The sequence below is a fragment of the Synchiropus splendidus genome, chromosome 6, assembly GCF_027744825.2.
Source record: "Synchiropus splendidus isolate RoL2022-P1 chromosome 6, RoL_Sspl_1.0, whole genome shotgun sequence".
NCBI lineage: Eukaryota > Metazoa > Chordata > Actinopteri > Syngnathiformes > Callionymidae > Synchiropus > Synchiropus splendidus.
Window position 1 is genome coordinate 115441 of NC_071339.1, and position 138159 is coordinate 253599.

At 50.2% G+C, this 138159-nt stretch overlaps 9 protein-coding genes across 19 annotated transcripts in view; 5 read left to right on the forward strand and 4 right to left on the reverse strand.

Moving 5' to 3' along the window:
• Nucleotides 1-807: 807 nt before the first annotated feature.
• hrh1 (histamine receptor H1) lies at nt 808-6572 on the forward strand. The gene is made up of 2 exons (XM_053868796.1): nt 808-902; nt 4766-6572. Exon 2 carries the CDS (start codon nt 4863-4865, stop codon nt 6354-6356), a length of 1494 nt encoding a protein of 497 aa, XP_053724771.1. The 5' UTR covers nt 808-902; nt 4766-4862; the 3' UTR covers nt 6357-6572.
• An 8335-nt stretch (nt 6573-14907) lies between these two features.
• atg7 (ATG7 autophagy related 7 homolog (S. cerevisiae)) lies at nt 14908-38982 on the forward strand. Of its 4 annotated transcripts, XM_053866957.1 has the most exons (19): nt 14908-15408; nt 15823-16038; nt 16794-16848; nt 17223-17340; nt 17468-17545; nt 17619-17735; nt 17914-18054; nt 18134-18222; nt 19012-19133; nt 19412-19502; nt 20150-20294; nt 21833-21991; nt 23524-23718; nt 23957-24202; nt 24712-24827; nt 25121-25196; nt 26642-26722; nt 29082-29204; nt 38769-38982. In XM_053866957.1, exons 2-19 carry the CDS (start codon nt 15861-15863, stop codon nt 38799-38801), a joined length of 2163 nt encoding a protein of 720 aa, XP_053722932.1. In that variant the 5' UTR covers nt 14908-15408; nt 15823-15860; the 3' UTR covers nt 38802-38982. The 4 variants fall into 4 exon arrangements, with proteins under 4 accessions (XP_053722932.1, XP_053722931.1, XP_053722933.1 ...); XM_053866956.1 differs by having other exon boundaries at nt 14908-16038; XM_053866958.1 differs by lacking the exon at nt 16794-16848 and having other exon boundaries at nt 14908-16038.
• Nucleotides 38031-60432, reverse strand: vgll4b (vestigial-like family member 4b). Of its 3 annotated transcripts, none has more exons than XM_053866969.1 (6): nt 59765-59913; nt 58363-58436; nt 50366-50582; nt 41150-41348; nt 40985-41084; nt 38041-40916 (listed from the first exon to the last, which is right to left on the reverse strand). In XM_053866969.1, the coding sequence occupies exons 2-6, from the start codon at nt 58424-58426 to the stop codon at nt 40666-40668; spliced, it is 831 nt and encodes a 276-aa protein (XP_053722944.1). In that variant the 5' UTR covers nt 58427-58436; nt 59765-59913; the 3' UTR covers nt 38041-40665. The 3 variants fall into 3 exon arrangements, with proteins under 3 accessions (XP_053722941.1, XP_053722944.1, XP_053722942.1); XM_053866967.1 differs by lacking the exon at nt 59765-59913 and adding an exon at nt 53731-58233 and having other exon boundaries at nt 38046-40916; nt 58363-58427; XM_053866966.1 differs by lacking the exon at nt 50366-50582 and having other exon boundaries at nt 38031-40916; nt 59765-60432.
• A 209-nt stretch (nt 60433-60641) lies between these two features.
• Nucleotides 60642-64696, reverse strand: tamm41 (TAM41 mitochondrial translocator assembly and maintenance homolog). Of its 3 annotated transcripts, none has more exons than XM_053866963.1 (8): nt 64425-64696; nt 63901-64083; nt 63686-63778; nt 63460-63610; nt 62986-63131; nt 62019-62184; nt 61051-61113; nt 60642-60867 (listed from the first exon to the last, which is right to left on the reverse strand). In XM_053866963.1, exons 1-8 carry the CDS (start codon nt 64560-64562, stop codon nt 60776-60778), a joined length of 1032 nt encoding a protein of 343 aa, XP_053722938.1. In that variant the 5' UTR covers nt 64563-64696; the 3' UTR covers nt 60642-60775. The 3 variants fall into 3 exon arrangements, with proteins under 3 accessions (XP_053722938.1, XP_053722939.1, XP_053722940.1); XM_053866964.1 differs by lacking the exon at nt 64425-64696 and adding an exon at nt 64170-64413; XM_053866965.1 differs by lacking the exon at nt 64425-64696 and having other exon boundaries at nt 63866-64011.
• A 4920-nt stretch (nt 64697-69616) lies between these two features.
• On the forward strand, nt 69617-106129 carry syn2b (synapsin IIb). Its single transcript, XM_053866961.1, has 13 exons — nt 69617-70710; nt 87303-87360; nt 87975-88066; nt 88995-89151; nt 89230-89319; nt 97258-97320; nt 99583-99725; nt 99897-99971; nt 100622-100724; nt 101073-101237; nt 101306-101372; nt 102044-102629; nt 103993-106129. The coding sequence occupies exons 1-13, from the start codon at nt 70289-70291 to the stop codon at nt 104144-104146; spliced, it is 2175 nt and encodes a 724-aa protein (XP_053722936.1). The 5' UTR covers nt 69617-70288; the 3' UTR covers nt 104147-106129.
• Nucleotides 89417-96462, reverse strand: LOC128760043 (metalloproteinase inhibitor 4-like). Its single transcript, XM_053866970.1, has 5 exons — nt 96107-96462; nt 93131-93228; nt 92767-92881; nt 91679-91803; nt 89417-91273 (listed from the first exon to the last, which is right to left on the reverse strand). Exons 1-5 carry the CDS (start codon nt 96237-96239, stop codon nt 91076-91078), a joined length of 669 nt encoding a protein of 222 aa, XP_053722945.1. The 5' UTR covers nt 96240-96462; the 3' UTR covers nt 89417-91075.
• Nucleotides 106130-107632: 1503 nt separating the features above from the next.
• Nucleotides 107633-126503, forward strand: pparg (peroxisome proliferator-activated receptor gamma). The gene is made up of 9 exons (XM_053866962.1): nt 107633-107979; nt 118004-118285; nt 118900-119066; nt 120985-121123; nt 123577-123776; nt 124596-124698; nt 125382-125566; nt 125634-125877; nt 126111-126503. The coding sequence occupies exons 1-9, from the start codon at nt 107637-107639 to the stop codon at nt 126356-126358; spliced, it is 1911 nt and encodes a 636-aa protein (XP_053722937.1). The 5' UTR covers nt 107633-107636; the 3' UTR covers nt 126359-126503.
• A 3047-nt stretch (nt 126504-129550) lies between these two features.
• Nucleotides 129551-138159, forward strand: part of terf2ip (telomeric repeat binding factor 2, interacting protein) — a 15140-nt gene continuing 6531 nt past the window's right edge. The window contains exons 1-9 of one of the 3 annotated variants that reach the window (XM_053869390.1): nt 129551-129662; nt 131768-132014; nt 132354-132475; nt 132548-132810; nt 133048-133137; nt 133476-133854; nt 133922-134004; nt 134080-134313; nt 134370-138159. The exon at nt 134370-138159 is cut by the window's right edge and continues 6531 nt beyond it. In XM_053869390.1, the coding sequence (XP_053725365.1) occupies nt 131782-132014; nt 132354-132475; nt 132548-132810; nt 133048-133137; nt 133476-133854; nt 133922-134004; nt 134080-134313; nt 134370-134591 (1626 nt within the window). In that variant the 5' untranslated portion in view covers nt 129551-129662; nt 131768-131781 and the 3' untranslated portion in view covers nt 134592-138159. Of the gene's footprint in view, nt 129663-131532; nt 132015-132353; nt 132476-132547; nt 132811-133047; nt 133138-133475; nt 133855-133921; nt 134005-134079; nt 134314-134369 lie in introns of those variants that run through there. The other 2 variants (XM_053869388.1, XM_053869389.1) reach the window with 2 other exon arrangements.
• Nucleotides 135079-138159, reverse strand: part of iffo2b (intermediate filament family orphan 2b) — a 16027-nt gene continuing 12946 nt past the window's right edge. Inside the window, exons 4-8 of one of the 2 annotated variants that reach the window (XM_053869394.1) lie at nt 137891-138085; nt 137703-137833; nt 137463-137595; nt 137293-137391; nt 135079-136832 (exon numbers count right to left, since the gene is read on the reverse strand). In XM_053869394.1, the coding sequence (XP_053725369.1) occupies nt 136626-136832; nt 137293-137391; nt 137463-137595; nt 137703-137833; nt 137891-138085 (765 nt within the window). In that variant the 3' untranslated portion in view covers nt 135079-136625. Of the gene's footprint in view, nt 136833-137292; nt 137392-137462; nt 137626-137702; nt 137834-137890; nt 138086-138159 lie in introns of both variants that reach the window. The other variant, XM_053869393.1, reaches the window with a different exon arrangement.

Consider the following 138159-nt stretch of genomic DNA (forward strand, 5'->3'; position numbering starts at 1 on the left):
GGATACCTGATTTTTGCAATGTCATCGATGACAAAAAAATGTTAAATTTAGTCTATTGTGCTTGGGAGAGCGAGTTTTCCTTTTCTATTAATGAATGAAGGTTTGACAGATTTTCAGCAGTGGAGATGCTGCATGTTCCCCAGCGGTCAGCAAAGTCAAACTCCACCTAAAAAGGTCAATAATATCCTGAAGAAAGATGTGGCCGAACTGTGAGGGATGGAGGCGCCTGGTCTCAGCGTGCCACTAGTTTGGTCTGGTGATCCGGCCGCAGGCCTGGAGCTTGAGTTCTCCAGGGCCTCACAGTTGTCCATGAAGCCAACTGACCGAATAAGAAAGAGGGTCATTGGATATTGGCGCACAGGGGACGTGGCATCACGTGGTTTGCCTGGGACCCTAGGAACAAGCACTTTTCATTTTGTCACTGTAGTCACCATATCAGCGTGTGGGGTTGGATTTCTGAGGGACAGCCACGTCACCGGGTCCCTTTAAGAAATGGACGCGCGTTGAAGACATTGACGAAGATTCACGAAGTTATGAGGAACGAGGGCAGGCTTATCAAGTGGCTGACTTCCGTCTGATCTGATCTGATCGAGCCACCTTTGCACTGTCGCACCGTCTTGAGGCGGATCCCGTGCCGCCTGCAGAGGAGCGATCAGCGCGCCGAGTCGTCTGTGGAACACAGACTTTGGTCGCACTTGTGTCTGTTTGTGACGTCCGCTCTCTGTGCGTGCGTGTGCGTGTGCAGTGAATCACCACTTTGGTGAATCATCCAGAGGTCACCTGTGTGGGAAGCGACTTGAATCGGCCGAGAAGTGCGCGACGGAGGGAGACGCAGCCGTGAACGGCGGGACGCGCGCTCCAGTTACACAGACGTCTGCCGCCGCGGCTCTCTCCTGGTGCAGGTAAGACTGGAAGAGATCGCGAAGCGTTTCTGCCACAACTGAAGCATGCAGGTCAGCATCTCGACCGTTTTCTGGCATGTCAGCAGTGGCGTCGCTGGACAGCCACAAATCCGCTCCAGGTCACATGAGGACACCGGAGCGCGTTTTCCCATCACAGGAGGGAAAGTGTCTGGATGAAGAGCTGTGTCGCGTGGGATGCGGTGCTTTCTCTGTGTTCACTAGAGGAACTGCGGATGTGCTGATGTTGTTATTCGTGTGGCAAAGGCTCTGAGGTGGACTCCTGAGGTGGGAGCTGGATTTCAGGTGGCCCACACTTCAGTCAGTCCTGTTGTTGTGATAGAAGTACTGCGAGTGGTAAATGAATACAAACACTACAAAACCTTGAGAAGTGTCAGGTGCTACTGGCGGATGTATGTCAGTCATGACAGCACTCTTCAGTGCAGCCGGGTCCAATCATGACATTGATCAGTGGTCCCCGACCCGCGGGCCGTGGACCGGTACAGGTCCATGTATCCATTGCTACTGGGCCGGCCAAGAAATAATAAAGTATTTCTGCATCTGACAGATCTTTTATTTTGAAAAATGACCAGATTCTCTCTGAAAAATGAATGGGAAACTTTTCTTTGCCAAAGGGAAAAGGCTCAGTGAAGAGACAGGAGAAGAGCATACGACTTCCAAGAAGTGGAAAGTTTTTAGCAAACAATAGCAGGAGTTGTACTTGTTGAAGTATGGATTTATCACAGCTGTCACTCCCAGATGGGACCGTGTTGTTGCAGAGAAACAAGCGCCGCGCTCCTGTTGATTTAAAATGTTCACTTTTGTGGTGGTGTTTTTCACACATGGTATTACTTAAAGTAAATATACTCCAGCAGGTTTGCTCAAAACTAAATGCTGTGCCTAAATACCCGAGAGGTTAGAGACTGTGGGAAGAAGAGTTGGAATCATCACAGGAAAGTCAGGTGGAGGAACAACTCTACCTTGCCCTGTGCAGCAGGGAACACTTTCTGGAGATCGCCGAACCGAGGAGCGTGGAAGTGAAGCATAGCAGTGGCACTCTGTGAGAAGGCCATCTTTGAGTCGGGAGAGCTGTAGCATACAACCTGAAACAGCTTGACTTACTCTGTGTTTTGTTGAAGTGCTTGTCAAGTGCAGTGGACTGAAGTGCTGTGTGGCGAGACTGTATTGCTCACGGTGGTCGTGGGCCTTTGACATTTCTGCTGATCCTGCTTCTCATAAACACGATCGATCCATACATAGTTGTGTTGTTAGATTCCTCAGCCCAAAACACCTTCGATTCAGTCACTTGCAGCTGAAAATGAGGTGTAGCACTTTGTGGTCTGATGCCGCGGTTCTCAGACGGTGATCAAGGGGAATGGCCAGGACGTTCTCTCTTTACCTTAAAGCAAGGGTTTGCATTGTGGAAGGACTGCTGCTACATAAGAGGCGCACCGTCATACCTGATCATTCTTATACAATCTTCACCGTCGAAAAATCAACTACCTTTTTTCTGAAGGCTTTATTTTCACAGCATTGAATGAAAAGTGGACCACAGCAATGTGTCAGTGCTGATGCAAGATGACGGATTTGTCAAGTTCGCACCGCAGACGTCCAGTCTGGTTCATCATTTCCAGGGTTTCTGCCAGGATTTTTGAGAAACACTGGTCTCCTTCTGGCTTCTCAGTGGTTGCTGGTTTTGATTCTTTGTGTGTGTGGTGTGTTGCAGACATGATGATCAACACCACATTTTTCTGTGCCTCCAGTTGGACAATTTTTTAAATGCGCAGCGATACAGAGGTCATGTTTATGTATGAGCCATTCATACAATATCATTTACATTTGCAGAGCATAATTCTGAAGGCATGGCAGCTTTTATTGTTCTGTGGCAGTGTTGAAGTGGAAACCCTGAATGCCTGTTTGAAAAACATCCCAAAGTTTGGAGCTGCTCAACAAAAAGGATAAACAAATTCCCTAGATTCGTGCTGATTTGGTATGTATTGAGTTCTAGTTTTACAGTTTTTGGGGAACGGTACTAGGGTTTTAGCTCGAATTTTTTCGAGTGTTGATAGCCACACCCACATGCCCCGCCCCCAGCCCATAACTCCACCCCCGGCCCGTTCCCCTCCACGACGCCGCAGGACGGATGTTGTCTACGAACATAACTTGCTGTGTAAAACAAAAAAGACGTTGTAAACATAGATTTGTACAAATGTAACTTTATAAAACCAAACATTTTTCATCAAATATCATAAATGTTGTCACAATAACAAATTCATAATGCACAAACACCTCACGGTCTGGAGTGATATTTCTGGAGCAACTGCAAAGTCAAAATCAGCGAGTCCACTTCTTCCTCTTCTTTGGTGATGATGGAGCCTCTTCCTCGCTCTCCTGATCTGACGAAGGGATGGGACTCTCTCCTTCAGATTCAAATAAGGATTATTTCCCTTACTACATGCCATGTCCTCAACAGTCTTGTTCATCATCTTTCGTATAGTTATGCACGAGAAGCACCGAATTGTATCAGCTGTGAGTCCGTGATGGTTTTCTGAACTTTCACACATTTAAACATTCAAACAAGAAAACAATTCTGACCTGTTTTTCCTTCAGGAAGAAGCTCAGGTTTGTCTGTCTTGTCTTTTTCATTTTTCACGCAGCGATTTGATTTGGAAAATGTTTTATAGCCAATACATGAAAAAGGACAGCAAATATTTCTCTGTAAAATATGCACAGGTTGTTTATACGTTGTTCGGCAAACGCTGCATAAACCCCCCACCCCCACCCCCCGAGTTCATGCCGATTGAAGGACCTTCAGATTGTTTTGTTTAAAGTTTTGAACTTACATGACTTTACCTCTTGTAATCAGCGTCAAACAGCCAACTGAGAGCGGAAGTATGATGATACCGTGATTGAGGCGTTACACAGGCACTGATTCAACATGTAGGACGTCCGTCTGAAAGAGAAGTGGGCGTCCAGTTTTTCAGGTTCTGCAGTTCAGGACGTCCACGGGACGCCCAGACGCCCCCCTAGCTAAAAGCCTGAAACCCAGCTTTAAAAATAAACCTCTCCACTGTTTTTACAGTTTACAATAGTTGGAAACACAGTTCATACGTTGTTCCAATAATAATGTTGTGATGGTTTTGGAGCCACCGCTGTTGAAGATGAAGGCAACATTTCAACCTCAAAAAAGAAATTCTGAAGAAGTTAAGCATCAGATCAGTGATGTTAGGGGCTCATTTGAGGGCGGGTGCCTTCAACCTGTTTTCACAGTTGGGACTCCTGATTTTTAAACAGTCCTCTGGGGGAGGGATGCTGCGATCAGGGATTTTGCTGCCGGTCACAGATACAGATCAGCCAGAGTGCAGATCACCGATACCGACCACTGACACCGATCACATGGATTGACAATCAAAATGATGAGACCTTCTGTGTACGTGATGTGAAAACATCAGCCATTAAATCATTTACATTCACCACAAAAGTGAACATTTTAAATCAACAGGAGCCCGGCGCTTGTTTCTCTGCAACAACACGGTCCCATCTGGGAGTGACAGCTGTGATAAATCCATACTTCAACAAGTACAACTCCTGCTATTGTTTGCTAAAAACTTTCCACTTCTTGGAAGTCGACACGTTTATATATTCCTCTTCAAGGTGGCAAAAAGTAATAACAAAAAAAACTTGCTGAATGCAGCAACTATTCTGTTCAAAGGACAGGACTGAAAAACTTGTCATTTGATGTGAGACGTGGCAGGTGGGTCTCTAGAGACTGAGCTGTGTCCCTGCGCAGCATTTCAAATAAAGAATAATAGACATCTGACTCAGGCAGAACTTTTGGGTCTCACTTGTCTGCTTTGTTTTTTTAGGTGTGGACCTTGCCCTAACCCTGTGTTGGAGTGTGTCTACTGATGAAGTGTTTCAACCAAAGCGAAGAAGCCTGATGAAGTTCGGTTCTCTTCAACAATGAATCAACCTTCTGTTGATCAAAAGGTGACCGTCATCTCACCTATCATGATGGAACTGGATGCGTCAAGCCCCACAGGCCTTCCACATCTTGACAATCACAGCTGTAGTGGTCATTGCAGTAACGGTTCAGCGAGGCTCACCCCCACCGTGTCTCCATATCAGCACGTTCACCGATCCCTGATAGGCGTCTCACTGGGGTTCCTCTCCATCCTCACTGTCCTCATGAACCTGCTGGTGCTTTATGCTGTTAAGAAGGAGAGAAGCCTGCACACAGTGGGGAACCTGTACATCGTCAGCCTGTCTCTGGCTGACTTGATGGTGGGTTCGACTGTGATGCCTCTCAACCTGGTGTATCTATTAGACGACCAATGGACGCTGGGAAGGGCTGTCTGCCAGTTTTGGCTCATTATGGACTACGTGGCAAGCACCGCCTCCATTTTTAGCCTCTTCATTCTGTGTCTGGACCGGTATCGCTCCGTCAAACAGCCGCTGAAGTATCTGAAACATCGAACACGTCGAAAGGCCAGTGCCATGATATCTGGAGCATGGCTGCTTTCTATGATGTGGATCGTTCCTATTCTTGGGTGGCGGTCCTTCACTCATGTGGACCTCAAGCCAGAAGAGGAAAACCAGTGTGACACAGACTTCCGCTTTGTCACTTGGTTTAAAGTCACAACAGCAGTATTCAATTTCTATGTTCCTTCAATTTTAATGTTGTGGTTCTATTCCTACATCTATTTGGCAGTGAGGCAACATCTTCGGGACAGAGAGAGAATCATACACCCCAGTGATTCCTTTGGGGAAAACAAAAGGGAAGAAATGGCAGATGATAGAAATGCGTCCCACTCACCCAGACAGAGCTGTCAGCTCCCACTGGAGCATCTGCTCGACCAGAACACTCTAGACCCGGCAGATTTCCTTCACGATGTTGAAAAAAAGAAAAGTGAACTGAAGAAATTCTCTGTGGGAGCAAGGCGAGATGCTGAAGTTCAACCACAGGAGCATCAAGAAGCCGGTGCAGAAGATGCTGGTAAAAATAAACCTCAGCAGTGTTTACGCGACAAAACAACGGGAGATGTTTGTGACGTCACTCAAATATCTGACATGCAGACGTACCCATCTGTGCTGCCGGACAACTTTGACAGGCCAGAGGAAACAGAGCAGGACACAGCCAACAAGGTGACTCTGAGGCTGACGTGGCAAACGTTCGTCCAACAGTCACGTCTGCGGATCCAAAGTCTGAGAATCCACAAGGAGCACAAGGCTGCCAAACAGTTGGGCTTCATCATTGCTGCTTTCTTGCTGTGCTGGATCCCCTACTTCATCGCCTTCATGGTCATGGCAGTCTGCCCAAAGTGTGTGCACCGTGACCTCCACATGTTCACTATCTGGCTCGGGTACATCAACTCCACCCTCAACCCCTTCATATACCCGCTGTGCAATAGGAACTTCAAAAGAGTCTTCAAAAACATTCTACACATAGCATTGTGACTGGCGACTTCTGTCTGTGTTGAAAACGCCAGCCAATTCCAATAATGATCTCTTGTTCGGGGGAAAGTAAATCAATCAAATCACTTGTTGAGTTTGTGCCTGTGCGACTGCTCTTCTTCTATGAAACACAAAATGTATGCTCTGACAACGTCCACTCGCTCAGTAAAAGAGGGACGTACTCAATTAAGAAAAAGGAGCGAGTCATGTGTTCCAAGTCAGGGATCTTCACGTCTTGTTCTCTTACTGCAAAAAGGACGTGTTTGTGAGCAGATTATTTCTGACTGAAAACATATTGTAACATTAAAGATTTTTACTATTGTGTTTGAGTGTGCCTTTTACAACGAGCTGAGGAGCATCAGATATCAAAGAAAATATATTTCCTTACACTCCGCTGAAGAATGAGGGATGAGCGCTAATTTTCAAATGGAAAAAACAAATGTGCTCGTCTGTGTCGAGCTGACAGAGGGCGGGTGTGAGTCACTGTGTGTGGGTTGGCCGAGGACGAGGTACGCTGCATGTTTGATTTCATTGGAAACTCAACTGTCAATACCGCAGGGAGAGCAATGGTGCTCAGAGCTGCGGTTTTCTTTCAAGTGCTCTGGACATATTCTGGCACATGGACAAGGTACAAGAAACACTGACAAATGACACAATGCCACATGTATATACAAAATGAACCTGCCACGTAGTTCAAAATTCAGCCAGAATCCGCTTAAAACTGATGAAGTTGAGCTACGGAAAGTGTCTCAAGAAACTACTATATATAAACCTGGTTGAATGGGTGACTGTCACACTAGTCGTAACCATGGAAACAGCAATAACAGTGCATCTGCTGGAAGTCTTAACTGCTCCTTGCTTGCCACTAAATGGCCGACTAGCATCATAGATATGCCACTCTGAAGTGCTGAAGTGCCTTCACTTCTGTAACGTAATAGTAAATGAAGTGTCAAAATGACTTGGGTTCTGGCACACGTAGGAAAACCCAGACAAGCCTGTCATTTTTAAAAATTCATACTATTTTTTCATTCGTAGACCACTTGTCGTCTCAAACGGAGTGTCGTAAACCTTCCCTCATAAATGTTTGTGGAGTAGGTGAATAAGAGTTCTGAAATGCTGCTGCACACATTTTCAGAGCGGACCTATCACTTCATGTCAGGACAATAACATCAGGTGGTAAATGCATATAGTAAATACGTGAATTATTGATGTGTATTTGCATTTTTGTCCAAAAGATGTCTACTTTTCTCATGGCATAATCACAAACCTTATGTTTACTTTAAATGGAGACTCTCCTTTCACCCCAACATTTTGATGTTCTTGGCGCAAATTATTTTGAAATTTGGAATATGGTGTCCTTATACATGTCCATATAGTTCCCTGTTCCTTTTATGACCTTGATCATTCCTGAGACATAATTTATTTGTTGTCTTCATCATGTCTCCTTTTCAATATTTCATATTTCCAGCCTCCCCTGGATTCTGTCCACTTATGGAAGCCCATTTCTACGGAAGCCCATTTCCGCCAGGTTAAAAAAAAAAAGTTTTTTATTATTTATTTATTTATCTATTTTTTTTGCTTAGTGAATTATTATTATTTATTTATTTTTGCTAGGTGATTTTTCTTTTCTTTTTGCATGGTGATTTTTTTTCCTCCCACATTGCAAGAATGGGTTTCAAGTGGCGATAAAAAAATTTAAAAAAAAGATTGCGTTTAGGTACTGTGGGGAAAAACGTACTCCCTATTAGTAAAACATTCATTACTGTCACTTGTGTATTGATATTAATTTCAGATTACTCCAAACATGTGTGTGTATGTCGATTTCACCTGAAATCCAGTGAAGTGCAACCAGAAAACAAGAACAAGCCTATCAACGAAAAGAAATGCACATTTCCGTGAACGCATCGCAGATGCACAACTGTTGTCAACAGTTCCGGTGATACAGAGTGCTTCAATTGAATTGGATAACTAAGGGGAATAAAAAGGCTTCGTGTTAACATGTCGAGGGGAACGAAACACCTTGTTTCTGTTCCTGGTGAGCAGCAAGCTCTGCGCCCGAGGTGCCTTCAAGGAACTCAGCATTTTATTCGCTTCGGCAGTTTTGGTATAATTCTCTGGTGGCAATCGGGCGACATCGATATCATTTCCCATAGTTTACAAATCACATAGAAGCGTCGAGCGCTTTGACACCATTGACAATATATAAGTAACAGCGATGAACGATTCATTAATGAGCAGTGCGTTTTCCCCACAGCAACTGAACAAACCTTTTTTTTCATGCGCCCGATCCGCATTCACACAAAAGTTGTGTAGCCGAGCTGTTCTGCAGAAGAGGAATTGAGGACTCAAGAACTAGATTGTTTCATTGAACAGCGGCCCCGAACGTTGCCGCTCCTTTATTGTCAACACCAATCAACCGTTCCACATTTCCGTTACCCCTCCAAAATAAAACGGACCCGCGCGTAGCGACAGAGACAAACAACAAATATAACTCCTTACAGTTCTCCCCCCCTTCGAGAAAGAAACGTCCCCGTTTCACCGCATGAAAAGGCAATACCATTCCAAACACTGTGCCCACAGAAATACAATGAATATATATATACACATATGCACACAATCACTTAGAACCTTGGTATTAGGAACTACTACTCCCACCTGTCCCTATATACCAGATTAGCTGATATATGACAGATTTAAAACACACCAAGGAATGATATATGTCTGACAGGTTTGACATGAAGCATAACTCTATCTTAACAGAACATTAACAGAACACCATTAAGACATAACAAAGTTATCAAAGTGGGATGGGACCCTAACTCGTCTCCCTGCACGAGTCACAGCCTGAGGAGGCCCCCTTGTGGCATTCTCCGGAATGGGGTTATCACTCTCCATCCCAACATTTTCAATGCACTCAGCCTGCTCGTTTTGCTGTGAAGGCAAAAAAACAATGGGGTTTTCAACAGGAACAGGCAATGTATATGGTTTTAGACGATCATAATGAACAACTTGAGTACGACCGTCCAGCTCGAATGCAGCACCGATTTGATAGGTCAATCCTGTTTCTCCCTGCGTTTCACACACAGACATGACACGATATGGACCTTTCCAATGTGCAGCAAGTTTCAAACGACCCTCTGTCGGATTGTTCAACCACACCAAATCCCCAACAGCATATGAATGATGTCTAACTGTTGAGTCATAATACAGTTTCTGTTCCTCATGGGCGACCATATTGTTTAGCCGGGCCACCTTGAACGCAGTGTCAAGTTTCAATGCTAATGAGGTGACAAAGTCAGGGTGCGTCAGCCCCTGATGTTGTCGACCAATTGGCACGAGCATATCCATGGGTGTTCTAGCCTCCCTTCCGTGTGTCAGGTAAAAAGGAGTGAAGCGTGTTGATGCATGGACTGAAGTGTTGTACGCAAACGCCACATGTTTCACGAAGTCATCCCATTCACCACCACAGTCAAGCAATGCTCTGGCCAGTTGGTTGATGAGAGTCCTGTTAAAACGTTCAACCATGCCATCCGATTTCGGATTATAAGGGCAGGTGCGTGTCTTCTTGATACCCAAAAGCATGCACAGTTTTTGGACAACCTCTGATTCAAACTGTCTACCTTGATCACTATGCAGAACTTCTGGAACCCCATGTGCCAGAACATAATCCTCGAATAAGCAGCCAGCAACAGTCTGAGACGTTTGATTAGCCAGAGCATATAGATTGACATATTTAGTGAAATAATCTTCCACCACCAGCACATATCTATTGCCCTTTGAAGTTACAGGTAATTCAAGAATGTCCATCGCCACCCTCTGAAAAGGCCGTCCTGTTTGTACACCCCCCATGGGCGCACGATGCTTCGGTGTAGGAGTTTTGCGAGTCTGACAGGGAACACATTGTTCGCACCACTGACGAATGTCCTTAAACATGTAAGGCCAATAGCAGGAGACTCTTGCTTTCTCCCAAACTCTGTCAGCCCCAAAATGTGCTGCTAATGGACCACCATGTAGTTGCTTTAATACCTCCTCCACCATTGAGGAGGGAATCACTACTTGGCAGAGAGCCTCGCCAGTGAGTGAAGATGTCAAAGACCGGCAGAGCAGACCATCCTGGAGTGACAAGCGTGAAAACTCTGTCCACAACTTACGCAACCATCGTGAACTGCCCCTCATCTGAAACCTCGTAGGCCGGGACACATTCTCAGAAATCCATTTCACAACGACTCGGATATCTGGATCAGACTGTTGGCGCTGAATCAGAATATCTCTGTCAATAGAAAGTTCTTGTTGGAAAGAACTTGGCACGTCTGTTAGTTCATCAGCATTCAGCTCTGCATTTAGCGAAGCATCCGCTGAAGGTTCCAATAATGCCGCATCAACAGGAGAAGATTCCTCATCCGGTTGAGTCATGACACAATTCACCCCTGATGAGACTTGCGGTGAGAAACCACCCTCAACCACACACGACCTGACTTGAGGGCGTCTCGACAGAGCATCTGCATTAATATTCAACTCTCCTTTTTTGTATTTGAGGACCCAGTTAAATGGATCTAGCTCCAGAATCCACCTAGCCCTCTTTCCAGACGGATCTTTATCAATGGCCATAGTACGAAGGTTCAATAGCGGTCTGTGGTCAGTGAAGATTGTGAATTCTGCCGACCCCAAGTAATGTCTAAACTGACGCACCGCCCACACAATCGCCCACAACTCCCTATCAAATGTAGACCAGCGTTTCTCAGTGGAGGTTAGTGCTTGACTAGCATAAGCAACCACTCCTTCTAACCCCTCATGATCCTGAGCTAGTACTGCCCCCACAGCCATCAAAGACGCATCAGTGTACACCTTGAAAGGAAGTGTAAAGTCAGGCATCAATACCACAGGCGGAGACGTCAACACTTTTCTGAGATATTGAAAAGCAGCATCACATTCGGGAGTCCAGTTGAAGGGTGTGTCTTTGCAAGTCAGTTTATGAAGTGGAGCTGCATGCAAAGCAAAGTCTTTCACAAAACGTCTATAATATGAACATAATCCGACAAAAGCCCTGACTTCTGTAGGATTTTGGGGTGTGGGCCATGAACAGACCTTTTCAACATTACGGGGATCAGGCTGGAGCCCCTGATTCGATACCACATGTCCTAGGAACACCACATGGTTTTGTGCAAAATGACACTTGCTAGGATTCAGCTTCAGTCCTGCCTTTTGAATCCGGGACAATACCTCACGCAGAGTCAACAGGTGATGCTCGAAGGTAGGACTGTACACCAGCACATCATCCAGGTAAACCATACACACCTGCCATGGCAACCCTCTCAACACCAACTCCATCATGCGTTGAAACGTAGCAGGAGCGTTGGTCAAGCCCATAGGCATCGAGCGCCATTGATAGAGGCCCCTGCCGGTGGAAAATGCTGTCTTTTCTCTGTCTTCTTCCGCCACCTCAACTTGCCAGTAACCATTTGCAAAGTCCAATGTGCTGAACCAGCAAGCGCCAGCCAATGCATCCAGTGTATCATCCACCCTGGGAAGAGGATGAGAGTCTCTTATGGTGATACTGTTCAGGCGACGATAATCAATACAAAACCTCCAGTCGCCATTCTTTTTCTTCACCAACACTACAGGTGAGGCCCACGGACTGCAGCTCTCCTCAATAACCCCCTGAGACAAAAGGGTCGCCACCTGGTTGTCAATCTCCTTTCTCTTCTCCGGTGAAGTTCTGTAAGCTTGTTGCCGAAGTGGGGCATGATTACCAGTTCTAATATGGTGTTTTACCAGTGAACATTTACCTGCCACAGCTTTCGATACATTAAAGATGTCCTGGAACTCTTCAAGTAATTCCATCAACTGGATCTTCTGATGCCCCTCAGCTGGAGATTCCCGTAATGACTCCATAATACGGTCTTTATTTGGCATCACTGCTTCAGCCACACAAAGAGGTTGTGGAAGTGACAGCACTTCGGTCTCGTTCCTTGAAAAAAACTCACCAAGGTGCATGCCTTTCTTCAACACCATGTCTTGATCTGTTGGATTCAAGATTCTTGCAGTGGTGACTCCATCTTTTACGTGAGTAACGGTATGAGCCACAACACATTCACATGTAGAAGGTAAGTTAGGGGATAGATACCCCACAAAGTCCATGTTCTTATCTCTACCCACAGCAGCAGAAACACTTACTGGCAGGAGTGTCTCACTGAGGGGAGGCAAAGTCACGTCCGATGATACGGAGACATTGCAACATAAAGGGATCAAGTCCTTGTCCTGCATAAGGGGGACGACCACATCCCATAACTGTAGTCTTTGATGGGTATAATCCAAAAGAGCGTGATTCAAAATAAGGAAGTCCAGTCCAAGTATTGCAGATTGGGATGACTCTCTTAGCACGTAAAACCTTTGTTGCCAAGAGTGCTCACCAATGCGCAGAGTCACAGTTATTGAGCCTAATGTGTCCAGCATCTGTCCATTCACAGCATGAGCCACCACAACAGCAGTCTGTAGGGGTCGTTTGCGCAAAGAAGGAACTGACATGCGAAAATCTGCACTAATGAACGACTCAGTGGACCCAGAGTCAACCAAAATGTTCACTTCAGTGCCCTCAACGCTGCCCCTAATATATGACGTGCAGCAGTGTTGCTCCCTGGAGAGTTGATGCAGGTCTCCATGTAACTCAGGGCCCCTGGTGACCGTAGCTGGTGTCTGGCCCACAACATCAGCTACTGAGCATTTCCCGACTGATTGCCCGCTTCCCCTCTCCTGGGAGAAAGAAAACGCACACCTCCCCGTCTCGGAGTGTTTCCACCTGTCGCCTCTGGACTGCGCCGGCTGGGGGACCGGCCTCGGTCTCCAGCATTATGCACTCTCTCCTGACTGGGTTCCCGGTTCCTTTCCCGCCAGCGCCGGTCGGACAAAGTTGACTGACAGTCCAATTCTCCACAAGTGCATCTACACCTTCGTCCACGGTTTGACCACTCACACTCTTTCCTGTTTGCCTGCCTTCTCAATCTGTCATTTTCCTCCATTATTTTCTTCATCTCCACTCTCATTTCCCTCATCTCATCCAGTAAACGATCCAATGATGACTGTGTACAAATAGAATTCACAGTACCAGCTGCTTGCAGAACAGGGGCGGAGCGTTGATAAGGGGTCCCGTAATCCATCTTTAGAGCTTCCCTGGCCATCTCGCACCTGCTCGCGATCATCAAAGCTTCTTCCAGATCTGTTGCCCCCTGTTCATGGCACTTTGCTCTTAAAGCCGGGTCAAGTCCAGCTAAGAACCGGCGGTACTTCTCCTCCCTCTGTGCCACCTGTCCATAGTTTGGGAATGCTTCATGCACGAGTCGACTAATGTCCGCAGCATAAACGTCCAAACTCTCACCAGGGGCACGCATCCGGGCGGACAGATTCGTTCTGAAGCGGTCCAGAAAGTAGCCATGACCAAACGCCTCCATCAATCTCGCCTTCACGGCCGCATAGTCCCTCTGCACTGCCCTCGGTAGGCTGTCCCACAGTAGGAAGGCAGCTTTCGTCAGTCGAGTTGGCAAAATGTGACTCAGTTCATCTTCACATTCCTGGTCATTATTCCCAACCAACGCACTCACGGCCACCTCATACTGTCGGACCCAGCATGGGAAGCCCTGCTCCTCGTCTCCGGCGAAGGGCGGGGGTAGTTCGATGCGAACGTTGCCTGAGTAGTAACGGTCACGGCGTTCGAACTTGGTGTCTGTTGAGTCGTCCACTTGTTCCCACATCTTCCTCAGGTCCAAGCTCTCGAACAACTAACGACCTGGCTACACGCGGTATTTTTCTTCCACGTGCTGTCTGAAAACTTCACACTACCTACAGCGGTTAGCAGGTGCTAACTCTAACTTCCACACTGCAGCTTAAGCGACGAATTCTCACCCGCACGGTGATCCCACCGCTGCCACCAATGTAGCCGAGCTGTTCTGCAGAAGAGGAATTGAGGACTCAAGAACTAGATTGTTTCATTGAACAGCGGCCCCGAACGTTGCCGCTCCTTTATTGTCAACACCAATCAACCGTTCCACATTTCCGTTACCCCTCCAAAATAAAACGGACCCGCGCGTAGCGACAGAGACAAACAACAAATATAACTCCTTACAGTTGCATTCAGTTGCTGTGTTCGTTGATAGGGTTGTTCTTGTTTTCTGTTTGCAATTCACTGGATTTCAGGTGAAATCGACATACACACGTTTGGAGTAATTTTACATTAATATCAATATACAAGTGACAGTAATGAACGTTTCACTAATAGGGAGTACGTTTTTCCCCACAGTACCTAAACGCAATCTTTTATTTATTTTTTTAATCGCCACTTGAAACCCATTCTTGCAATGTGGGAGGAAAAAATCGTCAAGCAAAATAAATAAATCACCAAACTTTTTTTTTTTTCTCCCAGTTTTTTTTACCTGGCGGAAATGGGCTTCCATAGTCCACCTTTAAATAGTCTTTGTCATTATATTTCCCATCACATTTGTTTCATATTGCAGTGACGATCATGATGATTCTTAAATCTGAATACGTCATCGTCGTCTACGAGTCGGCTGGACCCAGATCCTCCGACAGGTTTTCCGGTAATTGTGAGACGGTGCCTTGACACTGGCATCAACGCCGTGAACGCTGTGTGCATGACTCGTTCGAATTCTCGGATGTACCGGCAAATATTGCATTGAACCGCGAGCAAACCCTTGTGCTCAGTTCGTTTGCATCACAAAGCTGAGATGGTCTTTGGTCCGCCTCCACATCACTCAGTCGGTGGTCTGCTGTGACTGCAACTAATGTGTGCAGCCAGCCTTCCCGACGGAATGAGAAGGAACGGCGTCTATAAATCTTTGTCAGTCTTCTCATGCATTATCGTGTGTGCGTTCTTGCTTCTATTCTGGCTCTTCGTATTTTACTCGATGCTCAAGGCTCCGTAAAGTGTGAAGACGATTGTAGCTAAGCTAAGCTAAGCTAACTGGGGTGCCTTGACAGCTACCCAGAGTCCTTTGCGCTGTTGACGTCTTCCGTGCTGGAGCGGTCAACCAGGAAGTCCCTTCTGGTGAGTTTGTGTTGAGAACCTCCTTTTCTTTGGCCGTCTATTAGGCATCATTTGATTTGTGCGATATGCCGTTGGTTAATCCTGTTAATCTGTTTTCAGTGTCATGCAAGTTTACGGTGGTCTGACTTGCGCTGTTTTGGTTTATGTCATTCTGCTCATATTCAAGCCTCTAACGCTCCTCTCCGTATTTACAACTCTAGGCTGAGTGACTACTTATCAAGTACTGGTTATGTATATTGTACGGAATAATGCTAATAAGGACGGAGCGAGTGCAGGCTGTTACCCATGAGTGAATTGTCTACCATACTTCCTGAGAACAGCTCGGTGCACACGTGCCTCTCCTGAATGGCTTGTTGTTAGTCATGTCCTGTACAAGTATTTCATGTTCTCAGTCTTGCAGCCGTTATTTTACAGTTCAAGTTAGATCTCACTGGGAGGACAACCAAGTCACAATGTCTGGCGACAGCAATGAAGCAGGGTCCTCCTCAGTTGAAGAAGACGCCAGGCTTCAGTTTGCCCCTTTCAGTAGTGCATTGGAGGCTGGATTCTGGCATCAACTTACCCAAAAGAAACTCAATGACTACAGGTTGGATGAGAGTCCTAAATGCATCAAAGGATACTACTATAATGGTAAGCTTCATGATGAAATTATCTGTGTCCGAAACACATCCTTTTACTGTATGCTAACTGTTTTAAATCTCTGATGTCACCTGACTGCCTCAGAGCTCCATTTTCTTCAGCCACTTCAAAGTCAGTCTTTAAAAGAACCCAGTTTGTGCATGTTTTTTTTTTCAATTATTTTCACACACCAATAGGGAGAATAGCATCTCATCAAAATAGCATTTTTAGTGTTTGCATTTCAGAGATACATAAAGTTTTCAACATCTCTGCCTTGGGCAGAACAAAGAAAGGAAGAGCAGGGCAGTAACTTTATTTTCCACCGATAACAGGATCTCTGCCATCGCTGCTCAATTTAACCCCTAACTGAAACTGACTGAGCAGTCTGTCATGTTACGAACACGACAGGGTTCTTTGACAGATGTGAAACAACGATTTCCTCATCTCACTTACCTACAAACAAATGGTGATGTTGGAGACAAAGTCGATGATTAAGTTTCATCATAGAAGGATTGGGCTTTCATGAGAGGGTGTTGTGTGTCTAACACGTGTAACAAAATGAAAATGTTTTTATCATGAGTTTGATTGTGATCATGTTTTTTGCCCATATTAACGAAAGAATACAGTCATTGTGGGTTTGTTTTTGTGGCTGACATTTCGATAATTTGTTGCTGACGATGAATTGCTCTGCTCAACATGAGAGAGTTAAATGCCCCCTGCATTGTCACTGAAGTAATTCTTCTGTCTCATATTGTTTTGTTTAATAGGGGACCCAGTTGGTTTACCAACCCGTCTGACTTTGGAGTTCAGTGCGTTTGATGTGTGAGTGAATGCACACCATCAGTATAAAGGCTTCGGGATGCTCCATATGACTCGTGACAAAAAAGCAGCTTATGTGGAAAATGATCGAGAGCATTGTCAACATTTTAGCTTGTGAATGGTTAAGGACAAATAACACTAGATGCTTGAGAAACTGCAGTACGACTATAGTGCCATTGTTATAGCAGACAGTTTGTGAAAGTGAACAAGACAGCCCTGTTAACACCCTGAAATGGGAATGTTTTGGACCAGTTATTCTTACTGCCTTGGCTCGTTACAGAAAGAGCTTTTAAATGTCATGCTTTATTACTGCTACATGGTGCTCTTTATCACAAAACGTAGAAATACTTCAACTAATTTGTAACATTTGTCCTTAGGGATGGTGCGACGCCTGTTCGTTGTTGTCCAGTCATGGGAAAGCTGTACAACACCAACACACTTGATGCATTTAAGACCACAGATAAGAAAGGTCTGTTGGAGAAGGAGGCTGAGCAGGTGAGTGACGCTGAAGACAAGTCCTCTCATTTTTGAAAACAGTTTCCATACTATTTCTTGAATTGATCAAATGAGTGAAGTTGATTAGTCAGATGTCTGTTGTTATTATATATTGTGTGTGTTACAGATGTGGGAATTAATTCAGTCTGGCTCTGCCCTGAAAGACCCTTCTGTCCTCTGCAGATTCATTCTGCTGACATTTGCAGTAAGTATGAGCATTAAAGCTGAAGTTGATTCGCAGACAGTACATTGCCTTTCTATTTGCATGTGTTTCTTAGGATTTAAAGAAATACCACTTCTACTATTGGTTTTGCTTCCCTGCACTTTGCTTCCCAGAGGGAATCAAAATCGTGCGGCAGCCAATGGTCATAGAGCAAGTCTTCTCTGAAAAACAGGTGGAAATCTGACATTTTTTATGCATTTAAAAATATTTTGTCATGTCATTTAGAAATCTGTATTTGTAAGCTTGGAACCAATTAAATAAATCTGTCCTGTTATTATTATTGAGCAGCGATCCATTTTGTATGTATCTTAAATTTGTCTGTGACTAAATTGATGTTACGTGTAAATTAGATCACAGCCCTTCAGGAAGCATACGATGGCCTTTGTGCCAGAAGGGCTACCTCTGCTGTGCCGTATTTCCTTCTGACATACACAGACGACGGTGTCAGAATGGCCTCATTCGATGAGTGGGGCACTTTCGCTAGAGATAAGGTGAAGCAAATGCTAAATTCAATTGTTTCTCATAATGAATGCATCAAGGTTGATCATTTTATTCCTATTTGGTGTTCAGGTTATTGTGGGTGTGTATGACCCTTGCACGCTCCCCCAACATCCTGGCTGGCCTCTGAGAAATCTACTGGTCCTCATGGCACACCAGCGGTACTGACCTCTATTGTGATTGTTTTGAAAAAAACCATGCACAAATTCAGGAAAATAAATTGGGTAAAAAAATGAAAGACTAATAATACACAAGTTTAGTTATTATCTTCATGCAAAACGCTGTAAAAACTTGCTTACACCATGGTTGCCTTGGATATTCAATAGACATTGGCTCCAGCCCTGGCTGTCGATCTCTGCTGCGTCCACGGCTATGTGTGAAAAGGACTCGCACTGAATGTATTGAGAGTTGCTTGTATGATAAGCACGTTCAAAACAGCAAACATGAACACAAGTCCTCCTGGGTGCTGGCTTTCACGCGTCACTTGTACAGTAAAATACACACCTGGTTGATTGACAACTTCAATCGTAAATCATGTTGAACCTGATGCAGTTTTGGATTTCTATGAGCATCTGTACTTTTATTTTATTTGAATGATTATTATTTTGTTTTTGTTCATTGCACGTTATTCCAAAGCTCTTTCCTAGCTGGTGGGATCCTCCTCACTGACCATGGCAATAAAGCTGATTCTGAAAAAGAGTGTCTATTAGAATACATGGTTGCAGTGGCACTTCAAACGTACACTCTGCAGTTAAGTAGAGCTCTCTGTATGACTATAACTGTCAGAAACAATTTCATTCCAACGTTCTTTTAACAACGGAAAAGCAATCCTGTCACCTCAGTGCATGACCTTTAGTTGTTTCAAAGTGCTTGTTATTACAGCTGATACTTCAAATGTCTACATGTCTGATTGTATGATCTGCTGCCCCCATTCCATTTGTCTGTATCAGGTGCTTTAAGATGGACACAGTGGAGGTGCTGTGTTTCCGAGACAGAACTCTACAGGGGAGTCGTTCCATTCAGCATAGCCTAATCTTTCAGGTCAAACTACCTGAACTTCCCATTAACGCAGGTAAGAAAACATCACGTCTGTTCTTCAGTCTTAGTACAAGAATGTGTAGTCTTGCCAATGAGCCAACCTAGTCATTACACAGCCATTACACTACCTTGTGAAATAGTAGGATGGGAATAATAACTGAATAAAAACTACAAAATATCCTAGTGAAAGGTTCAGAGGAGGCACCGCTCCCCAGACTGCTTATCCAAGCTAATGCTTGTGCGTTTATGAATAAATAGTCCTTTTTTATGAAAGAAATATGTTTTCTAAAGTATTGTTCCATGTTCTTGCAGGGTGTCCGAAGAGCGTTGGCTGGGAGAAGAATGCAAAGGGTGCCATGGGACCAAGAATGGTCAACCTCAGCGAATGCATGGATCCCAAAAGGTAGTAACAATGTTTCATGTTGTTGCTGGTTATTTCTCTTCCTCGATCCGTTTCCCCTACACTTGACTTTATACTCGGTCTGTCCATCCCGTACACTACCAGTTTTACTCTTTAACTGCTTGCATCAATAATCACGAACAAAGTCACGTGTATTCACATTTCTTTTCCTGGAGATTTATACTCAATTCAACTTGGCAGAGTTGTTGATGCTCAGGTTGCCATTGGGAGTGACTAGAAAGGACAATATCAGAAAAAAAGAGAGTTTGGAGAGGCCAGACTCAGGCAGCGGAGGGGGCTGACTTGTGTTGGCAATCCCTGATGGTAAAAGACTAAGAAGAAACGCGACACTATCTTTACACTTTATATGTAAGTGGTATTCACCACGAGATATTTTTAAACATCACTACCAGACGGCACATCCGTCACATGAAAATCAGATTCCTGGCAATGCTTTGTTCGCAAACGTGACGTGCGAATGCCATCTACAACACAGATCTGGGGGAAGAACACTATGGTGTCATTGTCTTTGTGAACCAGTATACATCACCTTGAGATGTATCAGTTGCTTTATAAGATGCTTATGTGTTCAACTAAGCACTGCCTGGTTGAATTTTACGTATGATGCAGATAAGGCTGAATATTTCCAGGCTTGCAGAGTCATCTGTGGATCTCAACCTGAAACTGATGCGGTGGAGGCTGGTTCCATCCCTGGATTTGGACAAGGTTGTAAATGCCAAATGTCTTTTGCTGGGAGCTGGCACTCTTGGATGCAACGTGGCCAGGACCCTCATGGTAAGATAAGTAAAAGTGAAATGGCCCTATTATGCATAACACACTTTACCCCACCAACTGACCTTTCTCACACGCGACAATAGCCGTGTCATCAGAGTACTTCTGGACATGACATGCTGTGTATCTATAAGCAAAGTCAGCAACGTAGAGTGTAAAGAGAAAGAGCGATGGTACTGCTCATCAGAGCCCCTGATACACAGTCCCCCAGCCGCACTGTGACCTCTGAGTCTCAATAGAGGATGCATGGGGTGGACATGCATATATGCAAACAGAGTCAAACCATGCGCCTTGTCCTCCCCACCTGGAGCTGTGCGACCCCTTCTCCTTGTACCCAGTAATGGCTCTCATGCCCCTCCGTATCTCACTTATTCTGCAGTGTCCTCTCGAGCCCCAATTTGTACTCCCTCCTGGCCCATTCCAAAGCTCTCCTCAGATGCTGTTGAGCAACCCTTGCTCCGTGTTGATCACCAGTGTTGAAAGCCTGTTTCTTCAACTTCAACAGATGCTTAGTTTGGAACAATGCTGTTTGGAAAGCAGTGCACTGTTTTCAGGGGCACTACCCATCAATGCAGAAATATATATGATCCGTTACACAGGCCACAACCTGATGCTACTGTCACTGCATCCTTCCCCTGAACCCACTAATATATTCCAATCGGTGGGTTCAAAATTCAAGAAAGAGCTGCAGTGGGTGTAGGCACACATTGATTCATCAATCAGGTGTCAGCTAAACAAGCAGCACCAGCCTGACAATTGTCAATTCAGTCTTCAAACACTCTATTGGTGTTTGAGTATGCTCCTGACTTGCTGCAACAAAAACCCGCTCCCTCTGTGGCCCGTTTGTGGATCACTTTGAGACGCCTGATAAATATCAAACAAAACGGAACAAGAAGACAGAAGAGCACTGTCACTCTGGACCGGTCTTGAATAGAAATGCCAAGTCCGCCCAGTCCCAGACAGAGACAACCCCGAGGAAAAATGTATTCCTGATGAGACTGAGCCCATAGCAATGTGGTCTTGAGCCGGTTTCGAGACCAAGACAGATCTCGAGTACTACACGTCTAGTGGTGACAAGTTCTGACTGTAGGCAGGGAATTTTCATTCCCCATTACAATTGACTGTACAAAAGGCTTGTGCCTCCACCTTTTAACCTTGTCCACGATTCGGCATCCAGGGAAGGGCTTCCTACTCTCCAGTGGGATCAGGTGTTTAAACCCACTGGATGTGCATCGTAAACCTAGGAAGTAATCCCTTGAGTACTTATACAAGCACATTTTCATCCACAAAAACACATAGCTACACCGACTGCCTACCAAGTCAGTCAGTGCATGTCATTTTAAAAACGGAACATTTGTACTAGCAAGTATTACATGTAAAGATGTGTGTACACTAATATGGTGCGTAAATGTTGGACATTGTGGCAAAAGATGAATTAAAGTCACATGAGTGCCTTTGTTTTTGTAGTAGTTGGTGTTTTGACCTGACTAAACTACTGTAATACAAACAAAAGATTGATTGATTTGTTTATTGCTCTTCAGGGGTGGGGAGTCAGGAACATCACTTTTGTTGACAACGCAAAGATTTCGTACTCTAATCCAGTTCGGCAACCGCTTTATGAGTTTGAAGATTGTCTCGGAGGAGGGAAGTCCAAAGCCTTGGCAGCCGTGGACCGTCTTGTCAAAATCTTTCCTGGTGTGGTAAGTACATGTATAGTCTTGTGCAAGCTACAGGTCTCGGATTTGTCATGGGTGAAATGCAATTTAGCCTTTTGCTTCCTCACCAAACCTTTTGAAAGAATTGTTCTGTCTTCATAATCATGAAGAAAATGAAGAGTCAAGCAGTCGGCTCAGTGAAGTTTGTGCTTTCAATATTTATAACCAAATCAAGACGCCACTTTGTTTTGCTACCTTATTAAAGTACTTAAAACAACCCAGCAGGGATATGTTTGGGAGCAAGCTTTGGTCCTCTGAGGGCAGCTCTGTGAAGACAGAATAGATTGATGTCATTAGCCGCTTCGTGCTGATACATATACATTATTGATATTTCTGTCATGCATTTCTGAGAAGTAGGAGATTTCAGGTAAACAAAATCACAATCCTTGGTTGTGTCCTATTTCAGTTTGGTTTTTTTTTAATACTGAGGTTCCACCAAGTGTTTTCATTCTCCTCCAAGAACTTGTGTATATCACTGACTTGACTTGAAACAGGGATGAAATCTGCTCCAGAGCAGCCTTGTCCCTCGAATCGCCTTGGTCAAAGACGTCATCTGACTGATGAGCCCTGATGTAATTTGCATGAAATTTGAGATGGATTTTATGCCAACTACTGTTGGCCCAGAATGAGAGAAAGTGTGAGGTCCCTTGCAAATATTCAGAGATAATCACTCATCGAGTGACATTTCATCAGCATGATGACAGTTGGGCTCTCTGCACTCTTTATCGCACAAGATGTTGTTTTCTGCTGAGTAAGTACCCTAGAGAAACCAAAATGCTTTCCTCTCGAGCAGCTTAAATGCAATCCCAACTGTCCCACCTGAAGGGCCGTTTCAGCTTCATGGTAAAATCTCAACTCTGGAATGGTGTGCCCGGGGAGATCCAAAACACACGTGCACCCTCGCTTTTAAATCTCTGCGTCTTGCATCTATGTAACTGCCTCCTAACATTTCTTTAGTTCTCGCTCACTGGTCATCATCTTTGTGGTCTGGCTCGTTGTGGTCTCTTCGCTGTTGGGCCTGTAAGGCACTTAGTGAACAGCATTCTAAAAAGTGCCGAATAGAAAAGGCTTTATTGTTATTGTTATTACTTATTCATTATTGCCTTTACTTAAAAGTACTGTACAGTACTGTTGGCACATAGCATCGAAGACCTGTTGGTGGCGAGGAAGCTGGAGGTTCACCAAAGTAGCAGGAGCAATATTTATCACGTTTAAGTTGCTTTTTACACAAGAATACCTTTTGACTTCTAACGGTGTAGAAACACACTGTCGTCCCCCACACACCAGCATTATTCACTCAAAACTTACTCTGGTGTCTGTCCAGTCTGGGTGATGTGTGCCATTTAGATGGAGAGCAGCATATGCAAAGGACCTGCTCACTACTACAGAATGAAATGCCTCCAGCCTCTCATCCATCACAAGCTAGATTTGTTAATGCCTTTGCACAGCCTGGACTCAGAGTTGCTCAGAAATGTGAGCGAAGAGTGACCCTCTCTTCATCATTGTTTGTCTCCTAGCATGCAGAAGGTTTCAATATGAGCATCCCAATGCCCGGCCACCCTGTGAACTTCTCTCAAGCCACTCTGTCCCAGGCTCAGAGGGACACTGAGCACCTCGAGAAGCTTATTTGCCAACACGACGTGGTGTTCCTGCTAATGGACACTCGGGAAAGCCGCTGGCTACCTACAGTCATCGCTGCAAGCAAGAGAAAGGTAATGTCTTGGCAAGGAAGTCATTTATGTCATTCACACGTCAATGTGGGAATCAATTCCTAACGTGCAGCAGGTTTGACTTCAATTGAATTTTCTAACACTTAACCCACAGAACAACTTAGCCCTTCAACTGCGTTTTGAAACATGTCGTGGGAGCCATACTCGTTTTCCTCACAAGCCTTGCGTACCGTTAGTCGTGCTCATTTTTTTTTTAAATACTTGTTGCTCTGCACTGCAGCTGGTGGTGAATGCTGCGCTTGGCTTTGATACGTTCGTTGTGATGAGGCACGGCCTGAAGAAACCCACTGCCACTCCAGATGTTACCGCAGCGGGAGACTCATCCCCCTCCTGTTCTTCAGCCTCTTCTTCGTCCTCGACACCAGCCGGATGTGTCCCTACTGCTGTTGGCTCGTCTTTGTTTTCCAATATCCCCGGACACAAGCTCGGGTGCTACTTCTGTAATGACGTTGTTGCTCCAGGAGATGTAAGGAATATTAATATTCATGAATGTTCATCACGTTAGATGACGCAGTTAAATATGTGCTTTCCGGCAAACAGTGACTGCATGAGCACCTGTTTGCTACGCTATTTAGTTACGATGCAACAGTTTAAAAATAGAGAGTTTGCAAAGTGGAAGTGGAAGCGTGGTAACTGATGTTGCAAATTAAAAACAAACATCTTGTTACAGATATGGCATTTCATTTCATTGAATACAAGTGGGGTGTCTAGCGTATACAGTAGTTTGTCTAGCTTTGCTGGTAAAAGGCGTCTTAACTGTTTTCATAACTTGTTTTTGCAGAGCAAAAGTTTTCTCTGTGTTCTGTGACACTACAGTATAAAGAATGAAAACATGCAATACATTGAGGGGTCGATGTACTTCATAGAGGGAGACTCTATCAATCCAGAATATTTTATGAACTAAAGTTACATGGAATGGAAGTGATGACATTATATGAACAGGCTCCTGACCTTTACACAACTGCTCCCAAACAGTCCACCAGGGATCGAACCCTGGATCAGCAGTGCACAGTAAGCAGACCTGGTTTGGCCATGATTGCTGGAGCTATGGCTGTTGAGATGATGGTGTCCATTCTGCAACACAGTGAAGGGTAAGGGCCTCTGCTATTCACTGCTGGATGGATTATTAGATCAGGATATACTATTGACTGTTTTTCACAATATTCGATGTTTGCATTTTGTCAGACATAAAACTGTCATCTAATGGGATTTTAATGGTATCAACTGTTTCTGTTTTTTTTGTTATTACTTTTGTTATTTTAATTAATACTTTTTTCTTTTCTTTTATATCGTTGTATAATTGTTTGATTGTATGATAGCAAAGCAGTAATGGAAGATTCTTGTGTCTTTTTAATGTGTGCAAGTGTTTGTGTTGTTCATCCAGAGGCTATGCAGTGGCGAGCAGCAGTGATGACAGAATGAATGAACCGCCGACGTCCCTCGGCCTGGTGCCCCATCAGGTCAGACTCAGATTTGGATCGCTGAGCTTTATCTGACAATTTCTTCGAACACCACTTCTTTTGCCTGTGTCCAACCTGACCACCGAGATTGCATGCATGTTGTTTTTCTTTTTTTTTATAATTCTTTGAAGTCTGTTGTCTGTTGTGGCTGTTGGGAAACCCGTCAACAGCTGGTCTGAAAACAAAATATGGGTCAGCATTAAAAATGAAAAAAATCAGACTGAAGTCAAGGTGAAAGTGGCAGGCCCCTGAACTATGGAATCACCTACCCTTGCACATTCGACAGGCATCTTCCTGTTTTTAAATGGCATCTCTTTAGCCTGGCTTTTATTGAATGACTCATTCTTTGTTGTCTAGTTCTTTTACCTTCTTGTAATTTTGTCTATCACCGCACGTGCACCTCTGTCCCTCGACTCAATGTACAGCACTTTGGTCAACTTTGTTGCGGAAAGTGTGCTGAATAAATAAATTGGATTAGATTGGTTGCTAAATCCCTAATATCAGACTCAGCACAAATGGATGCTGCTTAGCAATCCAGACGGTTCACATCTTTGTGTTTCTCACCTTGAGCATTTGCATCATCATCAGTATTCATCACACTGGCAGTCTGTGTCTGCCCAGTGCTACAGTTTCTCATGGCATTTCCAAAGTAGAAAGTGGGAAAGGCATGCAAGTATACCATCTCTGAAGAACCCAATGCAAGCCAAAAAATCGATTCGGTCTCAAATTCAACGTTTGGAATTTTCCTTCAAATGTGTTTTCATACTGCTGAGAAATGAGAAAAGTGTTCAATTAAAACCCTTTCTTGACCTATTAAGTCAGACTTTTCAACTCATTTTCTTTCTCTAGTCCACTTTTTCATGAAGTTGTCTGACTCACCCACTCAACATTGTGTTTGTGTCACGATGATGACACACGTCAGTGAAGGCCTTCAAATTGTCCGATGACAATGTTTCTTTTTGATACACCATTCCCTTGTTATAGACTCTACTTACAAATCAAGATGTTACTCCTCAACCAACTGCTCAGGCCGTCTCTACGTAGAGCAGCAATTCTTTCTCTCGGATCCTCCGAGAGCTCTTTGGCATGAGTCTCAGAGCTGTCGCGCCAGATGTGTTCTCTTTCTCCAAATCATACCGCAGACCTTGGGACTACTTTACATCGTGTCAAACAAAACAACGTGTCTTTTCTTCAGTGTGTCAAGGACAATAGTGTGAACGTTAGCATCAAGTATTACATATTTACAAGTGCAAACTAATTTGCATTGCAGACATGTCACTTATCGCTGAGCGTATGTCCTGCACAGTGCCACCAGAGGGCGTCCTTTGCATTTGTTTTCGTCGTCCGCGCTGATCGAGTTTGCTTTCATGTAAAAGTCATGTTCCTGACTGCATTTGGCCTTATCACATTGCACTTTTTTTTAATGATGAGCATTTCTTCCACAGATCCGTGGTTTTCTCTCACGGTTTGACAACGTGCTCCCTGCCAGCCTTGCCTTTGACAAATGCACAGCCTGCTCATCCACTGTAAGTGAATCGACCTTTATGTGTTTGTGATATGTTGTGTTTTCAATCATCCCAAAACTACTAAGAGAGTATAGGCATTTTAGATGACTTGAGTCAACTCAAAAGCATATGCTGTCAATCAGGCAGCAGTTCCCAGAGTGTGTGTCTGCATGTGGATGGAACCATTGGATGGTGGGTTGTTGGAAAGTCCTGCTTCTTGTCAACTGCCCCATCAGGAAACAAAGTCATTGTGTGATTAGCCACCTCTTGATCTGGGTTTAATCATTTATTTTGAATGTGTTTAATACCGGAAATGTTTATTTCTGTTTAAGGGGGCGGTTCCAAACACAGGGAGCAAGAGTCGTACTGAGTAGAGAGGCTGCTTCACTGTTTTTTGCCCTCTGTTCTCAAAGCCCTCTTTGTATCTATGAAGAGGTCATTAAGCTGCAGCTTTATCACCTTCATGTGAAACCCAGAGGGGTTAGCAGGAGGCAAATCGCCAGGGGAGGAGGGACAGAGGCACCCTAAAAGTTTCAAGTGTCTCCACCATCATGGCTCCTCAAAACCTTATTATCCCACCTCGGGGTGTCATGTGTCTGCGGCTGATGAGATTATTCAGTTCGAGCAGGGAGTTCATTTGTGTTGCAGAGGCATCGTGTAAACCTGTGCAATGTCAGACAATGAATTACATGTGCGGCAAAGATTATGAAGCGGTGAAAGTTTGGATTCTGTTCATCTCACCCACATGTTTTCCTCACCTGTGCCTTTTAGAGAATTTCTTGAATAAAAGCAGAGTAATGTTGTGATTTCTCTGGTCAGTTTCACCCCTCAGTGCTGTCTTACGTTTTCCAATGTTCCCCACTTGTGACCCCACAACTGCCATGGCCAGTGTGTCCCTGAGTCTATTCCTCCCTGTGAAATGTGCTTGTGCCTTTAATGTCTACAGTGTGTGTCCGTGGGAGTGCCTGTAATTCTGTGTGCTGCAGTCAGCTGTGTGCTGCCAGGTCGCTATGGAAACAAAACAATTCAGCCCCTGTCTGGGCTGGAGGGGTTCCTGTGGTGTTGGGGCTTTTTTTTTTCACAATGTTAGTGTGTTTGTGTGTTGGTTCTCGTACTCTGCCTGTGTCAGTTAGTCAGTAAAACTATGGAGTGGAGGGTAAATCTCTGCTGTGCTGGCACAGTAGAAGACTACTATTCACTTACTACTCCAACTAACACTTTCAAGAGACTTGACAGCAACTCCTTTGCAAAGGGTTGTCCCAAACTGAAGCAGTCGGCAGACAAGCACAGACACCTACATGCATAAATACTGCACCTACATGCATTGTTGTACGAAGTTGGTTCACTAGAATTACACCGCTAAATAAATGTAAACCTAGTCCTAAGTGAATCAAATTCAAGCTGTGTTTCACAAAACAAGACCCAGAAATGAGACTTTGTGGTTTTTTGAAGGTATGCAAATGGCAAGCGCTGATACCAACACCATCAAAACAGAGGAAAAAGGTTCACAAGACAGTGGTGAGGAGGCATCAATGCCTGCCACGGCTTACCCGAACACACAAATGTGTCGTACAGCTGGCCCTTCTCAAGAGAGTTTTACATTGCATTGAAATTACAGAGGAGTGTTCATCTTTGGTCCTTTATGTTCAGACACTTCATCCTCTTACAGTAGACGATAGTCCGAGTCATCGCTTCCACAATGACTTCCTTTGTTTCCATGTACCATGTAACCTCAAAAACTGTTGACAAATCCCTCGTTGTTGGCTGATATCACCACTACCACTAGGCTTCAGTGCACCGCACACTGGTGTTTGGACCCTGCAGTGAAATCACAAGATGGCACAGACCTTTGACCCACTTATGAGAACCTCATCACAATCACACTCTATTTTAGGGTCGTATCTGCAAACGAAATTCTATTGAGTTTTTGTATACACTAAATGAAAATTAAAAAGTACTTCTTCTTTCTAATTATGTATTGGTTGAATGAATGAATATTCATTTCAATCCATGCATCAAACATCCATACAACAACAACTTATTCATGATTAACTTGAGCTGAGAGATCGTGTGTGAGTGCCGTGGTTCACAGTTGGAGGGACATTAGCCTGAAGAGCTCGAAAGGTCCTGGTTTCATGCTGGGCTTTGGTAGTCACTTGGGATCACTATTGATTTGTTTCATTTCTTTGTGTGAGCTGACTATTACTTCCCGACTTCTGCGCTCGCTGTGTGCTTTTTCATAGAGTTACTCAAGTAGTGGAAGAGAACACCCTTAATACTGCTCTGAGCCTGCTGTGGATGGTACAATTTTTGTATCATTTTGGTTCACACCTTCACAACGTGAATATTTCTGCAACAGGAAGTTTCTTGTTTCTTCCAGGTCATCAACCATTATGAGAAAGAAGGGTTTGACTTCCTCGCCAAGGTTTTTAATTCGTCTCATTCATTCCTTGAAGACCTCACTGGGCTGACACTGCTGCATCAAGAGACTCAGGCTGCAGAGGTAAGCCATGCATTATGGCTTATATACTGAGTGGAAGAAACACTGTATAAATATATTACAGTCAAACTATTCAAAAATAATATTTGTTAGTTCAAACTTATACTGACCTTTTTAAGCTCATCATAATTGTATTGTTATGATATTGTCTCTCAAGTAATGTTGTGGGAAAACGTGAATTATTTGTCTTTTTTCTTTCTTCATAAATGTTAGGTAATTGTATCCCATGCTTGTGACTGTTGTGACTTGTTTACCGGATGGTTGTTTTTAAAGGTTAAGAGGAAATGAGGACTTCCTTGGCCGTTGGTTGGTTGTGTTGTGCGATTACTGTGCTGTGCAGAAAGTTCAAGTTTATAAAACGTGGGGTTGAGGAAAGAGCGCTGCAAAGACGAGTGTGAAAGGCAGTGACTTGGACGCTGTTTCCATCACATGCTTGACTGACTGAATGACGTTCACACTGCCATTAAGACAGTAAAACATCTGCAGCGATGGCCCTACTGTAGCACTGGATTTCTGCATCCATAGAGCTGTTTGAGCAGTTGTTCCCACTCTCAGTCGTGTTCACTTAAAGATCATCTTTTTTTTTCCACGAAGCAAACATCTTGGTAGTTTGCTCTGAACTCTGTTCCTGCCCATTTCTTGCCGTCATGTTTGCATGCACTGTGTGACCCGAAGTGATCAATGATATTCCTCTCAAATACTGAGTTTTCATAATAATTACTGATGGTATAACAACAGAACAAAAACGTACTATGGTCATTGCATGAAAATGTAAATGCTCTTTTTAAGCGGCCTGTGCCCTACTCCCTTGCGGGACCGTGTTGGTGACCCCTGAATTACGTGGTCTGAAATCTCATCTTAATCTTTGTCCGTTCCGAGCCACAGCACAAACGGTGAGGCTCAGTGCATCAAAATGGAATCATTTGGTCCTTGTCCTGTTTCACACATTTCATACAAATCTTGTTCAAGATAACTTGTAGGCTAAAATAGGAAAGCAGTTGGACAAACCAAATGTCACCAGAATATGTGAAATGCTCCAACATCCGTGAAACAAAAAGCAAAAACTACAAATGGAAGCGGGGTGGATTTCCTCGAGGCTCCCCTCAGACATGTGACAGCCGGAGCTGAGTGGACGGTGGGGGATGGTTTCCTTTCCTGCCCAAATTTTCTCTCTCTGACAACAAGACGTTTGGTGGGATGGAAAGGTTAGTTCAGACTTAGTAGTTAATTGAAGAAAGAAAAAAGTTCTAGACAGAACAGGAGGTGTAAATGTTAAAAGCACAGTTCTTTTGTGTCATTTCTCTCTTCCTACTTCATCCACCTCTTCCATCAGCAGGAGTTGTGTAAAGTCTGCCGTAGGTTCTTTTCTCTCCTGTTGGAGGATGGACAGACTGGTTTTGATGGTCTTTGCGCCTATTGCCCTCCATTCTCTGTTGCACTTCCAGGAAGGGACAGAAAGCATGACTCACTTTCGTCCTTCCAAAGTGCCTGAGCTTCCTTCTAGGTCTTGGCTGGCTTTTTGACAGCCTCTTGTCTTGGATGATGAATATCTTGGATATGGAGTCGTCTCTGAAAGCTGCGTTCAATCACACACAGTAGTTACGGTCTGAAATGGACTGGTATCATATGGATTGAAAAGGAGGCTTCCTTCCTTCCTTCCTTCCTTCTATTCTTGTCTTTCCAAAAGGCTTGCTGCTGAATGTGAGTCCTGGTGTGTGTAACCACTCCAAACCGTAACCTACGTCACTTCTACTCTGCTGCATGTTCTCAGCTTCTATTTCCGTCTCGGCTGTAACCTGAGAACTACTGTTTATGCGGTCGGCGGTAGGTTTTGGGGGACTTTATTCTGGAAGGAGGGAGCTTGTGTGTTTTCCCTATAAATGGCTTCTTTGTAGAGCAGGAGGTTTTGTGGCCTGCAACTATATTTTGGCAAAGTCTTTTCTTCTCTAAAACTTGGCAAATATTCACAGTTAATTCTGTAAAACCTGGACTGACAATAAGTGTAATTTTTACTCCACTTATTATGAAATCCTTGACTCCACACCTGTTTAATGAGTCCAAAAATACAGAGTAGATCTCCTGACACAGTCACAGCCGCCCTGCAGTGCCATGACAGTTTAGTGCTTGGTGTTAGTGGTCATTACAGTCGACTCTCACTGTGGTTGTCAGTAGGAATTTTGCCTTCCGTGTCCAGTTCATACTGCAAGATTGACCATCACAGTCCAAAGAATCTTTCTTCTTCCCACCTACAGCCAGTTAGTCACCAGATAGCAACAGGATCTATAGGACACTGGTCATTCAACCACTGTAAATGTGCAATAAATCTTGAATCATGAATTCCTTTGTCAGATCCAAACGTTTTATACACTTGGACTTGGACGCACACCACAACTAATTCCCATTGTTATTTGTCTTTATTTAGTGCATGGGCTCTGGAGAATATTTAAAGAAATGGTGTGCCGGGATCCATACCAAAGTATTACAGCAAAAAGGATGGTTATACTCGGAATTGTGTCATTACAAACAAGGGAAAATGTCATTTGGTTCATGAAAGCTGCGTTTCCTCCCGATGTGCGTTTGGTCGTGTGGTAACAACCCTTGCGCACTCAGATGTCACTAACCATCGTTGAGTCATACACTGGCCCTGCAGCTGTAAAGTAAGTCCAACCTCCCACTCGCATCCCTGAAGTTCTCTGCGTAAAACCCAGTGCTGACGCTAAAGTTGATTGAGAGGCGCTGGCTCCGCACCCCTCAGCTTGGACGACATGCGAGTGCGAGCATGCACCCACGCATACGCTCACTCGCCCCTCTCACACTTACATGGTGTTTCCTTTCCTTCCTTTGCTCACTTGCCCACATAAACAACCAGACACAAGTGTCAGAGATGTGTCCAAACAAAACACAGCTATGGTTGCTACAGGCCTCAATTATTTCCAGATGTTCAGAGGGAGGAAGCTAAGAGACCTTTTTTTTTCATGAGGACACCCACCCAGGACACAGAGATGGAGCGGAAGAGAGACGCTTTTGAGGGAGGAGGGACTTTAATGTCATCACTTATCTCTCTAGTTGGTCATTTCTTTTCACCACAATGTTGTTTTTTTCCTTATCACGTGGAAGGCTTCTGTGCTCGATGTTTTTGCCGTTCATTATTCTTGTTTGAGCCAATCGCGAGCACTTATGTATTAGGGTCTGATCGTCTGTTTGTAAACAGAATCGGTCCGAAACAAAGAAAGGTTCGGGGTTGATTGGAAATGGACTGACTCAGAAGTGGTGCGTTGTTGTCACATGACCAGTGACCAGTGTTTTAGGAGCTCCGACAGATTTTGCTCCTTCCAGTCATTGAAATCACATGGATTTTTACTGCCCTGGATTTGTTTTTGTAAGAAAGGAATGTGAGGCAATAATACTGGGTGAAGAAGTCACAATGTGGCTGGTCATGAACAGCATGAATCTTACTGAGGTAGCTGGTGAAACTTGCAAGGTCATTGTAAGTCAGAGTTTCGACTTGGTAAAGCTGTGCTTCCTAGGATGTTGACGACATTTTCCGACATATTTTTGGGGATGTTTTGGCATGTCATAGTAGGTAGACATAGGTTTCGGCGATCATTATAACAAGCCTAGACATTGTCACTTGCTCGGCGCTGTCCGGCCCGGCCTGAGTGTAGTGGCATCACTGCTCCCTACGTGTCGATCTGACTAGTGAGAGCATTGGAGCGGTGAGAATCGGGGCTGCATGAAGTCACTTCCTATTGTATGCTTGGTTCTGGCCTGTTTGGCACTGGAGATCTCAACTCTCCATCACCGAAGACGCACTGCTTTCACTCACTCACTGACTCATGTTCATGTTCCCTGTCTCCGATTGTACTGTACTGGCTTTCCTTTTTTTTTTTTTTGTCCTCAACATTTTGGAATTTTTATTCTCATACTCAATAAGTGTGTGTGTTTGGTGGACGTGTGTCTGATACCCCCAACCCTTACTTTTCGCATTGATTCCTGTGGCGTATTACTGGGTGGAATGTAGTGGATATATACATGAGCCCAATGTGAAACCCTTGGATTTCTCCTTGGCCTTGACTTCAAACTTCAAAGGCTAAAACAAGTCCACGATGGAAGTGGGTCGAGCAGGTTGAGTCGACCCGCTTGCGGTGTGCAGTCTTATCCGTCGTCCTTCTTCTTTTGCTTTCAGCATGGAGGGTTGCCACAGCAAGTCAGCTTAGCCTGTCTAGCACTGTCCTTTCTTCATGTCCTTCTCTATCACCTCCATTAACCTTGATGGTTGTCTTTTGCTGCTTTAACTGCTGAAACGACTGAAACTGTTTAAAAGTGGCTCCTGATAGATGTGTAGGAAAGGTCATGAGCAGAAACAGCTTTTAGTCAAAAGACATACAAGTAAGGGAACAGCTTTCATATTCTGTTTAATACACTTTAGTTGACTGAGATTTTCTTTTAGCTACTTGGTACCACATGTTGCATTGTGAAATATTTGCAGAGTAGGCAGGGAAAGGTCTTAGACTTTATCAATTGTTTTCCAGTACATTGGTAGAGGAAGAGATGTTGGAACTGGCAGGCAGAAGGTGGAGAGGAAGGCCACATGATGGAGGTGGTGAAGGAGGACATGAGGTTTGAGAGGAGAGGAAGCAGAGGACAGGGGGAGATGGAGGAGGAGGATCACCCCTGAAGGGAGAAGCCTGAAGGAAAAGAAGAAGGAGAAAAAGATCATTGTTTTACTGGTCGACTTGAAAGAGATTCAGTGGTTCCACCGCTCAATTTGTTCATCTTTTTTTGCAGTCCCTGTTTTACTATGGGTGGCTCAATATCAGTTAAGGCAGGCTTATGAAGTGCATCATGGGAACTTTCAACATTTAATTCCTTAATGTCCCATATATACTGTGTACTACAGTATCGGTCTGATACAGGCTTGAGTTCTCGTCAATACAAAATGGCCGCTGAAACCACTAAACCGATACCACTTACTGGCAGTGCCCAATTGTTGAATGTCAATTTATGACAGTTTTGTTGAATGACTGTAGTGCAACATACTGAGGAATGTGATGAACAATTCCCAGTCACTTTATGTCTAAGTGCTTGGTGTGTAGGTGAACACTCAAATGCAAGTACTTGTACACTGCACGTGTCAGCTAGCGTCCATTTTCCATTGGAAACATTTTTTCACAGTTCTTGTTTTTATTGACCTATTTTTAAAATCTCTTTTTTCTTGTTTGTCCTGCAGTGTCTTAATAGAAGAGTGAGTGTATGACAACTACACTGAAAAATGCTAAATGACTGTGTTTGAGAATATATGTCGGCAAGTGCCGTGTTTGTCAGAATAAGTGAGTTCAAGTATTATAGTCCAGCTCAGTCTTATCCTTCAAGCCAGGCAGCTGTTCCAGATGGCAGTCACTCACCAAGTAGATCTGGCCCTAATGCTCTTATCTCCGACCCCTTGTGCTCTTCCCTCCAGCAAGTCGATGGTCGTGATAGCACCGCGTCTCATGGGCAGCACCAGTGGCAGAACAACCCACTCTTGTCTCTGCCTGAAACCCTCACACACATCCCAGACACTTTCCCACAACTCACCTAGTTACTTTGGTCGGTGGGAGATCACCGTCATTCTACGGCGGAGACGCACCGCTGCCCCTCGACCGGCTCATGAAGTGAAATTAGCATTGTGGATTCACAGGGTTGGTGGGTCACCAGCAGTGCTGATGGAGCTGCTGCTGCTGCTGCTGCTGCTGCTGTGACCTGGAGTTCATTTGTTGTCATAACAAATGCTCTCGTGCCACATTCAGTCGTCCTCTTCAGATATGAAATGATCAGGATTTGACTCTGACCTTCCACTTTCTGTGATGACTTGGCTGTGTGTGGTGAAGGTGGTCACTAGTTCAGTACGTTTCCAGATTTCATGAAGAGACCGGGTGTGGACCTCTTGTCCAGTGTTGTGGCGTATACTAACATACAGTATGGAGTCGACGTTGGTTTTGTTGTTGGGATTGGGGTCATAGCGCACAAACACACAGGGGGGAAAATACCTTCTGTGAGCTGGGAGACTTTGCAGAGTTTGTAAAGTTGAGGAAGGTTCAGCTTCGTTTGAAATGAAAGAAGTTTTCAGTTCACAGGAGACGCCACTGATAGTTGATCCTGAGAAAGTGAGTGTGTTCAGAGAGTGTCCCAAAACGGAGGGTGAAATGTCACTTGCTTTCTCAGGAGAAACAACAGGACAGCTCAGCTGTTGCACCACACCCGGCCGAGGGGGACTCTGTTGTGGAAGCTGGCCTCAGTGACCGGGGAAGTGAGACCCACGCTGTAACAAGAGAGGGTTCTGTATGTTCGATGTATAGGGGGGGAAAAAGAAAGCCAGGTTTGTTTTTGTTTTTTTAATGGGGTCCGATTGTTGGAGTGCAGCGGCGTGACCTCACTTTCTTTCTCTTCCCAGCAGCAGGCGTGTGAGCCCCAACACGCTTCCTCTTTATCTTTTCACACATCTGTGAGGAAGACGTTTTCTGATTATTTCAGTCCCATCCACCTGCCAGATGCTTCATGGCATTAAGGATGATGTGATTTACATGGCACTTCACATGGTGTCAAGTGTTCAAGTACTGTATGAGTGTGGAACTGTGTGTTTGGGCCCTAGAAACTGGAGCCATGGTACCAACTATGAGACGTGGCGTAGACTACTTGCTTCTTTGAGCCCATCACCTGCGTTGGAGTGACTTTTTTTTGCGTTGTCATGCAACTGTGCTGCACTGGACGTGCAGGACACCTGGAAAGATGGGGAGCAAGTCATGTCTGCTATTGCTGTCATACAACGTACAGCTAGCCTCCCCATGCAGGCGTCGCCCTGCTCGCCTGGCTGCCAGCGCTGGCTGGTCATAGCTATGTAGCTTAAGGCTGTGCGCTAGCTTCTAGACGCTCACGTGTCCCTGCGTGAATCAGTCTCCGCCTCTGCCACACTGTGCACCATCAGGAACTAGTGTAGTAGTGAGCCCGTTCAGCTAGACCACTGGTTCTCAACCAGAGAAGATTCAATCTGGTTATTGATCACAGATGAGATCTAAAGTCATGAATCAGGTCTATTGAATGGGCCCCGGGGCCATTTGTTCTGGGAAATGTGGGGCCCAGATCAGAAAGGTTGAGAGCCCCTGGATCAGACCGATGATAGGCTGATCCCAGCTCAGCAGGTGTGACCAGGCCTTCTGGATCCAAGGTGAAATCCTTTCTTTGTTACCTGCTCCTCTTGCGGTAGTCGAGCCTTCTGTCGCCAATAACTCACTGGATCACATGGTGCACGCATGAGAAGCTGCTTCGACCATGGAGAGCAGCCACAAATGCAGTGTGTGCGCCAGCTCACAGACAGGAAGTGCGTTTGTACGTGGGCAGTTCAGGTCAGTGGGTGACCCTCCCCATCCTGTCTCCAGCTATCTCACGTCTCACAGGAAGGTTTTGCTGTCTTTTAGATGAACAAAAATCCAACATGTTTTCATGTTGTGTTTCTAGAACACATGTGACACTCTGTTGCTAGTGCAACGTGGCTTGTTGAAGTAGTATCTATCGCCAACAACACAGCACGGCAGCCAATGACACGTCGTCTTTACGCATGACCTCATCATGTGTTGTCCCAATTCTGAGGGACGTCAGTCACTTCACTTGGTCCTCGGAGGGAGCTTCAGAACCAAGTGCTAGAGTTAGGGGGAGATGTGGTGGCTTTCCTGACTAAACGTGTTTGGTTTCATCAAGTCGTGTTTTACAGAAGCCTCGAGCCAGCTGCTTTCAGATGGTTGCTGGATCAGACACAGGTCAACTCTCCAGACTTTCTTCACCTCCAAAGAAGGAGGCTGTGAACTAGTGAACTTGTCCCTCGACTGATGCAGGAAAACTGCTCCAACAGGCCTCAAGTATTTAGTCAGTGGTCTGACAGGAGATGGTTGTTTTCGTCGTCATCTTGTCAGGGAAAGTGGTCACTTGAAGTTTCCAACTGAGTTTCACTTGCCTTCTCTTCAGACACAGGCGGGTGGATTTGCTTGTGACCACGTCACGCGCTGTGCTCTGCTGACAGCGTATGAGATGGAGCTTCCATGTGCTTTGGCGTCACGTCTGATATGTAAAGCAGATGTGTGTTTAATCGTGAGGCCTGTCGGCGGTGGAGCCTGGCTGCTGGGAGGAGAGGGTTCTGAAGGCCACCCACGTTCCACGCACGGAACGTTCCACGTCGGCCTGGCTTCCTGACAGTTATCTGCCGTGTTCGAGAGACGAAACGTCCTGTGCTGAAGTGTGAAGCAGCAATCTCAGTGAAGTACGCTGGCCACAGAAGACCCACTCAGTTTGACTGGATCCTGGAGCTCCGTACAGATCAAACTCTGAGAGAGAGAGAGCTTGTTCTGGGGAGTCTTCACGTGGAGCACTTGGCTTTCCCACTGAGAAGGGAATGGCAGGACAGCTGCAGAGAGGCTGTTCACTTCAGAACCAGCGGGGGGTTTGGTGACGAGGCAGGGTCCAAGACAAGCCAGTCACACAAACATGTGCAGTGTTGTTCCTCTATTGACTTTGTGTTGTTGTTGTTGAACTCACCTCAGCTGTCGCAGGGACTTGGCCTCCCACCTGATGCTGGCTCCATGTGATCCAAGCGGTCCTGCCACCTGGAGCCACTTCCATCCCATAATGACATGCAGCTTAACTCCCGGTGACTCGAGGCACCTCAGCGAAACAGCAGCTTCAAGGATGGCTGTGTTTCAGCCTTCGCTCCTGCTGCCCTGAGCGCTGTGGTCACTTGGATTTGATCACTCGCTTCTTGCTGTGGCTTCCTCTCGGTAACTGCTGCTGTAAGGCTCGATTGGTTTCTAACGTGGAAGTGGTAGGAGCGATGTGTCAGGAGTGAAAACTCCTTCATAGCTGCATATGTTCCCTGGCAAATGAAGACAAATGTATCTGGAGGTGTTGAAGTGCCTGCTGTGGAGACTGTAGTGATTTCTTGTGCGATATCGAGGAGAAACAAAGCTCCGTACGTGTCAGCCAGTCACGACCCGTTGTTCCGCAGACTGCGGAGAAGAATGGACGGAAACTTGGCAAACGATTCCTAATAAATGCTACGCATGTGGTAGAAATCGCCTTGAAATCCTTTTATTTCAATTTCCTCTGGCTCACTGAAACATTAAAAAAAAAAGATATCCTTTATGGCAGATGTGACGTCATCGCCCTGCGGCAGGTGGGACACATGTGGTACCGACACCGGCGCACACTCGGTCTCCCTCCTTCCACTTGCTTTCCCAGGAGTTGAACATTCTTTGGCGCAGCTGTGTCACAGCCGTGTGTAAGATTCCACACGCTGTCGGAGGTTTGTGAAGTGCGTGTCGCTCCCAGAGAATGTGAGGAATCTGCTGCCATCGGAGGCCAGACCCTGTGTGCTGACACACTTCTGTGAAGGAGCTGAACCAAGCACAGGTCGTCTCTCTGGTGAGGGAGGGCCGCTCAAGGTCAGGGTGTGCAGCCGAGCCTGTTTTCTGAGGAGCGCCGTGTGAATCGAGCTTCTATGGTGAGACCTTCCTCTCAACGTACATGCGCTGTCTTTTCCAGATTTGGGACATGAGCGATGACGACAGCATCTGAGGAGCATCCATCACAAACCAGAGGGAGTCGCTTCTGCCGACGTCACCGATCATGAGCCGCAGCCAATGACGTAAACGTGATCTTTGTATCTTCTGAAGTGTGTCGTGTCTCTGTCACAGGGATGTGTGTAAACCAGCGTCTGCCGCTGCATGTCCTAATAAAGTGTCGCTCCAGAGCCACAGCAGGCGCCGGGCTCCCTTTTCACGCTGAATCCGACCAAAGTGTGATGTGTGCGGCGGAGAGGAGGCGAGTCAGTGAGTCGTGGTTGGAAACTTTATTGTTCATCAGGGCTACGCTGCGTACAAAAAAAGGTGGCCTGCCAAAACCTTTTCAGTAGGAGACACGGAGCCTCGCGGCTGTCACCCTCGGCTGCTGCTTCTTGGAGGAGGAGGAGGGCGGAGTCGTGCAGCAGGACTCGCCTCCGTCAGAGTTTCACTCTCACCGTGACTGAGCAGGAAGACGGAAGGAAGGAGCAGTGGTCAGCCGACCAGTGGCTTCACACCATTGTGTTCCTGCACTTGAACTTTCACTCTGCGACTCCACACAAAAAAAGGTCAACTTTTTCACAAAAAAAGAGGAAATGATTACTACCGAGGAAAACTTGCTAGTAGCTCCATGTCATGAGCCCACGAGTCCTCAGAAGAGACCTGAGCTTTCCTCTCTGTACACGCGTTACGCACAGCGTAATGACGGTCTCCAGGTTACTAGCATGGAAGAGGGGATGCCCTCCAGACTGCAGAAGCTCAGCTCCTGAACCTGCACTGCTCCCACTGTCAGAGGCAGCACCCAAAGTTCTGGAGGATGGAATGTGTGGACACGAGGAGCAGAGGCCAGCGGGCGCACACCGGGAGGCCACGTGACTGACCCTGCTTCGTCTGCGTTTGCATGCGTGAAGCTCGCTCCAGCGTGTGGCCGGCTCGTGCTGAAGACCAAGGCAATCCGGCTGGGTCGGGCGTGAACATGGCGGTGTTGCGGCTCCCGTCTGGAGTGCTAACTGGTGCCGAGCCTCTCCTGCCGCGCATTCACCTTGTCACGACATGCGCGACTCACTTGGAGACGCTGTTGCTCAGGTTTGACCGAGCCCTAACCCTGGCTCACAACCCACCCCCACCCCTGCTTCCCTTCCTGCAGCCCTGCAAGATCCTGCCAACCTGGCGCTGGTGACCTTGACACAAGTTCATGCGCAACATTAGCTTAGCATATTGATGACTGCATGTCAACGCAAGCTAACCTTGAGGAAATGTCGACCCAAACTGAGACTGGGCCCGGGAAAGCCACCCGTCGGAATGTGAGCCTGTTCCAGGTGCGGCAGCGCGGAGGGACCAGCGCTTGGAAAGACAGATGCCAGCCACGCCTCCCTCACGACTCGGGCGTTAGAAAGGAGCCACGCCGCGTCTGCGACGAGTAGGACTGAGCCAGCAGTGACTTTCTACGTTTGTTACCAACAAACTGACGTCCGACTGAAATGCTTGGAGAATAGAGACCAGCTATTACTACAAACACGATCTCAGTGAAATGGCAAGTTGTACAGTCCGAGTGTTTAGGATGGATGGATGGAGGTGAGAGTCCACTTGGTACTTGGTACCGTTGTCTCGATGGGGCAGAGGATGAAGGCACGGACTGAAGGGGGCGTCGGCGCGTTAGGCCAGTGGTGTTTGTGACTGCAGGGGGCGCATGGACACCTGTGGACTCCTGTCCTGGGGTCCCAACCCAGCATCAACAAGCCACGCCTCCTGCGCTGCCACCCAAACAGGATGTGGGCGGGGCCTCCGCTTGGGGACGGGGGTTGGAACCAAAGCCGTCGTCACAAATCTATGTACAAAGAACTAGAGGCCGCGCGGGAGACGACCTCCCACCTGGGGCTTCACGACACCACGGAGGGGGAGTGGCTGATCATGTGACTGTCGGGGGAGGAGTTTGGGCTGCTGCCGGACGAGGAGGGGCTGCCCTTGTTCTTGATCTGCTGCCAGGCGTCACCCAGCGCCTTGGCGAAGTGGTCGTCCACCGAGCCCGTGATGGAGACGGAGTTGGTGGCGCCGGCCTCGGCCTGTCTGTAGTTCTTCCCCAGGCTGCGCCGGAAGTGCTCCTCGATGACGGGGTCGCAGGAGACGCCAGCTGCAGGCGAGACAAAACAGCAGCGGACTGAGCGGCCTGCGGCAGCAGAGGCCGGCGGCTGCACTCACCGTGGAGCCTGCGGTAGCTGGCGGGGTGGGAGAGCGGGCAGTGAGACAGGCTGCAGTTGCGGTTACTGGCCGGGGCGCAGGTGATGACCGAGGGGCGATTCTGGGCAGAGAGCAGTGGTGAGCGAGACCCTGCGAGGGGCGAGCCAAGGGGCGAGCGACGCTCACCTGCTGACGCTCCGCTGCGCCGAGCGCGTGAGGGAGCGACGGAGCGGCCGAGCTGCTTCTGCTGCTCTTGGTGAGGGCCAGCGGCTGCTCCAGGCTAGCCAGGTGCTGATGGTGGGCGTGCCAGGGTTGGTGCACTCCCAGGGCGCCGGGCAGCACCAGGCGGGCGTCCCTGGAGGAGCGGTAGTCCCCAGCGGGTTTCCTGGAAAGAGAGGGCAAAGACGGTGGTCACATGGGAAGAAACACAGCCAATCCAGGTTAACACCGAGGGAGGAACGTTTGTTTGGTTTCACGCCGCTGAGAGGATATTGGCTCATTTGGAGCCAGTGACCAGTGGCGGGAAGGTTCCGACAGTCGGGGTTTGAACTCTGGACAGGAAGTCGTACAGGGACGAAGACATGGTGTGTCGAGCTGCAGCCATCCAGGAACTGAGGAAGCCGGCAAATATTTTAGCCGTAAGTCACGTAACGCAAAACAACGTTTCTGTTCATCGAAGAGCAAACACAAACACACAACGGGTCACTTCCGCGTCCAGACAGTTTCAGTTTGTTTTTCAGAGGCTGAAGGTCGGAGAGTCCACTGCTCTGCTCTGCTCTTTGGCTCAGCTGCTCAGTGGGTGTGGTGCGGTGAGTGAGAGTTGGATTTGGAGAGATGTGACCTTCTAACACTGAGAGATAAAGTTCTCATCTAATATATACAGCGCACCGGAATATCAGTCGCACCCACCGGACTTAAGACGGAAGATCGATTTTTTTTTCCGTACATGAGCCGCAGCGGTCCATAAGCTGCGGATGCACTGGTGCTGTCTGTGCCACAGAAAATGCATGAGGATCACTAGATGATCTTCTAGTTCTAGTTTTGAAAACCTGGCTCCAGCTTGGAGACTGACTCGTGAAACAATCTGGGCCACGTTCTGAACTGGACTCATGAACCCCTCACGTCTCATGGACTTTTCAAGTGTTGTAAATGCGCTGTTTTCACCCTCCACTAGATCGTCTCTGTTGTTTGAAAACAGCGCCATTTGAGCGCTTTAAAGGTCAATAAAAGGCCTGTGGTGTCATGGGTTTGATGTGGCGAGGCCCAACATTGTTGCCAGCGTGACGCTCTCCAGACTGTAAAACTGAGGGAGAGCACTCAGCCGAAGCAGCTGTCTTCAGCCTCTTTGATGCAAGTTCCCACTCTGGACGTCTGCTGAAGTTTCACATTCAGCTGCGTCTGACACAAAACGGCGGCGGATCCACTCGACTCCGTCTTGACACCTCGCCTGAGAAAGGCTGCTCATCTGGGCCACATGCTGAGCGTTCTGAACGTCAGGCTCAGAGCGGCGAGTGTCTGCCAGTGAGCGCTGCAGTTTCACCTTCATGAGCACGGAAGCCTCTCTGCGCTCCGTCACGTGCTGCGGTTTTAGATGTCGTGCTGAATTGGTGACGCCTTGTAACGTGCATGGATGGGAGCGTCCCTAGTGAACATCCATGTATTAGCCGCAGGGTTCAGACCGCGATAGAAAAGTAGCAGCCCAGAAAATACGGTGACCTCTTCATCTACTGCTGCGTCCCCTGAGAGTTTGACGCTGGCTGGAGAGGCTGGCAGCGATACTCAGCACGCTCGCCTGCAGTTACAAGAGGCAGCCATTATTTTCCACACTGCCTCAAATGTGGTCGGTGCTTTCATCTGTGTGTGCTGCGCCCTTCCTGCAGCTCCACTTACCCCCTACAATTTGAGGCCCCGCTACAGGGAGCAGGAGCCACTGTACTCCACTGTTCTGCCTCGTTCACCGCCGAGTGAGCGCAGAAGCTCGAGTGAAGCTCAGGACCAACTACAGGATGAAATGTCTTCTTTATTCACACGACCAACAGCAGCGAGACAGGCCTGAGAGCCAGAAAGGACCAAGGCACAATCGGCCAAAACAAATGCTTGTAGATATTTGTGACCAGGCAACACAACTGCTGGGTCAAGCATCTGCAGCCCACAACAACATCCAGCACAAATAAATAGTTCCTCTGACAACAGAAGGGAAGAGAGCAAGGCTGCACTCAATGGTCTGGATCCCCACAGACAAAAGGTTGCTACGTTCCTTCATCTGTGGCAGCAGCAGCTGAAGTGAGCAGGAGGCCTCCTCCTTTCCTCACTGTGTCCTGACTTTGGCAACAGAACTTCCTGGAGACTGAAGACCACGACTAGCTTTGTTTCAACTCCCAGCTTGGCAAAAGACATAGGCCTTTTGAGACCAGTTCTCACTAGGGACGGCCAATAACACCACCTCTACGGTGACACCTCTGCATCTCAGGATCAAGTGGATAAACCCGCGGCTCACTGGCTGCATCGGACCTGCACACGTGAACATGAGGAGACGTGACGGCGCCGCGCTCTCCAGCTCCGCGGCGTGTGACAGTTGTGGAGAGTGTGGTGGACTGTGCTTCACCATGGTCGTTTGAAAGTGATGTTGAATCCAGGGAACCTTTGATCATGACACTGGTGGACTCTGAGTCTCTGGATCCCTGTTTCTTTGATGAGATGGAGAGGTCCTCACAGGTTCTCTGACGCGCTCCTCTGCCTTGGTTCACATCAACACATGCAGCTCTCCTGCTGCCAAGGTGACAACACTTGGATATTAGCGGCGGCGTCCTCTTCCGCGTCCCCATGAGGCTTCACTGATGGAGGACACACTCTCACAGACAGCGCTAATGCTAGGAGCCGCCATCAGTTAGGGACCGTCAACAAATTCTAAAGCCTCAAAGTCTGAGTGACATCTTCAATAAGGCCATGGAAAACAAGCATTTTAGGAGAGAGAGAACTGTGACGAGGTTTTTCACCACACAAGACAAAGGACTGACAGTTTGGATCATGACCTGGAGAATAGACTCTGACTCCATGGTCATTTCTTCACCTGATGGTTTCTCCAGCAGCATCTAGGAACTGTGTCCAGACTGCTCCATAGTTCAACTGTTCAGAGACATGAGACACAGCAGACAGACAGACAGACAGACGGCTCCATTGAAGCCCTAAATAAAGCTGGCAGAGCAGCCTGTCAGACACCAGCGGCTTCTACCAGAGACCTGAAACATTGAGTTGCTCATCTCTGCACTGCAGACTTCACTCTTCTATTGATGCTGGAGACAAACTCCACCCCTGAGTTCCATCATCCAACAGAGAGACTGTAGCGTCCGACACATGGAGGAGAGGAACGTGGGTTCATCCTGACCGTTATCGCTGAAGTGACAACATTCATGGTGATAACTTTTTGGCTCCACATGGCCCATTGCTAGAGAGAACGAGTAGCAGAACTAAGGTCAAGCACTTCTGCAACATGCTAACATGAGCGCCAAATCACAAGCTATGTTTGCTTATGAGGTGAGTGTAATGGCACCACGTGACGAAGGCCATTAGATTGTGTGTGGACTTTAAAAGGGCTGATGGCGATATACGTCATAATACCAAATATAATCGGCAAGGCTGCTCATAGGTGACACGCCAGCGAATCTTTGACTGGTGTTGAAGCGGTCATGTGGTTCTGAGGCTTCTGTGACTGGTGGAGTGGGTTGCCAGGTTTTCTGACGGAGCTCGGTTGGGCTCTGGGGTGCACTTTAGTTTTACCAGTCGCAATTCAAATATCCCATTCTGTTACGTTACAAGGCCATTTTTTTCATTCTACTGCCATGGTTTCTCAAGTTCCAGGTGGAAAGCTTGCTCTCCATCATCTCCTTGCTCTTCTCATATGTGGTGCCTTTTCTGCCACAGTAAGCTGCTTCACAGAGGGAGTTTGTGTCTCGTGCCGCACGCTGAGAGTCTTGTTTCTTCCTCCTCTACGCTGCTGGAGTGAGTTGGTTGCAGCGGCCGGTCACTTGCTCCGAGCCTGTGGAAGCTCATCCAAACCAGCTCCAAACGACAGCTCTTTTTTTGGGACCATATTCTTGTGAGTGGCAGCCATGATTTCTAGAGTGGAGTCTATCGAAGCTCTGTAGCGTGAAGTGTTTTTGTTTTGAAAATGGTCTTTCTTGCATCCAATTGCATAGACTGGCGCCATCACTGTCTAAACGTGGTCTCAGGCCTGGTGCGATTCCTGAAGCCGGTGTCATTGTGCTCTGAGTCCATGCCTTGTTATGGTTTGGATCTTTGCGTGTTCACGCTTCCCATCTTCTTATTTCCCACGACAGCGTAGCGCCTGTACGGCCAGGCTTGCTTCAGTGGGAAGTCCTTCTGCCTCATGACGGTGTGGGGAAACAGAGATGGAGCTTGGGCAGGTCTGCTGAAGTCACCCTCTTGTTCTACGGTGGGGTCTTTATATACTGTGAGAGAGAAGGGAGTGTGTGTGTCTTTGTTCCTGTGCTCGCTGGCTGGCGTTGTTGTTACTCTCCAGGTGATTTATTCACTTCCATGGTTTTGGTCTCAGTCCTGAAGAGCTTCCATGAATGTCTGTACCCAAACAGTGGAAAGCTGTTTTGCTCCTGAGGTACATCTTCTCATCTCAGCCCCTGATAAGCCTTCAGAGCGGTTCTGTGCCGACTGAATTTGGGCTGGAGTTTCACCTGCGGTCGAGCCGCCTCCCCCACTGAGCTTTCTGGGTTTTTTTTGTCTCCGAGGCTGATTCCTCCCAGATGTTTCCTGTGTGCATCCCCTCTCTGAACAGATGATCTCCATGGCTGCTTGGGTTTAGCTTGATGGTGGCAGTGTCACTTGGGTTTTACAGCGCCAGCGTCTGGTCCGTCAACACAGAGCAGCGTTTGGCTGGTGCCCCCTTGGTCATATGGGAGAGTTTCCTGGTGGGGCCATGTGGGGCCTCTCTGAACTGGCTCCGTGATGACGCCGCTCCGCACGACTACCACGAGCTGACTTGAAGACGAGTCACTTCAAAGGCTGCACTTAATGACTGGCCCGGGACAAATTGGTGTAGATGTGCCACGCCACTGTTTGAGGGTTTGGCCTGTAATGAAGGGGTCATTTCAGTGGGTCCCCGCCTCAGAGACCACCACTAGCTATAGACATAGATATCTGTGTCTATCTCTGTCCCAGTGCTGTGAGGTGGAATCAAAGAGAGGACTGCCCTCTCTTTTGCACTGTGATAAAGAAACCATTGTGACGTCCAGTCACACGCTTGGAGTGACCTGACCACAGCCACCCCCCTCCCTTGGCTTGTGCCCGTCTTCTGACAGTAGTTATGGCAGCGCTGCTCCTTCAGGTGACCTGCAGGCAGTGCACCAAGTCGTTCACATGTTGATTCACCTCCACGTTCATGTGCTTCAGATGCCGTGTCTTTTGTTCAGGCTGATATGACTGCTGCTGCTGCGAGCCTGGACACTGCTGCACAGACGCCGTGTGGCTGTGCAAACTCCTGCCAACAATGTGAGCAGAGCGTGGAGCACACAGGTGCTGAGTGGGAACCATGGCTGTGGTCTGTGGTTCCACTTGCACCTTTTGGTTCCAGCCAGTCAGGTGTGAGCTGAGACAGAGCAGAGTGAAGCTCAGGACGACCCCCCGGCCTGGAGCCAGGTTTGATGACATCATTTAGTCGCTCACTCCGCGTGGAGCTTCTCAGTGCGCGATCTTGCTCTAATAAAACACACGTGTCTCTGGAGGACACAGGTAAGATTTCCGTCCAATCCAGCCTCCATTCTTCTTTGAGAATGACAATATTTCACCGTATATTGAAACGTTTCATGTTACTGCTGAGACGAGGATGTGAGGAGGTTTTGATATTCATTTTCTCTTCGTGTTATTAGAAACTCGGATGCACATTTCATGCAAAAAAGAAGCAAGGCTTCCGTCAACTACAACACTACTTCAGTAGTGACGTAGACTGAAGAGTGTGGGTTAACATTTTTTGGGGGAAAAAACGATTCTTTTCCAATTTGTTTATTTGTATTCTAATCAAAAACAAGTAGCTGACTTGACACTGCCATGCGTGTTCATCCGTGGTTAGTGTGGCGCCACCTGCATGTCACATCTCCCCGTCTCTCTTGCACGGTGAGTGGAAGAAACAAAGGCCTTAGGATTGTTTGGACGGCTGATCCCTGGAATTGAAGGCGGCCCGGCCGTTGGTGGGCAGTGGGACGAGGCGCAGGCAGACTTGGCTGAGGATTTGACGGCTGTGCCATTCACTGCTCTGGTTTGTTGATCTGGTCCACTGGCTCCTGTGCCTGCTGTTTGGGCGTGATTCAAGTTTGGAACCACTGTCTGACTCCAGCTGCTCACACCCGGGATGAAAGAGACGACCGGCTTTGTTTGCGTGGCTCGGCTTGTTTACGTTCAACGTACGCTTCCTAGCTGTTAGCCGGGGATTATAGCGCGACACGGTCAGTGCTGCAATGAACCACAGAAGCTTTGAAGTTGTTAGTGTTTGACTGGGAACTGACTTGTTAGACCATGGTGCGTCTCTGGTAGAAGCCGCTGGTGTCTGACAGGCTGCTCTGCCAGCTTTATTTAGGGCTTCAATGGAGCCGTCTGTCTGTCTGTCTGCTGTGTCTCATGTCTCTGAACAGTTGAACTATGGAGCAGTCTGGACACAGTTCCTAGATGCTGCTGGAGAAACCATCAGGTGAAGAAATGATCATGGAGTCAGAGTCTATTCTCCAGGTCATGATCCAAACTGTCAGTCCTTTGTCTTGTGTGGTGAAAAGAAGAAGAAGCAATCCATCATTCTGGCAAGGAGGTGTGTGGTTGAGTTGGTGGCACATCTGGTTTAAAAACAACTCCAAAGTGTGCGTTTGAAACAGCTGGTTCACTGCGAGTGTGTGTGTGCATGCGAGGAGTGAGCCGATCCACACGATCACCTGTCTGTAGCTGAAGGTGAACACATCACAGACAGGGTCCTATCACGCAGCCCTGCTCTACAGCGCCAGCCTTTGTGACAAAGGTATCAAACCAGCTGCGTGCTGGTGGGTCTTGAACTGCAGGGTGGCGGGCGGGCGGGCCGCAGCCAGCTTTCACCCACAGGCTTCACTGGACAGGATAAGGCTTCTTTGTTCAAGTCTCCGCCTCCTCCTCAGAGAAAATAGGCCGGCTGCTTGACAAGGAGCCCACTCACGCCGGCCCGCCCACCCGCCCGCCCGCACAGACCATTACAAACAAACCGCACGCATGAGGGGAAAGCACATCAGACAAGTTCATACAGGCACAAACACACGCAGTCATGACACAAATGAGGCCGCTCATGGCAGGGCCTGGGCCCCAGCCCCCCTCCATGTGCTTCACAGACTCCTGGATAGAAAGGCTGATGAAACCTCGCTAATCCCCCTCCAGCTCTTACGGGCTCTGGCTGTAGAAGCCGATTTTTCTTTCCAGCTTGTTGGGATTGGACAACAAAAGAAAGTGTTCTCTTTGCTAGCCCCTCCCACAGTCTGAAATTTCAGGTGCTGTGTCAGTCAACAACCGCACCTGATTCCAAATGAAACTCGCCTCAAGCCAAAAATGGAGCAAAAAGTCAACAGAGATGAGCAACACAAAAAAGTCAAGCAATGTAAAGAGAAGCATTTCCTGGTGTCAGATGACCATCTCCCTCTTTCTGTGAGTGACAACATGAAGAGGTACTTTTCAACCAGTCAAGTCTGTGGAGAGTGGAGTTGCTTCACTTCTTCAGAAACACATCAACACCAGTCTTTACAAGGGCGCTCGCTGAGAAAACACCAGTATGGACTGGACACAGGTCTGGTCATGTACGTGCATGTACATGCACCTAACCATTATTTTCCAATGGTCGACAAATCTGTTCATTATTTTCCCATTAGTCGACGAGTGGCCATGACCTTTGTCTGGAGCCGTTTCATTTCTGTTCAACCTAAAGTTGCTTCAATCCTCTCGCTGTGACGCTCCCACACCAGACATGATCAATATTAAAACCCTGACACATGATCCAGGAGCATGTATCAACCCTGTGAAGCATGAAGCATCAAACAGTGCACAGAGAGCTGCGGCGCTTTAGAACGGAGCTCTTTATTGGTCCCTGAGAAGGATTTCAAATCCTCACTCTACACACGTGTCTCCCATATAAAACATCTGATCCACTTCCAAAGGCCTTATTTGAGTCCTAATCAGGAACCATGTGTTGAGTGTCGCTAGTGACTAGTTCAGTTCTGGTTGTTCTCAGGAGGAGAGAGACCCAGGACACTTGACTGCATCTACAGCAAGTGAGCGGCGTGCTAACCCACATGCTAGCTAGCTGTTAGCCGTGTGGCGTCACACTCTCTCTCACCACTCCACCATGGTGTGGAGGGCTTTGCTCGTCCTTCAGACGCTCAATAACAACCAGTCCTGCGGCCGGATGTGTGTTTACACCAGCAGCAACACGACGCATCGACACAGATTTGGACGTGGACGGATTGTTGTTGTTGTTATCGATGACGTCAACTGATGGTTGCAGCCCTAGTACGTGACTTCACCGTAATCAACGAGTGATTGAGTAAAAAGAAAGAAATAAAATGACGAGAGAGCCCCAAATCCCACTGAGAAAGTAAAAAAATCATCAACGGGGAAGTACTGTACGGCCTCACTTCCACCTCCGCTGGCACATTCGCGACAGCAAGTCTGCATACAGTGGTGGAGTTCGTGGTTCCTTGGTGTTGCAGAGCCAGAACAGATGTGCAGTGTTCAACCAAACTAGCTGGAGCCTTGTGTTTACACATGATGGGGAATTGTGTTATGCTTGTCTGACACATGAAAAACTATCCTAGCATCTTAACGTGAACGCTCTTTGACAAATGCAAATGAATGTAAACGACTGCGGTTTGTCACCACCAGTTCAGTCAGCGGCTCCCCTTCCTATCACGGCTCTGTGTTTTTGTTTTTCTGTCACCCCCAAACCTCCCACTCTGGACCAATCCTACCCGACTGTACCAGACAAAAGGAGATTTAGAAAAGAAAGGAAGCAGCTTCAAGGTCATGACACACGAGTAATGAGATGGAAACCCTGGACGAGCTGTCAGATGGCGCTCGACATGGCCTCCTTGGCGGTCACCAGCCATCAGCACACGAGCATCGCTGGAATCTTTGGTCGTGGGAATCTGAGAGATGCGAATAATCTCCCTGAGGAGCAGTCAGTCTCTCCAAGATTCCCCAGATTGTTGGCTAAATACAGACCGCGGCGGAGCCAGCTAAACTGGGTATAGCACCTCGGCTGGAAAACAGGACACGCGCGGCGGCCGGTCGAGGGCTGCACCACTGATGGTGGCTCCCACAGAAGAACAGAGGGGCAGAAGCAAGAGTTTCCCAAGGCTGCGGTGAACTTACAGCTGTGCAGCAAACAGTCGGCTCATCTTGGCCACATGTTCGCTGTCGTCCAAGTCACTGTCGCACTGGTCTCCACTCAGCTTCCTCTTGGTGGGGCTGATGGGAGGAGGACCTGTTCTGTGGCTGGAGACTGAAGAGGAGGAAGAAGATGACGAGGAGGAGGATGAGGACAGGGACAGGGAATGAAGTCTGGGGTCTCCCCTCAAAGCTGCTTCACCTGAGAATGGACAGAAATGACTGTCACTAGAGAAGGACACCGCTGAAATCATACCTCCTAAACCAAGAAGGATCCACGCACCAACAATAATCTTAACATGGTGGTCTACTAACTGAAACTCGATGCGTTTACCAAAAGGAGTGTCTTTTATCTTCAGCGTGCTGAGGGGGCCACAAATCTCCTGGTTTGAGCGGCGTGCACTGCTTCCATCTGTCCACTTCCTTCCACTCTTGCACTAGCACAGGGGTACTACACACACACACACACACACACGTGGGAGTGACCCCACAGGAAAACTACCACTGGCACTACGTCAAGTCGGGACTTTCCACTGCTTGTGTCCGACGGATTTTTGACAGAAACCAACGAGCTGAAGTTAGGAGCCAACTCAGTTTTAGCAAGTGCATTCCATGTGTGTGTTGGGCTTGATCCCAAACATGCAGCAGCACCTGCTCCCCTTCATCCTGACCTGAATCTCCAGCAGGAGCCTCTGCTCACCTCTCTGAGCGTCATGGGAACAAGGACGGCCTCACACAGAGGAAGGTATGGTGACACAGACGCTGGAAGAGCACCAGACCCGATCAACCGACCAGACAGCCACATGACGGAACCCACGCAGCACATCCGTTCAATGCATGTGGTTTCAAAGAAATAAGTTCAAACTCATTTACTGACAATAAAAGACGGTGGGTGGCACTGAGTCAGAGAATGAACCAGAGCCAGCTCCTCCACCAAATCCCTGCAACACTCCAGTCACGCCAGATCTGAGGTTGAGATCGCAGTTTCTTATAAAACTGAATACTAAATAATACTCTGCTAACTGTAGACTTGACCCCCAAAAGAGAGCGGGACCCTGTTGTCATCGGTTGACCACAATTGTCAAAAGAACTGCGCACACTTTTTGTCTCTGAGGTTCAGCATTCGAGTAAAATTCTGAGGGACCCATGGAAAACGTGATCATATGTGCTCACTCGCGGCATTACTGCGACACTGGTGGTCAACTTCTGAGCAAGTAGTTTGGTGTTTACTGCACGCATAAGAGGACCTTTTGGAAAGGAAAGGTTACATGCGCGGGTCACGTGTGAATCCAGCCATTTCCATTGGTGCGATAATTGATCAGCATTACCACCAAGTGCTTCCATCCTGAATGCAGTGGCCGTCACATGACACAGGCAGAACTGCACCAGGAGTTCCCAGCTTTCAGTCCATCCAGGTCCACATGATCAAAGGCCATTTCTTCTGACAAAACTTCAAATAGTTTTGAAATCAGGGAGCGATCAGATGACAAATATAGTCAAGCCTCTCCCCACTCCCTCCTCATCTTTCGCTCTTCTTTTCACCCCCCAGACATTTTAAAAAAGGACGTGTCTAACCTTGTCCTGCCTTGGAAAAGCTGAGTATTTTTGGCTGCCTATCTCAGCAACATGAACATGGTGCTCTGGGTGGCCTTTGTTTTTCAAGCCTGTGGGGACTTTCTTCTTGACTGTCAAGCAAAGAAGACCTTTGGTGAACTGCTAGGCCAGACACTTGCACGAACAAGTGCGAGTCACTGACACTGAGATTACGGTGACTACTATTTTCTCTTGGCCAGCAGCACAGGAAGCCAGTCGTCAACAGAAAGACGGAGCTCCAAAACTGGCACGTAACCTCAAAGGTCTTGGAAGTGCCTCGTCACATGGCTGGCACTTGAGCTGTCTCAGACCTGGAACCCAGGGAGAAACGCAGCCTGACCGAGATGTAGACTCTCCAGGGCCGATCCATGGTATCATACTCTAAAAAGAAGTCAAACTGTCGTTTGTCAACACCATCTGACAGAAAGCGCAGGTGAGAGGTTTGTGTGGCTGGCTCGACAGGTTACAACAGGAATGGCCTTTCCCTTGTTCTCCTCGCTGATCTGCTCCTTTTGCTCAATCTGGAATCTTTGCACTTTCATCAGTCACACTGGTAAACAGTGGCGCTCTTCAAGAGTAGAACAGCAAAAGAGGATGAAGACCCAGACTCTACACTGAATAAGAAGAAACCGTCTTGTACGGCAGAGAGAACCTTCAGATGGGAAGGCATTTAAAAAGTGAAATACATTTGTGCAAATGTCTAAAAAAGAAGAGAGAGAAAAGAAACAAGGTAGAATATTGGGCTGAATTTTGGGGCATCAAATTGCATTTTGAAAACGACTTCCCACAATTATCAAAACAATTGGCCTGTGTCACCTGTCGCTCTCATCGTGTCTTGTGATGTGTGTGTACAGCACTTTGACTTCAACGACACATGAAGAGTGTCCACACCTTTCTGGCCTCATCAGATGCAGGAGGCCAAGTGTGTGTAGAAGAGCGCCACCCTCCTCTCACTGTGAGTGACGGAAAACAACAGTTCAACCACACATCACACACTCCAGCCTGGCGGAAGAGACGAGCCGTGCGGCTGCTTCTCAGGCTCTGAATGGAGCGTCACAGGTGAGAGATATGGAAGAGCTGGCAGCCACTTCACTAGTGCCAAAATCCCACACCCCCGAGCCCATGTTCAATGGGAATCACAGGGAGCCAATCCTGAAATAGCAAAGACTCACCAGGCCAAAAACTGTCTTGGGTGTTGTCAAGCAATGAAACAGAATCCTAACGTTGAAGACAGAACAACAACCAAACGGTGCGTCTAGAGATGCCACTGGGACGATGGAAGCCCTCTTTGGACTGGCACTGATGAGGGTGTCTCGTGACCATGGGACTGGTGGAGCCAAAGTGGTCCCATCGTTCTCGGTCAGACTTCAGCCACACTTGAGTTTTTCTGAAGGAACTGGTGTTCCGTGGCGTGAGCCGCTCCACACACACACACACACACACACACACACACCTTACAGCAGAAAGTAACGTTTCACCTGGCTGGCAGCAGAGGATGCATTATTCCAAACCGTAATCTTTTCACCCACTATTGTTGTTAACGCTGTCACATCACGGAACGTGAGGGCAGAACGAGCGGCGGGCGCCAACATGGCTGACCTTGCTTCACGGTTCCGTTGGCGTGGACACCACCAGAGATGTGACAGCGCATCAGCACCCACCGTTACAGGCGCCTGGGACCGAGCCACTCGGACCGCAGACTCAGCACTTGGCTGCTGCCACAGAGGGCCCCAGGGACAGTGAGAGCCAGAGTTTACCTTGGTAGCAGAGGACGCCCATGTTGTTGTTGTTGGTCTTGTCCAGGTACTGGTAGTTCAACAGGTCCATTTCCGACAGAAGCATGAGGCAGTGTGTCACACACACACACACAGAGAGAGAGAGAGAGACGCTCCTTTCATCTACAGACAAAACACCAAGTCAAGGCTCAGCCTCAAACTTCCGCGCGCGCGCGCGCTCCCAAGTTCCACAACAACAAAACAAAACTCCCAGTTCCAGTGGTTCTGGACACTGTGGCTCGTTAGAAAAATGCAGAATCGTAAGAGTCGAAGTGGCGTCAGTTCTCCTCACAGCCAGCTGCAAGTCGACTGCCCTGACACGCACACGACGAGCACGAGCCTCCCGAGCCTGCGGCTGCGGAGCACTGCGCATGCGCCTGCTGCAGCGCCTCGGTCGTCAGACACGTTTCCGAGCAGCGGCGCCGCTCCAGTCGCCATGACCCCGACCCTGACCCTACAGTACAGTACAGTACAGTACAGTACAGTACAGCTCGGATCACACGATCTGCATCATCATTATGGACCGCAGGAGCGCAGTTCCCCACTGACGGGACACGGAAGGCACATCTAACCCAACCGCACCCAAACACTAGGAACATATTCGGAATGATAATAATAACAATATAAGTTGCGCACGTGTGTGACGTCCGACAAACGCCAGATGGACGGCGAAAGGAAGCGGAAACGTTCTTGACGACGCTCTGCTGCCATCTTGTGTCCACCTCATGAACTGCTTCGCCCGACAGGCTCTTGGTTTGATAACACGGTTGTTGCATCTTGTCTGATGAGACACGTGCACATTGCTACTGCAACACAACTGTCAGACAGACAGTCGTTCAGTGGCGTCACACTGCCGATTCAGTTGAAGCCAAACCGCACGACAGTGGAGTCATTCCAAGTGATGACAATGAAACGTGGCAGGAAAAGAGTCTTTTGTGATGATGGCGATGAGAGGAGATTTCAAAAGTGTGCGAGGGAAACATGCACCACACGCTCGGAAATGAGCCGGCGAGGAAGACGCCAACACACATGAGTGAGGAAGGGAGACATGACAGGTCCCAACAATGCTCTTCTGCACTCGGCCACATGTACCTGCAGCATGTTTCCAGCCTCATCGCAGCGTTGCTTACTGCAGCTCGATTTCCACCTGGGGAGGGACAGAGCTGTGGGTGGTGCCTCACAGAACAGGTCTGTGCATCTCTACAGCAAAGGTGTGTCGGGAGACAAAACACGGCCGCTGATTCATCCCCACGTTTCCAAGTGTCGTGACTGAATGGAAGCCTGCAGGAGGCCAGAGGTTGACTAGACTTTGCCTGCTGATGGATTGTAAGCGTCATTTCCTTCCCAGGTAAGGAGCTAAATAAGATGTCATTACACTGTTTACAGTAAAACAATCAGCAGTCCCGCTCTGCATGTTACAGAGGCAGGAAGAGCAGACGGAGTTGAACCCATGCCACAGGACGCCTCCCTGGTGAGCTGAGAGGAGGTCCTGGGGCAGACCCCAGACAACACGGAGAGAGGAGGCCTGCAGGGCAGAGGGAGTCAGGCCGCTGCCTCCTCCACCTGGCTCAGCTTCACCGACACCAGTGAAAACAAGACGTGTTTTCTTCCTCTCTTAGATGATTGGAAATGGTGCAAAAACTCACACCCAACCACCAGCTATCTTTGAAAAGAAGGCGTCTCCTCCTCCATGAAGCCACTTTCCCAGCGACACAAAGTTCACTTCCACATCACCAGCAGCCAAACAATCCCCAGCCATTTGCTTCACAGTAGCTATGGTGAATGCTATCAGAAAGAAAGGAATGTAGAAACTTGTACAGAGTTGTAACTGGACCATGCATGGCATTTACAGAGGGAATTCTATTTTCTCAAAACTACACACACACACGACACACAACAGACCGGACGTTTCCTGATCCATGTGCCAACGAAAATCCAGTTCCGGGAGCAGCCAGGGTTAATTGTCGTTAGCCTTGTGACTGGAGTCCGTGACCTGTTGACACTTGACCCCTCGACCTTGTGACCAGAATAACGCCTCTCGTCTAAATGCAAATGGCTGAACTGTGACATGAGTCGCATGTTCCTGTCGGCTGAGTTGCATCAGCTTTCTGGTTAAAAGAAACAAGAAAAAATGGAGCAAAGAGAGAAAAAAAAAAACCCTCATAAGATTCTTACAGATCAGATGAGGCACGCCCCTCACAGAACCAGTCAGGGTTCCAAACCCAACATGTGCCTTATTTCAGCTGAATAATGAGGAAGGACGGATGGCTTTTAGTTTACTCACCAATAACTCAATTCAGCATGAAATGTCAACAATAATAATCAAAAATGCAGCTCTTGAAGAGCAAGGGTTCTAATCTGCGATAGCCGGACCCAAAGGTTGCCTCGAGCCACTGCTATACTCACTGCTATATTGCCATAAATGTGCGGCTCAAAGTGCATCAGAACTCTGGAAATGCACACAGCGTTTCAGTAAATAAAGCTGACTTGATTCAGGCTCGTCATTTAGCCACAGTCACTGTTCTAAAGAGATGTTCCCAGCAGGGCTGAACCTATCAATCTTCTCTCCAGTGGTCCTGCTTCTGCTCTGACGCCTCCTCCACATTAGACCGACCCCAGCAGGGAGGTGTCCCTGAGACGACTGCTGCTGCAGCAGCCTCCGCTGGACGGCTGAGCTCCTCACCCCTCCTCCCTGCCGCTCTCTTGACAGTGTGACGTCATCCTGACGGACCGCTCAGGTGAGAAATACAAATGAAGGAGTTATTTCAAGACAATGCTATTCGTATTTACACATGATGGGAAATGCTATTACTCTTTCAGAGTTCACCAGGCTGGCGCCTCAGCCAAACACCCTGGTCAAAACACTTGGATATTGGACGTATTGGTGGCGGCGGCGTCCTCTTCCGCGTCCCCATGAGGCTTCACTGATGGAGGACACACTCTCACAGGCAGCGCTAATGCTAGGAGCCGCCATCAGTTAGGGACCATCAACAAATTCTAAAGCCTCAAAGTCTGAGTGACATCTTCAATAAGGCCATGGAAAACAAGCATTTTAGGAGAGAGAGAGAACTGTGACAAGGTTTTTCACCACACAAGACAAAGGACTGACAGTTTGGATCATGACCTGGAGAATAGACTCTGACTCCATGGTCATTTCTTCACCTGATGGTTTCTCCAGCAGCATCTAGGAACTGTGTCCAGACTGCTCCATAGTTCAACTGTTCAGAGACATGAGACACAGCAGACAGACAGACGGCTCCATTGAAGCCCTAAATAAAGCTGGCAGAGCAGCCTGTCAGACACCAGCGGCTTCTACCAGAGACCTGAAACATTGAGCTCCTCATCTCTGCACTGCAGACTTCACTCTTCTATTGATGCTGGAGACAAACTCCACTCCTGAGTTCCATCATCCAACAGAGAGACTGTAGCGTCCGACACATGGAGGAGAAGGAACGTGGGTTCATCCTGGTCCTTATCGCAGACATGACAACATTTCGGGTGATAACTTTGTGGCTCCACATGGCCCATGGCTACTTGATGAAGGCTGCTCCACCTCAGCTGCTGTGTGAGTAGTGCTGCCGGTGCTACTCCGACAGCTGCGGGGCACAGCCACTCCCTGCAGAAGATCGATGATGCAGCACACACACCCTTCTCCAGCACAGAGAAAGCCTCAGTATAATGAGTGCCTGCAGCCAAGATTAGCAAAGTGTCATGACGGAAGATCCCTGATTTCACAGGTGTGGGTTCCTCTTCTCACAAGCCAACCCGAAACATGGACAAGCCTTGACAGGCTCAAGCTGTCAATAAGTTCCCTGACAGACATTTTCCGTGTACTGGCGCTGAATAGCCAAATGCCCAGCGAACATCGCTCTGCATACGCTTCCTTCCTGTGTGTCACTGGCACAACACAAACTGTTTTAAGATTCAGTCAATGTCTTTGCTGCAACCCCTGAAGAACCCTGACGCTCAAGTCAAGTCAGAACGGAGCAGCACTCTCTCCTGGTGGACTCGCTCTGACGTGTGACATCATCGGACCCGTTTCCTGACTGGATTACAATGTCTGAGGGTCTGAATCAATGATCAATTTTCTCCACCCATAGACGCCATTTGATATTTGGACCATCAGTGGCCGGATGACTATGACCAAAGACCAGCACAGGAGAGGTCAAAGTGCGACGCGTGACTATTGAGCCTGGTGACAGATGCAGCAGCTCCAGAACATGGTTATTGAGCTATTCCATCTTTAGCATCCACCACCTCAGCTGGCTTCATAACAGTCATCCATTGTAGTGCACGGATTGGCTCTCTGTAGAACCACGTTCTGCTGTGAAGGTGTGTGCTCGTGTTCCGTCCTTCGGTCTTCTCACTGAAATGGCTCTAATCCTTTATCCCTAATGTGGACAGAGTTGCTCCTCAAAGACAACGGAGCTGCTCATCGAATTGAGCCCTGTCGTGTTCCACTCCAACTGGAGCCAGGAAGGTCTGCTGCGTAGATAGAGCAGATATGGATGGACACAGTAAAAGGGCGGAGCCTCGTAGACAAGCTCCACTTCAGTCTGAGGAAACCAAGAGGCAACATTCCGCTGCAGCGAGGACGCAGGGATCCACACTTACTCTCTTCTTCGTTGGCATGAACAAAGGACGCGGCTCTCGACAGCACATCCAGAGGCGTCTCCATGCTGGGCTGCCTGAAGAGCAGACAAAACAAAGAAGGTTAGAAAACACACACGCGCCAACAGACGTCTTGCTTGTACAGTAATGCAAACACCACCGTCACTACACACCAGAGTGAAACGTTGACTTGCTCTCCCAGACTTGGTTCGCATTAACAAGTATCACTGGTGATCAAAGGCCTGAGGAGATATTTTAGCACGTATCATCAAAGGTCACGGTCTCAAGAGGGATTTTCACGAGCAACTCTCTGCATCAGGATGAGTACACGGCAGGCCTGGTGGAGTGGCATTTGGGAGACGTCTTCACACTCTCAACATCTGGGTCCATGACAGGATGCAAAGCCGCTGTTCTGAGACTCCAACGTTTGCAGCACCTGCCGTCGCAGCAGGGCCGTGAGGTCCGCAAGTGCTGCTGTTTAAACCTGTGCCTCATGACTCCCATGATGCTTTGCAGCTACATGATCGGATCTCACACTTAGAGTGTAGGCTTGGAACAGGCTTGTTTCACACTGGCCTGTATGTTGTGTGCCTTCGCGACTCTGGACACATGCAAGACAATAACACAGCGCCCTCTTGAGGGTGAGCCATGCAGGAACAGTTGCTCCTGATTGGGCACGGCCAAGTCAAGGCTTCCCTCTGGACGTTTGGATTTCCTCCCTCAGCCCACAAACACTGAGGCGAGTCTGAGTTGTGGAGCGCTAGTGTTGCAGACAGAAGACGGGCCAAACGCATCAGCTCTTGACCAACCACTGGTGAGTGTGGCCCAGTGACAGAACAGCCACCCTCACGTGCAGGCCGCACAGGCTCAGAGTTCAGATGGCACCACATCACGTTCCAATGAAAGAGCATCAGCTCTTGACTGGACACTGGACACTGGTGAGTGTCAGAACACAGAACACAGGCTCAGAGTTCAGGTGGCACCACATCATGACATGTTCAGTAAACGCCCTTGCTGCAGTGCACCACTCTTGTTTCGGTCCGGTGGACTCCCAACTCGAATATCTGTTTCATACATTCCTTGGATCTTCTTCTCAGCTTCAGTGGCGCGGGAAACGTCCGCCAATTCTTCCAACCCAAAAGCGCGACGGCACCGATCACGCGCGGCGCGTTCATCAGGAGGAGACTCGCTCCAAACTTGCTGGCGTGACGCGTCCCGCACATGACCCAGTTGGGGACCCGCCACATCTCATGCTGCCACTGGAACGTCGCGCAAGAAACGAGTCTCTCCTGGCGGTCGCCCAGCGTCATCTCACATGCTGCCAGGGTTGGATCTCGAAGGACGAGCGCAGTCGTTCTTCTCCAACACAGCAAAGCCACATGCCACCTATGCTGCGCGTACATACCTCCTTCCGACCGCCGCCACTTTGGACTCTTCCGCCGTGTTTGACTCCACGAGCTGAGCAAGTGTCTACAAAGTTCCGCGGCACGGAGACACACTCGCGCTGGGGAGGTCCTCGGTGTGGCTGAGCTGCCGGAACAAACTTGGTGGTAGACGAGGAAGAGGTGGAGGAAGGGGGCAGGAATGTCTGGAATGATGGAATTCTGTTCCGAGCAGGTGGTGAGAGTGACGCGCGCTGATTGGTGGAGACGCGCGGCCATGATGTCAGCACGCGGGCCTGTGACAGGACTCGACGTAACATCCGCCCACGTCACGCGAATCATACACGGCCACGCAGCAAAGCTTCTAAAGCGCACGCTGAGGTGAATCCTGCATGAGTGTTTTTCAGCACCGGACTGAACCCGATCTCAAATGAGTCTCCGTCTGAACTGGTGGGGAGTGTCACCATTCGATAGCGCCCTCCTCCGGCGCACCGGGTACTGCAGCCGAGCCGAGCCTGGGACTGACCCTTGACCCTTCCCCGGGTCCAGCAGGCCGAAGGTGGCCAGCGGCGCACTGCGTCCTCCAAAAGAGCGCCACCAGTCATGTTTTAGGTGACGTGTCATGGTGTGATCTGAACTAACCCTAAACCGAAAACCAAGTTAGGTTTGATGAGCCTTACGAAACAAATATTGAACAGAATGCTGTTGACCAGCTGCGACTGCTACATGTGCTTCTTCTGTCATCAAAGTTGGAGGTCTTCTGGGTTGACCTGCGGTGATCCATCAAAAGCAGTGTATGTATATGGAAACAAAGCAAGTGAGGAAAACAGCAGCAAAAATACAATTCACAGAAAAACGTTTTTTTATCCAACCTCTCGCACGCGTCGAAGCAGCGCGTGACCATCAAAGCAGACAAATGGACCGTCAAGTCAAGGACCACAGACCAGGTTTTTTTATAATCCTAAAATAACAGGAAGACACTGATTGACTGGCAAACAAGTCCAGGGAGTAAAAATGCATCTCATCCACCGACGTCATGACGTTTGAGAGACGGAGGGCTTCCTCCTCCAGCCCTTCCACATCTTGATCATTTTCTTGGAACTGTAGGCCACGGTCTTCCACAAGCCTGTGAAAACACACCACTTGACTGGGTGGCCTTCCTCTGAACAAATCCAAAATGATCATTTGGCACCCATGAGAAGCAATATTACTTGTTCCTTTATCACATTTCATCCAACAACTATTCTCAGTACTGGACTCCCGGACTGACCACGTGAGCCACAACGCTTGCCAGGACTAAAGTACTCACCAGCTGTCGCGATGCCTTTGATACTCTGTGTTATGCTTGAAGACTTCACTATCGAGGAAATTCCTGCAAAAGAAAACAAACACCATCACCACAGAAAAACAGCTTGCGTTCGTGCACATCTCTCTTAGAATCCGGTATTTGAGACGGTAACAGGGTCGCGGTAGGTGCAGCCTGTTGTTCCACCTGGTGACGACCAACAGACTGCAGGACTTGTTTGCATGGGGTTGGTTGTTAGTGCAGCGATGAGGTGCCTAATGGTCCAAATGAAGACCTACTGGAGGATGCAGGGGTCAAGGCTGGGCTGAGCGTGACATTCGGAGTGATGAGAAATAATCATTCATTTCAGCCAGCTAGATGAGCAGCCTTTCTCAGCGAGACAGAAACGACCGGCTCCATCTGTGTTTTGGAGTCAGGTGCAGCGTTCGTCTGACTCTGGAACTGTAGAAAACGTCTGGAGTGGAAACTTTCATCACTGCAGTGCTCTCTGTCTCAGAGTCCTGCTCCAGTCGGTCAGTATGTCACCGACGCAGCTCAGTCTCTAGAGACTCACCTGCCACGTCTCACATCAAATGACAAGTTTTTCAGTCGTGTCCTTTTGACAGAATAGTTGCTGCATTCAGCAAGGGTTTTCTATTTGTGGCTCCTTGAAGAGGGATATGAAAACGTGTCTGAATTGAAATGATCGGATGGTTCATGTTTTCACATCATGGACACAGAAGGTCTCATCATTTTGATGAAGTCACTGTCCATGTGATCAGTATCGGTGCTCGGCAGCAGCAATCCTGACGGGAGTCTCCCTACTTGAAAGTGATGCATGACGACCTCAAGTCTATCACTTGTCACAGTCATTTGTGTATGTTGGAAAGTGGCTGCTGAGGTCTGGGCTTCTGCTTGATGCAGCGCAGTTAACAGTAGTGGAAGCAGGCGAAGTGAAAATGAAACAGTCAATGGTGTGGCATGGAGCTTACCCTGTTGGACAACAGCTCCACAGTCCGGATCCTGAGCCACTTGCAGCAGGATTTCCTCCACGTCTCTGTTTTTACCCGGCGGGTCAACCAGCTTTGTAATGCGTTGCTGCAGTGTCCGCGGCAACGCCATCAGCTGGACAAACTGGCCCTCTGGGCTCTTGTCCACCTTAAACACAGAACAGAGAACGGAAGCTCCATTTCAAACTGGGTGCAGAGCATTGGGAGACGACACTGGCGAGTCAGGTTTTGGCCGCGGACTTGATCCCGGCTCCAGAGCTGCACCTGGTCTATTGTGAGAGCAGCGTGGAGCGATCCAGACGCTCCGTGTTACGCAGCTATTTCCTCCCTCTCCATGCTGGAGCCCGTTTTCAAAATCAGTTTTGAAAAGTGTATTTAAGCCGCTGCACCACTGAGCTGTCCACAGTGGCTTATGTACGAAGAAGGTCTATTTTCCTTCTTAAGTGTAGTGGGTGGGGCTAATATTCAGTTGTGTTCTATAGTCCAGAAATGACGGTATATTTGTGTCTCAGTACCAGGTAAAATCAGGCAGCTCCAGTGACGACAGACGCACAAAAGCTGTGCAGCAGCGGGTCGTGTCTGCTTCATAGGCAGCGGTGCTTTGAAAAGCAGACACGGTCTATCTGAAAGACTGACTCCTCTTCCCTCGTCCTCAAAGCCAAAAACACACTTCTTCATCTTCGAAGATCATCTGCAGTTCAAACCTTGCCTCACAAAGTTTGGCAGTCTGTTAATAGTGGGGTGAGATGGCATGAATGAGCACCCGTGACATCAGTTCGGACCAGGTCAGGAGGAGGGTTGCCAGCTTTGCTACTTTTAAAAGCACATGGATGAGCATGGTTCAAACCTCACAGAAGGTACGCTGCTACATGTGAGCAAAAAGGTGAGCGTTTACAGGTGTTCACTCTGCAAAGTTCAGGAGAAGGTCAACATGCTGGCTCTACTTTACCTCTAATTTTCCTTGCAGAGGTTTGTACACCACTTGAGGACAATCTCGAAGGATGTTACTATAAAGGAATTGGAAGTGATCAATGTTGTCTTTGACTATATTGGACACCTTTGATTTGTCCTCTCCGATTATCATCCGGAAGTCACCTAGCAGAAGACACAAACATGAGCTTGAGATGTTATTCCATGAAGGACAAGAAGCAACTCGAATGCAGGGACAGCTCATGTGGAAAGGTTTGAGATGAAGCTTGAGAGGCCAGACTGAGACAGTTAGGACACATGGAGAGGAACGGCAGGACAAATGGAAGTGTGGGAAGATAAAGCCGGATGGGGGAAGTAAAGGAGGACATGAGGAGGAAAGGTGCGACCAGGGAGGACGTTCCACCTGCAGGCGGAGGCTGACCACTGATGGGAAACGCCAGACGACAGAGAAAGTCTGTGATAGTGAGCCAACTCAGAGACAGAAGTCAAATACCAGCATAGGATAGACCAGCGATCTGCAAAAACAGCTCCTCCTCCGTAAAACTCTCAGGCAACATCAGAAAAGAGGCCGTCACGGCGCTCTTGAGGTTGGCCACCAGAGACGCCCGCAGCTTCCCGTTCTCCCCCTGAACCAGCATCTTCACCTGAAACAAGATCAAGGCTCATCTAGGATTTGACCACGGGAAGAGTGCAATGCTGCTTCAGACTGACACACTGACCGGTTTGTGGAGCCGCCCCGCAACATACAAGGTTTTCCAGTGCATCAGGTCATCAATCAGAGCCTCCGTACTTATCACGCCATATTTAATGATCTAAAAAAAACGATTTACACACATTGATTTCATGAAACTTAGTCAAACAAAATGGCATTACTGCGAAGCATTCTTTGCTTTGCTTACTGCAGGCTGGATGACTTTGTCAGATATGCATCTACCTTGCCGTCAAGTGGAACCAGTGTGTTGTAATACACAGCCGCACCATGGCCACACTGAATGCTGCTGATTTTGGTGGGTCCCAGCACCTTCAGGATGGAGTAATGCTTGCGATTCTGAAGGAGATTCATGGTGTGCCAGGTCACCGGGTCATCCACGGCAAACACAAAGTCCAGCATGTTTTTCTTGGGAAAACAATGGACACAATCACTTGGACACCATTCACATGACGATGCATCAATGGATCAATGAGCAGTAACATGACAACCACCTGATCGAATGTGTCTGAAGGTGAATGACCTCAGTCCACTGTGGCCAAAGCCCAGTCATTTCCAGCCAATGCTTTGTGTCAAGTTCCAGAACTTAGACCCCATGTCATCATGCAATACTGCATGGATGACAGTCATGTTCCTAGACTCATCAAACAGACACAAGATCTGCTCCATTCGATCTCTTCGTCTGAACATATACAGCTCGTTGATGTTTCTTCCTTTCCGCTGCAGACATGAACATGCGATGGTGTTACCTGCATCTGACCGTGGTCGGTGCCATGTTGTTGAAAAACGCCGGAGCCATAGGCAAAAGCCAAGCTGATGTCCTGAGGGAAGTGGGACAGAATCCGCCTGTAGGCCACGCCAGCGCTGTGCAACACCGGCAGAGTCATAGCTGGCAACACACTCAGTCCACTGACTTAAGCAAACATTGTGACGGGTGTGCGCCAAATTGGACGGGAATTTCAGCGTGGGCTCCGCAAATCACTCGCCAGGTCAATTGAGGCTTTGACAGCTGGCGTCGCGCGATTTGTGCGTCATCAGAGCATAGGCGCGCAATCGTTGATGGGAAATGTAGTCTTAAACGGAGTTGCAGAAGAGTGCTGCTGTGGCACCAGAGCACACGGTCGAGCCTGCTCCTGAGCACCGTCCGTCCGACAAACACTGGCCGTGTTTGGTTCGAACCAGCAGCCGGAGCTGTGCGCACCATTCGTGCCCGGCTCAAAACAACGGTAATAATCGCACCCATACACGTCCATGATTGTAAAGTGGGTGCGTGCGTCCGTCCACAGGCCAGTAGATGTCGGTGTTTGGCCTCAGTGAAGCCGCAGCGGTGCCGTCAGGAGGCGGTTTCCCGCCCACTTGAAATGTGCACTTTGTGACGTGATGCGAGCTCAGGTGTCGGTTCGGAATATGAAAGAGATTCATTCTTGAATTCTTTCTACTTCGGTGACCCCTTCAGTTGACAAAACCTTTTTAGTTTGTCTCATGAATCAATGGATTTCATCTGGTGAATCCTACCCCTCCATTGCTGTTCCTCCAGGTAGCACTGAGTCACTGTGGTGTTTGACCTTCCTAGTGTGTGTGTGTGGATATAGAGAGGGTCAGTGAAAGGCATGTCTGCCTGATGACTGTCAAAGTGAGATGAGCCATCCCTGAGAGTCTCGTGTGTTCCTCACAGAGCTGTGGAGGGGCGGGTTCCCTTCCGGCTCGAGGCGTAACCGATGGTGACGGCCCGCTCCAGGACCTGCCCTCCGGAGGTCAACTGCTGCGTAAGTGTCCGGTGTAGAATTGACCAAAGAAACAGACGGTCGTCCTCCTGCAGGAACCTGTGTGTGAATAGATGCGTTGTTTTTTATCTCGTTGTGTGTAAGAAAGAAGACCATTTGCTAAGAGTGAGAGCGAGCGTCTCTTCTCCTGACCGTTCACTTGGTTCCTGCCATCCTTGAGCTAAGGGAATGTGCCAAGGGTGAGGGCCTGCCAGGCCTCTCAGCACAGAGAACCAAGCTTCCATGCGTCTTGTGAACAGGCAGTGAGCAACACTTTTTGTGTGTGCTCTAATTACACACCTCTGATCCCTACACTCTTGAAGACCAACAGTTACACACACCTGGCCGTTAACACCATGCTCTTTGTCATACTGTGGCGTGTGGAAATCATTGTTCCAGTTTAATGAGAAATAATCAGGAAATGTTGCTGTTCCTACCAATTTGCCCATGAAATGAATGACTGGCTAGTGGAGTCGCCATTGGTCATTGGAATTTTCTTCAGCTGCCGTTGCTACAGCTCGGTGGGTTGGAAGTCGTCAACACCAATATTTGCCTCCACACCCGCCAACAGAAGACAATGAAAGTGAGTGGAGGAATCCCTGGACTTGCTGCGGGGCTGGGCTGTGTCGCTCCTGGATAGTTCACCAGCAGCATCCACATCACTTTGTCACTGTTGCCATGGAGATCGCGTTGCTGTCGGTCATCAGTAGAGATGCACAGACTCATGTACACACGTGTCTGGAAAATCCTGGCTTTACTAAAGCCTCTCACCGTTAGAGGCCATTTGCAGCATCAACATGGACATGAGCATATGAGAGACAGATATTTGAACTGCATTCATATCTGTACACAGAAAATACAGGCCAACGAAGAAGTGCCTCCCAGTGTGAACTGTATTCTGCAGTACATGTATTTCTGTGTGAATCTTGGATTGAATGTTTACCATCCTCCTCAGTCACATGAGACACCTTCCTGTCCTCATTCACCACACAGCTGTCTTCCTCTCCAACAATGTCTCTCCTCCCAAACCTCTCCAGCTGTCCTTCCTAGTCACAGCCAATGCCAGCCTCAGTCTCTCCGTCCCTGATCCTGAGTCTCTACCACTCCAGCATAAGCCTTCCCTGTCACTCTTGCTGCCCATATCTTCTTCATGGCACCATTATAACATCATTTCAAATATTATTCTCCATCTTTCCCTTAAAATGCCAAAAGCATGTGAAGCCAACCCTGTTTATATTAGGAGGAACTAGCTGTGAAGAATGAAGCAGGCAACCTAAGGGAGCGGTTCATGAGCTCAAACACCAACCTGTGATGGTCCCTCTTGTCTTTGCACACAGATTTGTGCAGCAGTTCAATCCCCCGTATTTCATGCAGCTTTCGATCAGCTTTGAAATTGTATGAGGAAGACTGCTGCTGTGCTCACGGCATCCTGGTGCACAGAGAAATGCGATGCATTGGATTTGACAGACCGGTGGGGCTTCTACAGGCTGCACACCTCAGCAGTTGCACTTGAGCCTTGCAGAGACACCATGATAAACCTGGCTGCTGCAGTGAATGGAGAGCTGATGTGGAGCTGAGTTGTCTTCTGCCACCTCCCTTCGGAGAAGCTTGTTGTGCCAGATAAGCTTAGCTGCGTGACAATGACGTCTAAGGTGTCTTTGAGCTGGACACAGGATCCATGAAGCCTACAGAGACGACTGACATGCCAAAAGCAGATTGATGCCTTCACTGCTTTTTTTGAATTCATACTTCCGCGTGTTGGAAGTGTGGCATTCCATGCTGACGCTTATGATGCTCTCTCTGGCGCGTGTGTGTGTGTGTGCGAGTTTGTGTGTGTGTGCGTGTGTGTGTGCTTGTGTGTGTGCGAGTGTGTGTGTGTGTGCGAGTGTGTGTGTGCATGTGTGTGCGAGTGTGTGTGTGTGTGTGCGTGTGTGTGTGCGAGTGTGTGTGTGTGTGCGAGTGTGTGTGTGCATGTGTGTGCGAGTGTGTGTGTGTGTGTGTGCGTGTGTGTGTGTGCATGTGTGTGCGAGTGTGTGTGTGTGTGTGCGTGTGTGTGTGTGCGAGTGTGTGTGTGTGCGAGTGTGTGTGTGTGCATGTGTGTGCGAGTGTGTGTGTGTGCATGTGTGTGCGAGTGTGTGTGCACGTATGTGTGTGCGTGCGTGTGTTGACTGCTGATTGCTGGCTGGCGCTTGCTGCTTCTGTAGCTTTCAAGTGGTTTCACTGCCCCAGGATCCTATCTTCTCCTTCATAGATTACAGTGTTGGTGTTGTTGTGGTAATAGTTTAAACCATTTCCAGGCTTCTTTTTGTTTGCTGTCCTATTTGCAGAGTGCAGCTTCTCTACATGAGTGTGGGATTTGCAGAGCTTGGGTTTGCCCTGATGCCTTTCAACGCTGCTTCTCTCCAGCTCTGAGGCTTCTGGTTGACTGAACTCACGAGGGGGAGGGACGTGTGAGCTGTGACTCATCGTGACTTGCCACAAACGTGCAGCCTGCATGTTATGTAAAGCGCATTCAGTGACAAGTGGTCAAATATCTTACAGCTTTCTTTCAAATGCCTCACCATTTCTGTTTTGTTTCTCACCGTGGACCCGTCTGGCAAGAGAGAAGAAGAGAGAAGACTTTTCACCATTTGCAGATATTGGGGAAATAATACAAATAAATGGATAATAAAAAATAGTCTGCCTGAATGTGGAAACATATCTGAAGTTGAAAGATAGACAGGGCCTGATGAGGAAACACTGGCTGATAAAATGTGGACAAAGGAAATGAAAAATGCACATGCATTTTGCTAAATAACTTTATTGACATTATGAAATTCAGTGGCTTTATTGGATTCAAGTCCATTTTGTGATGGCTTGTTTTGTATTTTATTGTTTTCGTCATCTCATGTTTAGCCCAGTGTATAGAGCTTTGATCTCAACCCGTGTTGACTACTGAATATAAAAACAATGACGTGTTAATGCAGAGGATGTTTACCACACGGGCTCATGTTTCCCTCTCACCCAGGCTGAGTGTGAGATCATCTTCTGTCTGCCTCTCTTGGATGTTTTGTCTCTTTCTTTCTATATGGTTGGAAGCCGTGAACAGTAAGACTGGACCGTATGCCATCGGCACGAGAGGTGTTCACACTCGTGAGCTCTCATGCTCGCTCTGCTCTGTAATGGAGGAATGAGGCTGTTTGTTTTGGACTGAAGACTGAGACCCTAAGATAACTGTCCTGAAGCAGATGAGCTGGTAGAGAAACAGACAACCGAGCGCAGCAATAGCCATTGCGATTCCACTTTCATCAGAATAATCTCTGCTGTTTTGATAGCTTACCATCATGGGGTTCAATGGAGCTGTATCTCATGTCTCTGAACAGTTGAACTATGGAGCAGTCTGGACACAGTTCCTAGATGCTGCTGGAGAAACATGAGAAACCATCAGGTGAAGAAATGATCATGGAGTCAGAGTCTATTCTCCAGGTCATGATCCAAACTGTCAGTCCTTTGTCTTGTGTGGTGAAAAACCTTGTCACAGTTCTCTCTCTCCTAAAATGCTTGTTTTCCATGGCCTTATTGAAGATGTCGCTCAGACTTTGAGGCTTTAGAATTCGTTGACGGTCCCTAACTGATGGCGGCTCCTAGCATTAGCGCTGCCTGTGAGAGTGTGTCCCATCCCTAGTGAGGAGATGTGAAAAATGGCTGCACCGCCTCATGTGGTGAGCTAACTTGAGCTCAAAATGCAAGTGTTTTTAACTGGGGACAGATTCACACAGCCTGTTATTGCTATGAAAGTGGATTTGCCCTGGAGACATCATGTGTTCTTCACGTCATGTTTTCTCTGGCACCATCATTACTCAAGGAGGAGAGAATCATTTGACTAATTCAGTTGGTCGATGAGAAGCAGAGGAGACGGATGCCTCTCCCCCGCACTCCTCTGCTGCCAGGACCATCTCCTGTCGTCTGCCAAGGCAGCCCCACGCCAGTGGCACAAACTCAGTCCTGGACACACAGGAGATATTTTCATTGCCACCAAGACCCCTGTCCTTCAGTGGGATATGCATTTGGAGATTGCATTAAAAGATGGATGGCTAGAGAGAGGGAGGAGGGGCTTGGAGATTAGGGGGCAGAGTGTTTCCATTGGTGAACGCCGCTCTTGCATTTCCTCCATGCAGGAAACCCCTTCCACTGGTTGCACACGACACTGCTCCACGGCTGCAGCACGACACGCCGACGTAGACTGTGATGTAGGAGGAGGATGACAGGAGCATGGGAGGGGGAGGATGCCAGCGAGTGTGCTGAACGAGAGGGCGCGTGAGTGAACGGGAGAGTGAGCGAGTAGGGAAAAAAGAGAGTGAACGGGTGAGATAAGCAGCATCCCATCAGTGCATTCTGCTGGCTGGCAGCAGCTCAGGAGGCAAGTGGAAGGCAGAGCAGCACCACCTCACCAGAGGCGGCGACACTACATCTCTGTCTCTCTGCCCCCCTCCCTCCCTCACTCACTCACAGTCGTGCGCGCGTTTGTGAGGAGGTGTAAGCACAGGAGGCGGAGGAGGACCACATCTTTGCGCGCTAATCTGCTGCCATCGCTTGACTTTGGAGAGCTGTCTGCGGAGGACTGGACCAGAGCTTCATCCTCCATCCTGCCTGCTGCTTTTCGTCAGCGACCCCTCCATCATTTGGACTGATATGACCCTGGTCACTCATCTCACCTCGGATCCGTGCGTTTATGCAGCTGCCCTTCTTCTCTAGCCATCTGCCTGCCTCTGCTCTCGCTTGACGCCGCAGAGAAATCCCGGAAACACATCCTGCGGATCCAAGCATCCAACCAAGCAACCGACTGAGAGAGTGACCTTTGCAACGCAGCCATGAACTTCCTCCGGCGCCGACTTTCTGACAGCACCTTCATGTCCAACTTGCCCAACGGCTACATGTCTGACCTCCAGAGGCCTGAGCCTCCAGCTCCCCCTCCACCCACTGCCCCCTCTCCATCCCAACAAGAGGCAGCACCGACTCAGTCTCCGACCAAAGCCCCAGCTCCGACCCAGGCCCCAGCTAGCTCCCCTGCGCCTCAGGAGCGACGTCCCAGTCAACAGGGCCAGCAAGCTCCACCTGCCCAGTCCTCCTCTGGTGGGTCCTCTGGGTTCTTCAGCTCCTTCAGCTCCATCACCAACGTGGTCAAGCAGACAGCCGCTTCTGCAGCTGGATTCGTGGAGCAGTCTGCCCAGTCGCCATCACTATCCAAGAAGTTCAAGATCCTGCTGGTCATCGACGAGCCTCAGCACGAGTGGTAGGTGGACAGTTACTCAGGAGTTTGTGTGACCGCTTTGGTTTGATCCTCTCTACTTTGAGCTGTGTGTGAACATCACAGTAGAGAGCATATTCCTATGAGTAGGCCAAACATTAGGGGCTGTATTTCTCTCTGAGAAAAACGTGTTGTTACTAATGTAGCATTAATAGATTTGGGATTGAAAATGCCATTATGACTGGCCAGGACAATGTGGCCCGTGGCATCACAGCGATCATTTTGCTGTGATGGTGCGTCAGTGGTGGGGATGTTTCAGGCAGTGAGAGAACAGCTTGTCCTCATGCAGCTCAGGCCCTGCATTCTCACTGTGATGATTTCACAAACTGTGCTGGGCTCCTTGATGGTTTCCCTGGTGAGTGGTGATCTGTGTCTGAGGAAGGGAAGGTGGACAGCAGGACCTCTGAGCCTTCAGAGTCGGCCCCCTAGGTTTTGCATGAGGGCCACTGGCTGGACTGAAGTCATGCGACTCTGAGGAAAGCAGCAGAGCAACGATAGTAAGGTTTCTGTGCCACACAAAAAATAACATAGGTCCACAAGTTTGTTTCTCTTCCTGTTCATTAGATCACGCGCCTCTTGGTTGACCTACAGGGCTGCTTACTGAGGTGCAAAAGCACAACCAGTGGCTGTGGACTCCTGATGGAGTTCACCTCCAGCTGGGGTCCCAGGCTCAGAGCCCCACTGTTTGACTGTGTTGCTGAGCAGAGCCACATGCTCCAGACACGTCAGGCTGTGAGGCTTCAGCTGAGCAGCTGCTCACCTGACTCAGTAGAGTGGTTAAAGCTCTTCCCTGAGTGTCACCAGGTTGCAGGTTCACGTCCGGCGTATGTCTCTTCTCCATGTGTTTTTCACATCCCTCCATTTGACCCTGATCCTCCTGGAAACATCAAGCGGCGTAGATAGAAATGTGGGCGCCATTGACTTGACTCCTCCATGTTGGGACGTGGCTCCTGCCACCAATAACGTGGCTCTGCTCTGTCTGTGTGTGTGTGAGCCACGCTGCAGACTGGAGCGTCTCCTCTTCACAGACTTCACCTCCATCAACAGTGAACCACAGGTGAAACACATGCCAGAGCTTTAGTTGAGGGAAGGACAGACGTGGAACTGAGTCACGTCAGGGGTGTTGATGGTGGATCTGATGACCCTCCAAGTCTGAGGACCATGACTCACATCGCCACTGAACCTGCAGCCAGGTTTATTGTTCATGTTTCAAAGTGAACCGCGAGTCAAAGTCTTTGAACAATATTGTGACATCTCGCTGGAACAGCAAGGACTTTTTCCCCTTATTTCCTGTATAAACCATCATTTCAACAGCAACTTGACCAAAATCACAGCCAGCTCAGCGGCTCGTTTGGTGAAGAGCCGCATGAAACTGGGGAAAGAGCCGCGGGTTGGCCAGGCCTGACCTACAGGGAGTCCACTTTGAGCTGTCTTTTCCAGGCTCTGACCGTTCCCCCCACCAACTCAGACAGCAAGGTGGGCATGTACCTCCAGAGACTACAGACGGGCAAACTGTGAATCAGAGAAGAACCTGTGTTGCCAATGTTGTGATCGGGGGTGTCAGTCTTACGTCGGCTGGGACTTGCATTTGTTACATGGCAAATTCAGTGAGCTCCCCAGTGCCTGGCAACCCAAACCACTACAGGTGGACCTGGCACCTCAGTGCTCTGCTCGCTGTAATGAACAACCAGGGAGACGCGGCTCCTGGGTACAATGACTGGGCTAATGTCACTGTGGGGGTGGGGAAATAAAACATGGACGCTGGTAGCGTCTCAGTTTTAGAAGAAGGTCCTCTCATTAAGGCTGCTCCTAAAATAGCAGGGCTTTGCTTGCTTTCTTTGTTTCTCCGCAGCCTTCAGCAGCAACTGTGTGGAGGCCATGTGTGCCATGTTGGTGCTGAATTTGTATGATCCTTTAGCGTCTGGCGAGCAGGAGAAGGTCCGTGTTATGAACCGCTACATCATATTCAGTCCAGCCTGACCATGTCGCTGCGAGTGTCACGTTCTACTGGAGCTGTCCTCGCTGTTATAATCCTCCACCCCTGTTCTCTGACATCATTATCTCGCTGGGTTTAGTGACCAGCTCACGTTGGCCTTTTCTGTTTCGATGTCGCTGCACTGTGGTCGACAGTAGAGTGTGTCGTGTACACGCTCAGTCATTAAGGGGACATCTGTACAGCAATATAGCAATTTCCGCAGGAGTCGCCAGTGAAAACCGTGTGTTGGAGTCATCCTGTGTGTTATGCACAGCGGATGAGTGGTTTGCCATGGGAGTGTCTATTGGTTGGTACACAATGGATGCATTTGTCTTGAAGGTCGGCTTTTTTAGAATTGCTGAATGACTTGCCGCAGAACCAAATACAAAGCGAGCTTGAATTGTTGGTCGACTGCACGTTGTTAAGTATTGTATTCATTGTTATTATTTTAAATCTTTTGGAGGAATGAATCATTCTAATGATGTCAAGTGTTGGCATTTTATTTCAAGTGATTTTCACTTTCAGTGATGGTGTGGATTCTGATTCCGTTGTGCTGGAAACATGACGTCTGCGAGCCTTCGGTGATACCTGAAGATTAACTTGGGGATTCTGCTTCATATTCCACTCGTCACAATCAGAACCGGATTACACATGCGTGACACAGGCAAAGCTGCAGCGCTTCCTCATGCGCTGATGGTGTGAGATGCTGCTCCACATGACGCTAATCCGTCTCCTCCAGCTGTGAGCCTGTACTGCCACCCACGATGGGATGACGCCACTCGCCATCCAAAACGTGAGACGGTAGATAACGTAGCTTCTCTTTATTGTGGCATCACCCAAAACAAACTCTACTTCAATTGGATGAGCACTTTGATGCCCCTTTTTTTCACTTGTCCAACCCAGCCCCACTTTTAGCCGTATAATTTAAGCAGACCTGTAGGTCTTGAGCGGTGGACAGTCTGACGTGAAAGCTGCGTCCGAATCAGGACGTGTGTGGCTCCAGCAGTGGTCGGTTCCCAACAGGTGGGAAGAATTGCAGGATCCCCTGGTAGACCTCGAGCCACCGACTGGGCACAACTGATGGAAATGTCGGTGTCACTGCTCAATCCTGAGAATCTCTTGACATTTTCTGGCTGCTGATAATCTTGCGTTTGCCTGAGTGAATACAGCTTTCTCCACTGTTTATCGCTGATCCTTCAATGATATTCTGAGCCCCACACGTCCTTCCAAACCTTGCTAATCCAAGAGAGATTCTCAGGCAAAAGAGACTTTGCATTGCAGCGACAGCGTGAACCAGAACCCGAACCAGGTTTATTGCCATGGTCAGTTCGGAGGAGCCCACCAACTAGGAAGGTGCTTTCAAAAAAACGTGCAATAATGAACGGCAGAGGGGAAAAAGCTGTTCCTGTGACGGGAGGTTCTCCTGCCTGAGGGGAGAGGGACAAACAGTCCGTGACAGGGTGAGAAGGGTGGAAGGCTCTGATCCCAGCTCCCAGTTTCTGGGTCCTGGAGACATGAAGAGGTGCCAGGCTGCAAGCCAAGCGCACAATGCCTTGCAGAACCAGGGCTTGACTGGGACACGATAAGGGCCCCATCTTCGTCTCAGTTGTAGCCCTCACCTGAGTACAAAAAGCAGGATCGGGACATTGAAGACATCTGTTTTGTTAGTTCAATCCTTTGGAGCTGATGGCCTGACTGACTGGGATCTGCAGTACAATGCCCTCGATCATTCTTCCTTTTCGTCCTTGCAATTCCAGTTGCTTTGTAGTCTTAAAGGTTTCAAGAGTCTTGGTGGATACACTCTAAACGGAACATGACGCTACCATGATTTCTGTCAGCGCAACCCAGCGATTAAGGGAGTCCTGAGAGTGGTGTCACGTGCAGTCATTACGTAACCATCCCAATCTCTCAGAGATGGATACATGGAGAGACAGCCTCCTCCAGGGTCTCCTCAGGTGATTCTGCCGCACATACAGCAGAGACGGACGACAGATCTGGGAATCTCCCGCTGTCTCGCACTGCTCCCTTTTCTCTCTTTCCTCCCACTGCCTCATTTTGTCTTTCATCACGGCTCTCTGGAGAAGAACTTTGTGAAGCGGTGACGTCATGAAAAGAGACATGCTGATTCAACAGTTTGGGCCCAGAGGCCACATCTGCTCTCTTTTTCCTGGCTCTTCATTTCTGCCTGCATCTCTCCAGCCTCGTATTTGTTTTACCTTATGTGTACCGATGCGCCTGCATTTGTGTAAGAGCGACCAAAGGTCACAATGGCCGCCGTTTCCTCGGCAGCGTGGGATGATTTGCAGCATGTCAATGCCTTCATTACAACTGAAGCGTTGTCTGAATCTCAGTTAGGTACGACTTCCTCTTGGCAGTTGAGATTTTTGTGTTTGTATTGGACTGTGCAGAGCCTCTCAGTAAGTCGCTGTAAAGAATGAGAATGTGTGGCGCAGTCTGCTTCTCTCCACAAGAGAAGAAGAAAATGTGTTTTCCACTGGAGGACGGGTGGTGCAAACCCTGGTGCCGCCACTGGGTCACGGCTCCATGGTGTTGATGAAGCTGCGCGTGCATCAGCTGCTGAGCTTCAGTAAAGCACCTGACAGTTTTGAAATGGCCACTGCAGACAGGCCGCAGGGAGCAAGTGAGCCCTGGCAGAGCTCATGGGCCCCACCTGTCCCGGTATGATCCTTTGTGACCTTCAGATTTTGCTAGTCCTGTTGATGATTTTCCATGCGCACTGCTTCTTTGCCACATGTTTCAATGCCACACTGCTGGCACGTGTGCCATATTGTACTGATGAACATCCAGGAGCTCATTGCTCTTGTTTCTGACCTTCATGAAGTGAGTTCAGTGTCGTCACATCGATTCGAGTGGAGCTACTGCAGCTTCTGAGGTCACGTGATCATCTGCTCAAAAGGCATTTTTTTGCTTGAACCAATGGTCCCGCATCACTTCGTTCCCCTGAGCACATTGCACAAGGGCTGCTCATGATGGGGTCACGTCCTGCACTGCCCTGAGCCAATTGGGGGGCGGAGTCACGCAGAGGAGAGAGGATGGTTGGGTTTCAGACCACAGAGAGGAGACGCTAGTCAGCTGAGGAGATGAAGTGTGGAGTCAGTGGAGAAGAAACCTGTTCCTTCTTCACTGGAGCTCACTGTTCCATGAGGAGCGCTCGCTCACAGAAGACAAAAGTCACTCTCACCACAGACGGATTCAGGAGCCTCATCCATCCGTGTGAGAAAGGAGCCATGTTTGTCAAAGTTGCTTCAAGTTCTTTGACGTCCAGCGCACACCTCAGTGCTGTCATGTGACTAGAGTTAGTTTGTATTGGAAGATTCTTGATATATATATACTAAGAATATATTGCATTATGATTCAGTTAACAAATATGTAATATACAATTCAAAGACAACTGAAAGCTTTTATTTTTTATATTAAATTTCACACGTTACATTCCTCAATGTGAATTATGAAAATTGTAAATATATATTTATTTCATACTTTTGAAAATATTACAGCAGTCACCACAGCCGACGACAGGTGGTTGACAGTGGTCCAGGTGAGCGCTCAGAGAGGTGTTTGCTCAGGTACATGAAACATCAGAGGGAACATTGGCCACATCTACTTTGAGAACACGTTTGATGACGGATTCCAAAAAAGTTTTTGCCTCTCTCTCTCTCTCTTTTTAATTCATGTTTATTATGAATTAATTATTAAATAACCATCCACAGGCGAGACAATGTTTTAAAGACCACTTCCAAAACAAACCAAGCATCTCGCCTGAATTCCTGCGCCGCAGCCAACGCCTCCCCAGGATGGCGCTGGTTAGGAAGGAATGTCTGTATGACTTGGTTTAAGGCTAGTGAGAATGTGAGAGGGACAGCAAATGCTTTTGCCTCGTGAGCAGACTTGATTCATAAAGCCATCGAACGGTTGAGGAGCAAGGCACATCCTGCTGACAGGTGGAGTCGTGCTGAGACGGTTTCATCTGCCCGGGCTTCTTAGTGTCAGTCATAAATAGCCACTATCACAAATGTTAATGGTGATGTTAATGAATCCACATTTTGACAGGGTTACCAGGAAACATCCAGAGAGCTCTGCGCTGCTCAGTCATTCCTTTCTTCTTGCATCAGCACCCATTGATCCACCTTTGAATTGCATCTTCAGTAGACTGAGTCAGCAGACAGGCGGGTTGAAGGTGCGTTCAGACTCGATCCCCTGGATGGCATCAGTAAGCTGCTGTGGGGGCAGGACGCTGCGCTGCCCATAAGAAAGCCATTGAGCGCTTCCTGCCTTGGTATTGATGGAGCAGACGCTGAGCAGGTTGTCAACCATCTGATCCGGCGACATCCAAGAAAGGTCTCTCTCGTGGCAAGAGTCACAGTTTCCAGTTTGGCACGGCTCCATTGGAGTGGTCGTACGCCGCTGCGCTGCTGTCTCAGGTCCTCCTGGATCCTCCTGCAGGGATGTGCCTATAAGAGCAGAGCGCTGCGTACCGGGGCTCGGAGCTTATTCACCAATATGGAAAGCAGTTGGAGTGTGGTGAGGTGAGAGCTTTAATGTTGAGATGGCCATGTTTGGCTGCTTCTCTTGTGATTTCATGTGGAGAAACATCAGTACTCCTGTGGGCTTGGCCAGTACCAGTGCTGTGAGTACATGATACATGATGATTGTCTAAAAACTGAACTCATGAAAATCATAGTGAACCAAATCAACAAATGTATATATATATATATATATATATATATATATATTTATATATATATATATATATTTATATGATTATTTATTTTATTTTTACTTTGTTTTTTTCCTTCTGTGTCTGAGCGCATAGTGCTTGCTGTGATATTCACAAATCTCTACACTCAGGATGAAGCGGCTCCTATGTTTTACCTACAGCATCGCACAGGGCAGGGAAGCACACAATGTCTTTGACTGTAGCTGTTGCTATGGCAACAAACTCACTCACGTGGTTTTCATTTCAAGGGCTGAAATAGATGTGGTTGTGTTGTTGCTCTTCGTGTGTAGCCTGTCGGCCAGCTCTAGTGGTGAAGTGGCAAACATCAGAGGACGATGGCTCCCTCGGGACCGGCAGGAAGGAGCTCAGCCAACATTCCCTTTTCACTCTCGACTCGGCCTCTTGTGTTGGCTCCGCTCTCGGCCATTAGCCACAGCAGTTTTAGAGTTTGGTGCTCAGAGTCCAGGGAAATCCTGTCGTTCATCGACATCTGCTGCGTGGTGGCAGGTGATTGCTGCTTCTGCTCGCTGTCAGTATCGATCCAAACCATGGCGACTGCCGTCCGTCCAGGAAACAGATCGGTCTAAAGCGTAAAGCAGTTGGGCAGCGAGTGTCTGCGTTGAATTGAGGCCAGAGATCTGCCGATGGTGACTCCTGCCCTGGAGCAACATTGCTGATCAACACTGGGCTCTGAGCGTCACGTGTCAGTGTAGTGTGTCCCAATCCTCCTCAGAGTGAGGGCACTCGCCATCCACCACTTGAAATGATCCCTTCAATATGTTTTTGTTTCTTCTGAACAAACAACAGTGGGCTAGCATCCAGGCTAACGTTAGCATCCTCATACGGATCTGTCTCCGCCCATTTCTTCACCGTTGCTTCACCAAACCAAGTGAGATGATCAGTTGGAGAAACGTTGGAGCTGCCATTTCCAAAACGTTGTCTCCAACACTGGAGGATATGCAGGAAACAAAACACAGCACGGCAGCCAATGACACACCGTCTTTAGTGTGATGTCATCAAGTGTCGTCCCAATTCTGAGGGACGTCAGTCACTTCACTTGGTCGTTGGAGGGAGGTTCACGGTGGAGGGAGGTTCACAGTGGAGGGAGCTTCACACTGGAGGGAGCTTCACAGTGGAGGGAGCTTCATAGTGGAGGGAGCTTCACACTGGAGGGAGCTTCATAGTGGAGGGAGCTTCACAGTGGAGGGAGCTTCACAGTGGAGGGAGCTTCACACTGGAGGGAGCTTCATAGTGGAGGGAGCTTCATAGTGGAGGGACCTTCACGGTGGAGGGAGCTTCACGGTGGAGGGAGCTTCACGGTGGAGGGAGCTTCATAGTGGAGGGAGCTTCACAGTGGAGGGAGCTTCATAGTGAGCTTCACAGTGGAGGGAGCTTCATAGTGGAGGGAGCTTCACTGTGGAGGGAGCTTCACAGTGGAGGGAGCTTCACAGTGGAGGGAGCTTCATAGTGGAGGGAGCTTCACAGTGGAGGAAGCTTCATAGTGGAGGGAGGTTCACAATGGAGGGAGCTTCATAGTGGAGGGACCTTCACTGTGGAGGGAGCTTCATAGTGGAGGGAGCTTCACAGTGGAGGGACCTTCACTGTGGAGGGAGCTTCATAGTGGAGGGAGCTTCACAGTGGAGGAAGCTTCATAGTGGAGGGAGGTTCACAGTGGAGGGAGCTTCATAGTGGAGGGAGGTTCACAGTGGAGGGAGCTTCATAGTGGAGGGAGCTTCACAGTGAGCTTCATAGTGGAGGGAGCTTCACAGTGGAGGGAGCACAGAACCAAGTGTTGGTGTTAGGGGGAGGAGTAGGACACAGCCTTAGCTGCAATATATCCAGGTTCAGTCAGCGCAGCCTGCGACAGTGTTGTGAGAGATGAAGTGGTGAGGATGATGAGTGACCTTGGCTTCAGTCATCTTCACCCTGTCATCATGTGTCCAGAGGTCCAGTTCTTCCCTGACCTTTTGAGAAAGGCGCTCGCTCCACAGGCCTCTGGGGTGTAAATAAGGACAGCGCAACCACACGTTACCATTCTCCTGAGTCCTGTGTGGACCTGTTGACCATATGGTTGGAAGAACACTGACGCCTGTTGGCAGCACTTTGTAGATGTGCACTCCATGTTTTGTAGGATGCTGACACACATTCAGAACAACTCTTTCTATTGAGGGAACTGCGCTGCCTTAATATAATTTTAGAGTGTTTAGTGTGCTCTTTCTGAGCTCGAGCTGCCTCCTCTTTCCTCACAGTCTTCCTTGTGGCAGCCTCACACTCCAACTATTCCATCTCTTTTTGTGAATGGATGAACCAATGATTGACGCCAGCTCAGTCCTCCATGGCCTCAGTGTCATGTGATTTCTAGCAGTGTTATGAGGACCCCTCCTGCTGGACCAGGCCTCTCTCATTCACCAACACGCCCACAAACACATGCTCTCTGCACACACGTTCCTTTCCATAATGTGCAGCTCTGTAGGAGGTGTCTGTGTCAAACTGTCAATGTGGAGTCACTGTAAACTGCGAGCAGCCAAGTGGAAGCCTGCTGACTCTGGGTATGAGCAGGAGGTGCGATCGTCCCTGCCATGACGCTGCGGAAGCTGCCTCACTCTGACCGTACCTGCGTCTAGAGCAGTGTTCTTCAACCCTTCCCTGCTTCCTCAGCAGCCGTGGTTCACAGCACCACAGGAGCCTGGGCCACTGGTGCTTCAAGTCCTGTAGAAACTCCCTGTTCACTGGTGAAACACTGCAGCTACTGACACTGGCTTGTTCTGTTGCCAGGCTGTTTGTTTCCCGTGTGTCCAGAAAGAGGCGGCAAAATAGGTCATGCTTCATTGATGTGTGGACTGACTTGAAATCACTGTTTGGGTGGGATCACTTCTCTTTTGCATGATGTGACTGGAGTTTCCAGACAAATCCTCGGCTTCTCTGCCTGAACTTGCTTCATAACAACAATGGTTCTTTCTCTCTTCACGTGTATTTTGTGGTGCGTTTAGTTGTTCAGAGCCACCTTTTAAAGCCCAGAGCCAACGTTGACAGTCCATGAGCATCAATACAGTTTGGAAGTCAGACAGGTCAGGTTAGCCGTTAGCTCTGTTAGCTCTGCGCTGCAGACAGTCTTTGGCCTGGTGGCGGCTCCCTCCCTCCCTCCCTCCCTCCATGGTTCTGTGGTGAAGGTGTGTGGTCCAGTTAGAGGCGCATCAGCTTTAGAAACAGCTGGAAGTTGTTGAAGCACGTGAGCGGCTTCTTGGCTGTGAGTGTGTGGGAAGAGGAGCGCGGCGCACCACAGCAGCGCTGCTTTGACTGAGGGAGGGATCAGTGCATGTCAGCCGGGTTCCTGCAGTCACACTGATGTTGGGCGATCAAACCTTTTCAACATTTGCATTTAGGAACTTTTTTCTTTTAATGATACTTTGTCAATGGGAGATGAATTAAGTTATTCATGTCTTGTTCACATCTAACGTCATGCGTTATTATTAGTGATCTATCATTTTAATTAATTGTTTTTATCTGTTTGGGACAAATGCAACATTAGCTACAGGATGGAAGTCTCATAGTGGGTGACTGGAAGAGCTGTTGACTCCTAGCCTTTTTGAACAAATACACTTTTGGAAGAAGAGAAAAATATGATTTTTTTTCCAACTTCATCAAAACAGTTGTCGGAAATGAAAGAAAGAAAGAAAGAAAGAATGAAGTCAGTCAAGGTTCTGTGCTCCTCTGTGGCGTTTGTTTGAGACAAGTCACCAGAGCGGCAGCAGGAAAGTCTGCTTTCATCAAGTCAGGACTTCAGTCAACATGCGCAGTGTGACGCCGCAGAGTCGTGACTGGGAAGTCTCCTCCTCCCTGAGCAGCTGCTGCTGCCCCCTGCAGGAGGAAAGGGCAGAGCGACAGACCCGGCTCTGCAACAGACTTGGACCTTTTCAAGTCGAAGTGATGGAACTTGAATGAGCCTGTAAACAGTTGCTTCAGTTTCTGAGAAAGCTTTTCTGTGGCGGAACCGAACACCCCTCCCACACACACACACACACACACACACACACACACACACACACACACACAATAAAGTGTTTATCAGCAAATAGTGGCCTGTGTAGACTGCGCATAGATTGAACCATGCACTTCATTGACTTGGGACATGCCACACTGACTGACAGCCCAGGGCACAACAGCACAGAAGATCTGCCCGATATGAGCTGATACGAGCCGAAGAGTGTCATCGGTTTGCACACTTGAAATCCACGAGAAAGGACTAGAATGTGACTGATATTTGGTACATGTGCTTCAGTTTTGTTCACACGTCTCATGAGCTGTGGTGCTTGACAATGACTCATTCTCAGAAAGATCTTTTGATCTTTTCCGTAATGCTCCAGTGACCCTAAAATGAATAAGCTCCTCGGGGACCTTGGCAGTTGAAATACAATTACAAATAGTGGCATGTAAGATTAGACGGTTCATGGCCAATTAAACAGTGAGCCACAGGGAGATCAGGCCCCTGGAGCAGGTCGCAGGAGCCCATAGTTACTGCGGCACCAAACTGCTCTGTCTGTTTGTGTTGCTTGGGTGTAAACATCTCAGAGTGACCCATGAGGCCTCACGGGAGGATTATCAGGACGGAGGCCGGTGTTTGTTGTGATCACGTCTAGTCCCGAGCCCCAGTCTTTAACCTCTGAAGGCTCCGGGTGAGAGTCCCAGTTTGAGCAGAATTCTCATATATTACTAAAGAAAAATGAAAGACGATCTTTGATCATTATTTGAAATGTTTACTGACAAAAACCCTCCCACTCACTCGTGCACTGCTGTCAGCTTTAACCATCCAAGCTCCATCCTGGGGAACAACGTTCAGACCAGATAAGTCTTCAGTCCTGCTGAACCCACACAGAGCGAAGAGAGTGAGGAGAGCAGGGAGAGCGGGGAGAGCAAGGAACAAAGGGAGAACAGGGAGAGCGGGGAGAGCAAGGAACAAAGGGAGAACAGGGAGAGTGAGGAGAGCAAGGAACAAAGGGAGAACAGGGAGAGCGGGGAGAGCAAGGAACAAAGGGAGAACAGGGAGAGTGAGGAGAGCAAGGAACAAAGGGAGAACAGGGAGAGTGAGGAGAGCAGAGAGACCGAGGAGAGTGGGAAGAGAGAGATGAGAAGAGGGAGAGTGAGGAGAGCGAGGAACAAAGGGAGAACAGGGAGAGTGAGGAGAGCAAGGAACAAAGGGAGAACAGGGAGAGTGAGGAGAGCAAGGAACAAAGGCAGAACAGGGAGAGTGAGGAGAGCGAGGAACGAAGGGAGAACAGGGAGAGCGGGGAGAGCAAGGAGAGTGAGGAGAGCAGGGAGAGCGAGGAGAGTGAGGAGAGCAGGGAGTGCGAGGAGAGTAAGGAGAGCGAGGAGAGCGAGGAGAGTGAGGAGAGCAGGGAAAGTGAGCCTCCAAACCTGCATCCTTTCACCATCCAGCTTCATTTGAGCAGGGAGGACGGTCATGTGGGTAGACGTTGGTTGGTGTTCTCAGCAAAATTGTTGAGTCAATATTATGTGCTGGTTAAAGACCACGCAGAGTGGTATTGAGCGCGACATTGCCAATGAGCTCACTGTCAAATGCATAACATGTGAAACAGTGACCAGGTGAAGGGCTGGCCAGGGAGTTCTGTGGGGACAGCCTCTGACCTCCGGTGGTTTGGATCAGGTGATGTTGAGGAGACGTGGACGACATGTGCTTCTCTCAATAGAGCCATCCAAGTTGACTATTTCAATGAGATTTGAGAACCGTCAAAAGTCAGAAGGAACCAAAGTCAGCCAACAACAACAACAGTCATGCTCTTTGTGATGGGAAGGCTGGGAAGCATGACTCCCTACAGAGAGAGCAAGTAGGTGTGGGGGCCAGGCCTGGTCTGACGCAGCAGACGCAGAGGCCTCGTGCCCGTCTGTGATGTCAGGGGTGTTAGCCAAATCCTCCTGCAGGGGTTGGAGCAACTGGACTGCAAGGAACGGCTTTGTTAGAGAGAGAGAGTGGCTACATGACAGCAGACGTGCTGTGAGACGGGCGGCGGAGGGGACAGGTCGTCACGTGTCTCTCGGTCCAACGGAGCACACGAGGCCTCCAGGGCTGCTGCTCTCTGCTGTGACTGGACACACGAAGCACGTGAGGTTGGTACAACAAGGAGAGAGAGAGAAGAGCGTGTGAGGCGGGTTCCAGCTGAGAGAGAAGACCAGATGTCACGTAGGAGAGCGAAGCACAGGCGAGACCTTCACGGGAGCTTTGCTTTGCATCTCTGGGGGAACAGTGACGCGGCGTGTTGGTTTCTGCCACAGCACCTATGTGGGGACTCTCCAGCACTCACAGCAGTTCCTCTGTTCTGCTCAGGCTGAAGCTCCCTGTAACAATGAAGAAGACAATGGGCTCCAGAAGAGTCCTTGGTATCAAATCAATCCCTTTGATTCCATAGTTCAAGCTGATAATATGGACCTTGTTGGCTGCGGCCTTGTGTTCAAATCCATCTTAGCTCCTGTAGACTGGTGAAGGGACCTGACAGAGTGGTGTCCCAGCGTGTCCTTGCCAGTCTCTCCGACTCTTCTCACCTCTGACACCGGCTGCAGGATAGGCCTCTTCTGTCCTGCACAGCTTCACTCTCACATGCAGTACATCGCTGTCCTGTGGTATTAGAATCAACATGTTGTGCAGTCAAATGCTATGCTACATTCAACTGAACTCCAAGGAAGATATAAGTGAAGTGTAAATAAAAGTGTCACCGTTTCAAAACAGCTCCAACGGGTGCTTTCATGAACAGTGTTTCCAGCAGGGGGCGCCACCACTTTCTTCATCACTGTTTCTTTCCAAGAACTTCTCCATAGTTGGTGACTATCACAGATGTGCAGCTGTCAAGTCAGTTCACTGACTCACTGCTGCCACCACACGTGGCTCATGGATTCAAACTGAGCGTCTTGCGGCTGAAACTTGCGTTTCTTGTTTTTCCTTCAACAACCTACTGAAAGCATCTGAACATGCTGTGCAGCGGAGGAAGAAAGGACTTTTACTTCCTGTGGGAACATCACAGTCTCTGCTCTTCCTCCTCTTCGCTCCTGTTTCCACACCTGCGTTCTGGTTGGTTGACTGAGCTTCATTTCTCTGCAGCTCCTCCTGAAGAGTGGGACAGCGCTGTCAAGCATCATGGTCATCTCTGCTCCACCATGAGTGAGGCGCGGGGTGGTCCGCTCGCTTGGTGCCTTGCACGCTAGAGCTGCTCAGGCTCTATCGCTCAGTGGATGTCGCTGTAGTCTGTGGCTCCAAATATTGAGATGAATTTGAATTTGGAAACTACACTCGAGCGTTCAGTTGACAGCCTGCGCCGACCCCCTGCAGCCGTGGGCTTGTTGCTCTGCTGGCTTGAGAGAATGGCACCTTCCGTCAGAGCCCCTACTGGGAGCGTCTCAAGAGTCCTGACTTAGAATGACGGGCTGAAGACAGACAGAGAATCGACACTTGGGTCACAGAGTTCTAAACCACTGACTGGATGTTGTGTGGACCAGAACCAGATGATGCCACATGGGGTGCCTCCACCAAAGAGGCTGTAACCTCCTGGATCCACATGGATGCATCATGTTCTTGCTTGCTCCGACTCAGTAGTAGCTGCTGCCACCTGCTGTCCTGCTGAGCTCACTGCTAGCAGCGATACTTCAGACGATCACTTGGACATGAAGTGGCAGAGCTCTTGACTTTTCTGGCTGTTTTTGGATGGGCTAGCCTCTGAGACCGTGGACTGGGCCAACATGGACCCTCGACTCAGCGCTGAAGCAGAAAGGTGACACTCGGGGTTAGAGCGCCAGAATGTTTGGCCTCTGTCTCTTCGTTGTTCGCCCGACATCAGGCAGCCTGGTGAGCAGGAAGTGAGGCTCAGGAAGGGATCCTGGTTTAGATGGAGATTTGCTTGGCAGTCGCTCAAGAGTTTTGTTTGCCCTCACCCTGTCACCTTCACTGTGACAGAGTGGCTGAGAGTCATTGCTCTCTTATTTACAGTTACTGTTGTCTGCTTGTCTTGTTGGTTGAATTCCACCTTTATCCTGTATTATGTGTATTCCGGGGTTTTTTTGTTTGAGTTTGCCTTTTCTGGTGTATCTAGTGATGGGTCACGTGACTGGGTCGACTGGGCAAAAAGGCGCCAAACTGTGTCTCACAAGGAATGCGATCTCCCGGTTCCTTGTCTGTATTATTGACTTCATTGACTTCATGAGAATTTTTCATCACCGTATTGTTAAATCAGTGGGAGTCCTGAGCTTTTTCCCATCTAGTAGTGAGCGTAGTGAGGTGGTTCCGACTGTGGCCGGTGGAGGGAAGGGTTTTGTTTTGTTGTGATGGAGCTGGGTCGAGCGCTGTGCGGCAGGTTGTGTTGGCAGTGTGGTGAGCAGGATGGAGTTGTGGATCTCCCTGTGAAGAGGTACAGTCCAGATGCCAACACTGCAGTGAGCAGAGGTGTGCGCCAGTTCTGTAGTTGAAATGAGTTCAGTCCTTCTCTGTTAAGATGAGTGAACCGCTCAGCCTCTTTACAGTCTTTGCTTTTGGGGAAGTATATATATATTATTGTTTTTTTTTCCTTGCCTTTTTGCATCTTGGAGCACCTTGATCATAACATTTCTTTGGTGAAAGGAAAGCGTCTCCAGCGTCTGCCTCCCACACCTACTCTGGCCTGGATTACCACGACACTCTCATCAGATAAATCCGAGATTGAGTCATTCAAATGTGGAATTGTATGGTCCATGTGACAACTGGTCGAACTGACATGAAAATGTCTCATTGGATTAGTCTTCGAAGCATGAGTTGATGTGTGGAGCAGCACTTTTCAGGTGACAAGCTGACAATTCTTTCCTCTTATTTTCATGAGGTATTAATATGTTATTGTTATTGATTTTTGCTCCCTCATGCAGGCGAAGTGACAGGGGAGTGAAGCACGTGGCTGATCCAGAGATGTGTTGGGTGCTCGTCCCTTCCTCTGCTCTGGCTCTGTGGTAATAGCCCTGCATTGATCTGACAGCTGCTGCTTCCATGGTGTTGTCTCAGACTCCGGGACGCCACAGATCCATACTCAGAGTTGTTGCATCAAATGAGCCAGAAAAGTGGACTGGGATGATGTGGCGTGCCTGTGAGGTGCTGGGAAGGTGGTTTATCAACAGGATCACTCGAGCTTCACTCACGACTTTTCAAGAAATACAGTTGAGAAGCACATGGAGCAATGATGAACAGTGGAGTGCAGGATTTCCTTCGCAAGGCCAAGAAAATGCATGGACAAGCCAATACTGTTAAAGATGTTTGCATGTCTGAGGATATCTCTCTGCTATATATGGAGCTTGCTGAGTCAACTGTCTACATTTTGGTCCCGAGCCGGTGCATGTTGGATGGAAACATGAAGCCAGGAGGAGAGGCTCCGTGAGTCTGGAGGATAGAAAGGCTCCAACTGAAGTGCGACTGTGGGGGCGGGCTGACTTGGCTTGGTCGCCTGTTATGTCGTTCAGATGTTCATATTTAAAAGTCCCAACATTTCTTTGTCAGCTGCTGGAGGACGGCGAAGCCCGAGCCGCCACATCCCTCAGGTCAGAGCCGAGAGGAAATGCTGAGGCAGACGGTGAAAGAGCTGCTTTCCTCTGACTGTGATGGCTGGTTTTTGCTTGTGTCATTTTCGACACCCAGTCAGTGACCTGTCCCATCGTCATGTCATTCTTAAAGTCTCACGTCTGGAGGCTGCTCTCATGTTTCCCGCCTCTCTGACTGCAAGGTTTCCTCTGACTCACTTGTTTGGGACGGATGTGAACAATACGCTTGTTCCCACTCTCATGTCAGTCCAAGTGAACAGAAACCGAAACTCTCTCTCTCTCTCTCTCCCTCTGTCCTGAAAACAGGGTCAAAGTGTTCCGGGGGAAGAAGGTGGTCGGGGAGTACGACATCAAAGTGGAGCAGGTACAACGCCCGCCGAGTTCCTGGGAATGGAGGGAATGATGTGGTGTGTTTTTCCAACGGTCCCTGATCTGTTCATGAGGAACTCGCTCACGTTCCATGCTGACGCTGAAGTCACCAGCAGGTCGGTGACTTTAACTGACATGGACTGGAGACCAGGGTTAGGCACGAGTCAGAGGAGCCACCCTGTCTCCTCAGTGCTCTCGTGCTGTAGGCAGCGCTAATGCTAGGAGCCGCCATCAGTTAGGGACCATCAACAAATTCTAAAGCCTCAAAGTCTGAGTGACATCTTCAATAAGGCCATGGAAAACAAGCATTTTAGGAGAGAGAGAACTGTGACGAGGTTTTTCACCACACAAGACAAAGGACTGACAGTTTGGATCATGACCTGGAGAATAGACTCTGACTCCATGGTCATTTCTTCACCTGATGGTTTCTCGTGTTTCTCCAGCAGCACTTTGAACCATTTAAACATGCTTTCAAAACAGCATACAGATACACCACCAAACCAAATATAAAGTGCATGAGAATTTTTCATCACCGTATTGTTAAATCAATGGGAGTCCTGAGCTTTAGCTGACTGGATGACGTGCACTCATGTGATTTCTCACCATCAGGCTGAGTTCTCGGAGATCAACTTGGTGTCCCACTCCAACGGAACTTGTAACGTGGACATGCAGGTCATGAGGGGTGGAACCAAGGTGGTCAGGTGAGCCAGACATCTCCTCTGTGGAAGCCGATCACATTCTCTTCTGGCCCTCAGCTGTTGAGTTGGGCTGCTGATGAATCGATGACACAAGTGTCCACTGACTGACCACATCCATGTCTCTCTGTAATGGCCGTGTGACATTCACCACGTTTGCTATCTGGGCTATGTTGCCAAGAAACTAGCTTCCAGACGTCTTTTGTCTGCTGCAGCAATGACCTGTAGGTGACGCCATGTGTCTGACATGACTGATGTTTCTGGAGAATGATCATGGCATGAGTCACGGTCGGATGTTCTCCAGAGCCTGACTCCAGATGAAGGCAGGTCCAGGGAGCCGGCCTCAAAGTTGGCGGTGGCGTCACATTCAACAGAGGCAGGCCACGGCTCAGCGCTCGCCCTGCATTAGAAGAATTTCCCATTGGAACGCTTGGGTCCAGAGCAGGTCCTGGGGTCGCTGAGGGTCTCTGCTGTAGCCACTTGACTCACACTAGCTCTGCTAACATGTGCTAACACCGGCGCCGGTGAAGAGCTGCGTTGCCCCGGAGCTGTCACAGATCCCAGGTGTCTTATGATGACCGCAGATGATGAAGCCAGGGTTCTGGAGTGTGAAGGCAGAAGACTCTGAGCAGCTTCATGCAGCTTCAGGCAGTTGAAAGTCGTGCCACCACACGACGTGGCGGCAGCTGGAACGTGTTACCGGCCTGGTTTATCTTGAACAGCTGACAGAAAAACAGTCTGTCAAAGCTCAAGGACGATTGACCCAATTCTCTAGCCTCATCTCCAGTTTGAATGCTGAAGGATGGCTTGCCAGAATATCTTCTGGATTCATGTGAAGGTCTAATCTCAGTTCCCCACATGCTCCACTCAAACACCACTCCTGTCTTCTGCTGTCTCCCTGAGAAGCTCTGTGACTGTGAGCATCTTCTGCCAGATCTTTCAGGCCTGACTTTGTCCTGGTGCGTCAACACGCCTTCAGCATGGCCCAGAACCAGGACTTCAGGAACCTGATCATCGGCCTTCAGTACGCAGGGGTCCCGTCCGTCAACTCTCTGGAGTCCATCTACAGCCTGTGTGACAAACCCTGGGCCGTAAGTGATGAAAGCAGCGACCTTGGTGTCCAGGATGTCCAGGTGTGAGATGCCAACGGTGTTTGCTTCCATCTCCAGTTCTCTCAGCTGATCAGAAGTCAGAAGAAGCTGGGCTCGGACAAGTTCCCCCTCATTGAGCAGACCTTCTACCCCAACTACAAGGACATGGTAGGAGTCTGTCCTCTCTTGTTCTGGTGGGCACGAGTGGCATGTTCCTCACGCTCTCTAAACACCACACAGACACCACACACCATCCACTCCAGGAGCAGTGAGACAGTTTATGTACATTCTTTTTGGTACATGGGATAGAAAAGTTGAATCAGGCAGAAACAGACATAAATACAAAGAGTTCTTTCGATACAAAACAAATCTTTTAAATGCTCTTACAGTGTTAATATCATGTTAGTGCCTTGTCAAACCCAGCAGCCAGCCGGAAAACCTCGCTCCCTCTCACCCATGTTTTTAGTGCAGCTGTTAAAACATCTCATGGTACGTCATGTACGAAGTGAAAGCATGGACACGTGGAATCTAACGCAGATGCTAGTAGCTCCTGTGCTTCCTGGTTAACATATGTACAACAATGCCAAGGTCTTCGTGGTTCTAGGATGTCTCTTCCCGTCTCTGCTAATTCATATGGACCCTCTTTTGTTTGGAAACTTCTTGGACGAGTCTTGGGTCTCACTTTAGGAGTGAACGACGCGCCACTCCTCAGCAGGATCCTGCCTCAGTTCTGGCTCCCTCTACAGCTCCTCAACTTCTTGAATGTTTGCTAGTGCGGCGGTGAATAAAGAGGCATGAAAAAGCAAGTGGATTTTCATTAGGTCTGAAGCCCCGAGATGTACGTCCCATTCATGATGAATGCACACTGTCACTGCCTCCTGTAACCTGGAGCTTGTGTAAGAGCAAAGTCTCCGAGCTGCAACGTTGTGTTTGGCCCGTTTGGCTCCAAGCAGTGAGAAGGGTCTGTCTGTCTGTCTGTCTCTCTCTATGTCCGCCTGCCTGCCTGTCTGTCTGTCTGTCTCTATGTCCGCCTGCCTGTCTGTCTGTCGTCATCTCAGTAACATGTTGCTTGATGTTTGATCGTGGTGATATTCCACGTCAGAAGATGCTGAAGGTTTTCTTTATAGCTGTGAATATGGACTGGGACCCAGTACAAGTGCGACTCAAGGTATCTAGACCTCCCACCTGCTAATAAGAGCCGCAAGAGTCCACATACTAGCCATGTTTGAAAGGTCAAGGTATGTTGTTGAAGTTTGGCAGAGTGATGCAGATCATCTTCATGTTCTGGGTCTGTGATGCAGACACCCTAAATGTGTTTGGGATTTATTCCTATTATATTGCATTGCATTTCTGAAATGAGAAAGAAGCAAACCTACATTGCCATTGTGGATTTTCCAGTCAGTTGTGTTGAGAAAACTGACTCCCAATACGCATCCCTTTCCTTCTGTTGTCAGGTGATGGTCTGATCTTTTGACTTATTTCCAACTTCAAACTCACCCTTCCCACTTCACTCACTATATTTTATTGATTTCACTTGTTCCATTTTTCCACTCAACACCACAAAGCCTGTTTTGTTTTTACTCACTGACAGTTGACTTGTCCGGTGGATGCGCGGCTGGGACGGTGGTTTTATTGTGAGTGGCCTGAATGCTTTCCTGCTGCTTCTCAGGTCTTCATGTGATACAGAACCGCAGAAATATTTGGAGAGACCTTGTGAGGTCATTTGGCTAAAGTCACTTGAATCCAATTTGACACATTGAGGCCAACATTTGGTTCCCAGAGCTCGAAGGCGCTAGAGATCTGGCAGCGTTAGCAGCCAGTAGGAGCCGGGCCTCGGGGCGACTTGGACCACAGTTGAAGGAGCTTGAAGATGATGCTTTTGTCTGGCCTGATGGCAAATTGGCTGATGGTTTGGCGAAGCAGGTCAAGGGTCGGACATGTCCAGGAAGTCTCTTTCAGGCGGGGGTCCGCCTCTGTACCAGCTGCAGGTGGTGTCGGAGCGGCGGATGCAGGCGTACTGACGCGCCTGCTCTCCGTTCAGGCTGTTGTCCAGCAGCCAGTCCGTCCACAGGCACTCGTCCACTCCTGCAGACGCACATGGCACCGAATAGCAGGTGTTGATCTGCGGAGGGAGGATAGGGACTCAGCCTCTTTGGAGCTGGCTCAGATGCTGGAGTGTCCAGTGCTTGTTTCTACTGCAGATAATTGCAGTAGGCTCATCTGCTCTAACTTTAAAGGAAGCAGAGTGGCCAATGCTGTGTCCAGGACTTTGCTCTTAGCATGTTGCTGAGCCTCTCAGAGCCTCGGAGCTTCTTCTGAACAATGTTCTGGACCGTGTCTGTTTGTTGGAGGCACCACGTGTTTGCATGAGGAGACAGTATTGGCCGCTCTGCTGCTGAGAACAGATGCAACATGTGGGAGTCATGAGCCATTTAACTCTGCTTCAGTGCGATTAATCCCAATTAAAAAATGTCTACTGTTGAGAGGCCTTGTATTTGCCATCCACGGAGCAAGAGGCGCCACTCACTCTGCACTCACAGCCCATCTGGTATCTGTAGTTGAGATTCTTCTTTTGTGACAGCGACAGGTTGTCCCAGGACTCCACCAGGTCACACTGGCCGATGGAAATCCTCCCATCACTCCACATGCTTCCTGGTGGGTGACAAATGGCTGTTATTTCACTCTCCAAAAAGCAAGGAGCTAAAACATGCCGAATAAAGGCTTCGACAGCTTCATGTGTAGTTTGGACACAGTGCCCTTTTTGCTGTTCAGTTTCTACAATGCTTTGTTTCTCATCCACACGAGGGGCTTGTGTTGTGACCATATCTGTCTGCTCCCATGTTGGTTAGCAGTGGGATGAACCTCCCGCCGCAGAACACGAAAAACCTGACGCCCTGTGTCCTCAGCAGGACGCCCTAAATGTATCACCAGTGCCTGTATGAGGCCCAACTCCTGGTGTCATCTCTCTGCTTTGACTTTGACATTGTTTACGTTGTTTACCGCCGTCATCTGGCAGCATGGAAGCTGCTATTGATGGGGTGTGTGACGCTGCTGACAGGAGGAAACGATCCTTCACGAAACTAACTGCTTTCTCATGGGAGGAATATTTGGCGCCCCCCCACGTCCCAGCGGCGAGCGGACGAACACACAGCCCTTTCAGAATGAGAGCAAAAGAGCTTCACAGGGATGAGAATTCCCGTCGTTCTATTGACCGAACCATGCCACAAGCCTTTATAAACATGTTATTATTATTATTATTATTGTTATTATTATCTTTAATGAATGAGGCTCAGCCCAGTAAAACAGTCGCCCAGTGTTACCGTGGCAACAGTTGCCACTGCCCTCATGTCTGTGAACGTTTGTGATTTGACTCTGATGCTTGTTTATCTGTTGTTTATCATGTTATTTTGGGACAAATAGCTGTTGACAGCTGTGTTTGTTCCAAAGCCAGTTGTCAGTCTTTGACATTGTGTGTCCAGAGTAGGCGGGGTGATGGGTTGGGGGCGGGGTTTTGGACGCCCAGTTTCAACATCCGAGCTAAAAACCTGACTGATGAGTTACGGCAGGATCTGAAGTGGCCAGCGACCTGATGTCCTGAGAGCCAGAAGGTCTTACCTGAGAGCAGATACCCAGCTTTGTTGTTGTTGTCCAGTTTGACCCCACATAGTGAGGAGAAGACCGGCGTGTAGACGTACTGTATGTCCTTGGCCTTCTCGAAACCTTTGAACATCTGGAATCAAGGAGAGCGTGAGGGAGACCACCAGCCTGCAGAATGAGGCCATTAAAATACGTTGGCGGCCGTTTCCTTTCCGCTGTTTTCGCACGGAGCAGAAACAGATTCCCAAATCGAAGGTGTCACCAGAGGTTACATGCGGCACATTTGGCTGCCGCCATTTTAGCCCCACCACTGCCTTCCCTTTGCAGTTGTCAAGACAACACCAAGACAGATTTATGGTGCTGCTTGTCAGTCTGCTCTCACCTTGATCATCTTGACTTCATACTGGATCATCTTCATGTACGGCGAGGAATTGTTGCTAGGCGACACGATCTTCTCTCCTGATATCTTTGCCCTTATCACTGTGAGGAGACAGGTTGAGAAGACAGACATGTGAAGTGAAGGAGTCGTCTGTGGAATAGATGGGTTTGTTGTTGTGACACTGGATGCAGTGTTGGTGCAGAAGCAGAGCCTCAGTGGTGATGGACAGAAATAACAACGTCAGATGGATGCAGAAGAGGAGCGACGGAGATCAAAGACTAGAGAGTGAGAGCGAGCCAGGAGAAGCGTGACCCAGCACGACCTCCTTATCCTCCGCTTGCTTTTGCCTCTTGGCTCGTGGACGAGCAGAGGAGGAGCTGCAGGACTTGTAGTAGATGACAGATGCTGCATTGGTCTTTTTTCCTTGCATTTGCTCCTGCTAACTAAACGCTATATTGTTTTCCATACAGTTCAGGCTCTTTCCCACCATCCCATCTTTCTCTCTCACGTGGCCCCATCATTGCACCACTTCTGTCTCTACAGTAAAATGAATGTATTGCAACTAGGGGTCAGATTCGATTCAAAGAATTAGAGAATTTGAGATGAATGAATCTCACTGAATCTCAGTTGAATGGCATCAGAATATTTGCCACAAGAAGCCACGTTTTCCAACGTGAATGAATGTGGTACATGGCTGAACCCAATGATGGAGCCATACAGACAGTGAAACAACAGAATATTGTTGATTCTGCATCCGTCTTTATACCACCTGATTTCAGCTAAAGCTCTTTTCATGTCTTGAATTTGAATTTCAATGTGATAAGAATCTCAAGTCCATCCAGAGTGGTGGAAACCCTGGACATTGTGTAGTGAAAAACCTCCCTGAAGCAAAGCCAACAGATGCTTTAGTTTGCTTTGGTTCAGGGAGGATTCCTCCATGTTTGTTGTTGTTGTTCTCATCCTAGCTGCATCAGTGGAGCAGGAGCTCCTGCACTGACAAAGGATCCCTGCTGTCTGGAGGGCACACAGCACACTGTAAATTTTTAACCCGTTTTTTGTTGTGATTATTTAATCATAATTGAGTCGCACGACTAATTGCAGCGCTTCACTCCAGAGAATGAAAGACACCGGTCCAGTGCACTCCTTCCCTCTTCATATCAACTCTATTCAACTGTCCTCTATGGAGAGTCTGAGTCTGAACACCTCACTGGAGACTGGCCACAACTCTGCCTGTCCTTCTGCCGCACAGCTCCATGAGAAATATTACAAGGTCGGACCATGAGAACTGATGTAGCGAGGAACTCCCCCCCTCTCAGATGAATCGGCAGCCTTGTCATCAACACAAAGCCGGACTGTCAGTCGTCTTTCACACCGATATTGTTAGTATTCAGACCATTGGGCCGAGCCTATAGACATGGAAATGAAGTGGAGAGGGAGAGAGACGGGAAGAAAGCAAGAGAGATGGAGTAGGCTGTGCTGGCATGGCACTGGCCTCCGTCCAACACACAAGCTGGGACTCTCAAACATGGCCGACTTGTTTGTCCAGATGGGAGGTTACTCAGATGTACAGCTTCATTCAGCGTGGCAGGTCAGCCCAAGGTCAGCAGAGGAAGGTCATGTATCTCCAGTGCTCTGGGAGGACAAAAGTCATTCATCCCCCGATACTCTGGGCGAGAGGTGGGGGACTCCCTGGACAGCTGTGAGCACCATCCTGCCACATCACTGTGTGGGAATGCTGTCCTGTGGCCAGTGAAGATGCAGTGTCACGCTCTTGGTGTATTGGATCCTCCATGAGTCACCAGGGTTCTTCTTGGAATCGATGATTCTGCCAGAAAGCTCTTTGGTTGCCTCTGTGTGGGCGTCAGATGTCAGAGCGCTGCAGGTGTCTGGACCCTCCTCCTCACCAGCAGGGGTCGCTGAAGTTAGTCTTGGGTTCACATGACTTGACACTCGGGCCTTGGTGAGTCCAGGGGCCAAAGCAGTCCGAGCCCCAAGAGTGATGGGTCCCACTGTAGGGGTCGCCTCCTGGTGACCTCAGCAAACCCCTGCTCTCTTGGCTGGAGTCAGAGTCAGAGTGCTGGCTTGCTCTCTCTGACTGTTGTGGGTCACAATTTTGAAATCCATTGGAGAGAATCTTTTTTTTTAATGTAAAAAAATGAATCTAACTTTGATCCTAAAATGACTTGGCAGGTGCGACTTGGCCCCGGGCCCTGAGCTTTGACACTGGTGCTCTCTGTGTGTGTGAGACGCTGTTGATGCGCTGGCTTTGTTGTTTGGAGCCATGTGAGTGGATCTGCAGTTCTGCAGGATCTGCATCCAGAGCCTCCGATGACTGCAGTCCTGACCCTCTGAGCTGTGAGACTCCTAACTGCAGTGAAGCGGCCATCAGGTGGCCCTTTCCACCACAGTTGGGAGCGCAGCGCTGCAGGTAGCGCCCCCTGGTGGTGTGAGTGGGGAGCAGAGGCAAGTCTTGCCTCTGGAAGACGGATGGGAGGGCAGCATGAGTTAGGGCTGACACCATGGGCTGGCGAGTTTGACCTGGCTGACCTCCAGCTGAAGCAAAGATGTTGGTTTTCTCTCCGAAATTCTCTCCTCACCAGGATGGAATGAGAAGACTTGCTGAGTGATGACTTCCTGGCAGCTAATTCAGCTCCAGCCTTGTTGACTGAAGGCGCCACAGCAACTTGCGCGACTCTCTCTCTCTCTGCTGGAGTGTCACCTTTGACAAACACCAGGTCCTCCAGCGTCCCGCAGCCTCAGGCCAAGTGCTCAGGGCAGCTGTTGATTTTGGCCTGAGCTGAGAGAGGGAGGATGAGAAGCCACAGGCAGAGAGACAGGCGGACAGACAGGCAGAGAGACTGAAACTAGGCCAAGCACTGGGGCTTGTTTTCAGCGGCTGCTTCTGAGTCGGACGTCTCTTTCAAGCTCAGCCAGCTGTTTCCTGTGGTGTCAAACCTGCAGATTTGCCCTGAGACTTACCGATCTCCGCGCTGCAGAAGAGCTGCTGCGGATGAGACGGGTGGCAGCTGCATCCCTCCACTGCCGCCTCCAAGCCTGCTCCGAGGACCAGGAGCAGCCAGAGCCCCAGACCGGCGCCGTGCTCCCTGGACATGGCCACGACGACTCCAGCTGCCGCCTCCACTCACGACGCAAAGCAGGGCAGAGATAACAGATGCTGCGTTCATACGATGCGAGCTCCAAGGGTTGGACAGCAAGTGTCTGTGGCTTCCTCTGCTCGGCGCCGCTCTTCTCTCTCCCTCTCTCTCCCCCTGGACGCCACACAGAGAGGCTCACAATAGTCGGATCCCCTCACTCGCTGGTCTTGAATGCTGAGAGGGTCGCACACAGGGAGCCTCTTATGTGCTCGACACTTGCAAGACAGCCCTCTGAAAGAGGAGAAAAAAATCCAGAATCCCAGCTTGTTTCGCCTCTTGTTGATGTCTGTTTCTGGCAGATGTGTCGGGGAGTTATGAAAACTGGACATTGCATTTATCGGTCCTTTCTCAGTATGTTCGGACATAAGATGCTAATCTGGGGGCAGTGGAGCCCCTGCGTCACCTGGGTTTGGCTGGAAATGTCTGGCCCTCGTCTCCTCCACTGGTGATGTCCCACTCCTTCCTTCCGTGCCTGGGCGTGTCCCGGCAGACGTCCATGAAGACGGTGGTCCTCAGGGCAGCTGTCTCTCGGCTGAGTCTCTCGGCTGAGTCTCTGGGAGACGACGGAGCGTTTCAGTCTTCTGGCTGAGCGGGAACTTGGGTCGGCGGGTTGTTGACGGAGAGCTTTGCCAGATGGAGCGTGTTGGTGTGACCTGTGTGGCCCCGGTTCACTGGCATGTAAACACAAGGGTCTCAACAATGAAACTGTCCATCTTCCTTCATATGAAATGTGGCGGGGGACCAACATCGGCTTAGAGCCGTGGCCTTGCTCACCCTGAAGGTATGGGAGGCTGCGAGGATCTGTGCGCCTGCGCCACTGTGACCGCTGCATTATCACCACTCTGACTCCAGATCAGAAGGTGCCAGTCTCCACACTGGCTTGGCCTCAAATGGTCACCGTCCTTGCTCAGTGAAGAGGATGGGAAACAAACTGTGGACACTGCACTGATCACTCGTCATTATGTTTGATTGCAGATTACAACGCCAAGTTTCCCGGTGGTGGTGAAGATCGGACACGCCCACTCTGGAATGGGAAAGGTGAGGTGTCAGGAAGTATGTCCTCATCATCTGTTTCACATGTCTCCAAACCATCGTCACTGTGGTGTCTCCAAACCATCGTCACTGTAGTGTCTCCAAACCATCATCACTGTGGTGTCTCCAAACCATCATCACTGTGGTGTCTCCAAACCATCATCACTGTGGTGTCTCCAAACCATCGTCACTGTGGTGTCTCCAAACCATCGTCACTGTAGTGTCTCCAAACCATCATCACTGTGGTGTCTCCAAACCATCGTCACTGTGGTGTCTCCAAACCATCGTCACTGTGGTGTCTCCAAACCATCGTCACTGTGGTGTCTCCAAACCATCGTCACTGTGGTGTCTCCAAACCATCGTCACTGTAGTGTCTCCAAACCATCGTCACTGTGGTGTCTCCAAACCATCATCACTGTGGTGTCTCCAAACCATCGTCACTGTGGTGTCTCCAAACCATCATCACTGTGGTGTCTCCAAACCATCCTCTCTGTGGTGTCTCCAAACCATCGTCACTGTGGTGTCTCCAAACCATCGTCACTGTGGTGTCTCCAAACCATCGTCACTGTGGTGTCTCCAAACCATCCTCTCTGTGGTGTCTCCAAACCATCGTCACTGTGGTGTCTCCAAACCATCGTCACTGTGGTGTCTCCAAACCATCCTCTCTGTGGTGTCTCCAAACCATCGTCACTGTGGTGTCTCCAAACCATCGTCACTGTGGTGTCTCCAAACCATCATCACTGTGGTGTCTCCAAACCATCATCACTGTAGTGTCTCCAAACCATCGTCACTGTGGTGTCTCCAAACCATCATCACTGTAGTGTCTCCAAACCATCATCACTGTGGTGTCTCCAAACCATCGTCACTGTGGTGTCTCCAAACCATCGTCACTGTGGTGTCTCCAAACCATCGTCACTGTGGTGTCTCCAAACCATCGTCACTGTGGTGTCTCCAAACCATCGTCACTGTAGTGTCTCCAAACCATCATCACTGTGGTGTCTCCAAACCATCATCAGTGTGGTGTCTCCAAACCATCGTCACTGTGGTGTCTCCAAACCATCGTCACTGTGGTGTCTCCAAACCATCGTCACTGTGGTGTCTCCAAACCATCGTCACTGTGGTGTCTCCAAACCATCCTCTCTGTGGTGTCTCCAAACCATCGTCACTGTGGTGTCTCCAAACCATCGTCACTGTGGTGTCTCCAAACCATCGTCACTGTGGTGTCTCCAAACCATCGTCACTGTGGTGTCTCCAAACCATCCTCTCTGTGGTGTCTCCAAACCATCGTCACTGTGGTGTCTCCAAACCATCGTCACTGTGGTGTCTCCAAACCATCATCACTGTGGTGTCTCCAAACCATCGTCACTGTGGTGTCTCCAAACCATCGTCACTGTAGTGTCTCCAAACCATCGTCACTGTGGTGTCTCCAAACCATCGTCACTGTGGTGTCTCCAAACCATCATCACTGTGGTGTCTCCAAACCATCGTCACTGTGGTGTCTCCAAACCATCGTCACTGTGGTGTCTCCAAACCATCCTCTCTGTGGTGTCTCCAAACCATCGTCACTGTGGTGTCTCCAAACCATCGTCACTGTGGTGTCTCCAAACCATCCTCTCTGTGGTGTCTCCAAACCATCGTCACTGTGGTGTCTCCAAACCATCGTCACTGTGGTGTCTCCAAACCATCATCACTGTGGTGTCTCCAAACCATCATCACTGTAGTGTCTCCAAACCATCGTCACTGTGGTGTCTCCAAACCATCATCACTGTGGTGTCTCCAAACCATCGTCACTGTGGTGTCTCCAAACCATCGTCACTGTGGTGTCTCCAAACCATCGTCACTGTGGTGTCTCCAAACCATCGTCACTGTGGTGTCTCCAAACCATCGTCACTGTGGTGTCTCCAAACCATCGTCACTGTGGTGTCTCCAAACCATCGTCACTGTGGTGTCTCCAAACCATCGTCACTGTGGTGTCTCCAAACCATCATCACTGTAGTGTCTCCAAACCATCATCACTGTAGTGTCTCCAAACCATTGAGTGTGTGCTCTGCTGCATCACACATCATCATCATCATGTTGCTGTGTCTCACTCCATCTTGTCCTCTTTATCACCTTCTCCTGTCGTCCTGTCTGAGGAGACACTGACCTGAAGGCTCATGAATGAGAGTTCTCTTCCTGGGATTCTGACCCACAACCTCAGCTTGCTCGTGTGATGCTTTAGACTTCATCTCTTTTGCTGGTCAAACTTGATGGACCGGTGTTCCACAGGTGAAGGTGGATAACGTCAGCGACTTTCAGGACATCGCCAGTGTGGTGGCCATCACTCAGACCTACTGCACCACAGAGCCGTTCGTAGACGCCAAATACGACATCCGAGTCCAGAAGATCGGTGCCGACTACAAGGCTTACATGTGAGTACACGGTGGAGTGAGTCCTGTTGCCATAGAGACGCTGGCGAGAGCATGCAGGCGCAGGGCTCCGACGACGACGACGACACAGGAAGGTGCTGACCATGACCATGGTGACAGCGCGAGGTTCAGATCTCGGTGGTCCACGTTCGTGTAACACAGTTTCTTCTGCAGGCGAACGTCCATCTCTGGAAACTGGAAGAGCAACACTGGATCTGCCATGTTGGAGCAAGTCGCCATGACGGACAAGTGAGCGCTCTTTCTGCTGTCACGCGTGTCGTGTTGAGGAGTCTCATGCTGGTCCTCCTCGTAGTGATGCTGGACATCCGTTTGAAACTGTCCTTCGAACTCACGGCTGTTATTCAACAATGACAGGTTCATTTTTCACTCTTTGAGGAGATCATGTGACAGTTGGAATTTGGCGTGTCGTCATCATGTAGGTTCATCATGGACATGGGCCATAGTAAAGGGGAGCTGCTCCTGTCCTCTGTGCGTCAGAAGTCGTCCACTGCATGAAGCAGCCAGTGGCACGTCAGCAGCATGCTCTGGGTCACCTGCTTGACACACACTGATTCAGTGAGAGAACGTCGACTCTGCTGCCTCCTCCTGAAAGGCAGCCGCTCTCCTCATCTGTCGGGGGGGGCATGTTCTCAACTGCACGTCACATCGGTCCACAGTAGAACAATATTCAAACACAGAAGAGGCTCATGAAGAACGTCGATGAGGCTAAAACATGAACCGAGTGCAGGCCCAGACACGGCGTTGTCACCATCAACAGCTTCTTCTGCACAGTTCATGCTGATCTCTGTCAGAGTCCACAAGATTTGCTCACGGTTTTAAGGAGAAAGCATCAAGACAGACAAGGGATAATCCAGCTGTTGCACGTCTCTCTGTGACAGGTTCAAGCTGTGGGTCGATACCTGCTCCGAGATATTCGGAGGCCTGGAGATCTGCGCTGTCAAGGCCATCTGTGGCAAGGACGGCAATGACTACATCACTGAGGTGAGAGGATGGTGGATGGATGGATGGATGGATGGATGGGTGGATGATGGATGATGGATGGATGGATGGATGGATGGATGGGTGGATGATGGATGATGGATGGATGGATGATGGATGGGTGGGTGGATGATGGATGATGGATGGATGGATGGATGGGTGGATGATGGATGATGGATGGATGGATGGATGGAAATCACAAGCAACTTCGCCCCTCCAGTAAGAGACGTTTGAGTTTGGACGAGTCCTCCACGTGGAAACGGTTGGGCCTGTGCGGGCTGGAAACAGTGGTCGGCCAGTGAGCACGAGAGGTTCTCCCCTGCAAGTGAGCCTGGCTCTGTGTCCACCCAGGTGGTGGGCTCATCCATGCAGCTGATCGGTGAGCACCAGGCTGAGGACCGGCAGCTGATGGCAGAGGTGGTCCTGGCTAAGATGAACCAGGTGCTGGCGCTCAGGAGGGCCAGCGCTTCACCCTCTCCTTCCCCTCCAGGCCAGAAGCCGGCGCCGGCGCAGCAGGTAGGGTTGGTGTGCCCTCTGGTGGAGGAGAGCATCCTGACACGCGCTGCTCTTCTCTGTGTTCTCAGAGCGCTGGGATGAAGCAGGGAGCGGCAGACGGCCCCAGGACCAGCAGCCAGCGGCCTCCCGCTCAAGGTGGGCTTCACTCTGTGTCACGCAGCGCCTTTCTCCCCTGCACTCCTGCAGCTGTCCTCAGCTCTGAAGAATGATTGCTCCTCTGTTGGAGGAGTTTTCTTTCTCAGATTTTGCTTGACAATTGAAACTTTCCACAGCGACGACCCACCATGCCCTGGTCAGCACTGCTGGTCACGTGGTTTTCAATTCTTTTCCCTGTTTTCCTAGCACTGTGGATCACGCGTTTCACGCTTTGGTCCGAGGCTCTTCTCCTCCGTCTCGCTTCCTGCTGAAGTGACGTGACGTGATGGAGGACACAGCCTCACTAACGCAGGAGAGCAGTTCAACAGCTCCCAGGAGGCGCCATGGTTGACTGGCCAGCGTCCACACTGCTGCACTGTCCCTCTGCTGCTGGACACTACTGTGTCATTGCGCTGACTTTCTTCCAGACTCCGAGCAGAGCGAGAGCTCGCTCTCTGGCTCTGAAGGTCTGGGTTCATTTGTTGGCACTACAGACTCACGTGTGCACAGTGAGCATGCGCACTGTATGACGCCAGACGAGCCACTGACTGCCCCGGTCTCAGGCGTGAGGTCATGAATCGCCACGATGAGCCGAGAGACACCACAAACACGGGTGTGCTGCTGAGGTGAGCAGGTCTGTCCGAGCTAACCTTCAACTCTGACTTCTCCAGGGGCTCCGGTCAAGTCTCAGAGCGTGGAGCAAGCATCCGAGCCCAAACCTGCTCCGGCTGCGGCCCAGAAGCCGGCGCCGCTCCAGAAGGCCACGTCGGTCAACAAGCCGCCGGTGCCAAGGCCGCCGCCCATGACCAGAGCTCCCTCGGTCACCAAGCCAGAGTCTGCGTCCAGCCCCGCCCCCGCTAAAGCTCCGCCCTCGGCGCCGGCCTCCCCTCAGACCAAAGCTCCCGCCTCGCCTCCTGCTGCCACCACCGAGCAGCCCAAGTCCCAGGGATCCCCTGCGCCCTCTCCTGGCAAACCCAAGGAGCTGCCTCCAAAACCCACGCCGCCAGCCAAGCCCATCCCACCTGTGCGCCGCAATTCCAAGCCGCAGCTGCAGCCTAAGCCCCAGACCCCGCCTCCACCCCGAGCCGCACCCAAAGCCCAAAGCTCCTCAGAGAGCAGCAGCCCCCAGTCTCCAGGCAAGGTCAGCCAGTCGCCTCCCGACCTCCAGTCCCCGGCCCAGCCCCAGCCAGAGTCGGCGGCCGCCCCCGCTCAGGCCGCCGGGGAGGAGCAGCAGAAGAGCAGCCACCCTCTGCTCAAGTAAGAGCCACACTCTCTGGAGCAGTGTTCTTCAACCCTTCCCTGCTTCCTCAGCAGCCGTGGTTCACAGCACCACAGGAGCCTGGGCCACTGGTGCTTCAAGTCCTGTAGAAACTCCCTGTTCACTGGTGAAACACTGCAGCTACTGACACTGGCTTGTTCTGTTGCCAGGCTGTTTGTTTCCCGTGTGTCCAGAAAGAGGCGGCAAAATAGGTCATGCTTCATTGATGTGTGGACTGACTTGAAATCACTGTTTGGATGGGATCACTTCTCTTTTGCATGATGTGACTGGAGTTTCCAGACAAATCCTCGGCTTCTCTGCCTGAACTTGCTTCATAACAACAATGGTTCTTTCTCTCTTCACGTGTATTTTGTGGTGCGTTTAGTTGTTCAGAGCCACCTTTTAAAGCCCAGAGCCAACGTTGACAGTCCATGAGCATCAATACAGTTTGGAAGTCAGACAGGTCAGGTTAGCCGTTAGCTCTGTTAGCTCTGCGCTGCAGACAGTCTTTGGCCTGGTGGCGGCTCCCTCCCTCCCTCCATGGTTCTGTGGTGAAGGTGTGTGGTCCAGTTAGAGGCGCATCAGCTTTAGAAACAGCTGGAAGTTGTTGAAGCACGTGAGCGGCTTCTTGGCTGTGAGTGTGTGGGAAGAGGAGCGCGGCGCACCACAGCAGCGCTGCTTTGACTGAGGGAGGGATCAGCATCAGCATCAACACACTCTACAGTAGAGTGGAGAGAAAGAATGGCAGCCAGTCCATGGGATCATCTCCTCAACACCTTGTCACTGTCCTGACTTCATGGCGTCATATCGCCGCCTCTGTCTCCGGACACATGAGGTGACGCTGGATCAGTTTCCCGTGACACACCTGACAGGCAGCCCGGTTGAAAAACACTGCTCTTGATGATGTGGATACTTCACGTTCTGTTGTGAGCTACCCCCTTTTTTTTCTTTCTTTTGCAAGTCGCGTCACATTTGGTTTTGCCTCCTGAGATGAACTGTGTGGCTTCACGGCTGCTCGCAGTCCTGGTGTTCTGGGCCCAAGCCAGACAAGGCTTGTATCGGGCGACGGGGGCACAGACACCTCTCAAAGCTGTGAGCCACTTGTTTGTTTTGTGACCTTGGCAGAGTTCACTGTAGTTTCCTGGGCGAACAGGTGGGCGCGGAGAGAGAGATCCGCGTCCTACAGGGGGCGGCTGCCACTGTCCCCGGAGCGGTGGACGCCCTCCTCTTGACTCTGGCTCTCAGAATCACACAGTTGATCTCAGTGTGTGCTGACCGCATGCCTCCCGTGTCTCCTGGCCCGCCCCCTCTCTTCTGTCTTCTCCTTGTATCTGACTGTCCCTCTTCTTCCCTGCTTCCCAGTAAGTCCCAGTCCCTGACCAATGCCTTCAACGCCTTCAGCGACTCCTCTTTCTTCCGCGGAGTCTCCAGCTCCGGAGGTGACGGTCAGGAAGAGGCGAAGGCTGAGACCATTCGCAGCCTCCGAAAGTCCTTCGCCAGCCTTTTCTCTGACTAGCTCTTTCTTCTGTGACCAGTGGTGACTGGAGTGACCCTCAGTGTGCAGCCGTCTGAGATGTGTGTGTGTGTGTGTGTGTGTTAACTGTACGGTATCCCCCCTCCGTCCTGCCCCCCCTCCCCTCCTCCCGGCCTCTCTGTGCGAGTCACAGCGAGGCCTGCTGGGTCGGATGAGTTCAGCCGTGTGTTCGGTGAGTGTCTCTGCCACATTCTTACATGGGAAATCACCTTCTGGACGCTTGCTGCGGGAGCCAGACTCACATGGGCCGGTCGTGGTGGCCTTCGGGGGGGCTCCGGTGGAATCCCTCGGGAGAAGGACAGCTGCGGTCACTAGGTGGCGCTGCACCACTGGAAGGGGAAGTCACTTTGGTTCCTTTTCGGTGGGGGGGTCCCTCCTCGCCTGGTGGTGGAACTAGAACCAACCGCAGAGGCGTCCGTCTTGCTCTCCCTGCAGGCTGAGCGTGCCTCACTCCCTCTCACTCTCTCACCCCGTGCAGAGGCCTGGCCTCTGTGGTGACCTGACTGACTCTGCCCTCGCTCCCACTCCAGTGATGTGTCAACGAGGCGTCATGAAGCGTTTAGACACACCGCGTTGATGCTGTCTCGCTCAACACTGACACCTGCTGGACAGTAAACGTCCCTGCAGCCAACAGACCTGAGGACATCACTGAAGTCGCTGCATTCATATGGTGTTGTTCCATATCTTTAGACCATGTCAACACGTACCAGCATGTGAAAAATGTTGATTAAAAAAAAGTCCAATGCTGTTTCTAAATTAGATGATACTTTGAAATTAATTTGAATGAGAATGGAACAAGACCAGTCTAAAACAATCTGAGTAAAGATGGAAATAAAAACATGATTCTCGAACCGAGCGTTCCCCCGGCAGCTGCCCCCTCGACCCATTCACCAGGAGCCGTGTTTCAGCAGTCGCCTCCTGTTGACAGACGCGCTGCCCTACAGACACAGTTTGGCGCGTTTTGGCCGACTCGACCCAGTCACGTGACCATGGCCTCGGTGTTGCGGGACCCGTCGCTGCCCACTCTGTTTGAGAGACGGATGAGTGCGGACGGCTCCCGCAGCACGTGTGGGGCCTCAAATCCTCACCGCGAGCAGCTGCCGATCTCAAGCCTGTGACTGCAGCATCCCAGGATCAGGCCTTTCCCTGCAGCCGTCTGAGCTGACCGTTTGGGTTCGTGTAGAATGTGGCAGGGGGAGAGTGGTGGTGGTGGTGGAATAAACTGTGCGACAGCCTTTATTTTTCCCAGAGTATATAGAGTTCTATGAAAGTACTGTACAGTATTTCTAGGTCCACACCCACGGCAGACATGATCCCAGGAAACAAGCCAGCTGTTGCATCGGTGTTCAGTCATCCCCAGCCCATGACCTTTGTGTCCCCGAGCCTTGACCTTGGTGGTGTGAGGGAGCCCTGTGTTTGCTCATGCGTCTGTGCTGCATGGCGTCGCCTCTCTTTCTCTCTCGATGTCGTAGCCTCGTTGTGTTTCCAGTTTGGTGGCTGAGCAGGCGCGAGTCTCGAGACTCGCCGCCTGCCGCTGTGGTTTCTTGTTCCATCTCCGTGTAGATATCAAGAGTATTCCCCTGAAACGTCGTGGAGACAGTCGTGCAATGACCGGTGTCACGTCAGCCGACCGTGTGGACCCACTCTCCGAGTGGCATCGTGTCTCACTAGAGTTCAAGCAACGCCCCCATCCACCCGTGACCTATGACCTACATGAGTGCTTCACCATCCTCAGTGCTGTGATGCGAGTGCGGCCGCCATCTTGGTTTGTGTGTGTCCACCTGTGTGTGTGCGCGTCTTATTTTTTGTAATATATGGATTGATTTATTTTTAGAAAGCTCCTTATTTATGGTACAGTAAACATTGTATGGTGTTCATATCTGTGGCGCTTTGCATGACGTGGTGAGTGAAGATGTGTCAGTTGTGTACAGATCAAAGGTAATAAACGTGTGGTCCCATCGCTCAGGCCTGCTGCTCACTTTTGTCACGCAGCCCAGTGTCAGTGGGTCTCTTCACCCTGCACATGCCAGGGTCAAACACAACCTCAAGCAAATAAAGCACCCTTTACTGAATGACTTGGGTCAGAGCCACTGTCTCCCGCGGGTCCAGGCTGGGAGCCGGCTCTCGGTCGGCGCTCGTGTCCTTGTGCTCACCGTCCAGAAGCTGAGCGTGAAAACCATCTGCTCCCACGAGGCTGTACGGCCACGGCGCTGAAGTCAACCCAGCAGAGGTGAGCTCACATCGTCCGCACGTCACCCTCAGCTCAACTAGCGGTGGTGGAGTCCACGTTCTCTTGATTCCGCGGGACCCCTGAGCAGAGCTGCACCCAGATGCTGAGTCAACACTGAAATAACGTCAGGAGCAAGTGTTGCCGACCAACGCTCCCTCGGAGCTGCGCGCGTGCACAATTGCGTGCAGCGGCTACGCTCTCGGGCACAGAAACATCTACGCTGCGCAACAAAAAATCATCCTGAACGGAATATAAATCGCCACAGTTCCCGGACTCTGGAGCTTCTCGTGGTCCAGACATGGAGCCTGGTGACATCAGAGCAGTCAGATGAAGCGCTGTTCCACCGTGCGTTTCCTTCCTTTCCTTCAGACCAGCGTGCGCCCAGTGACGGCGCTACATCCACACCATGGAAGGAAGAGCTGCCATCTGAAGGGAGCTACTGGAGCTGGCTGATGTTGAGGAGCTGCTTTCTCTTCAAGTGTCTGGTGCTGGCTCCAAATGTTGGGGGGCGGAGTCACGCAGAGGAGAGAGGATGGTTGGGTTTCAGACCACAGAGAGGAGACGCTAGTCAGCTGAGGAGATGAAGTGTGGAGTCAGTGGAGAAGAAAGCTGTTCCTTCTTCACTGGAGCTCACTGTTCCATGAGGAGCGCTCGCTCACAGAAGACAAAAGTCACTCTCACCACAGAGCCATTCATGTTGTATATATGAAACATGAGAGGGAACATTGTTGCCAACCAATTGTGACCATAAATCAACATGTTTTCAGTCTTTATTTTCGAGGTTTATTTGCCGACTCACACGCCTCTGGAGGCTTGGCTTGGAAAGTCGGAAATCTCTGAGGTCAAAAATGAAAAATCCGGTCAAATGCTTGATTTGTGAACGGACCTCGACAGTCAGTTCTGCAGACACGAATGCATCTGCCCCAACTTGTCGTCCTGAGACGCTCTCTCTGCTCATGAATCACGGCGCCTGCTATAATGAGCCTGCAACCCTCTCGGGGGCACCGTGTCCAGCAGCCAGACGTGAATCATCCGTACTGTTCCTTTGCTGCTGGAGGCTACGTGGAGTGACGACGTGACAGAGCGCTTCATGACTGACTTTGGAGGGACAGGAACACCTGTCAGGCCCTGCTGCGTGCACAGACACACCTGCGCTCGCAGCAAACTCTCATCCATGTGAACCCCAGTCGCTCCTGTGGGACACCCTGGACAGCCCCTCAACACATGGCAGCTGGACCACCGATGACTCCGCACTGTGGGAGGAAACCAGAGTCGCCAGAGCTAAGCCTCAGCCTGAGTGCTGCGAGGCCGCAGCAGCGACACCATCTCAGCCGGAACACGAGCCCTCCCACCTGCCGAGCAGCAGAGGAGGTCCCGTCAGAGGAGCTGCACAGGACGGGACATGGGAGTGGAGTGGGGGAAGACTTCCACTCCAGAGTGCGAGCCCCAACAAGCTCCCAGTGCTCTTCAACAGTCGGCGTCAGGTGGCAGCGCGGGCCACTTCCTCTCCAGAGCGCGGCAGAGACGCCGCGGGAAACGTCGGTCCCGCGCGCCTCTGGCGGGAGCCGGAGCCGCTGCTGCTCAGGTAGGTGGCCTTCGCCGGGCCGGTTCCGGACCGTCCGCGGTGTCAGCTCCAGTTGGGCTCAGCTACAGGGAAGCGCTCGTCTGATCCACCTGTCAAGTCGCTCGCCGAGTTCCCGACGCTTCCGCCACACGTGTCCGGTACCGCGCGTTCGGTCAAATGACTCGCAGACGCCACAAGTGAAGCGAGGTGGTGTCCGAGTGTCGCCGAGCGCCTCAGTCAGCGGAGGATGCGGGCTCAGGTGGGAGGGGGGATGGGGGAGGAAGAGGGCGGGGGGTGCGGTCAGAGCGGTGACATCAGGCGGGCGGGCAGGTGCGGGGCCAGTGTGTCTGCTGGTCGCCGGTGGCTCTGACATGCAAACACCACCAGGCAGAGATCTGCTCCAGCACAGTCGCCCCAGCTCCTTGGGTGAGTTGCGTTTGACTTGGCAGAGGGCTGCTCTCTTGCTTCAGGGGCTGCTCTGGGCGAGGTTACACAACCTGCGCGCCGTTTCCACCGTGACTCAGCAGAATGAGCAGAGTTCATGTGTGACTTGACCTCAGGACCGCTGCTCTTCTGATGGCCCAGCTGCCAACTCGCCTGACTTGTGTGTCTGTGATGGTAATAGTAACTGTGTGGCACAACCGTCTGCTTCGATGCGGCTGTGTCAGCGGTGACTCGATCAGTGGGGGCTGGATCAAACAGGTGGGTTGTGATGCCACTGGAGGCTGAAGAGTGACAGCGCTTTTTTGGTGGAACTTGTTCCTCACTTTGAATTCACGTTGTCGTCAAATGGCCTGGTTTTGATTGCTGGCAGAACGTGCGGCGTCCGTGTGGAGCCGCTCCGGCAGAGACAGGGATTCGGAGACGGTGCTGGCTGGACGCTCCACGGCTCTCGTCTGTTTGTGTGGGGTCCTGAGCTGGATCCTCTCAGGGCGAGCGGGGGTGACAGGAAGTGTCTGTGCTGATGCTGGCTCCCCTTCAACATCAGCGCTGTCACCTGTCTCAGCTGAGGCCACTGTGGGCTTCCCTTGCTGCTCATTTCCCTTCGCTTGTCAGCGTCCCCATGGTCGTTTCCTCTGACAGGACAGGAGCTCTCAGAGTGGGGAGAATAGACCAGAGTGAGCGGACCGACGTCCAGACTCTTACGAGAGGTGTTGCTCTGGCCTCCGCTGACATGAAGCTGCTGGCGTCAGTGGGGCGCAGCCTCCAGGTTCTCTGCTGGAGTGCTTCTCTTCTGAGATGGGAGCGCCGTCTTCCTCTTTCCTTCACTTGCCTTCCTCTGCCCTTTTTCTTCACATTGATTTTTTTTTCTTTGGTGAGAAAATGCTCCTTTTACGGGAGAGCCGGGCGACGCATCCAATATTTTATCATGGAAATCAGACATGCACTGAGAAATGAATCGGTTTCCTCCGTCTGTCATGTTTTTTTCTGGTGGATCACGTTGGCGATCCACCAGTGATGTGCTCCTGAGACGTGCCGCTGGTACCAGGGAGCCAAGCGTCAGTCGTATGTGCCGCACGCAGCGAAGCACTTGGGAACTCTGAGATGACTTTTGTGTTTGCTCTGCATGGCAGCATGGACGGGAGCGAGTGGAGGCGCCCGCGTGGCTAATTGGTGTGGAACACACCCGACTCCACTGGCAGACAGAGAGGAAACAAGTGCGGAGCGTGAGTTGTGTCTGCCGCGTTGATTGAAGAATCCACACCCTCACGCTAATCTTTTCATGAAAACTGTCCCTGCCACTCGGTGAATTATTACTCTTATCGTCTTATATAATCCCTGTGGGTGCGGAGGTGTGTTCCTGTGTGTGTCTGTGTTGTGTGTGTGTGTTGTGTGTGTGTTGTGTGTGCCTGGGCCTGTCTGTGTTGTGTGTGTGTGTGTGTGTGTGTGTCGTGTGTTGTGTGTGTGTTGTGTGTGCCTGGGCCTGTCTGTGTTGTGTGTGTTGTGTGTGCGCATGGGCTTGTCTGTGTGTGTTGTGTGTGAGTGTGCGTGGACTTGTCTGTGTTGTGTGTGTGTTGTGTCTGTGTTGTATGTGTGTGCGCGTGGGCCTGTCTGTGTTGTGTGTGTTGTGTGTGTGTGTGTGCGCATGGGCTTGTCTGTGTGTGTTGTGTGTGTGTGTGTGCGCATGGGCTTGTCTGTGTGTGTTGTGTGTGAGTGTGCGTGGACTTGTCTGTGCTGTGTGTGTCTTGTGTGTGTTATGTGTGTGTGCCTGGGCCTGTCTGTGTTGTGTGTGTTGTGTGTGAGTGTGCGTGTGTGTGAATGACGGAGAGGCACGGACTTTGCTCTGTTATCATAAACTGAAGCCATTTAAAGATACTGTGGTGTTGATGTTGTTCTCACGTGGCCTGAGAGCCACAGTTGTTTGCGTTGGTGTAAAATCACTGCCGAGGTTCATGGAAGGTGAGTGCTCTCCCCAGGATTTACCTTTGTTTGAGTGGGATTAACGTGAACACGTCGGCCGCAGCACGTTGAAATGGTTTCGTCGAGACACACGCAGCACTGCGACAGCGATTTCACTTCTGGTTTCATTCTAATGCACAGTTATGGGCTAAAAATAATCTTTGGCCAGACGGTGCACTTTTGACTCAGCCGTTGTTTTGGGTGGAACCAACGGAAGCGGACTTGCTTGAAGGTTCTTGGTGTCGCGTCTAGAGAGAAATGAGCTCCGGCTCTAGCATCAGTTGGTGGCTGATCTTCTTCAAGCTTAAAATTGTGTCCACCTGAAATGAGACGTGGAGGCCAGCGCACGGTGCCACGGTCAGTCAGGCCCGGGCCATGCCTTGTTCTCCTCTTTTTCGATGAGTTGGATTTGTATTTGGCTTTTAAGACTTGAGATTTTTACTGTGCTCCAGTTGCCCTACGGCGCTTCCGTCGACATCCCGGCCCTCCCTGTTACAGACTGAGCCTCCGACGCTGGAGTAACCACGGGCAAACGGCTGCGCGCAGTGGCTTCGCCGCCATGTTCCCCCTACTGACACGAGGGCACTGGTATTGGCTGGCAGGCTCCCTGTACAGCCTGTTGTCAGCAAGGTTTCCAGCGCCACTCATGCTGCGCTGTGACTCACGCCGGCAGTGAGAGTTGCTGGTTGGACATGTTCTGATGGGCTGCGGGGCTTCTCTACAGGACCTCACCGAAATACGCCCAGCTTCTAACATCAGAAGCACCTGATCATCTCCATTTCAGTTCCACACTAAAGGTCAGGTGAACCTGAAGACAGAGCCGTGTTCATGTGCTGTGTGATTCAATATTCAGAGCGAGAGTGTGCCTCCATTCGCACCTCAACTCTGTTTTTTTGGTTTCAGGCCACGTGTAAATGTCTCAGGGAAACGTGTTCTCAAAACCAAGTTCATTCTCAACCCTTTCATCAGCATCATTTTCAGCAGTGGTTGGACTCTCCATGTTGGCCTTTTATTTTGGATCCTTTCCCGGTTGTTGTCAAACCTGTGCTACTGTTGAGGTGTGGCGTGCGCTGGCCAGTCTGCTGCCGTCGCCTGCTCAAGCTTCTGGAGTGAAGAGGCTCCTGGTCATGAGCCTCACACCCGGTGGCCCTCTGCTTCTGTATCAGCAGATAAGGTCCGCCTCTGTTCCCACCGTTGCCATCATTATTTCATGACACATAAATGCTCCTTTGAGGATACCATCCCTTGCATAGCATTCTCATGATGACTGTTGTTACTGGCGGGTGTTTCCAGTCTGACATCATTGCTCTGCCAAATGAGGGCTGAAGGTACACGCTCTCCCAGAAGCGCAGCATGACTCTCCCTGGTCTCCCTCGTCCCACGAGCTCATCCTCCTCTCGCTCTCCGCGGTGCCTGTCCAAACAAGAAGCACACATCCGTCTTTGCTTCCAAGCCTCCCACTCTGGAAGAGTCAACCCAGCCTCTGGAACCTGTGTGTGTCGTGGAAACACAGCGTTATTTCCGTGAGGTGGAAAGACACAAGTGAGTAGGAGAAACCATTGAGTGAAGTTGCTCACAACACTTCTGGGGATGCTCGTACTGGGACTCAGACCGACCCACCGTGACAGTTGGAGGTCAGCGTCGGGGACAGAGGTGGGCCGGAGATATTGCTGTGACACGTGGTCTCTGCAGGTGCATGGGCTCTCCATTCTGGCGAGGCGCAGTTGTTGTTGAGATTCTGGGACTGTCCCAAGGTCGCTCTCTGTCTCTCTGTCTGGGCTGTCCTTGGAATGGAGTTGTGGAGTCTGCCTCCTCAGATCAGTGGTGACATCAGCCAGCGATCAACTGAAGTAGACGGGATTACGTTTTGGAAAAGAATGTATTCAAAGGAGCAGCGTTGAGACGACTGACGTCACAGTCTTTTGGTCCTCAGTGTTGTGTCCTGCTGGGGAAAATGAAGAGGCTTCGTCTTGACTGAGCTACTGTAAGTCTGCTGGGTTCACCAGCGTTCTCAGCTCTGTCCATTCCTTGCGCTGCGCTTCTGCTCATGTGAGCAGCTGACTAGTTTTGACGGTTTTGTCCTTGGTGTCTCCCGTCAGATCCAGGGGCCACGGCTCGGCTGGGTGGTGAGCGCCCTCGAGCCTTCCTCTCAGACAGTCAGGAAGCTGTTGGGGAGTAGCTCAGAACATGTTGTGCTCAGTCCATGGTTCACTCCACTTCACTCCGCAGCCGCTTCCTCCAGCATAAATCAAGCGAGGGAAGATGGTGACAGGTTTACAAGCGTGTCTGGGGGAATTCTGGCAGGTCTACAGTCAGCCGCAGGTTTTACTAGTTAGAGAGCACGCCTTGAGAAGTGCGTCCTCAGGGGTCAGATGGTTTATTCAGCCAGTCACTTTGCACCTCCTCCTCAGACAAATGCTGCTCTCACCTGCAACCTGCCCACGGCTGCTGTTCCTTCGCTCCTCATGGAGAAATCATGGTTCCAAAACAGTAGCCAGCTCTGACCTGTCAGTCCCTCCAGGAGTGAGTCTGGGCAGATTTTAACAATAATGGAAGATGGAAGTTGTGATCATTTCTTTGCTCATGTGTTGTTCATTTTCCAGTGACATCTGTCGTGTGTGTGCTCTGTAAATCAGATGGGTATCAAGTGGGTTTTTTGGCCGGAGAGGTCCCTCCTCTGATGATAAGACCTTCTGTGCTTGTCCACTGTGGTGCTTCTTCTCATCCCCAACACGCAGCCATGACTGTCCCGTCCCGTGTCCCCACCTCCCCGTGAAGGGAGGCTGGAGTGCGTGCGGCCAGACTCGGCAGATGAGAGTGGAGCTGCTCCGTGCAGCCTGTTTCTGAACTCCTCTGTGTGGCCTTCAAGAGAGCTCTCCTGTGGGTGGCGTGTCCAGGGACAGGGGTGGAGACAGAGCCTTCTGAGGCGTCACACAGGTGCAGAGGCGTTGGACCGCTGCTGTGGGAGAAGGCCAGTGGAAGGGTTCTGGTGACAGAGTGTCAGAGATGAGTCTTGTGAAGAATAATGAACATCAGGAGAGTTTGCTGGAGCCAGCTGTGATGCAGATGTGCGCTTGTGAAGCCTCTACTGTCGTCTAGTGCAGTTGTCCAGCAGCTCCACTTGATCCAACCTCTGCGCTGTGTGCACCGGGAAGCTTCCACCCGTCGTTGTTTTGAGGCAGCACAACACACAGACAAGGTGACCATGCCGTCACTGGCACTCTTCTGGAGGCAGAAGTGACGGAGTGGAGCCTGGGGAGGAGAGAAGTGCAACCCGAGGAGCATGAGGTCGCCTGTCTGTGAAGCAACAGGAAGTCATCTGCTTCTGTCGTCTACCACTTTACACACATGCAAATGCTCTCATGCACCAACCCGCCGCGGCGTGAAGCTTCAACTGCCACTAAATGTGCTCCGTTATTTCAGCAGATTCAGTGACAAACGCTGATATCTAAAGTGGCTTCGCTCTCTCATGTGAGCTCACACACACCCAGTGACACACACACACACACACACACCACATGACAGTTAGCTGTCTGAACTTCTGCTGAGCCCTGGTTCTTGTAAGACATTCATGTTTTGTTCCCTTTCGACTGGTCATCACTTCCTGAGGAAAAGCATGACCCCACACTCTGGCCCGCTCACTCTCTCTCTCTCACTCACTTCTGCTCTGATCTCCGACACACAGCCTCTCTGCTCTGCTGCCGTTGTCACCTGCTTCAGGTGAGTGTTGACACGCACTCTGCGTTCATCCGTGCGTGTGTGTGTGTGTACCTGTATAGGCATATCTGTGGGGACCGGTTCTTGGAAACACACCTCGGTTTGTGGAGTAAACCTTCATTATGATGGGTTTGGTCCAGGTGAGACGTTTGTCCTGTAGAGTCAGGTTTTGGGGAGAGGCTGGGGAAAGGGTTATGGCCATGAGAGGTCCCCACAAAACACAAAAACTGTGCGAGAGAGTGTGTGTGTGTGGGGGGGGGGGTTGGTTTATATAGTCTTTCAGGACCAATCCTAGGAATGGCACCTCCTTGTGAGGACGTTTGGGTTCGCCTGACCGAGCAAGGCTAAGCCTCAATCCCAGGGTTCCAACTTCAAAATAAGCGGGTGACTCTCACTGGCAGAACTGAGTTCTGGTTCGGGTGAGCCATGTGTTTTGGTGACACCATGAGAGGTCCTCACAAGGACAGCGCTAGGAACGTGTGAGTGTGGTTATCCTTGGTCATGTGAGGAAGGATTTCTGTGCTGTAGAGGTCACACGCACCACTGTCCTCATGCCGTCCTGTGACGCATGTGTGCTGTGCTACTTCCTGATATCACGCAACTCTGCGCTCTTCTCACTGGGTTAGTTTCACCGGAGCCATTCGTCCTGGGCTCAGCACCTGACACCGTGAGATGGACATGAAACTGATGAGGAAGTGGAAACACATCAGAATGGGTGGGTGGGGGGTGTTCTTTCAGGTAACTGTGACGCTTGTGGCTTCACACCTCGCAGCTGAAGAGCAAAGTGGAGTGCTGCCTCACATCCTCTGTGTCTGACGCAAGCGTCTCAGGGACTAGAGCCCACACGGATGAATCAGACTCCTGTCCTCAGACTGTGGTCTGCAGTGGGACCCCCAAAGACCAGGAGGTCTGAGATGCAGAAGAAGGTGAAGGTGAACTGGGCCTGAATCTGCTCAGCACGCTGCACGTCCTGCACACTAGCTCATTGAAGAGCCAGACTGAAAATCTTGAGGCGAACCATTTCGAGCTACTCTGCTACAGCGGTTTCCTGGTTTGGTCTGTTTTGTCTGCGCAGCCATGCCACTGAATGCTGTCGGGCAGGTTTGGCCTTTGAATTCACCTCATGTTCGCCTGCGTTGGCTGTTGAAGGACTCCTCGCATGACCTCAAAGCCCGCTGCCGATTGGATCGTGCAGTACTGTGAACACACGATGAACACCTTTGCTGGGGACAAGAATGGCACCTCTTGTCTGACTGGCTGTCATGACGTGGCGTGACAGGTGGGTTCAGGCGAGAGGGCTGGAGAGAGGAGCAGAGAGTCTTCAGTCCGCGTCCTCCTGGCGGCTTCCAGTTTGACACGGTGTTATGTCATGTTGGGAGCAAGAGCGAATAGAAAGTTCTCTGGAACCTGACACCCCCACGGCAGACAAGTTGTGATTTGTTGACATGTGAGAGGCTTTAATGTCACGCACGTGCTCACGCAGAGAGACGCGCACACCCATTGACAAACATACCACACACACGGCGAAACCCTGCTCATCATCTATCACCTTTTATGAAGGCTGACAGGTGTTTGCTCAAACCTCCTGCACCGATACAAACATGTTCAATCCAGTAGATCGGATCTATTGACAGCGGCCGCAGTCCAAAACAGGTTTGAAGTGGAAACACAGTCTGCTTCACGGCGCTGCCTTTCCACCTGCAGAGGACGGTTTTTCACCATTACGTGATGTTTTCATCACGACCGCATCGATGTGAGTCTGGCCAAAGGTTTGTCTATTTTCAGGCCCCACTCCCTGGACAATCAAAATACCAAATATCACAGATGCCGTTGCTATTTGTGTCCCGCACACGGCCCCCGAGCTGAGCTGAGGAGACACTTTCCCATTTCTCTTACTAGAAGTGGAACAATGTCGTAGTGAATTTTTGAGTAACACTTGGCACATTCCAAGGTAGCAAACAATATGTTATTGAGCGAGGAGGATGTTGTGCTTTCCTTTGGGATGTGCCTGCCATTCGGAGCCATTTTTATACCTGGAGCTTCTGTGCCATCCTCCTGCTTCTATTTCTGGGGCGTCCTGTTGCATCACAACTGTATCTTGCTTCTAAATTCAGCTACTGAGGACCACTGACCTCTTGTTGTTTCCCTCATTTCTTGGCCTGGATTACAGAAGAAGCCGGTGGTAAAGCGATGATCTATAAGCAGCGTGGTCCACTCAGGGCCACTGTGGCCCAGCTGAGCATGACACCCAACCTGTTGAGTCACAGCCTCTGTGTATGTTTTAATATATATACACATAGAACACACAGATCCCAGCTAGAGTCGGCAGTCGTCCCAGAGTGTCCCAGGAGAGTCCTGAGAGGCTTTTGGACCCAAGATGAAGTGAATATCTGTGACTATATTGATGATATTCATGAGACGTGGAAGCAGATCCTTCACAGAGGCTCGGCTGGAGAAAGTCTAGCATTAGAAGTGTTTCCACCTGGACTTGGCCTTGTTGTTCTCAGGAGACCGCTTCAGACCGCTCTGCATGTTGGGCTGCTATTTGGATCTGGAACTATGTTCGAGAACACAATTCCTGAGAGTACGCGCATTTTACTGCTCGCTGACAAAACAGTCAACGTTTAGAAAGTCAGCAGGGAAGGTGAGGTGCTGTCGGGGCTCACAAACCTTGCCAAAATGGATGCTGATTTTCTCATTCGGTGTGGATGCAACTTAACTGGTCGCTTGTTTTGCTTTGATTTACTCATGTGAATAGCAAAAGTACAAGACAGCCTCTTCAAACCATCAGTCAAAATGATCAGCAAATTTAGATTTCAGCATGTTCAATGTTGAGCCGCTGAAGCTGCAGCTTCATTTCCAAGGTGCATGTTAACGTGTGTGTATTTCAGCGTCCGCTGGATCGCGCGCCAAGAAAAACACTGGGTGAAACACTGTCACTGAGCCGTTGCGTTGACTCTCGCTCGAGCTGATAAACCCGGCGCTGCCTTTGGTACTGACACCTTATACAAGCCTGAGCTCGGTTGTAAACTGCACCGTTTGGACTTCGGCCGTCTGACATCACAGCAGTGGGACACTGAAGACGTTTGGGCCTCATTCATGTCCCCGCCCCGCGGTGTTCAGCTGAATGTTTGGAGAAGCTAACAGAAGCTCTGTGAGGCTCCTGTTTACAGTAGAACTGCTGCCACTGAACAGTCTGCCGCTCCGCCACATGTCAGACCCCCTGACTAAGACCCATCTAATGGTTTTGACTCATGTGGTGCCTACCTCTGGTAGAAGCCGCTGGTGTCTGACAGGCTGCTCTGCCAGCTTTATTTAGGGCTTCAATGGAGCCCTCTATCTGTCTGTCTGCTGTGTCTCATGTCTCTGAACAGTTGAACTATGGAGCAGTCTGGACACAGTTCCTAGATGCTGCTGGAGAAACAACCATCAGGTGAAGAAATGACCATGGAGTCAGAGTCTATTCTCCAGGTCATGATCCAAACTGTCAGTCCTTTGTCTTGTGTGGTGAAAAACCTTGTCACAGTTCTCTCTCCTAAAATGCTTGTTTTCCATGGCCTTATTGAAGATGTCACTCAGACTTTGAGGCTTTAGAATTTGTTGATGGTCCCTAACTGATGGCGGCTCCTAGCATTAGCGCTGCCTGTGAGGGTGTGTCCTCCATCAGTGAAGCCTCATGGGGACGCGGAAGAGGACGCCACCGCCGCCAATACGTCCAATACCCAAGTGTTTTGACGACATGACCCGCGTGTTTATCGTGTTTATGGTGAGATGCAGAATTGTCGTGGTGGAGACTGAGTTTGGCCATTTGGGTTTTTGAGTCAGGCAGTATCTGACGTTACCGTTGTGCTTCCCTGGTGGTCTTGTTTTTACCTGCCCTCCATTGCCAGTTCCTGCAGCCCCAGCTCACGCGCCTGTTCTCTCTCAGCAGTCGACATGGTGGACACGCAGCAGCTCCACGCCTGGCCCATCAGCTTCAGCCTGAGCACCATGGACCTGTCGGAGCTAGACAGTAGCCTGCAGGCGACGTACGGCCAGGACGTGCATTTGGCCACGCTGGACTACGCTTCCCTCTCATCCTCCTCCATGGCCTCCCCCGTCTCCTCTGTGGGTGTCACGTTTGAGCACAGTCCGGTGCAGAGCGAGGAGCATCTGACCAACATGGACTACACCAGCCTCAACAGTTACACCCCGGTGCCAGATATACACAGTAAGTACTGTTATCGTCCGCCGCACATCGCCACACAAGTGTGGATTTATTTATAAAGGAGCAGTGTGTGTTGCTCAACCTCCGGCGGTTGGCGTTTTTCCACACTTTTAAAATCCAAAGCATTGTCTGTTCATCTTGGAGTTTTCTCCTGAGGCCCATCGTGGAACACTCGGATCCAACAAAGGCACAGGAAGTGGTAGCTATCTCGGATCACGGACATCATTTGTGTGCCAATAAATGGTTGCTATAAAAACCAACCTGTTTATATCAGCAAGACGGACCTGTGGTGCGGGCGCGGTCGCTCAGAGACTCGGAGTGAAGCGGGCCAGCGCTGACGTGGCAGGTTCATTATGAAAGCATGTTTTCGGCTCTTTTCCATTAGACGCCGGACCAGATGTGGCCCATGAGCCTTAGGTTGGACACTAAACCAATGGTGGAACCTCATCAAACTCTACTCTCAAGCTCCTCCCACTCGCCATTTCATTCTCATTTCGCCTGGTTCTCACCCAGCTGACATCTTCACATTGGTCTCACAAGCTGGAGCGCCGGCGTTCACCGCTCAGGTTTAATGAATGCTTTGGAGGGATTTATTAACTTGTATCTCCTGCCGTCAGACTTGATCAAGCTGGAGCCGGAATCGCCGCCTCACTTCACCGACAGTCCTGTGAACGCCAAGCTGCAGGATGAGGCTTCCATGGCGGCCCTCCACATCGAGTGCAGAGTCTGTGGCGACAGAGCTTCGGGGTTTCATTACGGCGTCCACGCGTGTGAGGGTTGCAAGGTAAAGGCTCGCTCGCTGGGACGTCCAGCAGCAGATGGCAGTTGTGGCTCATTCATTTGCTCAGCGACTGCAGGCTTTAACACCGGTTTGAATGGTGAGAATGGCTGTCTGGTTTTATCGTCCTTCGGCCGTACAGCTCCGAACCAAACGTAGTTTTCCGTCCAGTCTGAACTGTCTGTGGTGCGCTGTTCTGTTTTCACACTGTTATTTCATCCCTTCAATGCATGGCAACCCGGGTCACACCTGAACACATGAAAACGTTTTGGTTTTAGTCTTTAGTCAACATCCTCCTGGCAGAGAGCCGCGGTGGTGCAGGAGGTTGTTCCATCCGATCGAGCTGGCACACTTTAACCAATGAGGCTTCAGCTGAAACTCTCGACTCAGCCTTCGCAGTGAACAGACTTCTGCCTACCAAATGTGATTTGTTGACGTTGTTAAACACACGCCTGTTTGTGGTCCCAAAAAAGCCCAGAGACAGAGAGGAAGCTGGCATTGCTGAGCTGCTCTGGAGGCAGAAAAGCCGTCAGACTTCAGCAGGGAACTTGCTGATCGACCGGTCTGAGAGTCACTTCAGGTGGTTGATAAGGACTTGAGCTGCCTGCTGGGACTCGCCGCCTCCCGGCCTTTGTCATCTGCGGCAGTTGAACGTGCCTGTCTTCTGACACAATGAAGACGTACCGGTCACACTCCGCATACAGTCAGTTGTGAATGGGATCGACTGAGTTAGTGCTGTTATAAAAGGCTTTTCTGAGAGGTGCAGTCCATGACTGTGGCTGACTGTGACTTGTGTGAGGCCAATCTCTCAGGAAACCTGCCGGACAAGTCTCAGCCTCTACCAAGTGGGTAGCGTAACCAAACAAAGTCCTCCATGACAGTCTGTCTCGCGCTGTGCACCTCCTGCAGACTGACTTCTGCAGCTCGAACCCTGAGCTCTAAAGTCGTACGCGGGAACATGAGCCTCAACATCAAGCCTGCTTCAGGTTGCATTTCTGACGTTTCTGAAGCACGATGCTATCATTTTCACCTTCATACTCAAAAGCGCTTGTTGGAACTATAGCAAGATATGTCTTCAGGATTCAATAACCTCCTTCCACCACAGAAAACCCCAAACGTCCTACTGCAGTTCAGAATGTCAGAGTGAGAGTGCGACACACTCCTGGTCTGAATGTAGCATGCGATGCAGACCACTGTCGCTCGAGGGTGACGGCGGCTCCAGTCAAACCAGTACGTTCATGATGAGTGTCTGACTGTGTTTTGATGTTCCGTGAGGAAACCAAAGCCTCCACATTCTGCTCCTCCAGAGTGAGGAGTGCGGGAGTCATTGTTCTTCCTGGTCCTCAGGGGAGACGCGCTGGATGCTGGGCTCTGCCAAGCAGGCAAACAGCGAATTGTTCCCAAACACAAAACATTCTTTATTGAGGTGGAGGCTTGACCCCTCTCACTTCCTCTCCTTAAATAGCTGGATGATTGAAACCAAATAGCAAGACGTCAAACCTCGCCTGCGCGTGGCCATGAATGGGAGCCTTCCAAAACACTTTCACTGTTTGGAGTTCGGGACCTGCAGATTTTTGTTTGTGATTGATTTCTTCTTTCTTGTTTGCTTTCTTCCTCGGTGTAGACAAACCCAGCAGCCACGCATCAGCTCGTGTGTGTGTGCGTGCGTGTGTTGGCGGTTGGACCAGAGCTCTGCAACTAGTAGCTGAGATAAGCCTCGGTCTGATTGTGCCTTCAGTCCCAAGGTTGAACACATCAAAGTGCCAATCCACCCTGGAATAAAGCTGCCTGTGTGTGTGTGTGTGTGATGGATTTCCTCTGAGATTAGAAAGCTGGCACTATCTCATCTGTGTGTAGTCCAGTGGCAGGTCATGGAGGCTCGTGACTTGCATGAAACTGATGTGAAATATCCATGTCTTCCTAGGGTTTCTTCCGCCGAACCATCCGGTTAAAGTTGGTCTACGATCCCTGTGACCTCCACTGCCGCATTCACAAAAAGTCCCGCAACAAATGTCAGTACTGTCGCTTCCAGAAGTGCCTGAACGCCGGCATGTCGCACAACGGTGAGTTTGGTCTACGTCCCGTCGGCGGTTCTTCCACTCAGCCGTGGTTGTCGTGAATGTATGTCTGATGTTTCTGTTGCTGGAAAGAAGTTCACTCAGAGAGGCCAATATTGAAGCTTCGGTGTTGACGTTTTCTGCTCTGCTACTGCTCCCAATCTCACTGGTCCAGTCGGAGGTGGACGGTGCAGGACAGAATGGACCTTGCTCTTCTCCTGAGGGGCGTCTTCCCGACGGAGACTGCGTGACACGTGGCTATACCTGAGGAATACGGTTAACTATAGGATAAAGGCTGGTCGCTTGTGAGGCGGTCTCGCATGCCCACGACGCCTTCGCCGCCTTCTGGAGGCAAGTGGACTCACGGCAGAGGACGCTCCAGTCCCATCACTGACCATGAGCAGGTCTCCAGTCCCAGGTTTGTCACAGGACAGGCACGCCTGAAAAGCTACCAGTGTTAGCAACCTCTGTGTGAACACCCTGTCGTGTGAGCACGCTGGAGCCAGCGCTGGTCCTGTTCTTGCCCTATATTCAGAGCAGCAGTCCTCGCCCCGTTTGCGTGTACCAAATCACTGGTACTTGGTGAGTGCAGCAGCAGGCGCTCCTCTTGTGTTACACTGTTTCCCCCACAGGAGCGGTGCTGTCTGTCGTCATTCAGCCCCTTGATGTGTCAGCCATGAAATGAGTTGGAAGTGGAGCTGGCTCTCAGCGACCTGCAGAGCTCCCTGCTTCACTTCCACAAGCTTTTCTCCTGACACTTGCTGTGAGATGCACACTCACAGTTCACCTTCGCCTGTCTGCATCATGAGGAGCCACTGCGCTGTGACACGTGTGGCTCTAAACGTTCACCTGCCCGTCTTGGTTGGTCGCAAGTTCTCGGCTCCTCCCTCTCAGGTGAGTCTCAGGATTGTGTAGGCGTGAGCAGGTCTGACTCGCCGACTGCAGAGGTCAGGCCTGGCTGGGCTGCTCACCCTTGTCACAGCTCGCTTGAGATGGAGCTGCGGCCAGACTGGACGATACCTCGTGAAGCCCATGCTCCAGAATCATCAGTTGCATGTGGACGGGCCCGTGTCTCAGACGCTGGTCTGAAAGACGCTGGTGAGCCGGGCAGCGCTGAGCCTCTCCCTCTGAGTGAGTGAGTGAGTGAGTGAGGGGTTCTCTGGAGACGTCAGCGAGACTCCACCGTGTCAGAGTTACCTCAATAATAAAGGCGTCTTATCTGAGTCTGCGCCGAGCTGAATATCTGCTGCCTCTTCTCATCATTTCCTCCGGCTCCTTTATCATCTGCTGCCTGTTTTGGGTGGTTATCTCATTAATAATTGACGGACCAGGGGCCCGGGCCTGGACGCACTGCTCCAAACAGCCTTGTCACGGCTGCGGGCGCCGTGCCCAGCTTGCATAAGGGCCACCGGTGTTTGTATTTATGGGCACAAGGTGTGTGGCGCGCACGTGCGCCTGGGAAGAGCCAGCGCTTGAATGAGCCACAAAAAGCACTTCAGGCTTCCATGCTCTGCACGTTGCCAGTCACCACAGCCCTTCATGCTGCAGCTCTGCACCTCAGGGCTCAAGGGATGAAAACAGGAGACTGCCGTCGCTGTTCATTGTTGCTTTGCACATTCCTGTCACTGCACTTCCTACTGCGCATCATGATGAGACTCTGCTGTAGAGTTTTTTCGTCAAATATTCTTTGGAATATCTTCATTTTACGGTGTGAAACTGTGCAGCTACGTTATGTGTTTGATGTCCACTAAACCAGGGGCTCTGCACCTCTCCGAGCTCGGGGCCCATTCAATAGATCTGGATCTCATCTGTGATCAACAACCATACTGAATCTACTCACACGTGAACAAAGCAAAACCTTGTGACATGATCAGCGCAAAGATATTGATGTGTCATGGAAAAGTCCAACCAGCAGCAGAAGCAGCTGCACTGTTGAGAACATGAACACAATGAAACCATGTCTCAATATCCTAAAATAAAAGCGATATGTTTGATTTAAACTCCACAGAAGATGTGAGTGAAGTGTAAATCAAAGTCTCACCGTTTCAAAACTGCTGGGCTTGTCAGTGATGGCAGAGAGCAGGAGTTGACCTGAGTGGAGAGTGAGCTGCTGCTGCATGATCTCTCACCTCTGGCTCTCTGCTTTGGTTCTGCCAGGCCCATTTCCCGCTCACCTTTAAAGCGGCTACAGCCTCTTGTGTCGAGCAGGTTTCGGCGTTCTCTATGTCTTCGTCTTGTGACTCTTCTGCTGGCTGAAGACGTTGGGAGGACAATTGTATCGTGGGTGCTTCATGAATGATCCACTCCAGTGCCAGTGCTGCGTGGTCACAGGTGGTGACCCTGTGCCGAGCGCAGAGGAGTGGAATCACCAGAGCAGAGCAGCAGTGTTGACTGAGCAGACTCTTCTCCCTCTGACATGTTCTCAAGCCTTTTTTTTCTTTTCTGTTTTGGACCCACAGCCATTCGCTTTGGCCGCATGCCTCAAGCAGAGAAGGAGAAGCTGATGGCTGAGTTCTCCTCTGACATGGAGCACATGCACCCCGAGGCAGCAGACCTGCGAGCCCTGTCCAAGCATCTGTACGAGGCGTATCTGAAGTACTTCCCCCTCACCAAGGCCAAGGCCAGGGCCATCCTGTCGGGCAAGACCGGCGACAGCACGGTAACAACGCTTGGCTTCTCGCTTCAACAGACCGATCAGTGAGGCTCGGTGCCGCCGCAAAGATTCACGCTGTTGAAATAGCCAACCGCCCTCAGAACGTGCAGCCTGCTGAGCAGACAGGAAACAGCGGAGCGAGCTCCCCTCGACGTACTTCTTGATGGTGAATCCCGTCCTAAGATCTGAACGTAGCCGTTGAACCTAGTAGTACAGTGGAGGGGCTCCTCGCACGAGCTGCGGCAGCTCTCTGTCAAGCAGGCGGACCTGTCACGCTGCAGCCACACAAAGGCCTTCCATCTTTACTATGGGTGTGACAACGTGTGGGAGCCATTGTTCCTGCTCCAGGCAGCAGTGACACCTGCAGTGGCTCTGAAGGTGGAGATGGTGGTGGGCTCTGGAGCTGTAGTGGCAGGTGGGAATCTCAGCGTGCTGGAGTTGTGCCAGTGTGAGGAGCTGTGTCAGCAGCTGCAGCGATGGATCTGGCTCCGCTCCGAGCCCGAGGTTGTTGTGACTGTCGGCTCATCTCTTTACCGTGGAAGGGAGTTATTGGCCGCCGCAGACCTCCCAAAATAAAGTGTCTTGCTCCACGTGCTTGCAGTGACAAGGGGTGTCACATGACCTCGGCCTTACAGCTGGTGTCGGGCATTTCTTGGAATAGCTTCCGTAAGTGATGAACTTCTGCAGCAGCTGCCTGCACAAATGAGTCCCCGGCGTGTGGTTGACAAAGCTGCGGCTGCTGGTGCATCTGTCCGTCACTTGGTCCTGACTCAGAGGAAGAAGCGGACCACCTGACGACCCTCACCTCTGTGCTCCTCACCTCAGCCCTTCGTCATCCACGACATGAAGTCTCTGATGGAAGGAGAGCAGCTGATCGACTGCAAGCAGGTGCCGGCGCCGGAGGGTCATCCGCCTGTGGAGAACAGAGGTGAGCAGCTGCAGAGAGGCTCCACCACCGTACACTCTGCTCAGACCTCCTTCCATCTCACTGCAGCAGCGCTGAGCAACACCTGCTTGCTCCCAGTCTCCAGCAAAAGAGCTTCACAGCGATGAGAATTCCCCTCGCTCTATTGGTTGAATCAAGCCAATGGAGCCTTTATAAATGGGTTGTTTGAATGAATGAATGTTGTGGTGGTGACAGTGTAGAAAAGCATCACAGCTGATCACAACTGCTTATCTGGCATCAGTATATGAAACAAGATGGAGACACCAGGCTGGACACACCATGGCTTGTAGTGAGGGAAGGAATCATCATCAACATGTTATTGTTATTATTATTATTATCTTTAATGAATGAGGCTCAGCCCAGTAAAACAGTCGCCCAGTGTTGCCACTGCCCTCATGTCTGTGAACGTTTGTGATTTGACTCTGATGCTTGTTTATCTGTTGTTTATCACGTTATTTTGGGACAAATAGCTGTTGACAGCGGTGTTTGTTCCAAAGCCAGTTGTTGGTTGTCAGTCGTTGACCCGGTGTGTTGGGAGGGGGGCGGGGTTATGGGTTTTGGACGCCCTGCTCCAAAGTCCTAGCTAGAAGCCTGGGTTGGAATGTGGGATCACATGACCCTGAGCACCAAAGCTGTGTCTTTTCTCGCCACCCTGCCCCCTGCAGGCTCCTTCGCGCCGCTGCACGGCCCTGAGTACAGCTTCTTTGGCTTCGACGAACAAGGTGAGAGCAACGCTGTGGAGCTGCGCTTCTTCCAGAGCTGTCAGTCGCGCTCAGCCGAGGCCGTGAGAGAAGTGACGGAGTTTGCGAAGAGCATCCCGGGCTTCATAAATCTGGACCTCAACGACCAGGTCAGAAGAGGCTCCTTCCCGTGGCGGCTGCGCCCCCTGACCCACCCGCATCTGCCCGCGCCCTCAGGTGACCTTGTTGAAGTACGGCGTCATCGAGGTCCTCATCATCATGATGGCGCCGCTGATGAACAAGGACGGGACGCTGATTTCCTACGGGCAGATCTTCATGACCCGAGAGTTCCTCAAGAGCCTGAGGAAGCCCTTCTGCCAAATGATGGAGCCCAAGTTTGAGTTCTCCGTCAAGTTCAACACGCTGGAGCTGGACGACAGCGACATGGCGCTCTTCCTGGCCGTCATCATCCTCAGCGGAGGTAGGTTACCCCTCTTCACCGCAGAGGAGCGAGGGACAGATGGAGGCTGCTCCTCTCTCGCTCATGTCTCAGCGTCGTGGTTCCGCTCGATAAGCAGAGTCGCAGTCAAACGACCCTGAGGGCGTTGTAAAAGGCTGTAAAGGCGCCGGCGGCTGGAGATATGACGGGCCTTGACCCACTTCTCAGGATGGTCCCGAGGTGACTCTCCTGTGTGTGTGTGTGTGCGCGCGCAGACCGCCCGGGTCTCCTGAACGTCAAGCCCATCGAGCAGCTCCAGGAGACGGTGCTGCACTCGCTGGAGCTCCAGCTCAAGCTCAGCCACCCCGACTCCCTGCAGCTCTTCGCCAAGGTGCTGCAGAAGATGACCGACCTGCGGCAGATCGTCACCGACCACGTGCGCCTGATCCAGCTGCTGAAGAAGACGGACGTGGAGATGTGCTTGCACCCGCTGCTGCAGGAGATCATGAAGGACTTGTACTAGAGAGCAGCAGACGGCCTGAGGTCACCGGCGCTCGTGATGCTAACTGTGAATGTTGCTGCCTTCCAGCATGGACAAGGAGTCGCGTTTACCTGCCGCAGTACCTCTTCCAGACCAGCGCCCCTCGCGGCAGCCAGCTGCTCCTTCAGATCAAAAGGCTTCCCAGAATAGTGCTCTTTGTTTGTCAGCCAACCCCCATGCTCTCTCACCGTGAACTGAATGAAATAGGCTTCTGGAGAGAGACACACCTTGCCCATCGCTCACGTGCCTGAAGCGGATGAGGAGCAGCATCTGGGAGCGCTGGTGCCAGTGCGGAGGCCGCCAGACTGGACTTCTGCGGCCTCGCCGTGACGCCTGCTGTCCACTGCTCACGGCTTGTCGTTCTGAATGTGAGCCATCGGTGCTGCGTGTCTTCCGCCTGTTCCAGGCCACGGCCTCCATCCAAAGCAGACTGGAGACCTTTCGACTTTTGCGTCTCCAACCGATGATTTCACCATTCTCTCTCTCTCTCTCCCGATGCACTAGCTCTCACAGCCTTTGCATGAACATGGCTTCATACCTGGTTAGATTTCTCTTCCATCTCTGTGACCTTTCACCCAAATCGCTGCGTTTTTCTACCAGTGCTGTTTGTAATGGTTTCCATTTTTCGGCTGAAATGAGGCCAACTGTGACTGATTCTGAAGGACGGTGGCTTCACGGACCAGAGCGAGACGATGAATGTCAATAAAGAGGTTTTTCTAACTTTGCATCAGCGATTTGTGCTCCGTGTTTTCCGTCCGTGACGTCAGCAGCAGATTGCAACACATCAACTCTGGTGACCTGCAGCGCCAGAGCAAAGTCTGCCTCCTCCACACTTGCTCTGGTGAGTGAGTGTGTGGAGCTGCACCGGGGTGATTCATCATTCATCACCTCCCTTATGAGGACCTTTGTCTTTATGGGGCCCATTTGGCTGGTCCCCACAAGGTTGAGGGTGAAAACATGAAAATAACTGCGTGGTTCTGTCTGGGTTCCAGTCTGCTCCGGGTGAGCCATGTGTTGAGGGGGGGAGGCTGGGGAAGGGGTGATGGCCAGGAGAAGCCCTCACAAGGACAGAGAGAGACAGGCGTGTGTGTGTGTGATCAGGAAAACACAACTGGAAGTGTGTAGAATGAAGCGTCGGTTTTACACGGGAGGGTGGCGCCTCTCCTCCAAACTATTGACCAGCTTGTAAACCAGCGTTTGTCAATCCAGTGTCCCCTCATGTGTCGGAGACAGAGGCGGCGATATGACGCCATGCAGTCATGACAGTGAGAAGGTGTTGAGGAGATGATCCCATGGACTGGCTGCCATTCTTTCTCTCCACTCTACTGTAGAGTGTGTTGATGCTGATGCTGATCCCTCCCTCAGTCAAAGCAGCGCTGCTGTGGTGCGCCGCGCTCCTCTTCCCACACACTCACAGCCAAGAAGCCGCTCACGTGCTTCAACAACTTCCAGCTGTTTCTAAAGCTGATGCGCCTCTAACTGGACCACACACCTTCACCACAGAACCATGGAGGGAGGGAGGGAGGGAGGGAGCCGCCACCAGGCCAAAGACTGTCTGCGGCGCAGAGCTAACAGAGCTAACGGCTAACCTGACCTGTCTGACTTCCAAACTGTATTGATGCTCATGGACTGTCAACGTTGGCTCTGGGCTTTAAAAGGTGGCTCTGAACAACTAAACGCACCACAAAATACACGTGAAGAGAGAAAGAACCGTTGTTGTTATGAAGCGAGTTCAGGCAGAGAAGCCGAGGATTTGTCTGGAAACTCCAGTCACATCATGCAAAAGAGAAGTGATCCCACCCAAACAGTGATTTCAAGTCAGTCCACACATCAATGAAGCATGACCTATTTTGCCGCCTCTTTCTGGACACACGGGAAACAAACAGCCTGGCAACAGAACAAGCCAGTGTCAGTAGCTGCAGTGTTTCACCAGTGAACAGGGAGTTTCTACAGGACTTGAAGCACCAGTGGCCCAGGCTCCTGTGGTGCTGTGAACCACGGTGCCGTGGCCAGAGAGAGGGTGAAGAGCACTGGTGTGAGGACTTAGTTCCGTGTCACGTGGAACCATTGTGAAGCATCAACACTGTGGTCGTTTCCTTCCAAGGATTCCATTCATACCTGTAGAGTTGTATGATCAAAGGCAACAAGCTCAGCGCCGTGGGAAGGTCACAGTCTGATGACCTCACTCTGGGGTCACCAGCACGTTCAGGAGCTTCTGTGATGGAGACTTGTGATCAGGTGATACCAGAACAGACGCTCAGCCACGAGCCGAGTCTGACAGTTGACTAGTGATGTGCCTCTGCTAGACACTGAGCTTTGATCTATGAAGAACAACAATGGTGGAAGCAGACTTGCGTCATCATTTTGTCATCATCCATTGTGTCGATGGTTCCACGTCCCACGCTGTGGAAGAAAACCAACGTCACTAACCTCTGTAATTACCATTGTTCAGACCGGTCTGCTGGCCCGGAGCCCAGGCTCCGCCCCCCCCTCGTGACTCAGCAGCCAGTCAGCAGCTATAGAATCAAAGTATTGAGAAATGGCAGGGTGAACCAGGCCTCTGTCTCCTCCATATGGCCCAGGTGGAAGGATGGACCGAGCTTGTGAGGAGGTCCAGGGATCAACCAGTGGGGGACCAGTGGAGCGAGAGGAGGCTGGGCCCAGTTCCAGTCAGACTTCACCTGGTTCTGTGGGAGAAGCCTTTCCTCAGGTCCCTCACCGTGAGGGGGACACGCCGGGCTGGTGCTGGACCTCAGAAGAGCCAGATGGGGCCCAGGTCGGGATCAAGCTCACAGGCCACCTCAGCTGAAGAGGGGCCCCTCAGGCCGGAGCCTCCACGGTCCTGGCCAGAGGCTCCACTTCCCGGTGAGGCCTCAGCTGAATCCCTCAGTAGGACCGTAGACTCACGATCGAGCCGTGCTCCACGCCTGAGTCAGGTGAACGTGTTTCCTTCAGAGGATCTGAACCTTCTCCTCAGGACACTGTGGTCACTGGCCATCGTTTGATATCGTACTCCTGCCTTCACATCTCGCCGTATGAATGAATGAGTTCATGTTCAAGTTGAACATGAAATGCCATCCATTTTAGAATCTTCATTTCAAAATAAAACACGACGGTGAAACGTTGTCATCATGGAGTTCTTCACCGGCAGCATGTTGTTATTAGGACTGACCACTTGAGGGCACTGTGAGCACAATGTTGATGAGACACGCACCTTCGCCGTACACGAAGAAGTAACCCGGAAGTTTTATTTGTGCTTTTCCGAGGCGGGTACAAAACTCATCTGGTGAGTTCCAGAGTCGATGACATGTGTTTCCAACACACGCCGACACTGACGCGGTTGACTCTTCCATTCTTCAAACCCGGTCTCAGAGTTCTTTAGCTCTCACGTCCCAGTCACCTGACTAGACCCTCGCGCGCTCTTTTGCCGACGGAGCTGCTGTCGTCCTCTGTGATGATCATACTCATCAGAAGAGGCCGGTCCGAGACCGCGGTCAAATTAGTTGGATGTTGGATATTCGACAGATATTCGCTCCACCACAGCCGGTGTTGTTCGGTCTGTGTCCCCGGGAAACGGTCGCTGATCTCGGTCGAGCTCGCTCGATGGCAGCGCTAAGGCGAAGTTAGGGGACCGTCCACAAATTCTCAGTCGTGAAATTATCATAAAAGTCAGTGAGAATGTTTGCACTATTTCTTCAATAGCTCCTAGGAAAAGTGTTCAGATGAGTCCAGAGTGATTGTAAACTGTCACCACACATGAGACACATTGGAGACGGACACTTTCATTCCATAACTGTACTGTTATGATTTTGTTATGATTGATATATTCATATTTTTCCACTATTTCTTCAATAGCTCTGAGGAAAAGTGTTCAGATGAGTCCAGAGTGATTGTAAACTGTCACCAGACATGAGACACATTGGAGACGGACACTTTCATTTCATAACTGTACTGTTATGGTTCCGTTATGATTGATATATTCACATTTTCCCGCTATTTCCCCAATAATGTGCAACCTGATGAGTCACAAACTGCATTCTCTGTCTCTCCCATCATCCATCTTGAGACACAGCTGAGACACTGGACGATGAACAAATGTGATTCAACTAACATTTTTCAACGAATGCTTTCATTTACACAAGTCACATTGCCATTTTCATTTCTCTGCTTCTTCAAAATGTTCTGTGTCCATACCCAAACACTGCATGGAACCAAATTCCGCATGAATCACACTGCACCTCTAGAAATGTTAAAACAAAGTGGTTAAATTTACCACTTTATGCTTCTGTTTAATTTTAAAACATCTCAGTTTCATCAAACACTAGAACACATAAACATATGTTGAAAACTATTGATGTTTAATATCAAGTATAGTAAATCAGCCATTGTACCTGATGCCAGATGATTTTCACGCGCTCTTTCTGAATGGACGATAATGCCAATTATCCTGGCATCAGGTACAATGGATGATTTGCAATACTTGATATTAAACATCAATAGTTTTCAACATATGTTTATGTGTTCTAGTGTTTGATGAAAACAGCTGTTGTGGAATGCGTGCTGAGAAAAGACCCCCAAGTTGTGGACCACCACTAACAAACTGAGATGTTTTAAAATTAAACAGAAGCATAAAGTGGTAAATTTAACCACTTTGTTTTAACATTTCTAGAGGTGCAGTGTGATTCATGCGGAATTTGGTTGCATGCAGTGTTTGGGTATGGACACAGAACATTTTGAAGAAGCAGAGAAATGAAAATGGCAATGTGACTTGTGTAAATGAAATCATTCGTTGAAAAATGTTAGTTGAATCACATTTGTTCATCGTCCAGTGTTTCAGCTGTGTCTCAAGATGGGTGATGGGAGAGACAGAGAATGCAGTTTGTGACTCATCAGGTTGAACATTATTGGGGAAATAGCGGGAAAATGTGAATATATCAACCATAACGGAACCATAACAGTACAGTTATGGAATGAAAGTGTCCGTCTCCAATGTGTCTCATGTGTGGTGACAGTTTACAATCACTCTGGACTCATCTGAACACTTTTCCTAGGAGCTATTGAAGAAATAGTGCAAACATTCTCACTGACTTTTATGATAATTTCACGACTGAGAATTTGTGGACGGTCCCCTAACTTCGCCTTAGCGCTGCCATCGAGCGAGCTCGACCGAGATCAGCGACCGTTTCCCGGGGACACAGACCGAACAACACCGGCTCTGGTGGAGCGAATATCTGTCGAATATCCAACATCCAACTAATGAAGTGACATGTTCGTCGGTGACAAAAGGGCGTTTCGTCTGACTGCAGCGGGCGAGGCCCTGCTTCCGATGTGAAGTGCTTGTCTTCTGACCGCGGAGCAGATGATCGATGCCTGTCATGGACCCTCCTCCAGGTGCCACTCTAGCCATGGCAGCCGAGAAGAGGGCTTCCACTTCCCTCCAGGACATTTCTCCGGTGCTTTTCTTCACGGACGAGGGGCTTCCCATGCAGTTCTACGTGCGGCCAGGTCCCACCAAGCAGAAGCTGGGGCCTCTGATAACAGCAGGTGGGGGCCTGTTGTCCAAAACACAGCTGCCCTCAGCCATTCTGCTGCTTGACCCGCAGGAACAAGGCTCCATCCCAAAGACGTCTGCCAACTGGTACGTTCTCCTCCTCCTCCTCCTCCTTCCGCCGCAGCCACTGAGCTCTTTCTCTGCGCAGCATGGAGTTGCCTGGGTCCTGTGGTGAGGAACCAGGACTCTGGTCTCCACTGCTGTTAGTTACTCACAGGCTCCTCCTCTCTGGAGGCTCGTCTCACTGTCCTTTTTATCGGGGGGAAGTTGCCCTTGGTTCCAAGCAAACTCGTGAGTCGAGTGACTCAAACTGGACTCAGAAGAAGCTTCTCTCCTGGCCGTCTGCGCTGCCTCCCCTCAAACCCTGTGTCCTCCCCAACGTGACCCTGCAGTTAAACAAGCCTCGCTCTCCGGCTTCCTCTCCAGGTATGTGTCCGTGCAGTACATCTACGACTGTGTGGACAGAGAAGCTCAGCTGGACATCGAAGACTACAGGTTGAATCCTGAAGGAAAGGAAGCGTCAAAGTGCTGTGGTCCAAGTGCTCCAGGTACGTGACCTTCATCCTCTGCACGTCTTCTTCTGCGAGCGCCGGGCCTCTTTGATGCTGTGGCTCGGACAGGAAGGGTGAGGTACACGCCCGAGGAGGACGCAGCCATTTTGAAGTTCCTCCGTCAGTACCAAGGTGTGAAGACGCGAGGGAACCGGATCTGGCAGCAGATGGAGGAGCAGCGTCTGACCAGTCACCCCTGGCAGTCCATGAAGGACCGCTACATACGGCACATTTCCAAACAAGAGGGACCGTCTGCTGAAGTTCACCACTCGGCAGAAGAGGAAGCACGAGTGGAAGAAGAAGAAGAAGAAGAAGGAGAAGAAACTGCCAAGGTGATGGCTGTTGATGGTTGGACAGTTGAAACAGCAAGTCGGAGAAATGTCAGTCAGCAAGACGTGTGATGTGTAGCCACGCTGAGAGAAGGGCTTGGACACATGGGAGTCAGAGCAGGGGCCTGACTCTGCTGCACAGGCTGGGAGAGGCGTGGCTCATGGCTGGCGCCGAGGGGAGGGAGCAGGAGTGGAAGGGTCAGAAGAGCAGCTCTGCACTCACTCTGTTGTCTCACCCAGGACGCTGGAGGGGCTGACGGCAGGGACGCGCCGGCGCCCTCCAGTCAGGAGGAGGAGGAGGAGGAGGAGGGGGAGTCGCACGCCATGCAGGTAGAGTGGCCGCCATTACGTCCAGCAGATATTTTAGCTGTCGCTGACCTGGTCTCAGATGATGCTGAGACCTGCACAGATCCCAGATCATCAGTTTGTTCTGGAGAAGGAAGCCTCCAACCTCCAGGAACTCCTGTGTTCCTCATGAATAGGACTCAGCTGCTGAAGCTTTCAGTCAGACTCAGTTGCTGGAGCCTGCAAGTCTAGACTCGTGAATAAGACTCTGGTGCTGGAGCCTGCAACTCTATTGACTCATGAATGAGACTCGGTTGCTGAAGCCTGCAACTCTATTGACTCGCGAGTAAGACTCGGTTGCTGAAGCTTTCCTGTTCCGTCAGCTGGACTCGCACTCTGGCGACGACACTGCAACACCCAGCACTCTCCTGACACCAGAGGGAGCCAGAGAGCCTCCAGAGAGGGGGGTCCAGGAGTCCCTCCCAAGTCCTTCCAGCCCGGCCGCCGCCTCCCAGCCAGAGTCCGTCTCTGAGCCGGCCTCGTGCTCCTTCACCCCGACCAAGAGTGTGGCCAGGCCCGTACGGAAGTCTCTGAGACGTCGGCTCAGTATGGAGGCCCCGCCCCCTGGAGCCTACTGCAAGAAGCTGCGCTCCTCGTCCTCGGACAGAGAGCCTGCGGCTGAGCCTTCCCCGGAGACGGAGAGGAGTCCGGCCGCGGAGAGCCAGGATGAAGAGCAGGGCAGGAGTGCGGAGGCTGCCGCAGGTTCTGGACACTGTTGAGGAGTTGAGCTTGAGTGAAAGAGGAACTGAAGGTCTGGCCTCTCTCTCAGCAGGAGGTCCAGAGGCTGAGGAGCAGCAGAGGCAGCTGGGGATCCTGGCGCTGGCTGCGGAGGAGTTTGGCCATGAAACGGAGGTAATGAGGTCCAGCGTCTTCTGCTGAGACTGGTGACCTTAGATCTGACCTGACCCTCGTGTGTGCTCCGCTCAGCCCCCGGAGGAGGAGTCCCAGACCCGCGCGGAGCCTGCGCCCGCCGCAGCCATGGAGCCGGTGGTGGCCTCCTCCGAGGCTCACCTCTTCATCTTCGACAGTGAAACCCAGGCGGAGCCTCCTGCAGCGGACTCGCCGCCGCCGTCGCCCCAGGCCGAGGGATTTGCCCTCAGCCAGGTCCAGTTAGACCAGGACATGCTGCGGATCACGGAGCTGATGGAGCAGGCACACCAGGTAAGGTAAAACCTGCACAGCTGGAAACCCCTGCTGACTGGACGAGCTTCTTCCAGGACCTGCCCAGTGTCACCAAAGCTCTGCTGCAGACCAGCGGCGACTTCAGTGAGGCGCTGGCGCTGCTCACTGGCTCCGCCCACCTTCCTCACCCTGCCTGGAGCAGAGGTGACGACCATCTCCTGCGGGCGGCCGATCCAGAGGCGCGGTCCCAGCTGCGGAGGAGGTACGGTGAGCAGCGGGTGGCCAAGCGGATGCTCTTCCTGGAGCTGGAGGGCTGAAGACAGACTCGGCTGCACCGCCTCTTTTTTAGTCCCATTTTATTCACACACAACTCCTCTGACCTTCCCGTGAAAACACGATTTTTAACATAGTTTTTATGCGCGAAGCTATTTGTACAAATAAATGAAGTCATTTTTAAATCATGTTGCTTGGCAACTCGTATGGAGCGTGTGACCTCAGTGAGCCGGGCGCTAATGTCCCGCTGTAGACGGACGTGCTGACGCAAGGCGCGCCAGACTTGTACTGAACGGACCTGGGTCCCGCAGTCAAAGGTCAGTCCAGTGGCTCTGAACCTTCATATGCGCCTGTGTTCTTCTGTAATTCCAGACACGGGTCTATGTTTTCTCTCTGGTGCACAACATCAGCTTGTTCCAAGAACAAACCAACCTAGCACGCGTGCTCACAGCAAATGCAAGTGGCTGCAGCTATTGCAGTGGAGAGCGGTTCAGACGGCCGTGGCATCCGCGTGGCCCGTGCCACTCTCAGGAGTATGGCGTCCTCTTGATGTGGACATCCTTTACTGACCTTTTACTGACCCCAGTGTGGCTGACTCATAACACCGTCCTGTCATTTCAGAGCAGAGGCTCTGCCCAGAGTCTCTGCTCACTGAATGAGCGGAGCCGCCAGTTTGTCTTTTGGCTCAGCTCTTTCTTCCCTCCCTCACTTGTGACCAGGAGCTTGAGATATTTGATGAACCTCCAAGCAGGACGTGTTGAAACTGCGATCAGAACAGCAGGAAGTCTCGAGATGCCTAAAATAGTTTGTATTTAATAGAAATTATAATAATTCAACAATGTTTTTCTTTGTTAGCTAAGCATGTTTTATGGTTATTGTTTGAGCTGTGCGGATGGGAAAACATCGTTGGTTCCACCTGGCCGTGTTGCGGTGGGACTGAGAGGAAGTGAACACCGTCAGTCAGAGTCAGCGAAACACGAGGAGCAGGACCCGTGTGGCTGACAGACGGCAGACAGACTGGACCCTGCTGAGTGTTTGGTTTCTCTCGGCGGATGTTGCCTGCATGTCAGGAGAAGGTTTCTTCGCTTCCGTGTGTCTTCGTCAGTGCTGGAGAACGACTTGGGCCCGTGCTGAAACTGGACACGTGACCCTCGAGGTCAAACCCAGTTCCATTACGACCTGCGTCTAGACGTTTCTAGCCAGCAGCTGGGATCCCGGGGTTTCTTCTTCCACCACGAATGAGCAGCAGCACACAGAGAAGCCAGCGTTTTATTTCTGCCCAGCCCCCGATATCGTCCCCGGCATCCTCACATGGTTAGAAAAATAATCATCCAAAAATACAAGTCGCGACTTTCAAGCTTTCAAGCGTGGGCTAAAACCAAAGCAGCTCCGTCGCGCGCCCCTCACGCTGACGGAGGCGTGAGCGCGTGTACATTCGGAGCGAAACTGCGGTAGAAAAACGGTATAAAAGCCTGTTTGGTAGGAAACATTGCACCCGGAGCGGCCCTCCGGGGAGCAGCAGCCCGCTTCACCTGCGCCGCTGGAATCACAGCAGCAGGTGGCGCTGCTGCGGCTGGTTTCACATCAGCAGGGAGGCGGGGCCAAACGCACGGCGGACATGAGAACAGCGCGCTCGGCCCGCACCTGCCTCCTCTGATACGAAGATGCTGGGGGCGTCTCTACATTCTGTCTGGCAGCAGTCGTCACGTTAGCACAACGTTAGCACAGAAGGCCTCCAGTCTGGCAGCGGCGGCGGCGGCGGGAGCCTGGTGGTGTGCGGGTGAGAAGACTGGCCTGAGGCGACACAGCTGGACCGTCTGACCAGCTTCACGCCTGCTGGAACAGTGCAGGAGTCCCAAACCTCGCAGCTCCGGTGGAGGCGAGGGAAGAACGTCACAAGGCAAAGTCGCTCGGGGTTTCACCTGAAGACACGGTGGGAAACACCTGCTCGGCTTTGGAAGGCTAATGGTGGGAAGAAGAGACGGGTCCAGCTCAGTTGCATAGAAACAGATTCAACCCTGGGCTGAGCTTCACTGGAGGATGGGGAGGAGGAGGAGGGCGGCGCTGCCGGCGGGGCGTCAACTGGCCTCCGCCTCGTCCTGGATCTCCTCCGTGTTCCCTGAGTCGCTGCTGGCCACCGAGCTGACGGAGGGAGAGTCGCGCCCGCCCTTGATCATGCGCCGGCACGTCTCCATCTGCACGTCCAGGCCTCTCTTCATGCTGCACATCTCCATGTACTCGTGCAGGTGGCGGTTCATGTCGCTCTTGGCGCTGGCCAGCTCCATCTGGAGACACCAGAGTGAGAGTCAGCTGTGAAGGTGTCAGCGGCTCGTGGGCCTCTCGCGCCGGGACCCAGGAGCAAACACTTCCACTGTGGTGCATTATATCAGACGTGTGATGCTGGCACCCGACCTCGGGTGGAACTCGCTGAGCTCAGCGCCGACTGAATCAGAATGTCTGAGCTTAGTGGGAAGCCGTAGCATGACGCTAGCTGATCCCCTCCCTCGCAGTAGCAGGTAAGGCTAGCTTGTTAGCATCTTAGCCGTGAGACACCGATGGCGTGACACTGTTTCCGACATGAGGTTGGTCTGGCGGGAGTCACGGTCTGAGGTTGGAGGGGCTGGTCAGCGGACGTTTCAGCCCGTGGCTACACGCGGGGGATCTGAGCTGTTAGTATTTTGTTATTCAAATGGCCTCAAAGCGTGTGCAAAGCGAGTGACAGTAGAGCGTGAGCGCGGAGGGCACCTCGATCTGGCCGATGGTCTCCTGGTACTCCTGCTCCCGGCTCCTGAACAGAGACTCGGTCTGGTGGATGAGGCTGCCCAGGCTTCCGTCCTGAGAGTCCTGACAGAGAACAGAGAAGCTCACTTGTCACTTGTTCCCCTGGCGCTGCCACAGCTGCCCACAAGACTCACGGGCTCCGCGGCGCAGGGCGCCACGTTGTAGTTGGCGAAGTCCTCCCACAGCAGCAGCGTCTCCTCGTTCTCCTCCCACGTCAGACTGTCACAGTCGTCGTCGTCGTCGTCGTCCAGGTCGAAGGCCTCCCTCCTGGCAACAGAGGAGTGATCTGAGCAATGTCTGCCAGGAGGGAAGGAGAGGAAGACCACAGTCACCAGAGTCACAGAGACAGAGAGAGCAACGGAGCTGGGCCTTACAGCTGGCTGAGCATCCGCTTCATCTCGTCGGTGATGTTGACCGCGGCAGGAGCCTCCTCCTCCTGCATCTCCAAGCTGTCGTCATCTGACGCAGCTTTCCGCTCCTTCCTCCGGCAGCAGGTCGCGGCGGTCTGAGACAGGAGAGCAGGTCAAGCCTCTCGCCCACTGCACGTCTGCGCCGCACCCACCGGCAGAGAGACGGAGGCGCTGAGCCGCTCTGGCAGCGAGCGTCCCGGACTGGCGTGGAACATCCTGGACGTGTCCTCCGAGTGGCGCTGCTGAGCCACGTCGCACAGTTTGGCCGTGATGTCGATGCGCCTGCAGATGTCCATGTCCACCCGCCGGGCCTTCTCCTGGATCTTGGTCTCCAAGTCGGACATTTGCTGGCAGGGGAGATTCGGGTCAGAACATGCTCGGGCTGCTGTGGCCCCTGAGTCTCCTCCATTCAAACGTCCCC

What these genes read in the sequence shown, in the direction of transcription:
- hrh1 (XM_053868796.1), top strand. Translation starts at nt 4,863, where the DNA reads ATGAATCAACCTTCTGTTGATCAAAAGGTGACCGTCATCTCACCTATC.
- atg7 (XM_053866956.1), top strand. Translation starts at nt 15,771, where the DNA reads ATGTCCTGTACAAGTATTTCATGTTCTCAGTCTTGCAGCCGTTATTTT. An exon ending in TCATTCTGCTGACATTTGCA is followed by an intron (nt 17,546 to 17,618) that starts GTAAGTATGAGC and finishes TGTGTTTCTTAG; the next exon opens with GATTTAAAGAAATACCACTT. An exon ending in ATTCTGCAACACAGTGAAGG is followed by an intron (nt 24,828 to 25,120) that starts GTAAGGGCCTCT and finishes TTGTTCATCCAG; the next exon opens with AGGCTATGCAGTGGCGAGCA.
- vgll4b (XM_053866966.1), bottom strand. Translation starts at nt 60,061, where the DNA reads ATGTTACGTCGAGTCCTGTCACAGGCCCGCGTGCTGACATCATGGCCG. An exon ending in GTGGCGGCGGTCGGAAGGAG is followed by an intron (nt 58,437 to 59,764) that starts GTATGTACGCGC and finishes TCTGCTCTTCAG; the next exon opens with GCAGCCCAGCATGGAGACGC. An exon ending in TCATGCCAACGAAGAAGAGA is followed by an intron (nt 41,349 to 58,362) that starts GTAAGTGTGGAT and finishes CTCTCTTTCCAG; the next exon opens with GAAACCCGCTGGGGACTACC.
- tamm41 (XM_053866963.1), bottom strand. Translation starts at nt 64,562, where the DNA reads ATGACTCTGCCGGTGTTGCACAGCGCTGGCGTGGCCTACAGGCGGATT. An exon ending in TGGTTCCACTTGACGGCAAG is followed by an intron (nt 63,779 to 63,900) that starts GTAGATGCATAT and finishes CGTTTTTTTTAG; the next exon opens with ATCATTAAATATGGCGTGAT. An exon ending in CGGGGCGGCTCCACAAACCG is followed by an intron (nt 63,611 to 63,685) that starts GTCAGTGTGTCA and finishes ATCTTGTTTCAG; the next exon opens with GTGAAGATGCTGGTTCAGGG.
- syn2b (XM_053866961.1), top strand. Translation starts at nt 70,289, where the DNA reads ATGAACTTCCTCCGGCGCCGACTTTCTGACAGCACCTTCATGTCCAAC. An exon ending in GGTGGAACCAAGGTGGTCAG is followed by an intron (nt 88,067 to 88,994) that starts GTGAGCCAGACA and finishes ATCTTCTGCCAG; the next exon opens with ATCTTTCAGGCCTGACTTTG. An exon ending in CAAGTCGCCATGACGGACAA is followed by an intron (nt 99,972 to 100,621) that starts GTGAGCGCTCTT and finishes TCTCTGTGACAG; the next exon opens with GTTCAAGCTGTGGGTCGATA.
- LOC128760043 (XM_053866970.1), bottom strand. Translation starts at nt 96,239, where the DNA reads ATGTCCAGGGAGCACGGCGCCGGTCTGGGGCTCTGGCTGCTCCTGGTC. An exon ending in CTTCTGCAGCGCGGAGATCG is followed by an intron (nt 93,229 to 96,106) that starts GTAAGTCTCAGG and finishes GTCTCCTCACAG; the next exon opens with TGATAAGGGCAAAGATATCA. An exon ending in AGATGGGCTGTGAGTGCAGA is followed by an intron (nt 91,274 to 91,678) that starts GTGAGTGGCGCC and finishes CTCCCTCCGCAG; the next exon opens with ATCAACACCTGCTATTCGGT.
- pparg (XM_053866962.1), top strand. Translation starts at nt 107,637, where the DNA reads ATGACTCCGCACTGTGGGAGGAAACCAGAGTCGCCAGAGCTAAGCCTC. An exon ending in CCGGAGCCGCTGCTGCTCAG is followed by an intron (nt 107,980 to 118,003) that starts GTAGGTGGCCTT and finishes GTTCTCTCTCAG; the next exon opens with CAGTCGACATGGTGGACACG. An exon ending in ATCTGGACCTCAACGACCAG is followed by an intron (nt 125,567 to 125,633) that starts GTCAGAAGAGGC and finishes CCGCGCCCTCAG; the next exon opens with GTGACCTTGTTGAAGTACGG.